The sequence below is a fragment of the Callospermophilus lateralis genome, chromosome 15 (assembly GCF_048772815.1).
Source record: "Callospermophilus lateralis isolate mCalLat2 chromosome 15, mCalLat2.hap1, whole genome shotgun sequence".
NCBI lineage: Eukaryota > Metazoa > Chordata > Mammalia > Rodentia > Sciuridae > Callospermophilus > Callospermophilus lateralis.
In genome coordinates, this window is record NC_135319.1 from 16,256,655 (window position 1) to 16,400,833 (window position 144,179).

At 35.8% G+C, this 144,179-nt stretch overlaps 1 protein-coding gene and 2 pseudogenes across 1 annotated transcript; all 3 read left to right on the plus strand.

Annotated features, from left to right (window-relative positions):
* Nucleotides 1–41,066: 41,066 nt before the first annotated feature.
* Nucleotides 41,067–42,010, plus strand: LOC143381520 (vomeronasal type-1 receptor 94-like; annotated as a pseudogene).
* A 158-nt stretch (nt 42,011–42,168) lies between these two features.
* On the plus strand, nt 42,169–90,230 carry LOC143381521 (S-phase kinase-associated protein 2-like). The gene is made up of 4 exons (XM_076835173.1): nt 42,169–42,230; nt 55,976–56,116; nt 57,710–57,923; nt 89,108–90,230. Exons 1-4 carry the CDS (start codon nt 42,169–42,171, stop codon nt 90,188–90,190), a joined length of 1,500 nt encoding a protein of 499 aa, XP_076691288.1. The 3' UTR covers nt 90,191–90,230.
* A 17,375-nt stretch (nt 90,231–107,605) lies between these two features.
* On the plus strand, nt 107,606–108,128 carry LOC143381522 (ribonuclease P protein subunit p25-like protein; annotated as a pseudogene).
* The last annotated feature ends 36,051 nt before the right edge of the window (nt 108,129–144,179 follow it).

Here is a 144,179-nt window from a genome sequence, read left to right on the forward strand (position 1 = left end):
GGTATACTGCTTGTACAGCAACTGATATTTAAGGGGCAAATCCTAAACCTGGAATTGAGAGAAATGACTTCACTGACATAAAGGCTTAGGATTATCCCTAGAGTTTTAAATCCTGGGAAGAAAGTTGGGGTGACCTGGGGAGACATGGCAGATGGAAAGAGAACTATGAAGACTGATGGCATACTAAGGTTTGATTGGAAAGGAGAAGCCAGGCTCAGAACAGGGACCAGGCTCAGTCCAGGGTAGCATGAGTTCCAGGATAAAACCCCAACACAGGAGTAGAGGTTAAGAGTCTAAGGAAGCAGACCTCTGTGGGCTGAAGAGATTACTGGATGTAAAGAAGATCATGAGTGACGACTGAGAAAAGGGTCTCTGTGAACACTGAACCATTCTGTAAAAGCTTTTATTTTTCTTCCTCAGTTCCCCAGGACCTGTGTTCTACTTCCCCCTGGACTTCAGAGCAAAAGAGAAAGGAGCTCCTTCTTTTTCAGTTCCTGAAGTCACCTCTATAGTGGATCACATCCCGTCCCCATCTCCAGCACTGACTCCCTCAAGGATTTCCCCTCCTCCTGACAGTTTCAAGATCCTTCCCCGCCACTTCATTCTACTTTGTCTTTAGATGTGTACAGGGTGGTCTTGTCTTTGCTCTTCAAAACATGAGCTGTCATGCTTCTTTCCTGGTTTTCTTTGACAAATATTCTGTAATGTCATCTACTTAATATCTATTTCTTCTCAACCTTGGTCTCAAAACTATGATTTTTTTTTAACCTACAATTACTCTGCTGAAATTAAATGCTGGATACTGAGCTATGTCCACCAACTGTCAATTTCATACTTCTGTTTTTATACAATTATTTTAGGTAATATGTTTTTATTAGTAAATTATAATTAATATTGAGATTTACTGTGATATATTCATACTTGTATAGAATTTGCTCTATTTAATTCCTTAGTACTTCCCCTTTTCCTCCCTGCTCTTGTGATGCTCATCCTCAACTCTACTGGTCTCCGTTCTGCTTACCTACTTGCCTACCTACTCACCTATTTACCTATCTATTTTTTAACTGGTACAAAAACATTTGAGAATCCTACACTGATTCTTCATAAAAATTTTACCTCTGTGATTTTTATGATACTATATTTATATTTCACAATAACATAACGATTTTAGTTGGCATTCCTTGAAAAATAGGCTATCGGCAAATGAGCTTGGAAAACTCTGTTACATAAAAAGAAGGTAATAAAAATTTCTTAATTGCAGCAATTCTAGCATATGCTAACTCTACATGGAAAATTTCCCAAAGGAAAGTTATTTGGTCACACATTACATACCCTTCAAATAACTGATGAATTTCTCTACTCATCACTAGTTACTTTTACTCAAAAAAAAATGTTTTGCAATATTTACATTTTCCCTAGCTTCTAATTATCACCATCTTCTAAGGGTTGAAAAAAACAAAGGGAATTAAGGTTTCCTTCATAAACACGATCACTGGCAAAATCACCAAGAAACCAGAATGATTATCCCATTGTAGATAGGACAGCTGAGATCCAGACAGGGTAAGTAGTTGGACCAACCTCACACAAGTACTGAGAGGCCAATCCAGGGCTTGAGTGGAGCTGCCTCTCACTGAAGCATTCACATGAATGCTCCCTGCTTTCATCACAGGAGACCGCCTCTCGGTGTTAGGCTTCTACACTTTTTATGTTCAACTGGAGGAAACAAGTGGCATCAACTACATAGGCAGAGGATATAGACAGAGGATTCCTTTAGGCAGAGGAATGACTACTCTTGAATATTTAAGAATGTCTCTCTCTCTCACTGTATGTGTGTATGTGCATTTTTGTATAAGTTCTGTTAGCTTTTTATGTCAATATTATCCCGTTCTCATTGGCCTAAAACCACTGAGTCCTTTCAATTCATCACTATACTTTGCTCTGAATATAAGATAGCTAGTAAGTATTGCTGTTGGCTTTTTTTCTTAAAATGCCTTTTTTTAAAAAAAAATAGCTTACATGGAAATAATACCTTTATTTTATGTATGTATGTATGTATTTATTTATTGTGGTGCTGAGGATTGAACCCAGTGCCTCACACATGCTAGGCAAGCGCTCTACCACTGAACCACAACCCCAGCTCATTAAAATGCCTTTTATGCATATTCTTTCTAATCCTTTCAAAATATTACTATTTCAGCACAGGTTTCTAAATCCCTTCTTGCCATAATTACAAAGCCTCATGAACCCCAACCTTCCTATTTTCAGCTTCTATGATTTATATCCTACTATGAAGCAGATCACCTCATGTACTTATTGAGATTAATTGACTGTAATAGGTTTTCAATTCTTGTTCCCCATATAACCTGGATTAAGAGTGTGATTTTATTTTATTTTTTTGCATCTGTTAATCTTTCATAATATGGTTGGCCTAAAAATATACTGTTTAGTAACTTCTGCTTCTGTTTGGATTCACAGTAGCAGTAGAGCTATTTGAGGCTCCTATGTTAGTTTTTATAATCCCTAGTGTAACTGTGGGCTCCACATTCTCTTGCTGCTACCCAGAAGAAGGATTGGTGTTTCTGTTCTGTTTAGAGATGCAAATAAAAAATGCACTCATTTTACCTCCTCCTAATACAATCTTGAGATGGCATGTAGGTTAAACAAAAATGAACACCTTGACCTTGAGGGAAGCCAGGGGATATGCATCTATTTGAAGAGAGAGAATTCCAGTCCTGGACAAGAGACGAATAATCCTATTACACTTACACAGTTTGCAGTAGACTTTGAAATTCATATTAGCATTCCTGAAGGGAAGATAGTCCTGAGACCCATATGGCTAAAAGAGAAATTTCTTGATCAGAGTTTTACATTCTTCTGTTGAACAATCTTTACTTGTCACCCACCCATCTTCATCCCCAACATCCATTCCATCAGGGAAATAGAGATGAGAATTGGCTAAAGGAGGGAAGAAGGCAACTCTGTACTTTGCATCATAGCTTATTATGCTAGAAATTGAGAGGTTGATGTAATACATTTCTGAATCCGCAGTTAGCACAATTTTGTGACTAAAGAATTCTGCTTTTTTAAAATATTGTTTTAGTTGTAGATGGACACAATATCTCTTTACTTCATCTGATTTTATGTGGGGCTGAGGATCGAACCCAGTACCTCACACATGTGAGGCAAGTGCTCTACCAATGAGTCACAACCCCAGCCCTAAAGCATTCTGCTTTTGATTGCCCATTTTCTAAAGTATTTATTTGAAATTTATCACCAGTTTTTTTAAATGTGCATATTTTACCTGCAGCAACCATGAAAGCCACAGAGATAATCCTACCTGGAAACATGTAAAGGAAATGAAAAATTATTCACTTACATTAAAATGCAATCTCTACTCTGAATCCAACACTTGACTCTCAAAACCCAGTGCCTAGGGTATTATAAAACCCATCCTTTTGTTTCACTCTGAGGATATTTTAATTTTGAGAGTTGGCATATGCTGTCGATTTAATTTCTATATTCTAACCTGTATTTTTACACTTTTAGCAATTATATTTTGCAGAGATCTCATGAAAGTTCCTTAAAATATTTATAATCCATCATTTGTTATCTGAAGCTTTTTGATAAATAATATTATGCCTTCTAATAGTGTATTCTGTTCTGGATGTCAGACTGGAAGTTAGAAGCCTCCCCAAGAGGATTCTTTAATGCAAAGAATATTGGGGTCTGATCACTTTTTCCTATGAGATTATCACATTTATTAAAGGTGATCTCACAATAAAAATGGGGCATGGCAGAACAGATCTAGGCAGGAGCTCTTGACCTCTCCATGACCCAGTGAAGAAGTAGTAAAGAACAGTTGATCAGAGAGTTGGGTGACAGAAGTCTCTAAAATTCAACATTGGACAGCTTGAGACTTGGAGAAAGTTGGAGTTTGGTTGCCAGAGTAGAAAATAAGGACAGAATTCCTTGATCTAAAACCCCGATGGGAGTGGAATTTAAGGGATGGGTAGGAGGAGAGAAAAGCCTATCCAGTACTTCCTTAACAATGGCTGGAAAGAAGAGCAGATCAAGTTAAACAGAATAGGAGCAGCATGACAGTAAGGATATCATATAGCTTAGCCATAATTCGGAACTGAAAGCTGTGCTGGGCAGGGCAGTCTTTGTGTAGAGACCACAGCTGGACAGCCTCCCTAGAAGTAATTAAATCAATACCATTTCTCCTGTCCTTAATATAGTAACCAATACAACCAAAGGGAATACCTCTGAAGTGGGTTATCCCAGCAATTCACCTAGAAAGAACTTTTAGAGGAATTGTTGCTGGCTGAGAATTGTGAAGTCCCCTCCCTATCACCAGGGACAAGGGAAGTGGGGTAGAACTGATCTGAGAACTACTCCCAGGGAGTGCTAACCTGCACCCATCAAAGCACCCAGCTGAGCAGGAGCTCAATCAAAGACAGGCCAACTGACATTCTACCAGCAACCTAGTGCTAGGCAAAACTATGTTGAGCTGCACCAGTGACAGCAGAGGCTTCTGTGCCTCAGATGGCCACAAAGAGCCTGCATCCGCAGGCCCCACAATTGGAGATAGTCACCAAGCACTTACAGAGCACCAGTATATAGAAGTCCCAGCAGAGGGGACTAAGCACCCAACAATTTACAACCACCTACTAACAGTAGTTCAAAGGCAGGGCAACTGATGCTCTATTGCAGACACAGGGATGGTACCCCAGTGATCTACATCAGCCAACATGGAGGCTTCTACATCACAGACCACCAACAAAAAGCCTACAGTCAAACATCTCACACATTTGACAGCTACCAAGCTCTATAGCACTTTAAAGAAAGTTACATGAAGGGAGCAGGCATATAGCATCCTACAGTAGTCATCAACAGTTCTGAGCCCTATGTCTGGTGCTGCCACAACCAACGGAAAGAGTCAGCTAAAAAAGCTCAGCACCCTCCAAGAATGCAGGCTTGAAACCTTGGGCTGTCTTAACAAGAACCACTTGACAAGAAAATCATAGCAACCAGGGAAGTAGCTCCTGTCCCCCAGCATCTCTAGGAGGAGCCAAAGCTATGAATCCCAGATTTGCCACTTAATTCAGTTCTCATTCATTCACATGAACCTACTGATTTAATCAGCATTTTCACCACTGTGACTAAAGGAACCAAGCAAAACAACTGTAATGGAGAAAAAGTTTATTTGGAGGCTCACAGTTTCTGAGGTCTCAGTCCACAGACAACTGGCTCCATTCCTCAGGTCTCAAAGTGAGGCAGGACATCATGGAGGAAGAACGTGGAAGAAAGAAGCAGCTCATATGATGCTCAGAAAGTGGAGAGAGAGATGTCTCCACTTGCCAGATACAAATAGCCAAAGCCATACCCCTAATGCCCCACTTCCTCCAGCCACACCCTACCTGCCTTCAGTTACCATCCAGCTAATCCCATCAGGGATCAATTCACTGGTTGGGTCATCATTTTATAATCCAATCACTTCTCCTGTGAACCTTCTTGGATTGTCTCACACGTGAGCTTTTGGGGGACACCTCACATCCAAACCATAACACCCACAGAAGGCAAATCCTGAGGATAATCCCAAGCATCCATATTGAACCTTACGCATACATGATGGCAGTGTAGCCCACAACAGGGCTTACAGAGGAGAATCTCACAGACACTAGTCACTGCCCAGTGTGTCCAGATACAAACCCACAGACTTGTGACCACTGCATTCCAGAGAAGGCAGTAGCCTGACAGCCCTCTCCATGGGCCACCCAGTAAAACATCAAACAGAGTGCAATACATCTACCTTACATTCCACACCCTACACACTCCAAAATATACCTAGAGCATCCCACACTAGATTTGACAGCACTAGATATATGGGGCTTTTCTTCAGGAGGGTACATAAGCTTGCACGTCCTAACAGAAAATAATTGGGCTGCTAAGTCACAGACAATTAAGAACTGTCTTTTCCTCTGACTCAACAGAAAGCTAGTAGGTACTTAGATATACCAAAGATACAGAGTAGTGTATAAATCCAGATAGAACTTACAAACTTTACAATTAAATTCTTCAATGAGTTAAAAGAAGTTATAATGAAGAAACTTAAAAGGAAGTGAAAGATCTTTCTAATAAAGAGCTAGAGATTTTGAAAAAGAAACAAACAGAAATCCTGGAAATTAAAGACCCAATGCATCAAATTAAAAATTCAGTTGAAAGCATCACTGATAAGTTAAACCACATAGAAGACAGATTATCAGGTCTTAAAGACAAAGTATATAATCTTGAAAATAAAGTCAAGAATAAGGAAAAGATTTTTAAAGACCATGACCAGAAGATTCATGAAATTTGGGATAACATTAAGAGACCAAATGTAGGAATCTTTGTTGCAGATGAAGGCACTGAAATATAAAGGAAAGGAATGTTCAACCATTCCAATAAAATATTATCAGAGAAAACTTGAAACTTATGAATAAGATGAAAACTCAAACACAAGAATCATTTTTAAACCCAAATAGTCAAGATCAAAAAAGTTTCTAAGACCTGGTATAATTAACATGCTTAATATACATAATGAGGATAGAATTTTAAAAGCTGCCAGAGAAAAATGGAAGGTCATTTTTAGAGGTAAGCCAACTAGAATTTCAATGAATTTGTCAGACTGAAATTTTAAAGCAGAAAGGCTTGGAATAATATACACCAAGCCATTAAAGAAAACAGGTGGCAATCAAGATTACTGTGTCTAGTAAAACTATCCTTTGGAAAGGAAGATGGAAAAAAAAAACCTCCATGATAAATAAAAAGTAAAAGAACTAATAACCACTAAGCCTGCACTACAAAACATACTCAATGAAATATTGCATGCAGAAGAAAAGAAAAATAAATATCTGAGTCAGCATATGAACAAATATCACTCATTCATTATTGGTGGGACTGCAAGTTATAACCACTTTGGAAAGCAATATGAAGATTTCCCAAAGACTAGAAAGGGAACCACCATATGACCCTGTGACTTACTTTTGGTATATTTCTTAAAAATCTAAAATTAGCATCCTATAGTGAGTGATAGAGGTACAGCAGTGCAATTCTCAATATCTAAGTTATGGAATGAAATTAGGTGCCCTATCAACAAATTAATGTATAAATAAAATGTGGTATATATATATACCCAATGGAGTTTGACTCAACCATAAAGAAGAATGAAATGATGGCGTTTGCTGGTAAAATGGATGGAACTGGAGAACATCAAGCTAAGTGAAATAAGGTAGACTCAGAAAATCCAGGGTCAAATATTCTCTCTCCTATACAAAAGTTAGAACAAACTGGGTAAAAAAAGGGCAGGGGGATCCCAAGAAAAAAGAAAGAACAAAAATGGAGTAAAAAAAAGGGATAGAGGGGGAAGGGAAGCTGGACAGAAAAAGTGAGAAGAGCAGAATGAAATTGACCAAATTATGCTATGTACACATATGAGTATACCACAGTAAGTTTCACCATTGTGTATATCTATAAAGTCAACTAAAAAAACAGACTATAACATGCCTGTAATCCCAGTGGTTCAGGAGGATCTTGAGTTCAAAGCCAGCCTCAGCAATGGCAAAGCACTAAGCAACTCAGTGAGACCCTGTCTCTAAATAAAATACAAAACAGGGCTGGGGATGTGGCTCAGTGGTGGAGTGCCCGAGTTCACTCCCCAGTACCACTGCCCACCTAAAAAACCCCACACTATAAGTAAATAGAAGAAAGATTAGAAGAGTAGATGAAAGGAAACAGGGAAAGGGAGGAGGAGGAAGGAAAGAGGAAGTGCTGGGAATTAAACTGTGGAGCATTAAAATATTGAAAACTGCCCTCACAAAAGATACTGATAACAATATATTTGGATAATTATTTGCTTGTCATCTAAATCAGAAATTTCAGTAGGTTGTTCTGGGAAGTGGGGACAAGTTCTCCTTTCATTAAATACACAGGAAAGGTATTGCCAGATGTCTTTGCTCTTTTAAGAAAGTGACATTAGAAGAAGGGTCTATGGGGTAGATAGCAGTTGTTCCCCATTCCCTACTGGAAATTCCCATATCCCACAGCTAATGTAGGTCATTTCTATTATTAGTAATAGTATTAGGCAATGCTGAGGATAGAACTCATGGCTTTCTGCAGGCTAAGCAAGCATTCTACCACTGAGCTACATCCCTAGTTCTAATGTAGGTCATTTCTGTACAAGTTCTGAAGAAAATAGATGAAATGACTCCACTTTCCTCCCAAGGAGAAATTTTCCTCTCCCCTCCCATACAAAAAAAAAAAGTTTCATTTTCAAATAAAAGTGGTTATGACCATCTCTCTCTGTTATTACCCAGTCACGACAAAAACTGGTATGTGTTTCCCTTTCTGAATCTACTGAAATGCCTTTTTGTTTGTGATTTATATAAATGAACATAACAGAACAAACTTACATAATTATAAGTTTTTATTCTACATTTGGAGAATGAATGTCCAATAATCTAAAAGTATCTTCTTTTTCTCCTAAAAAGTACTCCTGGTATCAGATAGGAAAACATGACTAGCTGATTGCCATAGTTTGGGTCTGGAATGTTATCCAGAGGCCCATTCCCCAGCATGTGTGTGGCACCATGGAAAGTTTCATTAAGCATATTTCCTCTACCTGTGTCTGAATAACCCCTAAATTCTCCTGGAGACTAAGAAGAAGGTAACCTTCTTCAGTAAGTCCTTCTCAACCCACCTCACAGGCAGCCTCCTTTCCTGATCCCATGCCTCCACCAAGCACCACTGGCATTCTCTGCCTCACTGAGCCTCTCCAGGTCTTTTAGTTCTGACGAGTAGGCACATCAAAGATAATGGGTGAAGAATAATTGAAAATCATGATTGAAGGAACATGGAGCCATCTACAACATATTTTTTTTTCTTGAGTGGGGAGATAAGACATTATTTTCTTATAACATAGTAGACACGTCTCTGACACAGGACAACTAGAATGCTAAAATTTATGTGGAACACAATTTAAAATTTGCACCACTTTTATGTTGGAAATTTTATAGCTTATCACATAAACCTGTGTCCATGTCCCCCAGCTTTAATAATCATTAATACATGGCCATACTTATTTCATCAACAACCCTACCCACTCACTCACACCCAAATTAGTTCAAGAATATTCAGACATCATAGTATTTATAGACAAATATTTCAGAATAGATTTTGAAAGGGTATAGGCTCTTTTTGAACTATATCCACAGTGACATTATGGTGGTGTCAAGTTATATACATATGGAAACCAATTCTCCTAAAATACTAACACCCAAGTGCTATTTACCCTATATGTTCCTTCCCCTTTACTTTTTGTTTCCCTTGTTGTTCTCTTTGAAATTTTGTTTAAGTGCATGGTTATAAAAAAATAAAAAAAAAACAAGAAAGTAAAAAAGCATTTCAGAGAACTAGTCCTTGGGGAAAATTTTTAGATCACTGATGATAAGAGCATGGGTTTTAATGGATGTTGTAAATCAGGAAACAGGAGGCAAAGCCTGTGATCAGAGCACAAAACAGCACCACACACAGGCAACATACACATAATACTGAAATTCTTTGTATGTAAACTAGAAAAAAAATAATATGTCTAGAGAAAGAGAGAGGTTGCTCGTCCATCTTGGCTTCAAATCTAGGAGGAACAGAAGGATACCACCAAAGACTTTCAACCATATGTCTCTACTTGTTGAGTCAGAATTCACACTAGAAGAAAACCTAAGATAAAAACATTGCAGCTTCTCCGGACGGTTCTGGATGGAAAATATGAACTCCCCTAAGAAGACGAAACTGGTTCTAGAAATTGAGAATAGAACAAAAGAAGAAAAGAATTTCTATTCTCAAGGACCTTACATTCTATGGGAGGGAGAGGAAAAAAACAGAAAATTAAAAAGTTCGAATTTAATGTTTCATTTGGGGACTCAATGTTCTGCAAAAAGAAAAACTGCCAGGGAATAATAGGGATTGCAACCTGTGCGTGTTGGGGAGGAGGGTGGTAATTTTAAGCCTGAAAAGCTTCAATAAAAAGGGAATATTTGAGCCAGAGCCTGAAGGAGGTAGAGAGTCATCTATGTAATATCTAAGAAAGGAGAATTCAAAGCAGAGCCAATGGCAAATTGCAAATACCCAGAGTCTAATTTCAAGCAGAGCAAGAACAGGCAGATCAGTAAGAAGGGTGAGGGGGATGAGAGAAAATGAGGTCAGTTTCTCTACTTGGAAGAAGAGATTGGAGTCTTATCCAATACCTTGTATAGGAATTAATTAAAAACAGATGTAAACATTTCAAAGAAGAAGATAGAATACTACCTTTAGGATAGAAAAAAAAGTATCTTAAAACACAGAAATGAAAATTACTGTAAAAAAACTGATAATAAATTTAGCTACTTAAAATTAAGCTTTATTTTTATTAACTAGGGATTGAACCCAGGAATGATTTACCAGTATGCTACATCCCTAGAACTTTTTAAAAAAATACATTTTGAGACAGGGTTTCACTAAAGTTGCTCGGGCTGGCCTAGAACTTATGATCCTCCTGCCTCAGCCTTACAAGTTGCTGGGATTTCAGGCATGCAACACAAGTTTTAAAAATTAAGCATTCCTGTTCACCAACTTCAGTCTGAAATGATAACTGTGTTACATGTAACCAAAAATATTTACTATGGAAATAATAACCTTCAATAAAACAATTCAAGCACTTCATATACTAGCAAGTGCTTTACATGTATCAACTTGATCCTTATAACAATCATAAAACAGTTTTTTTTTTCTTGTCAATCCCATTTTGCAGATAAGAAAATGGAAGCATGGAGAGGTTCTATACCTTGTGCAAGGTTCCAGTAAGTGGTTCAGAGCATTTGAAACCCAAGAAGTCTGGGTCTAGAATGTGTGCTGTGATCTACTCTGCTTTGCTGCCTGTCTCAAAATTATACCTCTTTGAAGTCCTATTTCCTCCAGCGCTTGGATGTTGTCAGCTGAGCACAAAAAGTGCAAGCCATTAAAAATACCTGGGTAAGGGGTCAGTCACTCGTGTGACAACTCTTTCTAGGAATCAAAATTTAAACCTCATAATGATCTTAGCTGCTAAAAAGCCAATAAGAATTGGGGCCAGCATCTTGGGCACATGACCTATGCGGATTCTTGGATGGTTTCATGCTCTGTGACAGACTTTTGAAATTTTCAACAATATTTGAACAAGGGACTCCGCATTTTCATTATGCATGACACCCTAAAAATTATTACTTTTCCTGATAAGAACAGATGGGATGTGAAAAATACTGAGATCCTATAGGTATTTGAGTCCATTTTACTTCTTGGAAGCACATACTGAGAAGTAGCTAAGAAAAGTTTGCTTCTTGGGAGTTCTGACTGCTGCTTTTTCTTGTTCCTCTCTTACCATTTAAATTTCTTGATCAGGAAAGTGTCCATGTAATCACCAGTTATGTGAACTCCCCAGAATGGGTGAAAAACTCATTGTGCTCCAGATCATTAAGACACACTATTAAACAATGTTGAATTGTGGCCATTTATATGCCTACATATGATTCACTTTTCTATTCAAGAAAATACACTTCTATTTCTTGCTCGGGTAATTGAATGGTCATCTAATTCTCCTGCTACTTTCCAATGCTGTCTCACCTCATTAATTTCTGTACTATGTTTTAAAAAACACAGATGTGACTTTATCACACCTATGTTTAATTTTAAACGGTTCCATCAAAATTTCAGATGATGTCCAAACTCCTCAGAATGAATTGAAACTTTTCATGAGCTGGCTCCCACATATCTTTCAAACCCTGTTTCCCATTACTCCCCCATATGGATCATGCATCCCAAGCATCCTGAGCTGTCTGTAATCCATTCATTTACTCTGTAGTTTCCAAACACTCACCTACTGCACACACATCCCCTTTGCTAATTTCTACCTCAACATTTCTACCCCATGTTTGCCTGGTGATTCCTGATCTGCCAGATCTCAACTTCTCTGTTATATCTTCCCATCACTTTGCTAGAGCAAGGTCTGATCATTCTGCCTCCAGAATTCCCTGTGTTCCTCCCAGTTACAGAAAACACGTATTTACATTCCTAAAGCATTTATTTTAAAAACTCTTGATTAAAGTAACCTCATTTCAGCCTTATTAATTTAATTAGTAACTGGCATAAAACTTGATATACAGTAAGTTCTGAAAAAGGGCTTGCTTGATGAATTAATGATATATTCATATGTTAATATTCATTGAATAAAGATTTAGATATTGACTGTGGAAGCCACAATTCAAAATGTCTCAAGAATGATAAGAAACAGGCAGGAAAGGGAAAGTACTGGTAAATGAGATTGATCAAATCATGTGCATGTATGAATACGGTATTATCAATCCCACTATTATGTATAATTATAATGCACCAATAAAAAAGAATATAATACAGAACTTACATTCTACACATAATAATGGCAAGTGCCATGAAGAAAAGAATACAGATGCTCTTCAATTTATGGTGGGATTATATCCTGATAAACCTATATTAAATTGAAGATATCTAAGTCAATTTGTATTTGACGCCCTTAACCTATGGAAAGGCATAGTTAGCAACATGATACACTGTACCATGTCAGTTGTTTACCCTCAGGACCATGTGGCTGATGGGGAGATGGGGCTCACCATCTTTGCCCAGTGTTGTGAGAGATTATCAAACTATATATCACTATCCCAGGAAAAGATCAAAATTCAAAATGGCATGAAGTGCCACTTCTACTGAATGACTATCACTTTTACACCATTATAAAGTAAAAAAAAAAAAGTCAAATTGAATGATTTTAAGTCAGGGACCATTTGTATAAAGTAATGATGAAGAAAAGAGAGCACAGGGGAAAGAGACCTTTTAAATAAGCTAGTCAGGAAAAGGCTCTTTGAGGTGGTGGTATTTGAACTGAAACAAAGTCTAGATCAAAGACACCTATGCATAGTACTGGGAGAAGAGTTTTCCAGGGGAGGGAGTACAACAAGAAGCATGAACCAGATGGAACAACTTGATCATAAAGAAGATCGACACTGCTAGAGGGAAGAGCAGGCAGGGGCAGAGGGCAGGGTGTGGGTTCACAGATTCACAGCACCAGACAGTGAGGGTGGAGCCCTCCTGTCCCTGGATTCTCTCCACCTCTCTCACCTATGGTTCTTTTGGGAAGGCCGAGTGGCACCTGAATCATGATTTTGGAAGAAATAAATGGACCTATGGACTTGGATTTCTCTCTCCTCTTTCTTTGCTCAGAAGACGCAGGTATTCTGCTCTGTTCACAATTGTGCTTGTTCAAGGAGAATTTCGCTGTCCAGTATATGGTATGACCAGGTAGGAAAGTCTAATTCTAGGGTTGAGAATCAGCTAAAATTGTGATGTTCTTCTGTTCTCTCAGTTGTTGTGGATTCAAGCAGAAAGAAAGATTGTGGGTGAAAGACAGGACTCTTCAAATCCAAGATCATGTATGACCTTGTTGGTCACATATCAAGTTATTTCCTATACCATGGCAAGGGAATTCAAGATACATTACTAAACTCCTAATATTATTCCGCTATAAAATGTGTTTTTCTCTCCTTACGTACAGAGGTATACACTCACATGTGCTGATGAAATTCATAATGTTTGTGATTTGAACTTTAATACTCATAAAACCTATAACATTTTTAGGAGACATAAAATACATCATGGAAGACAAGGAGGGAATTATCATACTGATAAACTATTGCTAAAGTAGCCTCTTCACAGGGCATAAGAAAATCCTACTAAGAAGTTGGATTACAGAAATTACATTTTATATCTGTTACAAATAAGCCTACTAAATCTTGGGGAGGGTAATTAAATTCAAAACACAGCTGAGAAGTAGCCACACCAGGAGTCCACCACAAATCTGTTAGATCTAAAAGGTCACAGTCAACTTCTTCCTACTACATGAAAGCAAATTAGAAAGATGCTCAAGACAGAATATAATTGAGTGCTAAACTGAACACAGTCAATGTCAATTCAGTAGTCACTGGTCATTCAGCAATGGGAGAGGATATCATTGACTCAAGTTAGAAACACACTTCCAATAGGACTTGTCACCGTGTTCACATCATCTTCATTTCCACTTTGGTTTCTATCCATAGGTGTCAAAGTAATTTGTGATAAGCACATTTTAGGAATCAGCAAATTAAATTTAAACTTGGAATATCTCAAGTGATAAGATAGTCTATCATTCCTAACATATTCAGTTTTGAATATTTTATTCCTTATCATTGAAAACATATCATCAGATATTCTATATGAACCATCTGTATGTAGCAACTGAATTAAAAAAAAACACTTTAAGAAATTGGTAGAACAACCAGGAATAATCTACTTCATTTTGAGAATAAATTTAATATCTTCTTGATTTGAGACCATCTATAAATTGTTCATTGTTCTTATAAAATCTGGAGTTTCAAATTGACAAATCAAGATCCCAATGTATACCTCTAACTCTAATCTTTGATACTGTACTACAAATTAAGCAATTTATAAATCTACCATTGTATAGTGACTCCACCGAGTCAAAATTCTCCAGAAATTACACTCTAATTTAGAATCATATAAAAATGACCATAGCTGAGGAAATAAAAACAATTTATTAATTTTAATTGTACAAGATTATTTCATAAACTTAAGGTAACACCCCAGCTAAGTCAAACTCATTTATTACATGTTTTTATGGGATCTAGATTGAAAGTCTAACAATAATCTTCTAATTAAAATAGGTACCTTGGTTTCTAAAAAGCAACTAATATACCTCTATAGACACATAGGATCATATTGCAGTGTACACACAAAGAAAATTCTAGAGATGTAAAAATGAAACCAGCCTGAAATAAAAGCAGTTTGAAAAAAAAAATTGGATCTAAAGGAACACAAATTTTTGCCACAGTGCTAACAATAAATCATTTTGAATATCCATGTGTGCCACAGGATTTATTTATGGTAATGCAGCTTGGCTGTTGAGTAAAGAAAATTAATAGTGCTTTAAAAACAACTATTAGATGCAAACTAAGGAGGCATAACACTGGAATTCAAGTATAAGAACAAAACTCCATGTAACAAATTTGCATTTATTTATTTTGTTTGCTTTATTTATTTGCTTTGTTCAGTATGTTGGTTTATGTTATAATACAACACTGCTCATGATAAAGCATTGATAATAATCATATTTGAAGCATTTTGTTAAGAATTAAAGTACACTCAGACTGCACATTTTGTTTGTTTGTAGTAAAATACCTGACCCAGATCATGCTAACAGTGAGGGCTTTCTCCTCCCACTTTCCAGTCCACATGAAGGTATTATTTTTACTGCATTTATAGCCTCTGGAGGTACATTTTCCTCTTCTAGATTTCTATCAAATTACAATATCTCTTTTCCCAAATTAAAACTGTGAAATACAAAGAGGGTGACTTTTGCATTAGAAGCAAATGGCTCTTTAGCCTATTGAGAACAGTGCCCAGAAGAACTGGTGGGGCACAAGGAAGAGGATGGATTTCCTCCAATAAGCTGAGCTTGAATTTTTTTAAGGCCTATAAACATTTATTAGAAACAGATGAATAATCATGACCCTCTCTGCTAGCCCATTCCTGTAGAAATGTCTATACAACTAGGAGGGAGCTCAGGATCTATTTCTCAACCAAAAAGCCTCTCACTCTGTCTCTCCCTCCCTCTCCCTCTCTCCTTTTCTCCCTCTGACCCTCTGTCTTTCTCATTTCATTTTATACTAGGGGTTAAATCCAGGGTGCTTTACCAATGACCTACACCTCCAGTCGTTTCTTTTGAGACAGTGTCTTGCTAAGTTGCCTGGGATAGAGATCCTGCTGCCTCCCTGTAATCACTGGGACAACAAATAGGTATGACCATGCCTGGCTCCCGAAAGTGTTCTTTCTTTCTTTTTTTGTTCTAATTAGTTATACATGACAGTAAGATGCATTTTGGCACATCATATATAAATGGAGTATAACATTTTATGCCAGCCTGCATCCCTGACCACCTAAGGCCCTCACTTGGGGAATGCTCCAGTATTGGCGTCTGTTGGCTTTGGGCCCCACTGTCTCCTTTCCCTTTCAGATAGGTCTCTACCTGAGGGGCCTCTCTAGCAGGCTGATAGCCATTAAAGGACCTAGCACAAAAATATGAACAAGAACACCAGATTTTCTTTCTTGGTAAATAAAGTCTGAAGGGAAGGTTCTGCTGATACTGAGTGCTTGAGTTAAGTTGTGTAGAGGAAGACTGCGTAGCCATTTTAGGGCCATTTTCCTGCTGTTTGAAACTGTAGAGCAGCACAGACCAGTGGAAGCACACAAACACAGAGAGATGAGGATAGAAGCCTGAGTTTCTGCTTGTATATCCAATTTCTATAATGCCCAGAGGGATTTTCTTATTTTTAGATATTTGTAAGATTTCCTCCTATAACTTTTCAACAAGTCCCTTTTTACCCAATATGACTGAAAGTTCTTTGATTCTTAAAAACCCAAATATAGACTTATTACAATAATTATAGTAAGTGTTCATCATGTATTCCTTAAAATATATCTATTGTTAAATGGTAAACTCAAATGTTTCTCCAACACAGTGATTTTAAAACTTTCATGAGTCTTAGAATCAACAGAAAAGTTTGTTTAACAATGCAGATTTGTGGGTTCCAGTTCTGACTCCCTTCAAAATCAGAATTTGTTGGGCTAGTAGCCAGTATCCCATGTAGATCTAGCTGAATTTTCATGGATCACACTTACAGAAACCTGTTCTAGTGATTTTTGTTTTACCCTTGGGTCAGTAAAGGCTACAGAAAGATTGCCCATGACCATAACTTTGCATTTTAATCTTGTAGCCTTGAATTTTTATCACAACATCCATTAAACTTTGTATTAAATTTTCTTTAGTCATACTGTAGACAATGGTGATCTCTACCTCAGTTGGCAACCTGTTGAAATGTGAAATTCAATGAAATTCAATTCAATAGGCTTTGCTTCCATGAGATAGTCCTACAAGTTCCCTATAAATAATAAGATAATGGACAAATGAACAAGAAAAAATAAATAAAAAGAATTGAGTTTTTTCCTTTTAACTGTGTTTTCCAGGAAAACAGACATAAATCAGTTAAGTCTCCTATATTTGTGCATCATGACACTTGTTCCTGCAAAGAATTATCAGAGAAACTTAGTCATAAAGGTAGACCAAATTCTATTTTAGTGGTTTATTAGGGTTGTTTCCTACTGACATCTCTGTATTTATCATAGATTTACTGAGTTCCATTTTGAATAAATTTACTACTAAGGAAGTTTGGGGAATAAAACCTGAAAAGGGCAAGATTTCAGATCTCAAGGAGATTATTCTTCACAGGAGTATGAAACACCTTTCCCAACAGCTAGAATGTAAGCGATTCAGACAGATTACAAGACTTAAAAGGGGAAGTGATTATTTTTAGAAGAAGCATCAAGACAAGTTCTATGAAGGAGACAAGAGCGTACACCTTGGTAACATTTGGGCAAGCAGGAGAGATGATGAAAAAGATATTCAGAACAAAGAGGAAATCAGGTTTTCCTTATCATCTTCTGCCATAACCCTCTAATCTTCTGCATGCCACATGTTCATTTAGGGAGTTATGTATTCAATGCCTTTATCTTCCCTCACTCAATTGAACTTTCCATAATGCAGGAACTGTATCTGTTTTACTCCCCACTCTTTGAATATATATGGAACACCTGGAACCCAGGTGCATGGTACCTGGAACCCACTGATGGTTCAGCAAATGGTTACGAGTTTAGGATTGCACATGGTTTGACATTTCTTAGCTTTGCAATCGTGGGCTTTATCTTTAAGCCTGTACTTCCTCATGTGTAAAATGGGGTAGTAATAGTCTTTCTATATAAAGTAAAGGTAAGAATTAAATAGTGTACTACTCTTTTAACAATTTTGAAATATACAATATATTATTTTTAACTAGATTTAGGTGAGATAATCAATTAGCTTGATTTAAACATTCCATAACTTATACATCTATCAAAACATTACATTGTACTCTGTAAATATATTAATTTTTATTTGTTCATGAAAATATAATAAAATATAAAAGTAAAAATAAAGATAATATTAATAAAGTTCAGCTATTATAAATTTAATAAGAAAAGGCAGTGAGGTAAAGTAAAATCTGTTGTTTCATGGTACCAAATTTTAGTGGTAAAAGTTGAATTTTCTATAAAAAAGTTTTCTCTTATATAAGCATTTAGAGACACCAGGCAAGACAATGTAGCAAGTTTGAACACTGGGTTTCTTGACTTTGCTCCTTTTGAACTCTGTGTTCACAATGCTCACCTTGAGGAGTCAGTTGTTTTAGCTACAGAGTAGGACTAACAAAATAGCCTTTCCTTTGTCATAGTCCAGACTGTCTATGAAATGGTGTGTGTAAAAGTAGTGTGTGACTTGTAAGATGCAAAGTCTGCATCACAGGTACCAGACTTCAAATTCTTGATGTGCTAACAGACAAGCAAGCCAAGTTTGTGCCTCTCAATGTAGGAAATGACTGGTCATGGGAGCAAAACAGGCTTCAGAATCAAGGAAACCTGGACTCTCAACCTGCTCTGATGAGAAGATGCTGAGTAACCTCAGAACAGTTGTTTCATCTTTCTGAGCTTGCAGTTTCTCACCTGTTAGTCATATAAGCTTGTGTTTATCTCCTTGGGCCATTGTAGGAGGTAAAGAAAAATCCAGTTAATTATTCTGTGCACTCCAGATGTTTATAAACATACATCAAACTCTGATCCAGAAGCAAGACAAGGGGAATGGGTAGGAGGAAGGAGTTTGAACTGAGAATGCTTCCACTATCAGGTATTACTGGGTTTATCTGAGGAAGTATAAGCCACACCAACTAAGAGTTCTGAGCTCTGAGCAGCAGTTCTTGTTCTAACCCAATGTTCCTACTTGTCAGAATATGATAGTCCTGGACGCTGAGCAAATCTTCTTAAAAACATTTTTTCCCCAAATGATGATATGTTATACTATGTTTTAAAAGAGACAATTAGAAATGTCATAATTTAAGGAAAAAATAAAAGGGAGGACAAAAAGAAAAAGAAATTTTAATCAAGACCATTTTATCACCCCTCTATGAATTGAGAGAAGGCACCTTTTATGAATTTTATCTGCAGAACTCCATAGTTTGGCAGAAGTATGATTGAGAACTGTAATCTCTATAGCTTCAAGTGTTTGTCATTCCTCCTCCTAAATTATCAGGAATATTTATTGAGTACTAGGACCACATAATTATCTATGAGCTTTAAATTACAGACTAAAAAGAGCAATGCACACCCAGTGGCACAATAAAGACAAAGGCACCTGTACTCTTGTATCAGGACTAAGTGTGAAGACATATATAAGCTATATATCAATAAGATTTATAGCTTATAAATTATACTATATTATATTTAATATATTATATTAATTAATTTCTCAAAAAAATTTGAAAAAGAAACCATTATCCAGAATTTTCAGAGGAGTAACAGATTTAATTGTAGCCACTTTACTAAGGAAGAAAAGGTGTTGGATTACTTCCAACATTATTTTGGGGCCAATGTTCCAAGTTCAATGTCTTAATAACACAAACAACAGTTTCTTTATTATTTGGGAATAAATTAGCATTCCATTGTCTATTTCCAAGGTGGACAAAAGTAGGCCCAGAGAAATGAGAGAAGATCACAAGTACTTAAAAGAGGAAAGTAAAGAGAAAGGGTGGTTCTTTTATGCAACGAATGGAAGAGATTTGAAAGTCCAATCTATGTCCTTGTGGCTCTTTGACATTTGGAATGACCAATTCCTAACTGGCCTGGATTTGATGAGTAATCTGTTAATGCTATAGTTTCCTCTAAATGAGAACAAAATTTTAAGAATTAGAAATGATCAGGGAAAAGATGAAGAATTCATTTGCTTATATTCAACAACAATTACCTAATGCCCATCATTTTCTAGACTCTGTGGAAATGAAAATTCTTATTCTCTAGAGTTACAGCCTGTTCAGAAAAAAATGCAGACTTGGAAACAAGTGTCACAATTCCTACATGCGGTGGGCCTAATACTATAGGAGAGCCACACGATACTAGTTTCCATCATTATTCAATGATAATAATGACAGTACATGTCTGTGTACCTGGCATAGTTCCACCTGTTCTTCTTATAACAGCTGTATGAAGTAAGCAGTAATATTTTCTCACTGGGAATTGAAATTAAAACAGCATGTATCAAGTGATTTGCATGGCAAAGATGGGACTTGAACTTAGGATTCTAATTTAAGAATCCATGCTCTCGGGGCTGGGGTTGTGGCTCAGTGGTGGAGCACTTGCCTAGCATGTTCAAAGTCCTGGCTTTGATCCTCAGCACAACATTAAAAAAATAATAAAAATAAGAATCCATGCTCTTAACCATTAAGATAAGTGTTTTTTTAAGTGTGTGTGTGTGTGTATATACTTATAAACACACACACACACATACACACACACACACACACACACACACACATCACTGACTGTCTTTGATACTGGAGCCTCAAGGCCTAACTCCTTGAGGGTTGACATGGGAGGAAACAGATACCACCAAAGGAGATTTCCTAGAGTGCTGCTGGCCTTCCTGTTACCATGACACTGCTGTGGAGCTCATCCCTAGAGATGAGAGTTAAAAGAGCCCTATCATTCTCTAATTATTGAGACTGACTAATAATTAACTATTAGCTCCATGGTTTCTAGGAATTTATAGGAAGATCTATTTTGAATATGTTTCACTTTATTTTCTAGTCTATTAACTTTATCTCTTCTACATTCTTCCTTTCCATAAAGTAGAGAACAACACATCTGGGAATTATTTCAATTAGTCCTCTGGGGGTACAGGGTAAAAACCAGTAATATAGACAAAATAAGAATGCCCATGCTTTGATAATTGTTTTGTACAATCGTCACTGCACAGAGGACATAATAATTTTCAATACATTTAGCCAGGCACACTGGCACATGTCTGCAATCCCAGTGGCTTGGGAGGCTGAGAAAGGAGGATTATGAGATCAAAGCCAGCTTCAGCAACAGCGAGGCACTGAGCAACTCAATGAGACCCTGTCTCTAAATAAAATACAAAATAGGGCTGAAGATGTGGCTCAGGGGTTGAGTGTCCTTGAGTTCAATCCCCAGGACCCACCCTCTCAAAATTATCAACACTTTTTATTTAACATTGTATTAATTTATGTATACATTGGAAATTTCATGTAGTAATTAAATGTATAAACTAGGCCTCTTGAGAGATAGCCTGGTAAGAATTTTAGAAAACACTATTGATTTGAGATCTTAAAAGATTAAAAGCAAAAAAGAGGAAGTATGATAGTGATGAGAGCAGTGGCTATGATAATTATTTTGTGACACTGCCCAAGCATACAATTAGTAGTAATCTCCTACATAAGGTTATAATGTACATTAAGCCATATTGTATAATACTAAGGGCCAAAAGAGTGCCCTATCCTCCACCAATGAAGTCACCTATAAAGAGGTGTTTTTTTTTTGGCATGCATATTTACTGAGATCTTTACTAAAACTCTAACTACATTTTTTTTACAGAAATGGACAAACTGGTCCTAAAATTCATATGCAATTGCAAGAAACTATGAATGATCAAGAACAAATAATTTGGAGAACTGATACTTCTAAATGTTAAAGCTTACAATGCTATGGTAATTAAACGTGTGATAATAACATAAAGGTAAAGATCAAGGATACAGAATTGAGAATCAAAGACATAAATCCATATATCTGTCATATATTGCTTTTCATACAGTTGCTGTGATCAATAAAGTGAAATATGCAGATGTCCTTTCAATCTGAAGAGATTCAGCCTGAGGTGGGCTGGGATGCTTCTCAGACATCTGTGCATTGGGGAAAAAAAAAATCCATGGGGCTGAGAAACACTGCAATTCCCAAGCTGTTGCTATTGTTAAGAAAAGGACATTGGATCCTTCAGGCAGCCATTTGCTTTATGGGCTGAAGAAAGAATAGGAGAAAATAGCAAGAAAAGTACCAAGACATTGTTCTTAATCATTTAATTAATTTATTACAGGGACTTTGAAATTGGGCCACAACAGAGTTTGAGCTTGATGGACCTTTGGTTTGCTTAAAAGAATAGGGGACTCTCACTAATCCTTTAAGGAGAAACTCAGATAAGGAAGAATGAAAGAAAAGCAGCATGGTTGGCTACAAGCCACAGATTATTCAAGGCTTGAAAATTCCTTTAAGTCTCAAGGATTTAGCTCCTAAACCAAGTCAGGACAAAATAAAACCCGACACAGCTTCTCCATGGCTAAGACACAAATCAGTGCTGACACACCTGGCCCTCTGGAACCACCTTGGCTCTCCAAGAAGTTTAGCATGGATTTGGTCTGAGTCACATAATCAAGTGATTTCCCAGTCACATCATGGACCTACTAAATCAGAGCAGCTGAGAGTAGGCATGGGCATCAGTATTTTTTAGAGATTTGCCAGGTGATTTTATCATACAGCCAAGTCTGAGGACCATGAATGTAACCTCTTCTCAACTTTGATGACCCACCCTAAAACCAAAGCTGCAAAAAAGTTACTCTGTCCTCATTAGTTGAGGTTACAACTTACTCAGGGTCATCCTTCTCCTAGGACACCTTTTCTCATTTCTCAGAGTCAAACTATTTTTCTCTACCCCACCATGACCTCACCTGTGTGTCCCAGATTCATGCTTCTCACTTTTCAACTTTGACAGTGACATTTCCTTACTTAGAAATTTCTAATGAACACCACTTCACCTAGAGCTTTATACCCAAGGGAATCACAGGGGAGTTTATATAAGGACACATTTCCAGGCCCATCTGGGTCTACTGAACTGGAATCTGCATTTATTCAAATCCTCAAGGGATGTGTATGCACATGTAAGTTTGAGTAATACTGTCTTAGAGCACCAGTCTCCAAAGTATCCTGGAAGAAAATTCTCAAGGATAGAAAACCCACTGCTATATTCAAATTTTCTATCTTCTTACAGGACATCTGTACACTTTAAACATATCTATTAATTGACAACTATATACCCATACTGCGCTGGGTTTAAAGGATCAAGTGGTGAAGACACCAAAAGTGGACCCTACATTCCATTTGTGGATTTACAATCCAGCAGGGATTAACGGGGAAAGATAAGTATGGTGAGCTCAGGAAGGAGATGTGTAGGATGCTGTGAGATGATTTATTTAGGCTGATAGGGAAGGGCCAGGGTTATCTGGGAGATGAAAGCAATATTCCTGGGGAAAGGCAGGTCAGAGTGGATGCACTTGTTGAGGGCCCAGGAAGGCAGCTGAGGAGTTTGCCAGCCTCACACACAGCAGGTGCAAGGGCTCCAAACACCTATAGAAACACCTGCCTCATGCCTACTCTGTGCCAGGCAGAGGTCTCAATGCTTTCCTTGTAGGCAGGTATGATTAGTGACCCTGTTTTACAAATAAGTAAAGTGAGGCAGAGAGCAAGCAAAGTTTCTGTGACAGAGAAAACCTGGGAATCCAACTCTAGCCATCTGCCTTCAGTATTTCTGCTTTCAGATTCCAACCTACAGCCTCTTGACCTGGGAAAAAAACATGACATATTCAAGAAGCTAAAAAAAAAGGGACTTAGGCCCTGAGGTGGAGCATATTCTTAGAACTATGAGCATTTTTCCTTAGAATGGGGGTGGTGAAATCACCATTCAGAGGCTTTGCTTTCTTACAACTGCAAATTCTGGCACTGATCCCACAGTTATTGGAGGAGAATTTCTAAACAAAGACCTGCTAATCTGCATTTTAACAGTATTTGCAGGTGATTCAGAAGCACTGATGTTTGAGAACCATTGATTTAGAAGTACTATTTCCTGAAAAAATTCCTCCCTTCTCATAGTATCCTCTAATTAACTCATGGTTATTTAATAATATCTCAGTCCCAAGGTATGAACTAAACATGAGGGTAAATAAGAATGAAGTGGAAAAATGGAAGAAATCTGAAAATTGAATCTTTACTCTTCTAGTCCCTGGCTGCCAAGCTGTGTAAAGAGTTACCTAGGCTTGAAAGTTGGGAAGCAAAAGGAGATGCCACAGAGACTTAGAACTATTTTCATTACAATGCCAGTCATTAGACTAATTGAAACTCCGAAAATTGGAGTACAATTTAAAGTTGCTTCAATATACAAACTCTCTCTCTCTCTCACTCTCTCTCTCTCTCTCTCTCTCTCTCTCTCTCTATATATATATATATATATATATATATATATATATATATATATAATTTTTAATGTATAGTTATTTGTATACTATATATTTACATGTAGATATGTGTGTGTGTGTGTGTGTGTGTGTGTGTGTGTATGAGTGTGTATGTATATATAAAGAAAAAAAAAGATTTTAGAAGATAGAAAGACTTCCCATGTTCTTGGATAGGAAGAATCAATATTGTCAAAATGGCCATACCACCCACAAGCAATATACACATCCAATGCAATTCATATATATATATATATATATATATATATATATATATATATATATATATATATGTGTGTGTGTGTGTGTGTGTGTGTGTGTGTGTGTGTGTAGTGTGTATATTAAATAAGAAGCAGCTTTGACAAAAACTTTACATGTCTATTATTCCTCCACTCTCAGTTATAGTTAGAAGACTCTCAGACAGCATAAAAAGTTTTCTTGAATGTTGAATACATGGAATAGCAGTGGCAGAAGTAATCTCTAATCACCAGGGTGCATTGGCTCAACAAAATTAATTGTCCCACCTAAGAATGCATCAGGGGACTTTGATAGCCCCAACACCAAGTTTAAGCTGTCAGTAGGATATTGTTTTTAATTTAGTCTTTTCCTTTCTTATAACCATGTAGCCTAGGAATTATGCTAATCTTCCACAAGTAAGAAACTAAGGAAAAAAAAAAACTGACCCTCAATAAAACTCCAATATCATAAATTATATAATTCCTCTGCATTTTTCCAATATTTATCTTTAAGAGCCTGAAATATTTTGGGGAACATTACCATTAAAATTTCCAAAGTTGGCTTTTAAATGCTGCCTTTTGAATGGATCAGGTTAGAGATGGTGGCTTTTCTATATCACTCTGTCTGGAAATGACATTTCCCTGGCTGTTCAACAAAACCTGTTCAATCAGTTCACACACTTTGGATGTTCATTCAAAAAAAAATTGGGATATTTTCTGGAAGAGATTGTTATTTTCACTCCTCAAATGATCAGAAATCAATAGTTTTCCTATACTCCAATAGTAATTTAGCCAAATAAGAAATCAGGAAAACCATCCCATTCGAAATAACCTAATAAACCTTAAAAAGAAAAAAAAACTGTAGAATTAATCTAACCAAGAGGCAAAAGAGCTCTAAAATGAAAATTATAGAATACTAAAAAAAAAAAACCAAACCAAAACAAACAAACAAACAAAAAAACCCCAAATATCTTAGAATATAGAAAGACTTCCCATGTTCTTGGACAGGAAGAATCAATATTGTCAAAATGGCCATACCACCCACAAGCAATATACACATCCAATGCAATTCCCATTGAAATACCAATGATGATATTAACAGAATTAGAAAAAAAATCTTAAATTTATTTGGAAGAATAAGAGACCAGAATAGCCAAAACAATACTAAAAAAATGCAAGAGGTATCATAATATTTGGACTTGCATTATCCTGTAACACTTTTTTATAACAAAAACAGTATTGGCATCAAAATAGACATAAAGTCCAATGACCAATGGAACCGAATAAAATACATAGCTACAAACCCACTTAAATACAGCTGTCTAATATTTGACAAAGGCACCAAAAATATATTTTGGCAAAAAGACTTTTTAACAAATGGTGCTGGGACAACTGGGTAGCTATATGTAGAAAAATTACATTAGCACCCTATCTCTCACCCTGCACAAAACTCAAATTGAAACGGATCAAAGACTTAGGAATTAGACGAGGGACCTAGTAATTGCTAGAAGAAAAAATAGGGTCAATACACATCATGCAGGGGCTGGCGCAAACTTCCTTAACAAGACCCTCCCCCACAAAAAAAAAAAAACCAAGAAGCAATAAGTGGGATGCCATAAAACTGAAAATCTTCAGCAAAGCAAAGGAAACAAGAGTGTGAAGAGAGAGCCTACAGAGTGGGAGAAAATCGTGACCAACTACTTCTCTGATAGGAAATTAACTCAAGAATGTACAAAGAACTTAAAAAACTTATCACCAAAATAAAAATAACCCAATCAATATATGGGGAAAAGAACTAAACAGAAATTTTTCAAGAAATGCAACTAGTCAACCAATATATGGAAAAAAGTTCAATATTTCTAGAAATCCAAGAAATACAAATCAAGTAAGATTCCATCTCATTCCAGTAAGAATGACAATGACAAAAAAAAATATGAACAATAATGAATGCTGGCAAGGTTGTAGGGAAAAGTGTTCCATTGTTGGTGGGATTGTAGCCTAGTACAACCACTCTGGAAAGCAGTATGGAGATTCCTCAACAATATAGGGATGGAACCAGCATATGACCCAGCCATTATGCTCCTTGGTGTTTTCCCAAAAGATCTAAAATTGGCACACTACAGTGATACAGGCACCTCAATGTCATAGCAGTAAAATTCACAATAGCTACATAATGGAATCAACCCAGATGCCAGTCAATAGAAGAATGGATTAAGAAATTGTTATTGATGTATACATATGTGTGTGTGTGTGTGTGTGTGTGTGTGTGGTTCTAATTCAACTATAAAAATGAATTAAATTATGGCATTTGCTGGTAAACTGGCGGAAATGGAGAATATCATGCTAAGTGCAATAAGTCAGAAACTCAAAGGTCAAAGGCTTTCTCTCATATGTGAAAGCTAGAGTAAAATAAAAAAAAAAGCGGAGGGAAGGATAGGATAACATAAGTGAAGGTCAGCAATGTAGAAGAAGGAGATCAAGAGACAGAGCAGAGGAATAGGTAAGGGTGACAATGCAGAATGAATTCTTAAAAAGTAATGTTATGTGAAGACATAAATAGATCACGGGGAACTTCACCTTTATGCATATGGATAAAGGACCAAATATAAATTAATAGATGAGCAAAGGAAGTCTGCTAGAGTAGAGGAAGGAGAATGGGAAAGAGGGAGGGAGTATGAGAGTTTAATGGATAGATCATGAACTGAAATTGAATTCCATGCATGTATGCATTTGTCAGGATGAACCCAACTGCTAACAAATAAAACTCTAAATAAGAAAAGATCATAAACACAATAAACTGTGGTTTCAAAGTTCCTCTTCACTTAATACACACATTTTAACATATATTTATATCTATACATATATATTTGTGTGTTTATAGAAAGAAATAGTGTATGTGTACGTACATACATATGTGTGTGTGTGTGTGTGTGTGTGTGTATAGTATTTATGTGTGTTGCTTAGAACCCAGGGCCCCTCACAGATGCTAGGCAAGTGTTCTATCACTGAGCTACATCCTCAAACTCACATTAATATATTTATTTCTGATTCTGTTGGTAAGCAAAATTCATTGGATGCTTCCTCATTATTTCTGGTGCAAAGTAATAAGAAGATGAATGGCAGAAATAAAAAACTTTGTGCAGGTACCCCACCATTGCGATACAAGACACAAATAATGACAGTCTTCAAGAGCTGTCACTATCCCTTTGCCAAATACTTACAGGTAGTCTGAAGGGCCATTATATCTGTGCTGATGTTGGTCATATTTTAATGTCGCTCTCATGAATTGACACTATAGATGTACGAATAGAAAAACATTTGGGAGATTCTAGAGGCACAGGGCTGAGATTTTCTAAGAAAAAGTGCTAATGCTTTAAATCTCTGACAGGTCCTCCCTGTGTATTTCCCTATTTCTTCTGGCAGCAGCTGCACAGCAAGAGTGTAAAAGCCATGCCTGCTTGAAAGTTGCTGGCGGGTCATCTACGGTGTCACTTCTGAGAAAGATGTCTGCAGTTGACGTTTTATCAATATTCGGGTGTGTTAGTCACAGTGGCTCCAGTTACACTGGAGTTCTCTGGTTAAACACAAGGGATCTTGAATCACAGCAGTCCCAGAATCAGGTTGTGTCTCAGACCTGTGACATGAAGCTTTTAAAACATTACAGTCCTGTGCCACTTGTCTTTATCCTGTCTAGTAAACAAAGCTGTCTCAACTTTTCAGGTGTTAAAATACATTTCTCCTTCCCCTTGGTTGAGACATAGGGTCTCATGCTTTAGATGTTAAGCAGGACACAGGAAAGAACCAAGTGCAAGGCATCTCACACACTGAATTTTTCTCAGTGTTTGGGGACAGAGGACAATGCCCAGTAATCACAAAGAACCACAGCAAGAGTGAAAGTGGAGAGTGACAAGTGACTCTCTCATATCCATTCCCCATCTCCAATGTACTCTGTGAGTGTTAAGTGTTATGTTGTAGATGGGGTAGGGGAGCATAAAATCACCAGTCAACTGTGTAATGCTGGAGGAAGAAGTTTCCGGGGTCTGTGAGTTTTGGTCAAAACCCATACCTTTGAAACAAACTTAAGGCTACCCAGTGCTAACTCACATGTCATTTTAAATCTTTGGTATCAGCATAACATAGATGGGTCTCTGTGTCCTTTCAAGTTTGGTCATTTGTTCCAAGGCAATGTCAACTAGTTCCAGAGAGTAGTTCTATGATGGACTCCTCTTGGTTACATTCCTTGATAATCATGCCTCAGGGACTGACATGCAGGATTCATAGTTAAAATGCTGGTTAAGAGAGCCCGGCTGATGAGACTGTCCCAAAGAGCTAAGCAACTGAAGAATAATAATAGGTAGGGACTAAAGAACTTCTCTACTATACCTTGGAATGTTTTCCCTTCATCAGCTGAGTAGCTAATTTACTCACTGCTTTTAAATACCAATCCCCTCCTCAAACCCTGTTTGTTCAAATGAGGCTTCTCTAATGGCCCTGTGTAATTCTATAACCTGTGCTGACTCCCATCACAGCATTCCAGAAGCTTTTACTTTTACCTTGCTCTAGTATTTTATATTTTTCCATAACGTATACATCAAGTGTATAATTTACTCATTTTCTTCATTAAGTTTCACAAGGTGAGGGAAATTAGTCTATGGTATTCTCTGAAATACCCCAAACACTTAACATAGTACTTGGCATAAAGCAAGAGCTCAATGTGTATTTGTTGAATGAATGAACAACACATCTTCAACTGCAGACATGACAGAGGGTAAAAGCCAAAGCACATTCTGAGACATTTGAAAAAATAATATGAAGACTCAAGAGAAATGTACATTTACCTGCTGGAGAGAAATGGAGTGAATTAATTGTTTGATGCATAAGAATTGCTCATGAATTCTGGGAAAGGATAATGGGTATTTCCGTTCCCTAATAGATTTCTGTTTCCATTTGCCTTGTTCACAATGAATTTCAATCACTGATGTCAAACTAAAAGCAGAAGTTAATGCACACCTTTATTCTGTGTGGTATATCTTTCTTGTGGTAGAGGCCACAGCTCAGGTTTCAGACAAATAAGAATGTCAACTGATGTTAATTTTGTTGCTGTTATTTATTCATTCTTCTTCCGACAACCAAGTAAAATCAGTAGTTTACACATCATTCTCAACAGAAAATGCAGGGGTTGATATTTCAGTGAATTCTCCAAGACAACTACTTCCTAAAGATTCATCATGTGAAAAGGTTTTTTGTTTTGTTTTTACTAAATTCCAAAATCAGCAAGATTTCCAAAAAATAGAATTAAGGGGCCAGGTTCATCACCAGTGAAATTTGCCAGTCTCAACTTTCAGACATTAAGGATCAATCAAATGAAGATCATTATGACTAAAAATAAATAAATAAAAATAAAAAATATAAAAACAAAATCAAATTTAAAAAGTGAAGATCAATGAAGAAATTCATCTTGCATACATATCAAATTATAATAATTCCAAACTTTTTGGAGTAAAAGATGGTGAATTTAATTATGCACATATATATGTATGTATATATAATATATATCCTTTTCTTCTATATAAGATATAAATATAAGATCTATATTCCAAATAAATACATATCCTAATATATAACTGCATATATATTTTGTGTGTGTGTGTATGTATGTGTATATATATACATACATACATACACACACACACACTAATAGGTAGGGAATAAAGAACATCTCTACTATACCTTGGAATGTTTTCCCCTCATCACCTGAGTGTGTATATACATATATACATACACATATGCATATACATACACATATGCATATACATATACATATGCATATACATATACATATGCATATATATATATATATATATATATATATATATATATATATATATCCTCTTCTTATCTTGGTTATTTTGGTGCAGTCTTCACTGAGCCTATATGAGAATCAGTGTGATGTACTGGGAAGAACACTGACTTAAGAGCCAAAAGGACTTCAGCTGAAATCTTTTTTTTTTTTTTTTCTCAGAGACACAGATTTATTTAGGAATGTAGATACACATTCAAGGGATATTGCAAAGTATCTCAAGGGAGAGATGTGTTTTGGGGTAAAGGAGGAAAAATCCATTCAAGGGAGAATGCAGTCCATCTCAACAGAGACAGCTTGAACCGAATCTTAACAATGTCGGTTTATACATCTTTCACTCACAAAATTTCCCCATTTGGATTATAAACTGTCATTACTCTAAATAGTCTTTATATTTAGTTAAATTCTAAATCTGTTATAATTATTGGTCCACTATAAATACTCAATGAAAGAGAGGCATAGTTTAACAAATATAAATGCAACCCAACTTTCTTAGCATCATCAGGAAAGTTTTACTCTGACTTCAACAGAATAATAATAGTCATTGAGAAAAAAATGGGATAAGTCTACTGATAAACTATTGAAATGGCAGGAAGTAGGCACTTGCCATTCCATGAAAAGAATAAGGTACATAGGCACAAATAGAATGCTATTTAACCCAGATTCCATCCCTGCCTGCCAATCATTAAGAAAACTTCTGAATTACACTTGCATAGGGAAAAAATGATTTTCAAATTACCCAGAAGAAATAAGTTTCTATCTCATAAAATGAATATAGCATGCAGTCCAAGGAAAGGAGGGGTTCTCTTTATTGAGGGAAAAAAGTCCACCTGCAAATACCAACAATAATGATCACCCCTTTAGTACTGGCCCTGTATGCGAAGCACTGGGCCTGGTATGTTATGTATCTGGTCTCATTTTTCAACCCTGTACCACAAACAATATTTTTAGACACATTCTACCGAAAAGTGAAATGTCTTAGAGATATTGTAGAGCTTCTTTAAGTTCACACAGATAGTAAGTCATGAAGATGCAATTTTAATTCAAGTATATCCACTTTCAAAAGGGACAGAGACCCCAAAGACAAGCTGTTTCCAAGTCTTTGTTTGCTCAAAAATTAGTATTTGGAAAGGTGGATATATAATGAACAGAATGAGAAGAATTCTGTGAGACTGTGGGTTAGTGTGTGAATGATCACAAACTTCATTCACCTCCTCTTCATGTAAAGTAAGAAGTCTTTTTGGGAAAAAAAAAATTAACTTCAATCAATCAATACTAACTCCATTTGTGAAGTGAAGGATGGAGTGACCAAAAATCTCAGAACAAAAACTTGCCTTTCTAACCCTTACCTCAAAACACATTATTTCAGGGTTAAGGAATAGCCAGGTTCAGCCCATCAAGCATACCTTTTAGGTTTATAACTCACCTACCCTTCCCATGACTCCAAATAATTAATTTATCCCAGAAACTACTTTTGCCTTGTTTTTGCTTTTGTTTGATGGCATGATTCTTAAATGTTATTAAGGCCATAAAATATGAAAAATATTTATTTTAAATAGATAAGAGTTTAAAAAATAAAGTTCAGGGGCTGGAGTTGTAGCTCAATGGCAGAGCACTTGCCTATCACATATGAGGCCCTGGGTTCGATCCTCAGTACCATATAAAAATAAATAAATAAAATAAAGGTATCATGTCCATCTATAACTTAATTTTTTTTTAAGTTGAGGGCAGGTGTCCAGCAGAAATTACCACAAATCCAACCTTAACAGACTTATGAACAGCCAGCTTAAATCAACATCTGGGGGCTGGGGTTGTGGCTAAGTGGTAGAGCGCTTGCCTAGCATGTGGGAGGCACTAGATTCAAGTCTCAGATATAAGCAAATAAAACCACATAAAAGCAAATAAATAAATAAAGGTACATCAATAACTGATAAAAATATGTAAAAAAAAAAAAAGATCTACTAGTATCAGACCCACCTGGCCCCCATAAGCCAACAATCTAAAGGAGGATATGCAGGAGGCCTTTATTTGGTGAAATATAACCTGGCAAACTATAACTGATATCAACATGTTGAAATATAGTTATTAATAGATAACCCTTTTTCCCCTCTAGATCCCTAAGGTTTCTGGAATAGAAATCATGCCACAGAATGGCAGTAAGATTTGCAGTCAAAAATGCACTATAACCAGAGTGCTGTCACTCATTAAGAATGCAACCTCAGAAATTATTTAAACTCTATGACCATTAATGGACTCATTCAAAATTAGTATGAAGGTTTCATAGGTTTTTATTAGAGTTAGGTGTGCCTTGTCAGATAACAAGAACTAATAATTACTAAGCATTTACTATGTGCCAAGTACTAGGTGAAGTAAGAACTGCTTGTAGATGAGTAAAGCAAGGCACTAGAATTAAGTAATTTAAATTCATATAATTAGAAAGCCACAGAAACAGGACTTGAACACAAGGAGTCGACATCAAAACCTATGCTCTTAACCCACCACTCTATAATGACAAGTATGGAACTTCTATACCAAGGAAAGACTCAATACGTGAGTCTTAGCTAATTATATTATTGTCAACATCCCTACCACCACTTCAAATGAAGTCATAAAATAAAATAAAAATGTTTGTACCAAAAAATGCACACTACCTGGGACATGGTTGCAGAAGGTCTCCTTCAACAATGCAGGCCTCTTTCTCTAGAAGTTCTGGACACCCCTTTCCACCCCCAATGGCAATGTGCTTCACCTTCCGGCTCCTGCTCCTAAATCCTGGTGATAGATTCCCTGAATGGCACGTCTTGGAGCAGGGGCTCCAGGAGGTCCACTGGGAGGTTTCACAGTCTTTTGGCATGAGGCAGGACTGAACAGTCAGCGGGAAGGAGTCCTGCATACAATGGCTAAAGGACAATAGCAGAAAACATGAGGACAGGATGAAATGAATGCAATCAACATAATATTAAGTTCTGACCATGAGAAGAAAAAAATTTAAATTTAGCGTAAGCTTTAAAGAAGATGATATTTACTTCTTAACAGTACATCAATGATAGCATAATAGAGGACATCACTTTTAAGAATGGGTACTCTAGGCAGGTTTGGTGGTACATGCCTGTAATCCCAGTGACTAAGAAGGTTAAAGCAAGAAGATCACAAGTTTAAAGCCAGCCTCAATATAGAAAAAGCCTATCTCAAAAAAAAAAATTAAAAAGGGCTGGGGTGTGGCTCCTTGGTTAAGTATCCCTGGAACTTAAAAAAGAAAAAAAAACAAGATTGTGTACTCTATTTTACTGGAACCAATGAAGTTCTTTTACTTCAGCAAAATACATATGGAAGGTGGGTACACCTTATCCCTGTTCAGAGCATTATCAGAAACAACAGAAGTCCTTAATAGGGTGTTTCACTGAAGATGCAGCCCACTATTACCATTTATTGACTGGTTCCCAACTGTGTTGCACTTCACAGGCCACAACAATTATATGAACTTAGATTTTATTATCTTCATTTTGCAGATTAGAAAATTTAAGTCCAGAAAGGCTATATAATCTGTTCTTCTCCAAACAGGTAAGGGAAGCTTTAGAGTCATCTACCTATTCATATAAATATTTAGAAATTTTTAAAATAGGGCATTGGTTGTTTCCTCACACTGTTAGACTCTGAGCATCAATTTCCTCATCTGCAAAAATTGAGTGAAATCAAGTAGACTGAGACTTTAATTGTAAAATATAAATAAAGGGATGAGATAATGTGACATGGTGATGAAGCCAACATAAAAACATTTACGAGGAAGAGCACCAGCACTGGTAAAGTGGAGATGAACCCAGGGGCAGACAGGGAGTGCTTAGGGAGAAGGATATCTGAGCTGCAATTTTAAAGATAAATGATGCTTCTTAGGCACAAAGAGAACACTATTATAAGTCAAGGGGCAGCATATGCAAGCCTTGAAATCACACATCATGAAAACGGAAATACTGGAGCTGGCTACACATCTCCCAAGAGCCAACTGTTTAACTTTTAGGAATTTTGCAAGACACTTGACTACATTTATGTAACCTGAAATTTGCCAAGGTGGGAATATTTACACTACAGAAACTGGCAACTGCTATAAATCAAAACCTCTCTTCCTAACCCCTGAGGATGAATTGTTAAACCTTTACAAGGTCTCTTTGGAAACACTAAAAGCTAATTTGGTTTGCTGAAACTAAGAAATCAGATAGATATTATGAGAGTTCTTCAAAAGCCGGCCTAGAAAGGTTTCACGTCATGGCCTAAGAAACGTGGATTTGACTGTATGTGCAATAAAATCAAACTCATAGCAAATATAATATTTCAAACATTAATTGGCATTCTTTTCATCACTTCATTGTTAGCCTTTCATTACTTACTCAAAGGCATCCATTACTTTGGGAGAAAAAAGTATAGTTTTCATAGAAATGTACACTAAAGAAAAGTCAATATTCTAATGCTGACTTCCAAAATTGAGCCTGGGAACTCTGGTAGAATAAGGGGCTACAGATGATTTAATAATGACCCCTCCATATGAGCCCAGAGAGAGAAGTCTTAAATTGCTTCCCGGTTCCTAACATGGAAAAACACACGTATAAAGGAGCTACTATTTATAAAAGACAGTAATCAGAAGGGAGTAAAACAAGTTCATACTTGTCCACATTGATGAATAAATTATAGTGAGATTTCCATACTGGCATCCATCAGTAAGCCATTGAGAGTTAATAGGTCATTCCAATAGAAAAAGAGAAAAATGACATAAAACCAAATTTTGGTCCAAAATTTACTTTTGTACAATCTATTTAGATCATATAAGTAATTCTAAAATGAAAATAGCAGTATACATTTCATTGCCATTCAAATGTGGTGTTTGGAGGACCTGGAGTAAAAATGCACTAGGAAGAATGTCTCCTTCAAAACGATACCCAACGAATGTATTGTCACTTTTTTGGGTATTGTGGAGTGGAGTAAGGGAGCCACCTCATTCTTTAGTGTGACACAATAGAAAACCGTCAATCAACAAGAAGTTTCTAGGTTTTGACTTTTCTGAAACCATTATAAACTAAGTTCTAACCCTCAGCAATTCAAAATGCAACCTCAATTTTGGAGATAGGGTCTTTGAAGAGGTGGCAGATTAAAAATGAGGTATTAAGGTGGGTCTAATGCAAAATGACTGGTGTGCTATGAGAAGATATTAGGACACAGGGACACAGGAGAAAAATTAAGAAAAGTCATAGAGAAGACAGCCACAAATTGAAAGAGAGAGGTCTAAGAAAGAAGCACTGCTAACATCTCCATTTTGTACTGCCAGATTCCAAAAAAATGGAAAACATATTTTGGTTGATTATCCATCCAGTTTGTGCCATTTATTATGGCAGCCTGAGCAAACTAATGAATAAACTTAATAAAGCTTTTCAATGTGTACATGTTTTTAGAAAAGAGTTTCAATTTACAAGATGGACTTTCTTCTTCCTATAAAGTCCAGCAGGATTTAGTTCTCTGTGGTAGAAGTGGTGGCTTGGTTCTTCCCACTTACCAGATTTTACTCCCATCTCTCTCACATGGACTGGACTGTTCCCATTGGAATCACTAGTCTCCAACAACAAAAGTAAGTGCATGGAATTACACTAAGTGAGGCTTTTGAATTTTTAGAAAGGGATCTTCTTTTGTTTTGAAGAATTTTTTTTTTGTCAAGATAAATCATATGTCCCATTGATTACAGATTTAGTTATTTTAATGTTAGCTACAATAATCCATCCCCTTGGTTGAAATGATGAAAACATCAGGCCCCTTCTAATTTGATTAGTAAGATTCCATTTAACTGGAATAGAGGAAGGAACAATAGGTGGTAAATCACAAATACCTGGATCCTAGATTCTGTATCACATAGTAGTAGTATGATTTTAATTTCTTGACTACCTAAGTAGTATAGTAGTATGATTTTAATTTCTTGACTACCTAAGTTTCGTAATCTGCACAAGAATAAAACACTAATACAATGTGATTTGCTCACCCCCAAGAGTTGTGGTAACCTTTAGTGTAAGTAGAATCACCTTAAAAACTATAGTCCACAAAGAAAACTGTCCAGAGACAGAAATGGGAATCAATTATTTCATACAAGGCAGGTGTGTCTTTTTAATGAAACAGACACTCAGACACTGTTGATTTTTCTTTTAAACAGGAGATGCTATGGTAATTATACCTCCTTGACATTTACAGAGCATGCTGTCATCTGTAAATTACTTTTACAGAATCCTCCTGAAGGTATGTTTGGGCTTCCCAGTGATGACAGCTTAGGGTCTGTGAAGAATCGAATTTGCTGTTCCCTATTGTTGGTAGAAGACTAATTTTTCTTTTAATGATTCTGAATACAGACTTTAAAATATTTGGGGGTCTATCTGTGTGAACCCTGAGCTCTACTTAAATCCTTCCAAATTACAGAAACAATGGATTATTTTTAGCCTTAATTTCTGGAAATAGCTTCCATTCATTCGCCCAAATGTTCACCAGGATTTTCTCCTCCTTGATCCTGTAGCTTATATATGTCACAGTGGCTCTGCACCCAGCAGGGCACCTGGCTGTGGGTGGCTGTGCCCTCCCTGATGTGCAAGCTGTTTCTCCCTAATGCTCTTTAGAGTTTCCCCAGATAGATCTCTGCCAAAGAGAAGAACTTCCTGCCCAATTTTTCCTGAGATCCTAACCCACTTAAAGCAAGATGAGTCCCCCTCCCAGATTTCACTTGTCCATCTTACTTTAGCGATGGGAATCATGGTAAAGTTGAACTATGTAGCAACTGTGAATCAAAGTGTGCTCCTTTGCTGCTGATTGTATTATTATTATTTTGGTACCAGCGATGCAACCCAGGAGTGCTTACCCCTTGAACCACAACCTCAGAACTTTTCACATTTTATTTAGAGTCAGGGTCTCCCTAATATGCTTAGGGTCTCTTTAAGTTGCTGAGGCTAGCCTCAAACTTGTGATCCTTCTGTCTCAGCCTCCCAAACTGCTGGGATTACAGATGTGCACCACTGCACCTAGGCCATGTTACTTCCCCTGTAACTTATGTCCCTCTCTATGAAAGGTGCAGTCTTTCTAATGTAGTTTGCTTTGAACAGTGTGTTAACCGAATACCATCACATTGCTAAGAGCCACAGCTTAGGAGGCCCCTTGATTACCCGGCAGGGAAGCAGAAAGTTTCATCCTGGTCCTGAGCCTCTGGGCTCTTCTGTGCTAGACAGGTGTGAGTGGCAAGTGCGATGGCTGGGAGAGGACATGCTGGACAATTTCTTTTAGCTCATTTTTATAAATGAACTCATTCTAATGTCAATGAGCTATTAACACAGATGTCTACATACTTTTAAAAATCACTTACATATTGTATGATATATAAGTAAATCAGTATTCTGCATTGAATGTATGATTTTTTTTTAATTTTTGTAGTTGTCGATGAACAAAATGCCTTTATTTTATTTGTTCATTTTTATGTGGTGCTGAGGATTGAACCCAGTGCCTTACACATTTGAGGCAAGTGCTTTGCCTCTGAGCTACAGCCCTAGCCCTTGAATATATGATTTGCTGATACATTATGATGTGATCTGAAATTTAGATGAAGGATAGGAACGGTAATCCCAGGGTCTCGGAGGCTGAGGCAGGAGGGTTGTGAATTCAAAGCCAACCTCAGGAAATTAGCAAGGCCCTGGGCAACTTAGTGAGACCCTGTCTCAAAGTAAAAATGGGGGGGGGGTGCTCAGGTTGTGTATCATTGGTTGAGGACTCCTGGGTTTAATTCCTGGTAGGAAAAATAAACTCTTTGGTCACAGCTGGATAGATTCAGAAATACATAATTGCTCCTGGCTCTACACCATTTTTTGTTGTTGTGTTTGCTAATGTTCCTTTATGCTCTGGAGAAAGGAGACTCATTTTACATGCTGCTACTGTGCAGTTTTGTCTTCAGAAAAATAAGACTTTCTGGTCACTTTAAAGCAAATATGAACTGAGGTCTTAATTTCTGAATATTTTTGACAACTGCTGACTTTTTCTAATTACTACTTTTTCTAAAACTTTCATGTTTGCACAACTATATATTTTGAAGTAAGACTGAAAATTATGTCCTTGAATGCTCTGATCTGAAGTGATTTAAACATGACTACTGAAAGTTTTACAGTGCTGTGTGCTTGCCTTACACATGTTTTAACATGAATTAAACACAATGAAAGAAAAGTCTCCATTTTACATAAATGGTATAAGAGAACACAATTTTAGAACTAAAATTTAAAATTTTTATTTTAAAGTGTTGTACATACACGATTATACTTAAACATAGATGTTTAAGTTATTCTTTAAAGCTTCATCAGAATATATGTTACCTACATGAAACAGTTGTTATAAGAACTGATGTATGTAATTTTATGTATAAAGATGTAAGGGAAGGACATCTGTTCCTGTGATCATGTGTGCCTTGTGGAAGATCTTCCTAGTGTCATTTCTGGGCTTGTCATGGTAGCAAACCTGAATATTTTAAATAAGTGAAAGAATAAAATTTTTTTTCCTGATCACCACATTTGGGAAAAGAAGGACTTTTTCCCTAATGGTGTAGAGAATTTCTCTTTTAGAAAGATACTGCATGTTCCTACTCATGTACAAAACCTAAAAAGCATTGCACACACTCTCCAAGAAATGTTGCTCCAGCAGATCATTCAACAAATTATCCAGCATAAATTTCAGTCTTGGGCATTTGATTCCAGAAAAATGTCACCTTGAACTTGTAATAGAGTAACATCTTGGAGCTCATCTTTCAGGAATGGGCTGGACACATGTCCTTTAATTAAAACCTTGAAACACCAACTCTGTTTTAAAACAGCACCAAGTCTGTTGTAAATGTAGTTCTATTTACTACTCGGATTGTAAAGTCTTGAAAAGAAAAAAAAAGTAAGTATGCTCTTGGTAATAGTTCTAGAATGTTCTAACATAGGGTAGTTATTCTGGCTAGAGAAGGAACAAAAATGTGACATGTGTAGCCACCTCAGAGGATTCCAAGGACTAAAGTTTTGAGTCCTCAGAACAGGATTGTGCAAATGTTCTATTATGTTGCTTTTTCTATTTTTTTTTAAACTGGAATTTGAACACAGGAGCAACTAACCACTGAGCAACATCTCCACACTATTTTTATATTTTATTTAGACACAGGGTCTTGCTGAGTTGCTCAGAGCCTGTGTAAGTTGCTGAGGCTGGCTTTGATCACACATTCTCCTGCCTCAGGCTCCTGATCTGCTGAGATTACAGGCTTGCACCCCCAAGTCCTGCGGTAATTCCTTTCTACTCTTTCTTTTCAGACAGGGACACAGCTGATCTGTTATTAAAAGAACTGCATTGATTCTCCCAAGTCTGGTGCATGAAGAACTTTATGATAATAAAATTAGAAACCAACATTTCTAGAGTTCATTATGTGTCACAAACACTTCCAAGGTTGGTAGTGTTACTTTTTTCCACATAGTCTCTTCAGGATCCACATAACAGGATTCTTTATGTGGACAGCTGAGATGACCAGACCTCAGCATCCCAGGGTGCTTAAGAAGAAGCTATTGTAAATGGCAACTCTGACACGCAACTTCAACCAGTCCGACATCAGAGTTCACACCAACATTTTCTTGTTTACATATTGCAAATATTTGGTCTGGTGGGAAATAAGCCAGAGCTAACATGGTGCTGACATGAAGAAACTCCGTGTAGATCTAGTCTGTGGATACTCATGTTTGGGAGGGTCTCGCTTCCAGTTTCTTGCAAACAGCCCCCCTAAAATTTGGTCCAACTTGTAGACCTACTATTATGTACCTGACAGACAAGATCAGGAAAAGGAAAATCAAGTAAGCTTCTGTCTTGCCCCAGACAACCTCAGACATGAGGTATTATGAAGGAAACATATTCTAAGATAGATGGCACTTCTTTTGACATGTGATTTTTTAAAAATAATCACCAGGTCTTCTTATTTTTCACTTTGAGACTGAGTCTCAGGAAGTTGTTTAGGTCCTTGCTAACTTGCTGACATCAGCATTGAACTTGCTATTGTCCCATCTCAGCCTCCTGAGCCACTGGGATTACATGAGTGCACCACAGTCCCTAGCTGACAATTCTTAATGTACAAGAAAATTGAAGTATCAATATGTATGTCGCTGTGGAAGTCCAAGTGAGATTGGAAGGTGTTGAGATAAGGCGGTGCATGGAGATGCATTCTCCAGGGTGTGAATAGAACCTAGTTTTATTTATTTAATTAATTTTAAATTTTGTGCTGAGGGCTGCTTGGTGGGTAAGTGCACCAGCAACAAGTTACACCTGGTCTTTTTGACTCTGTATTTTGAAAAAGTGTCTCATTAAGACGCCCAGACTGGTTTCACCCTTGTGATCCTCCTGCCTCAGTGTCTTGGGTCACTGGGATTTCAGGCAGACACCACTGTGCCCAGCACCAGAACTGAGTTTTCATGTGGAATAAAAATACAGTTGGATGAATCTTCTGTTTTCCCTCATGGTAGTGGTGTTCATTTGAGATTGATGAAGGAGGTCAGATTTGCAAAAAAAAGACATTTTTGTGTGTTACTGTGGTCACAGTATTTTTCTTTCCCCCATAAGATGAACAAAGCCAACAGACTGTACACTATTATTCACATAAGAAACACTGTGTACACAGTGACAGTCATTGGGGTCATGGCCAGCGCACTTCTTCTTCTCATCCACATCTCCTTGTACATTACTGGGCACAGACCTAAGCCCACTGACCTGCCCATTGGTCTCCTGGTCCTAATCCACCTGGTAATTCTGCTCATCAATGGTTTCATAGCTGCGGACATTTTTACACCTCAGAGTGGCAGATGGGATGACCTGACATCTAAATTACTCATCTACCTGTACAGGTTGATGAGGGGCTTGTCCATCTGTGCCACGTGCATGCCCAAGCCATCATCCTCAGCCCCAAGAGCTCCTGCTTGGCAAAGTTCAAACATAAATCCTCATGTCACAACCTGTGTTTCCTTCTCTTCCTGTGGGTCATCTACTCATCCTTCAGTAGCCACCTCTTCATCTCCATTGCTGCTACCACCAATTGGACCTCAAACAACTTCATGTACATCACAGAATCTTGCTCCTTCATTCCCATGACCTTCTTCCTCCGGCACAGCTTGTCCACCCTGCTGACCTTCAGGGAAATCTCCTTTATAGGAGTAATGACCATCTCCAATGTATACATGATGGCTCTCCTGTGCAGGCACAAGAGGCAGTCCCGGCGTCTCCACAGCACCAGCCTGCCTCCAGTGTCATCACCAAAACTGAGGGCCACCCAGACAATCCTGTTGCTCATGAGTTGCTTTGTGGTCATGTCCATCTTGGACAGCATTGTCTCCTATGCAAGAATCACACTGAAGGATGATCCAATATTTTACTGTATCCAGATCCTCGTGACCCATAGCTATGCCTCATTCAGCCCTTTGGTGTTTATTTGTACTGAAAAACGTATAATTAGTATTTTCAGATATATGTGGGAGAAGATAGTAAACATTTCAGTAGCCAGTGGTGGATAAGTTCTGTTAAGGTGAGAAACTGTGATGAATTTGGAGTGATTTATCATGACAGAGTATATGGAGTCTTTGGTTTAAATGCAATTCAAAGTCTCGCTTCCTCTGTTAAACCATCCACTTGGACATAGGTGGATGGCAAGTACATCAAAGAAAGCTAAACCATGTGCCTCTCGGAGACATTACGGAGATGTTATGTTTCTCACTGGATCCTTAATAGGGACTTGTGAGTTGGATGTCACTTGTCATACCTGGGTGATTCCAAACTCCTTTTAGATACACAAGAGTTCCAATGCTTCTTGAATATTGCAGTGTCTCCATTATCTGTATTTTTCCAAACTACATTTATAAACATATTCTACCATGAAATATCACATGATCCAGCACACACACAAGACACACACACACACACACACACACACACACGTTCTACATGCAGGGAGTCAAACAGTCTTCTCCACATCATTGCTCTTAAAACCATGCTTTAAATATTCCAACATAGAAACAACTCAACACCTACAATCATAAGAATATGTAAACAATACACGATGGCCTCTTCAGACTCTGGAATATCATCAACTCTTAAAATGGAAGAATATTCTGGATCACGGGGCCACCTAGCTGATAGCTGAGTCCTCAATTTACTCAGTGAAGCTGGTTTAGTTGCAAAAGAACTTAAAGAAGGTGGGAGTTGGAGTGGGCAGAGTGACAGAGCAGGAACACAAGGGTGTCCCAGAGACCAAGAGAGGGGGTAGCAGGGCACTGTCCCTTGGTACGTGGAGAACCTCTATTCATTTAGGAAGTGAGTGCTGTCGTGGGTGGTGGTGAACGTTGTGCAATAATGTGAATAGATTCAAGGCCACTTGACTGTATGTTGAAAAATGGTCAGAATGTTTATGTTATATATATTTTATCCTCCTAAAAGTGTTTTTAGTTATCAACTCAGTTGTGGAAAATATTCTTTCTGAAACTATAAAGTAAGAGATAAGACTCTAAACGTGCCACAGGGTCATTTGGTGAGCTTTGAAACATCAGAGCTGATTTGTCCCAATGATTTGAAGATTGGTTTTGAAAAGCTCACTTCTGATCTCAGCCTCTCCCAGGAGAGGTGTTCTCCATGCGGATGTTGTTAGGCACCACTCTGGGTCGCTCAGCCTTCCAAAGACGTTAATCATCACAGTAACTTCTTTCCTGGGTGAAAGGTACATGCTGTAAGAACACCAGGTTTAGACAATAAGTCACACAGGGAAGTTTACCAATCAATATAGCAGTGTTGCAAAAATTATGCACATGTCACATATTCTATTTAATTAGAAAAATTAGCCAAATATAAAATACTCTTAAATCAAATGTCTTTATAAAAAATGTAAGTAGAAAAGGAAGCAAAGAATATGAGACTAAAAATTTTAAAAATTGGAAAAGGAACATAGAAAAGAGGAGAAAAGGGGACCAAAGGATTACAGGATAAAACAAAGTGGCTGTTTAAGTTATTATGAATAGGTGTTAAGTCTGAATCAATGAAACTCCTCAATCAATTGATATTGGGTGGCTGAGATCACAATAACAGCAAAACAATCTTAAGACTGCACATCAAGGTGTAGCTGTAAACCAGGTCAAAAGGATCCAAGAGACATGCAAAACATCCCACCACGGGCAGAATACACTACTCTGATGTGCTCAGAGCAGCGCTCACAAGAGGACACACACCAGGTCACAAACAAGCCTCCTCGATCTTAAGGTCACTGATATCCTATCAAGTATATCAACAAGCATCATAGAGTGAAGATAAAATTAAAGACTGAAAACTGTCAATCCCAACTATGTGGAAATTAAACAACACCTTTTAACCAGTAACACATGGACAACTCACAAGTGGAATCAGAAATTTCCTTGAGAAAAAAGAGGATCAAAGTACCATCTTCTAGAACTTGTGGGTGCATCAGGAGGATGTTGCAGAGACGTGAATCAACACGTTTCCATTCACAACCAGATTGAAAAAGAGAACCCTAGACACACACAACCTCGGGACACTGAGGTTGGAAACTGGAACTAAACAAGTATTGATGGAGAAGAGTGAACCAGTAACCCAAGACACACCACCCCTCCAAAAAGGAGCCCAGAGACATGGGACTTCATGATGGAGGGCTACACATTGAACAATTAGCACCAAACCATCCTGATCTCCTCTAAATTCAACATGTTACAAGCATCATCCAAGGTGAAGGACTGGGTTTATCCATGGGACACAGGTGGCTCAGTACATGCAGATCAATTATAGGGACACCCAATAGCATACAAATTCCAAGGAAGGAAAGACACTGTCTCATGAGTGATGTGTTCACATATGTATAAACACTAAAGATTCCACAGAATTCCTTTCAGGATTCTGAAAGGTATTCAGCGAAACACAAAGGCAACATCCCAAGAATTCTCTTTTGTTTCTTTACAATTTCCACAAAATATGTGAAAAGAAAACTCAGAGAACAATCCTCACAATAAACCATTATAAAGAGCAAAATACTGAGGCATGAACTTGGCCAGGGAAAGAAAACACTTGTACCCAGAAAACTATAATGATGCAAAAAATTAAAGCAATCAATTAATAGGAGGAAACATGCATTGTATTCATGATGTGAGGAATCAATATCAAAATGTCCTTACTATCAGAGTTATGTACAGATCAGATGCAATCTCTCATGCAAATCTCAGGAGGGTATTTTACAGAACTAGGAAACGAGGTAGCTAAAATCCTCATGCAACCCTACAAGACTCTGAATAGGTAGATCAACCTTGATAAACAACAAAGCTAATGGAATCCCACCCAATTTTTAAATATATTATGAAGCTATAGTAATTAAAACAGTGTGTTAGGGCTGAGAATGGATCTTGGAGATATACCATTTGCCTAGCGTGCATGCACAGGTCCTGGGGTTCATCACCAACACTTGAAAACCACACCTACATACAAAAGAAATAAAAAAGGAAGAAAGAAAAAATATTATGGTATAGTGGCATAATAGTAAACCTATAACTAGTGGAACAGAATGGGGTGCCTTGATAAACGTCCTCATACAATGTCATGAAGACATCTTTCAAAGCAGTACAATATATATCCAATGAAGTATGAATAGTCTTTTGAATAGATATTTGTATGCAAAAGAAAAACGATGGACCCTTGTCCTACGGCATACACAAGGATCAACTCGAGATGGATTGAAGATGTAGATGTGAGACCTGAATCTGTGAACCTGCCCCCCTCCCCCCAAAAAAAAAACAGTTGGAAATCTTCATGACATTGGAATAGGAAATGATTTTCTGGGATATCACACCAAAAGTACAGGCAACAAAGTCAGCAACATGATGACATGAAACCAAAAATCTTCTCTACAGAAAGGTGAACAATCAGCTGTCAACAGACAACATACAGGATGAAGATTACATTTTCAGATCATATATCAGGAAAGAGGTTGATTTTCAATGTTTGGGGCTAGGGATGGAGCTCAGTTGGTAGAGTGTTAGCCTTGCAAGCACAAGGCCCTGGGTTCAGTCCCCAGCACCACACAAAAATAATCAACGTTTATTAAAACCTCAGAACTTAGTAAAAAAATAATAACCTTATTAAAAAGAGCACAAGATATGAATAGATATCTCACCCAAGCAAAAACACATATGCGGCCAAGGAGCAAAGAAAAGATGCTCAACATCCATCAATTCTCAAGGAAATGCCAATCAGAGCCACCATGAGGTGAGGTCCTGTCACAGCAGTCAGGAGAGCGATGATGTGAAAGGAAAGGTTACCATGACTGTGGAAGGTGCCCTGTGCCTGGTTGGATGCCTGTTGCTGCCCTCAAGAAATTCCTATAAATATATCACCATTGTACTTGTGTTTTGTAAGCAAAGTCCAATAAAGAATGGGATCTGAGCAGAAGGGATGGATGGACACATATCTGCTGCCATTCTTTCCCACCCAGATCAAACATAGCATCTTGGGTTCTCCTGGGCATTTATCATGCATTTGATTCTTCCTTTCAATCTACAAGTCCAGGTTCCCATCATTTCTCATTTTTCTGAATCCTGGACAACTTCTTTTTTTTATTTATCCAAATCCTGGACATATCCTATTTGTGTATGCCCTGTGGATGAATACATCCAGGTTTCCATATATAGAAAATGTCATTTTCAACTCTATTCTTGAAAAATGATTCAGTCTTCATGCATAGCATTTGGAGGAAAAAAAGTTGTTTATTTGTTTTTGTTTACACTTTTAAGATACGGATGGGATGTGGGGGTAGAAAGATAGTAGAATGAAACCAACATTATTACTGTATGTATATATGTGATTGCATGGCCAATAGGATTCTGCAACATGTATACTCAGAAAGAAATGAGAAAAAATGTATCCCATCTATGTATATCAAAGTGCATAAATACATCCTACTGTCATGTGTAACTAGGTAAAATAAATTTAAATTTTTTTAAAAAAAAGATATGGTCTCCTTGTCTTCTGGGTCCCAGGGTCTCAGGAAGCAATGTGCTTTCACTGTCCTCTAGGGCCCCTGATGTGCTGATTTTGGAGGGTGTTCTCTGCTTTTAAGACAACCTCCTACTTTTAGGCAGTTTAAATGCAAAGTGCCATTGTCATTTATGTATATTTTGACATATCATAACTCAAATAGAAATACAATGGATATAAGTGACTCTCTACTCTGTGTATTTTTTCCAAGTTTCAAAGACCTTAGAAGGAAGTTGGGTTCTATATCAAAACCCCAGCTTACACAGGGTAATCCTGCATTACTGCAAAACATCTGCTAGGATTTTTCTCACGAAGCATTTCTGGTCCTTAACTAATTTCACAAATTACAAGCGAATAGAGTCAGTCCTGATCCTGTACTCAACGACTTAGGTGCATGACAGTGAGGTTGCAAGGATATTTAAAGAGAAAAAATGGTGGTTGTTTCCCATTTATGGTGACAAAATATCCATGAATATAAATTATAAGAACTTGGGAAAATAAAATTTATGCAAATTAATCTTAGATTTTGGGATGTCAGGATTTTTACTGGGGTTATGGGTGTGCACCACTATGCCTTTCCCCCATTTATTTACTTAAAACATATTCTCTCTTCTCCCAGAACTTCTGAAGACTTATTTTAAAATATCAGTAATGTCAATATTCTGAAACAGAAACTATACGTACAACTTTTTAAGTTTACAAGAAATTTTGTATAATTCTTAACCTGGTTTCAGCAAAAGGATTTCCATTCACTTTGACAATACTTTGATATAGGGTTCTTACTAGTCTTGGGTTAATATCCTTTCAAAAAGCTTGTAAAAAACTTGGTCTATTATTTCTTCTACCTCTTACTCCCCCTTTTTTTTTTTAGTTTTGGACCTGTAATTATGCAAAGGTTTGAATGTTTATAGCTTATGCACACTTCTTATTAATTAACTAATTAATTATTTGGGGGGGGTAGCAGGGATTCAACTCAGGAGCACTCGACCCCTGATCCCCATCTCCAGCTCAATTATTTTAGAAAAAAATGTGAAAATTTTTACAACAACAAAGGCAGAGAGGGCTAATAGTGTAGGTAAAAGTACGAAAGGAAGCTATAAATAAAGAAAGACATCATTATTTGAGACTCCTTCAACCCTTCAGGTCAAGTTAATAATACTAGGGGATGAAAGTCAATTTTTCCAGTGGCTAAAGCAAATGAGTAATTATTGAACACAGTGTGTATATTTCACAGGTTCACTTAAAATGAACATACTACTGAGAGAAATCAAACCTTTAAACAACCCTCTTCTCAAATATTATATCTGTCTTTTCTGTTGACTATACAATGAATTGCAATTTCTTTCTTCAGACCCAATCACCACAGACAGAACCGATTTCATGTAACAAATATTCACATTTTCAGAAATGCCATGTCACCAAGTCTAAAGGACACTGCACACTGGAAATGAAGAGTGGGCAGCACAGAGGACTGAGGTAGTCCTGCAGGACTTTTCTTCACAAAATTCCTTCTCTTTCCTATCTCCTCAGCATGAATCTGGTCTTTCTATTATCTCACCATTGGTTTGATTCTGAGGAGCTCAGAGTCTGAAGACTATCTCAACAATTCTCCAGAAACTAGTGCCTCCATGATGCCCAAGGATCCACTTTTAAGCAAACTTTGGGGCACCTCAATTCTTCATTCCTTTGAGATCCTATCAGTCTATTTAACCACCTATAGTTTTTGTTTGTTTGTTTAGAATTTCATGTGTTTTACTTTCTCCTTACAGTTTTCTAAGTACTCTATTCTGCCCTTTACTCCCCTATTCTTTTTTCCTTCTGAAATATATTTATATGCATAAACAATTGTTTTACTTCTTTTTCTCAAAAAAACTATTACATTTTCTATAGTTTCTATAGTTTCCCCCAATAACCTCCATTTTGATAATTCTGATTTGCATGTATCTGGTTGATGAAACTCATTCCTCCAACTACCATTTGACATTTGTACCCTTTCGCTGTCCACTTGACAAGTCCCAAGTCCAACGTCACACTTTCCCTTTCAAGGACTATTTTACATTGATAGGACACTTGAACGTTTACTTAGCAAGTGTATAAACTACATACTATTTCACTTGGACTCCTCCACTCTTCTTTTATTCCTTATTGGTATCACTAGCATCTGAGCATTTTTTTTTTAAATTTTTCACCACAGTCCGTGGAAATGAAGCATGTAATAGGTAGTAACGGAAGGGAGACAAGTCTATTCATCTCCCCAAAATTCTTATAAAGAGCATAAAACTATGAAATATTGACCCTTAATTAAGTCTTAATTCAGACTTAATACTTAGAAAACCATTTAACTTTTCTGGACTTCAGTAATCTTATTTACAAAATATGAGGAATAAAAAAAGTTAGCTTTCTAGTCTTGCTGTGAGAATCACATAATATACCCAAAGTAGGACTCTAAAACTCATTAATATAATGCCAGATGGCAGGGAATAATACTGTGGATGGAAACCAAAAGAGAAAGTTAGGTTTCTGGGAATGTGTTTATTATGTTGTATGAAGAGTTTTTATAGCAAATAATTTTTCTAACTTTAGCTTATAAGAAACTTCCCAGAAACTTACTCTCCTGGAAATAAAACACAAAATGGAAAATAAAAAAAAATAAATTGATTAGATGAATAATAAGTAAACTTTATGTTTATGTAATCAGAAAGAACTCTTAAGTAGAGAATATGTTTGAAGAGCAAAATGAACATCCTACATGTTGTGAAATTAACTAATTAGATAAGTATAATTGACTTATTCTATCTTTAAATGTAACCTATTATATTTATTGTTTCTTGGTTTTATTATTTATGATCAATGGTGTTAAGTAAAGTCAATTAAATTAGTTCTGTTTTTAGGAGTGTCTCTTCTTTTGAATTAAAACCAGACTAGGGCTGGGGTTGTGGCTCAGAGGTAGAGCACTTGCCTAGCATGTGAGAGGCACTGGGTTCAATTCTCAGCACCACATGTAAATAAGCAATATAAAGGTCCATTGACAATTAAAAATATATTGTAAAAAAACAGACCAGGAAATCAAAAGATAAACATTCTAACTAAGCAGGAAAAAGTTTACCATGTAATAAATGAGGAAATATTATTTGGAATTGATGGGAGGGGAAACACCACCAAAAATAGAATCAAACCCTAAACAGGAAAAAGTGTTTTTGTTCTACTGGACTTTTTATTCTAATTGGGTGTTCTGTTATTCATTTTTAAATATTATTCTTTTTCAACATGTGCTATTATTCATTTTTTAAAAATAAAGCAAAAGAACACCATTAAAGCTTGGGTACACTAATAACATTGATAGTCACAGGATAGACATTTTATTTTAAGATTATTTTTTTCCTTAGAAATAAGAGGTCTCAGAGAGACAATAAGACAGTGATCTGCTTTTGATGAGTTTTCCATCAATAATAGGTAAATTGAAAGACTTTGGAATCTTTGGTAGATTCTTCAACAATTTTGTAGTGTCACTTCCTTCCTCACTTGCAATTCACCTTCTGCTGAAAATTACCACCTGGATAGCAACTTAACGATCACAGTGCATCCCTCAGTCAATGTAGTTTTCCATGAAATCTGCCTTTCTTTAAGCTCCAGTCTTGGTGTGTAATATTCCCTTGGCCAATCCTTAAACATGTAATGGAACTATTGGGGAAAAAAAGGAGGGGGATGGATATGAAAAATAAGTGTTGATCTAGAATGAATGAGGACCTGTGGAAGAAAGAAAAATATAATTAGAGAGTGGAAGAATGGAAAGATGACAGATGAGGAGATGGAGGAAGTTGATCCTATAGACAAATCTTGATTAAACATGAAGAGAGCAGAATCAATTTTTATGTATTTATACACGCATGGGGAAAAATTAAGGTGTTTCCCACCAATTAACAATGTTCACTATTAATAAAAGTCATTTAATAAGTAACAATACATAAATGTTCTTCTGGGGAAAAAAAATGAAGACAGCACTGAGGAATCGACACATTATTGAACACTTGATCCCAGCCATGCCTATTAAAATTTACTGTTAGCTTGAAAACTAGTTCCTAGGTCCCATCTACTTTCTACCAGGAGAGTATGAGAACATAAAAGGAATGTCATGAGAGAAGTACAAGAAAAATTCAACTAAACCTACGAGTTTTTGTTGTATTCCTAATGGACACAGTAAAGATTTATCTACAGGGCCAAGAAAATAAGTGAATTATAAAAATTCTGGTATGATTCCTAAAAGATACTTGCCTTCTGTTAATTTGTTTTATTTACCAAGTAAGAATTTATTCCTTTAAAATATTAAATATTAGCTAAAATACTAAGAAAATAGTAATGTGTTTGCTAAATACAAATGCAGTTTTAATTACTTCACAAATTTTAATTTTAAAAGTATATGCACTGTGTACATCAATCTTGATGAAGTGATAATTAACAAGTATTCAACTGAATTGATTTAAAGATTTGTTTCTTGTTTGGCAAATAAACACCATTATTTTAGCTTTGCTGACAAATTGAAGACCGAATTCATGAAGACTAAAATGATCTCCTGACTCTCTGAATGTGTACATTGTCTGGCACAAGCTTCACAATGATGAAAGATGAAGTTCTCAGTCTCAGGAAATTATTTTCATGATTTCTCTTAATATAATCTCTTCCAATGTCCTTTATTTAATGCTACTTTTTAAAGTAAGCAAAGCCAAACAAAATTTTTTAAGAAATATAACTCCATGTTATATAATTTTTATCTCTAGCATAGTCAAATATTTTAACCACAAAACTCTATCAGAATTGCCTGAAGCAACAAACAATAATTTATATTTCTTAAACATACCATCAATATATTTTTAGTAATAGCCCAGAAATCTATACCAACAAAATGTTAGCAAAGTACATTGAAAAATCATCATGGTTGATTCTAAAGTTCTATCTGATGAATAAGATGTAAATTAACTTGAGATTTCCAGAGAAGATTAATGAATAGAGCCCAGGGTTTGTGCTTATTCAATACTATATCTTTAAAGCATTTTCAGGTTATTCCTATAAAATCAATGCTCACAGTATCCACGTTTTACTCCATACCCACTAGCCAGTAAATCAAACCAAGAATGCTTTCTGTATGTGTTTCCAGATAGTGGGTTTAAAATTCCACTAGTCCCATGAACTTTATTGTCAGTATCACTGATGATAAATATTAATCCTCTTTTCATAGACTAGAAAATTATGACACAAAGACAGTGATGGATTCTTCACAGGTCAAAATTAAAGTAGTTAAAGTGAACTTGGGTCATAGTGACCTAGGTTTGACTAATTGATAGAGAACATCATATCAATTTTAAGTAATAAATATTTTAGACCACATTCTGCCTCTCTTGTCATTTTTATAGCATAAAAAAATGTAAAGAAAATTATAACAGAATTACTAGCAACATTATTTTCTCTACACTAAGAGTTCTTAAGAATAAGAGGTGTGCCTCCCCTAGAGAAATTAGGAGGGAATTTCCCCATGAATGAATAAATGCTAAAGGCAATTTCTTATAATAACTCACAGACTGGCACTTATGTTTCCAAAACACTGTCAAAAAAGTAGGTATCATTCATTCCTTTCATAAATATGTAAGTTCATCTGCATGTGAAGGTTTGCACCTTAGTAGGCTAGTAAAAGTTTGCCCATTTCAAGTAATATATAAAGGGCTGGAGATGTTGCTCAGTGGTTAAGCATCCCTGGATCCAATTCCCGGTTCAAGAAATAAAGAAGAAAAGGAAGGAGAAGGAGAAGGAGATTAGGAATGAATATATATATATATTCATATATATATATATATTTCACTAATTTGAGTGGCTTGAGATTACCAATAGGTTGAGATTCCTAATCTCCTTCCTTTTCTTCTTTATTTCTTGTACCGGGAATTGGACACAGGGATGCTTAACCACTGAGCAACATCTCCAGCCCTTTTTATTTTTATTTTGAGATAGGGCTTGCTAAGTTGCTAAGGTTGGTTTTGAACCTGCAATCCTCCTGCTTCAGCTTGCAGAATTGCTAGTATTATAGAGGGTGCCACCACACAGGGACAGATTCCTGATCATTTGACTTTCAAGCAATACTTGTTTGGTACATCATGATTCATAACAGTTTTTTACTGCAGCAAGTTGTTTCTCTCATTTATAGCTCAATCTATTAAGCTAAACAGTGAGAAAACAGCAAATAAGTGGTGTTTCTTCATTTGAGTCCTATTCTATGAATCATTGTAGATGTTTCTGAGTAGTGAGATCACTATAGAGGTCATTTCTTGTTAACAATATAATTTTCTTCAGTTGTGATTTTTGCTGTACTTGATAGGATGGAATAAATGAATGAGTAGTTGCCTGGAATTTGCAGCTTTTAAACAATGGGAAAGGTGAATTACCAAAGGAATTTCTTCAGTCTATGTAATAATTTTGAACCTGGTTCAAACCGAAGTAAATAACTCTGAAGACAATCTATAGGCATTCAAATCTAAGATGATTAAGGGTTATTAATAATTAGATTAGAATATTCAACTAATATTTAGATGGTATACATAAAATGTTGATGGAGAAGTGTTTTATAATATACTATAATTTAAAGATTCCAGCTAGGATTCCCTTTCCCCTCTCCATATTCCATTTCTTGTTGAAGGAATAATGGTAACTCAACTTGAGTCTTGAGCTCATTTTAATTATCCTCTGCTCCTGTACATATTTCACATTTCCAATCACATAATCCTATTTCCCTTTACATTTTAGGGTTTCAAATAAAAGCAACACTCAACAACACTTAGCCTTACCCATCAAAACTTTTTTTTTGGGGGGGTGGTTCAGAATGTGACTTTGAATTATTAATTATTGTCTCTGGTCCTCCTAAAGACCTCATGCATCCTCTTTCAGCAATAAGACAAAATACCCATCCAGGCAAAGGAGTTGATTTAATGAATTGGGTGCACTTGTTCCCAAATAAAGTGCTGATTTCACTTTAGACACAAGACAAATCAAAGTCAAGATTGGTTTGCATTTCCCCTCACTCCTTTATTTGTTTCTTTATTTTTTGCAATTAGAGATGAGCATTTAGATGTTATTTAAGTTATTTTACAAACCTCTATCTCGTAAGAGCATTTTCCAAGAGATAAGGAGTGATAGGCTTCTATACACTTTCATGAGTTAGGGAGAGTGAATTATTTATTTATTTCAGTGAACAAATCTCCAAAGAGATTAGGAAAAGGTAACTTTTACTTTGCACAGTTTCAGCCACACATAGAGAAAGTCTGCCCCCTCAACAACTAAGAAGGGAACTGCGTCCATATACCCATAGGCATGTATTCTGGAACACATTCCCTGATTTCATTTTATGCTCCACTGATCAGGGGAGTCCAACTCTGATAATTAATTGACAACCAAAATAATAGTCTAACCACATGCTGTAACTCTTCCAAAAACATGATTAAGTCTTCCATGTGGTAATTTCACTTCCATCCCGCAGATTGAAAAAAAAAAAAATTGGATTGTGTTAGGAGCACATTGTAGAAATCGGAATCAATGATACATCTTCTGCTCCTCAGATAATCATTTCTGACCTATCTAGGGCAAAAGAGCCCCCAAGGAACTCAGTGACATAAATGCCTCTGCTCCCTTTCTGCTAAGCAAGCAGATTCATGGTAAGTGGTAAGTGACAGTCAAGAATGATTTTTCCTCAGAGTGTAATTGTTACTCTAAGCCAATGCAAAACAAGGGACCATCAGTCCACCCACAAATATCATCGTAACCATCTTAGAGAATATTTATGTTAAAACTGAGAGAGTAAGTGTATGAATGCATTAGAGAAGTAGTTTATTATCAGTCTTATAAGGCCTATAAAATTAAGAGAAGAACCTTGAGAACTCCTGTAGTTTTTTCAAAGGGGCAAACTCTTTCTAAACACTTGGCTATGCAGATACTGTTACATGTATTTACATGATTGTAAAAGTCCATTCTTGTAAGTCAGCTCTGGGCACTGAACTGAACATGCTCATTGGAATTAATCGAGTTCTTTCTGAAATGTCAGGCATGGGCTATAAATTTGTATAACTGCTTTTACCCAGTGAGCCCTTTTTATTAAAGCAGAATGCTTATCAAGGTCACTGTGAAAGATCGTCACTTTAAAGCACCAAAGGAAGATTCTAGAAATAAGAATCAAGTGAAAAAAAGGATTTAATTAGCATTCTAAAGTTTATGGTTTGTTAAGAACCTATTGACCTCTCTCACTTTCTGGATTTCAGTAACCAATGTATTTTATAGAGCTAAGAATTCAGAATTCTGTCAAAACCCAGCTCTTCTAAAGAGACACAATAAAGCTTCTCATTTTCTGCTTTCTATTGGGTCTGGTTTTAAGATCTAAAAGACTGGAGAGGATGCTGAGCAAATACATGCATGTTTCCTTAGGTAAAATTCTACAGGTGTAGGTGTGCTTGTGGGTTTGGATACATAGAGGAATGAGATGCCTCTGTATACATATTTTTATGCCTGTAAATGGCTTGGCAAATTGTGACCATAAAAAATATATTAGAAAGGGTATTTAAACCATCTCTACTTCAACTTTTTTTGAGTCTTGCACACTATGTAACTCAGGCAGAATCACTTTTAAGGCCATGCATAGGACCAGAAACATTCTCTTGCAAGATAGCAGTTTACATTATTATTGAAGAAAAAAAGTGAGCAAGATAAACATAAATCCAAGCAGATATTAGATAAGCAATAAGAAAAGTGTCCAACTAAAAGCTTACTTTAAAAATGTTAGCCAACTACATAATATTTTTACTATTGTCACAGGAGATACTTCAAAGACATAAAACATCTGACAGTTTTATTAAGCAAGAGATTTTCTAACATCATGAACTAGAAATAACAACTTTCTATGGAACAGAATTATTTATCTTTACCTTAATTCACAAGAAAAAAATACTGTTCATGTTCTTTCTGTAAAACCTTGGGGAAAGTCATTATAGTAGTAAAAAGCCATAAATAATAGTATTACCACTTACCTGCTAAGTAGCGGAAATAGATTTGTCTTCAGTTTCTCTAACGTGAGGTTTTGAGTAGATCTCCAGCCTCCTCTCACAAAGCTATTTCCAAAAGAGTTACGATCCACTCAGGAACATCCTGCTTATTTCATGAACTGTGGGCCTTTGAGTATTTCAGCCCCTACTGCAGCGCCCATGATTTCTCGGTGCTTCTAAGAACTTGAACTTCACTCTTCAGCCTGCATTCCTTCTACCTCCCCTATAGAAAAATAATTCTTGAAGTTGTGGCTGAGAGTTTAACTGTGGAGCCAGAGTACTCCTCAGAGCCCTCTCCCTAGGTGTAGCAGTAGAGTAGGGAGGGTTATTTTTCGTCCATCAAGGAAAGGGACAGGGAGGCAGGGGGTATTAGGAGGCACCGCCTTTTAGCTGCGAGGAGCAGGGTGCTCAGCTGCCCGTGGCGACGACAGTGGCGGCAAGGACAGCGGAGGCGGCGGCAGCAGCAGCGCAGTTTGGTCCCTGTAGCTGCAGCCCAGTCCAGAGACGCTGTCCATCCCCTCCGGTGCTGAAGTAAGTGACTGGAACCCCCAGCCTGACCCCAGATCGCACTTTCCTCCACCAGGGAACCCAAGCTGCTTCCTTGTCTTCCAGCCTCGCCTTTTTTTTTTTTTTTTTTTTTCCTCCCTCTGGCGCTTTATTTTTTGGTAGGGGAGTAATTGTTTCTCCAAAATAATATCTTCATACTTATTGGATGGCAGCGTTTCTGGAAAGGCAGGAATCCATGAGAAATAAGATCTGAGCCTCTCCTGACTTTTCAGTGGCCCTGAACGAGTTTCCTAATGGTAGAAATGAAAGAGAACGCACGAACACGCGCGCGCACACACACGCGCGCACGAGAGAGAGAGAGAGAGAGAGAGAGAGAGAGAGAGAGAGAGAGAAATGTGGGGGGTGTTGTGGTGCACTGTAGAAAATCCAGAGCTTCTTTGAAAGCTCGTGGGTCTTTAATTACATAAGATGAAAAGGGCTATTTTGGAAGACTCTGAAATCTTGCTTACCAATTGGTGAGGGGGGGGGGGGCATTTAAATTTGGGGAAGCCTATTTGAAATTCCTAGGTTATGCACAGTAAAGATTCTTAGATCCTACACAGAGAAACGAACGACAGGTTATTGTTAGGAAATAAAAAGACAACAGGACGAAAGAATGAAAAAAGAAACGCTTCTCGGCTTTGCTACCTTTTTTAAAACGCTGCCAAATTGGTTCAGAATCGCGGTAGAACAGCTAAGAAGATCCTGCGGACCAAGATTTCTGTGAGTGTCAACGCTGGGCTTGGTGAGCGAGCGGGAGCCTCCGGAGGCTGCATTCCCAGGGCAGTGCTAGCAGCCGCCCACAGCCCAAGCTCCTGCAGGGGGGCGGAAGCGGCTTATTGCACAAAGGATTGGATAAGAGGAATGCATAAAGTCAGCGCGAGCACTAGAGCATCCCTGCCTTTTTAAATCCAGGGGAAAAAAAAAAAAAAAAACACGCCCAATACACCGGGCCCTTTTTGCCTAGGTTTTCAGCTCATTCCCTTTCTTTTCCTCGCGCTCGGCCTTTTTGCACAGGCTCTTGTCTGCTGCTCAGCACAGACCCCCCACTTCTGCCCGTTCCCCTCTTTCTTGGCAACCAGTTGACACTGAGCCTATAGGCAGGTTTGAGTGGGTTGTCCTGAAGGCGAAGGCGATCTCTAAGGGTTCTGCCATCCGCACTTGGCAAAGGGTGCCTACACGAGTGGAGTGAGATGGGAGATTGAAATACACGACGTGGAAACTGTCGGAAAACTGTTCAAAAATCACGTCCACGCGGACCCTCAAAACTATGTGCTGCTAACGAGGGAAGACTAGCCAGGAAGGGAAGTCCAGCCCACTTCTTCAGACACAGAACTTGAGCCTTGCAGGTTTCTGCACCAGGAGGTTGTTAATAGACTTAAGGGGAAACTGGTAAAGACTGACTAGCGGCAACAAAGTGGGAGGCGACACTGATCTTTCTTGGGCAGTAGGGTGAGGCTAATGTCTGCTTGTGGCCTCCATTCCCAAGCACTTTCTGGGGTTCTTCTTCCTCGGATCGTGACAGTGGAGGGGAGTCGTAGACTAGACGAGGTGCTCTCTTTCCATGTTTCTATCAAGGATTAGAGCGTGCAGGGGCTGGTCTGGAACTGTCCATTTTGGGTGGGATGATCTCCGCCTCCTGGAGGCAGTGCCCTCTCCAAGGAGCCTGCGGAGCAAGAGAGAGCTGAGGGGAAACCGCGCAAGTCCGCAGCAGCCAGGGGAGTTCAAGGTGGTTCTTTGGGGAAGAAACGTTAAGTTGGAATTCATTCAAGAAGGAAAACCAAACGGGCAGGTAATGTACTCCCAGGAAGAATCCATGTTTCCGGCGGACTTTGATCTAGTTCCTGCAGCACCGATGTCTTTATTTCCCTGGGGTCATCGCTGCTCACTCCCAGGCTCTGGCTGGAAGAGGCCATAGTCAGTGTTGGACTCATTTCAGGCCGCAGACGCTGTGTGGAGCTGCAGACGCAGGAAATGCTCACAGGGAAAGGAAGCCCCTGATTAACTTTCTCCAACAGTCTCTAAAACCACATCTAGGGAAGACTTATAACCTCACTGAGATACACAAACCCCAAAATAGACTATTTGCTACTGGAGGCTGATGTTTGAAGGGGATGTGTTGTTTTCCACTTCCTGCGAAAAGAAATTGCCCAAGATATATAGTAAATAAAGTTTCCCTTTTCCTTCCACAAAATTCAGACAAACATGTGTTTCTTGCATCTGCATGAACAAGTATGTGTCATCTGCACAAATAAGTTTCAGAAAGTACCCAGATTTTGATGGAGAAGGAAAACAAGCCTGCTTGAGAGTTAAACTCCTTCTGGTACCATTATTCCCTGTCAGCAAAGAGGTTTTGCTCTAATGTATTGAATTCTATGGTTATTTCAATTTGATTTAACTGACTTTAAATTATTTTCTCTGGACATGTAGGGACAGGAATGATCACAGAAAATAACACACCAAATAAAAGGGATTCATTTAAATGTGGCACAGAATACAAAGATGTTGCTAATTAAAAACATATGCACTTGATTACTCAGACCTAGAGGAACAGATTTTTCCATCTTTCTGAGCACTGATTGACACTAATGCATCTCCCCTTTCCCTCCCTCCCCCTCCCTCTCCCCTTCCCCTTCCCTCTCTTCTGCCAGGAAAAGAAAAAAAAAATAGAAAGAAAGAAAGGGTTGATTAATTTGAGCTGTCAGAACTAACAGATTATGTTAGTTTGATGTCTTTTCTTGAAGAAGCAAATCCACTCCATATTTTTCCTCATCAAGTTGTGTAACCAGTTATGGAAATTAAGGTGATGAACATCAAATGCAGTCTAACATCTGATGCTACAAATGCATATAAATGAAGTATAACAAAACAAAAGGGGACAGAAAAACTGAGATGAATTGAAGAAATGTTTTAAGAATTTTTACCTTTGGATCAGATTTGTAAAAATTCATTTAAAATGTGATTTTATTCTTAAGTTACTACGATTTAAAGATGTAAGCATAGTAAAATATGAATGTGAATCATCAAAGCAATGTATGAATTATATTCACAAGAAACTGTAATAACCTGTGAGTCCAAACCAGGTCTTTCAGTCTAGTTTATAAAACTAGAATAGAATCATCACTCAGCCCACCCTCCACAATGTAGAAATCTTAGAAAACATTAGGTTTGGGCACATTTTGAAACAATTTGAAGTAGTTTGGGGGAGGAAGTTCTCAGTGCAAAGCAAAACCCCAATATTGACTGTGAAACTTCCATAAGCCTCCAAACCAGTTGAAGTCATCTTGTTACTATATATAAAATAGAGCTAATATAATTTCTAACCTCACTGAATTGTCATATGTGAGAAAAAATATATGAAAAATTTAATATATCTTGTATGTTTCTATAAAAATTGATATTATCATCTATAAAACAGTAGCCTCTGTGCTCATTACTACACCATAGTTATTAAACTGGATATGTAATTTAGGGGTTTCTTTATTGATTAGCATATTCCTAATTATTTCTGTGCTTCATTTCATGTTTCATATTTTAAAATGGGGTTATATGATTCTATAATCCATATCTGAGTCATTTTCAATTCATGGTCTCAATGTCCTCAGAGTAGTTTTAAGCTGAATTTCCCCTTGTGATCAAGTACAACCAAATATTGCTTTTCTATTACTATTTTTTTCTGAATTGGAATATTTGGAAATATTGGGAAAATATCCTTATGTTGGTTTTCTAAGAAGTTACGGAGATTACATGTTCTTTTGTCTTTTTTTGTAAGTAAGAAGACTTAATCCCATACCTTTGTTCAGCTAAGGTGTTCAAACTTGCTAAATCATCACCAGGTAATTCTGGAAGACTTCATGTGTGTTTGTGTTTGTGTTAACTGAGCTCAGCTGACTAGTTACAGGGAAAGGTAGATGGAAACTGATAACTCCATTGTCCTAACTGATGTACAAAAATCCAACAATTAGATTTGTTTTTCTTTTTAGGGTAGACGGTGAACAGTGGCAGTCAGAGAAATTTAGGAAATTGCTTATGTTTAACTACAAATGCCTAATTAGGAATATTTCATTTTAGGCAAAGTTTTCCTGAATACTTTCATTCTAAATTATTTTCTCTATTGAGAAAAAACTCTGAATTTTAGGAATGTCTCACTTGAAAAAAGTGGTATTTTCTGCTACTTGGATAAATTTCTTAAACTTTTAATCTTTTTCTTCATTGAAGAAAAAAAAAAAGGCAACTTACAACTTCCAGTTAATTACATCACCTGGATCCAGGCCTCACACATAGAATGTTCCACATAGGATAAGAGAATCCTATGGTTTCCCTCCAATCCTCTCTAACAGAAGCAGTGTCTCAGAGATTGTACTGTGTTTACTAACACTGTGCAGGAAATACTGGCTTATTCAAAAAACAACAATGTGAAAAAATGAGTTTCTGTATAAAATGTGTAGAAATTCCACATACAAGCAAACATTATTGATTTGTGATTTTTTTCATTATTTCTCCTCTCCTTCTATAATATGGACTGCACAAAAACAATTACCTTGTATAACTTGTGTGTCTCCTGCACTGAAACAATGCCCCAGAATATAGTAGATACTTAGAAGATTGTTGGTAATCGAACAATTACATGTGAACTTCTGTGATACTGGCGGAGAGTAACAGACTGAACAAAATATTGTCTTTGCACTTCAAAACCAGGAAATATTTGTTATTTATAGGCATAAGAGCCTTCATAGCATGGTTTCTTCCTGTAATAATGGCTTTTTAAAAATATACTCATCCATTTTGGAACAATCAAAAGTGTATTTTCAATGTGGCAATAAAAGATTTATTTTTAGAGAGATTCACCTGATATGACTTCATAATTATAATCCTTTAGTATAATTAACTAGATGGACATTCATGTGCAAAATTGTTAAAATTATTCAGTCTGGCAAAAAAAAGGAGGGGCATAGACAAATTTTTTTTTACTATAAATGCCTATTTATAGTAAATAGGCATTATTTCTTACACTTTTTTTCCCCAATCTGGAGAAAAGATAATATATTTTGGTTTCTTACACATGAATTTTCTTTATAAAGTAAATGTGATGGTTATAGAAAATGTAAAGAAGGGAAGAAAAGAATCTGTACCGGTAACATCACAATTTTATTATACTTTCTTCTGAATTTTTCCAAGGTACCACATGTACCCATTTGTTATCACAGTACACTTATATATTTATTGGTTCCTTTTAGTTCTACATGACAGTTGAATCCATTTTGATATAATTATACAAGCATGGAATACATTTTACTAAATCTTCTAAAGTTAATTCTGTGTGTAAAATTTTTCTGTTTTATATAGTCTCTACAATTTCTTTTAAACTGATAATACAAAGGCTGAGTGTAGTTCAGAATTAGAATGCTTGCCTAAAATGCACAAAATCCTGGGCACAATCTCCAGTACTGTAAAAAAGAAAAAATATATATAAAGGTGACAGAGGTGACATACTTTGTTCTATACTTACTTTATAATGTTTATTGTATTTTCAGTTTCTACGATTATGTGAATAGCTTCATGGATAAACGTTTCTGTCATTTCCATTATTTTGGAAAGTTGTCCGGGGGAGAAAGAGTCAATGAAATGTAAATATCAATTTAAAGTACCTGCTTATTTTACTGCATGTAATATGTAAATGTGAGTGTAAAAGTTGTGGGATGCAGGGAAGGATAATGAAAGGAAAAGGGGAAGGGAGATGGCCTAGATGAAGAAGAATTTCTTTTATTGGTACATATTAATTTTACATAATGTTGGGTTTCATTGTGACACAATCGTGTGTGTGTGTGTGTGTGTGTGTGTATACATAAATTTGATCAATTTTACTCGTCAATGCTTCGTCTTACTCCTCCTATTAATCCTCTCCCCCTACCCTATTGGTTTCCTTTCTATTTTCATGATGTCTTTTTCTTTGCTCTTTGGCTTCTCCTGATGAGGGAAAACACACGATACATGTTTTGTTTGATTTTTTTGAGTCAGGTTCATTTGGCTTCATATGATACTCTTCCAGGTCCATCTATTTTCCTGCAAATGTCATAATTTAATTCCTCTTAAGACTAAAAAAAAAAAACTCCATTGTGTATATGTATTCATCTGTTGTCTGATGTCTGGACTGATTTCATAAATTAGCTATTGTGAATTGTGCTGTGATAAACATAGGAATCCAGGTATTACTAAAACATGCTGAGTTTTTTTCAGATAAACCCCAAAGAATGGTACAGAAGGATCATATGGTAGTACTCTTTTTAGATTTTTGAGGAACCTCCACAGGGATTTCCACAGTGGCTCTACCAATTTACATTCCCACAAAGAGTGTATATGAGTTCCTTTTTTCTGTATCCTCACCGGCATTTATTACTGTTGTATTCTTAATTATTGCCATTCTGACTGGCATGAGAAGGTAACTCACTGTAGTTTTGATTTGACTTTCCTTGGTGGTTAAAGATGTTAAACATTTTAAAATATAGTTTGGACAGTTGTACTTCTTCTTTTGATAATCAGTACATCTATACATTTATTGGTTGGTCAACGTTATTTTTAAGGTTATATGTTTTATTCTCATTATCTGAAGTTCTATCTTCCAAGTGATCTAGTCTGTTGGTTATGCTTTCTATTATGTTTTTAATTTTGTTTATTATATCCTTCATTTCAAGAAGTCCTGTTTGTTTGTTTTAGAATCTCTATTGAAGTAATCTTTTGCTTCCTGTATTAGATCACATAGCTCTTTATTGTAGTGATTTTTGTTTCCTGTGTTTGCTTTCTTATATCATTCTTTAGCTTGCAGAACATTTTAATCATGTATACCCTGAACTCTTTTTCTGACACTTCTTCTACTGTGCTGGGCATGGATTCTAATAATATAGTATGTTGGCTTGTTTGGGGAATTTTATGAAGCCTGAAACCAAACAGCTCCTATTAAGACATTTACTATTTTGTTGCAATAGACAAAATGATGTTTTCAATTATTATCTACAACATGTACAATAGGATTGTGAAAGGGTTTACAGTTTCTAATGGTGGACAAAGAAGGAATGGTGGGTGGGGATGTGGGATGAGATGTTAAGGAGGTAGGAGGTGAGTATACAGAAGTATTAGACCTAATGAAAATGTATATGAGAAATCAAAAGAAGGTGGCTAGTAGTACAAGAACAGAGAGAAAGAGATTCTTGGGAGACAGAAAAATGGGAAGAAAACAGATAGAGAGGGTACCAAAAAACATACAAAGAAATTAATATAAAAAGAATATATATATATATATATATATATATATATATATATATATATATGATAAAAAGAAGAACCCAGGCCTAGAACTGGGACTCTGACCAGCAGACCATGTCGGAACCCAGGCCCCAGACCAGGACCACCCCGCCAGAGCCAAGGCAGGAGCCAACACAAGAGCCAAGGCCTAGGCCCTGACCTAGGACCACCTGCCAACTAGCAGACCCATGTTGAACCCCAGGCCTAGGTTTAGGACCACCCCATCAACCTACCCAGGAGTCAAAGACAAGGTTATTTTCAGGACTGTTAACCAATTGACAGACCCATCCCAGAATTTCCCATAAGGGAAGGCAAGTACTATACCCCACCTCCAGGAGCCACACCTCTAAGATTAACCCCCCTGTCCTAATAATCTTCATCATCCTGAGGGTGGAAATATAAGAAAACAACAGACAACCCCACCTATTGGATGAGAAGGGAAGCTGGAAAGATACTGATCTCTTAAAAAACTATCCTTGTATCTTCCTTTGAGATTTTTTTTTCTTTCTCTGTCTCTTCTCCTGCCCTCACATCCCCAACTTTGTGAAACCAATATTTTTCAAGAATTAGGCTACTGAGGACTGGGATATTTGAATAGTGTATTACAATGGTGCTGTATTTTCTTTTATCTCCTATTTTTACATTTTTTTTTACTTTTCTTAATGTTAATGTTTGTTTGTTTTTTGTACTTAACTGTCTTCCCACTTACTTGTCTCCCCCAAAATCACTTCTTTCTCTTCTCCTGCTACTAGCCAACTTCTTTAGATTCCTCTTTCATGCTTTCTAAGATCTAAAACTCTATATTCTCACTTCTGACCCCCTCAATATCTCATCCTAAACCTCACCCTAGGTTCTTTGTCCACCATCAGACATTCTAGACTCTTTTGCTAACCTACTGTTTATATTGTAGAAAATGATTAAATTTACCATCTGTATATTGTGACAAAACCTTAAACAGTCTTAATAGCAGCTATTTGTTTTAAAGTTGTATATTGCTAGATTGTTTGTTTGGGGATCTGTTCACATTGTTCTCCTCCTTAAAGGAGAGGTATTGGAAATCTGCAGGTACACCATAATCCTATAGGGTAAAAACTGTAATGCCTCAGATCCACAGAGCTAGAAGGGAAGACACATGAATAACATGAAAAAAAAAATAAAAATAAAAACAAGGGAAGAAAGTGCCCCCAACAAACCAAGATATTACATTATTAAAAATCCATGACCAACACAACAGAAGAAATTACAGAGAAGGAGTTCAGCTTGTACATAATTAAAATGTTCTGTGAATTAAAGGATGATATAAGAAAGCAAATACAGGCATCAAAAGATCATTTCAATAAAGAGCTACATAAGCAAATACAGGAAGCAAAAGATTACTTCAACAAAGTGATAGAGTTGTGAAAAAACAAACAAATAAACAAACAAACAAAGAGAAATCCTTGAAATGGAAGAAACAATAAGCCAAATTAAAAGCTTAATAGAAAGCATCAAAAACAGATTAGGTCACTTAGACCTCAGACAATTAAGACAAAATATATAATCTTGGGAAGAATGTTGTTCACACAGTGAAGATGGTAAGAAACCATGAGTAAGAAACATCAAGAATTATCAGATAACATAAAAAGACCAAATTTAAGAATTATTGGGATAGAGGAAGGCCTAGAGTTCCAACCAAATAAATTAACAACCTACTCAATGGAATAATATCAGAAAATTTTCCAAAGATGAAATGAAATGGAAAATCAAGTACAAGAGGCTTGCAGGACACAAAATGTACAAAACCACAACAGATCCACACCAAGGCACATTATAATGAAAATACCTAGCAAACAGAATAAGGTGAGAATATTGAAAAGCCACAAGAGAAAGGAATCACATTACATATAGGGGAAACACAATTAGGATCACTGCAAATTTTTCAACCCAGAGTCTGAAAGCTAGAACATCCTGGAACAGCATATACCAAGCTCTGAAAGAAAGTGGACGCCAACCAAGAATCTTATATCCAGCTAAATTAAGCTTTAGATTTAATGGAAAAATAAAAACCTTCCACAATAAATAAAAATTAAAGGAATTTACCACTAGAAAGCCTGCACTACAGAATATCCTTGACAAAATATTCCATAAGGAGGAAACAAAAAACACCAATGAAAATCAGCAGAGGGAGGTATTACACTAAAGAAAATACTAATCAGAGGAGAAACCAAGTCAAGTTAAATACCAAAAATAAACAAAAGTGGCTGGGAATACAAATCATGTCTTAATAATAACCCTAAGTGTTAACAGCCTAAACTCGACAATCAAAAGACATAGGCTGGCAGACTGGATTAAAAAAAGACCCAACAATATGCTGCCTTCAACTCATAGGAAAAGACATCCACAGACTGAAGGTGAAAGTGTTGTGAAAATCATACCTAGCATACAGAATAAGGTGAGAATTTGAAAAGCCAACAAAAGAAATGACAGAGAAGGAGTTCAGGATGCACATAAATAAAATGTTCTGTGAATTAAAGGATGATATAAGAAAGCAAATATAGGCAGCAAAAGATCATTTCAGTAAAGAGCTACATAAGCAAATACAAGAAGAAAAGTTTACTTTACTAACAAGTTAGAGGTTCTGAAAAAACCTGGATACTAAATAATATGCTATCAAATGAATTATGGGTTGCAAAAGACATCAAAACAATTAAAAAATTTATATCAAAAATCTCTGGGACACCATGAAGACAGTACTAAGAGGAAAGTTCATTGCATGGAGTTCATTCCTTAAAAGAAGAAAAAGTCAACAAATAAATGACATAACACTATATCTCAAACCCTAGAAAAAAAGAAGAAATCAACACCAAAAGTAGTAGAAGACAGAAAATAATTAGAATCAGAGCTGAAATCAATGAAATCGAAACAAATGAAATAACAGAAAAAAGTGACAAAACAAAAAGTTGGTTCTCTGAAATAATAAATAAAATGGATAAACCCATAGCTATGCTAATGAAGAGAAAGAAAAAGTAAACTCAAATTAGTAACATCTGTGATGAAAAAGAAAATATCATGATGGACACTACAGAAATGCAGAAGATAATTAGAAATTATTTTGAAAATTTGTACTCAATAAAATAGAAAATATTGAAGGCATCGACAAATTTATAGAGTCATATGATTTGCCCAAACTGAATCAGGATGATATGCACACGTTAAACACATCAACTACAAGCAGTGAAATACAAGACACCATCAGAAGCCTACCAACAAAGAAAAGCCCAGCACCAGATGGACACACAGCTGAGTTCTACAAGACCTTCAGGGAAGAACGAATATCAATACTTCTCAAAATATTTCATGAAATAGAAAAAAGGGCATACTTCCAAACTCATTCTATGAGGCCATTATCAACCTGATTCTAAAACCAGAAAAAGACACATTAAAAAAAGAAAACTTAAGACCAATATCTCTAATGAACATAGATGTAAAAATTCTCAATAAAATTCTGGCATGTTCAATACAAAAACACATCAAAAAGATAGTGCATCACAATCAATTGGGGTTCATCCCAGGCATGCAAGGTGTGTTCAACATATGAAAATCAATTAATGTAATTCATCACATCAATAGACTTAAAAATAAGAATCATGATCATCTCAATAGATGCAGAAAAAAGCATTTGACAATATAAACCACCCCTTTATGTTAAAAACACTAGAAAAACTAGGGAATAATTGAACATATCTCAACATTATAAAAGCTGTCTATGTTAATCCCAAGGCCAACATCATTCTAAATGAAGAAAAATTGAAAGCATTCCATCTAAAAACTGGAACAAGAGAGGAATGCCCTCTTTCACCACTTCTATTTAACATAATTCTCGAAACTCTAGCCAGAGCAATTAGACAAAGAAAAGAAATTAAAGGGATACAGATAGGAAAAGAAGGACTGAAATTATCACTATTTGCCAACAATATTATTCTGTACCTAAAGTATCCAGATATTTCCACCATAAACTAATAGATAAATTTGACAAAATAGCAGAATATAAAATCAACACACAAAGATTAAAAGCATTTCTTTACATAAATGACAAATCTTCTGAAAAATAAACTAGGAAAAATACCCCACTTAAAATGACCTAAAAAATACTTGGGTATCAACAGAAGAGGTGAAAACCACTACAATGAAAATTACAGAACACTAAAGAAAGAAATTAAAGAAGACCTTAGAAGAGGAAAAGATCTTCCCTTGTTCTTGGATTGGCAGAATTAATATTATCAAAATGACCATACTACCAAAAGCACTATACAGATTTAATGCAATTCCAATCAAAATCCCAATGACATTCCTCACAAAAATAAAAAAAGCAGTCATGAAAGTCATCTGGAAAAATAAAAGAGATCCAGAATAGCTAAAGCAATCCTTAGCAAGAAGAGTGAAGTAGGTGGCATCAAAATACCAGACCTTAAACTATGTTGCAGATCAACAGTAACAAAAATAGCGTGGTATTGGCACCAAAATAGACTTGTATACCAATGGTACAGAATAGAGGACACAGAAACAAATCCACATAAATACAGATAAATACAATTGTCTCATATTAGACAAAGGTGCCAAAAAATACTCCTATAGTGCAATAAATAAAATAAAGAATCAATAAGTGGGATGGATTCAAACTAAAAAGCTTCTTCTCAGCAAAACAATCATTGAGGTGAATAGAGAGCCTACAGAATGGGAGCAAATTTTACCACACACAAATCATATAGAGCACTGATCTCTAGGATACAAAAAAAAAAACCTCAAAAATCTTTACACCCCCCCCCCCAAATCAACAAATGGGCCAAGGAACTGAATAGTCACTTCTCAGAAGAAGATATACAATCAATCAACAAATATATTAAAAACAAGTTCAACATCTCTAGCAATTAGAGAAATGCAAAACAACCTACTATAAGATTTCATCTCAGTTCAGCTAGAATGGCAGCTATTATGCATACAAACAATAATAAGTATTGGCGAGGATGTGGGGAAAAAGGTACTCTCTTGCACTGCTGGTGGGACTGCAAATTGGTGTAGCCAATCTGGAAAGCAATATAGAGATTCCTTGGAAAACTTGGAATGAAACCACCTTTTGACCCAGCTCTCCCACTCCTTGGTCTATATCCAAAGGACTTAAAATCAGCAATACTACAGGAATACAGCCATATCAATGTTTATAGCAGCACAATTCACAATAGATAAATTGTGGAATCAAATTAGGTGCCCTTCAGAAGATGAATGGATAACAAAAATGTGATATATATATATATATATATATATATATATATATATATATATATATATATATATATATATACACACACACTATGAAATATTACTCAGTGTAAAAGAGAATAAAATCATGGCATTTGCAGGTAAATGGATGGAGTTGGAAAACATAATGCTAAGTGAAGTAAGCAAATTCCAAAAAAACAAATGCCAAATATTTTCTCTGATATGAGTATGCTGATCAAAAATGGGGATGAAGGTGGAGCATGGGTGAAATGAAGGTTTTTTAGATAGGGCAAAGGGGAGGAAGGGGGACACAGGGGGGCAGAGGGGTAGGACAGAAGGTGGAATGATATGAACATCATTGCCCCAACTACATTTATGAAGACATAAATGGTGTGACTCCTTTCTGTACAACCAGAGACATGAAAAATTGTGCTCTATATGTATATGATGAATTGAAATGCATTCTGCTGTCACATATAATGAATTGGAATAAATAAATAAATTTTTAAATAAAACTGTATCCACGATCAAAAAAAGGATAAAAGAATATACAAAACAAAACTGTAATATACTATTCAGAAATCCCAGTCCTCAATAGCTGAATGCATGGAAAGTACTTGGTTTCCCAAATGTTAGGGATATGAAGGGAGGAAAAGAGGGAGGAGAAAACAAAACAGAAAAAAAAATTTCAAAGAAAAATCGAAAGATTGTTTTTATAGGAGTTCAGTGTCTTTTTTTCTTTCCTTCCTATCCAGTAATGTGGTTATCTGTTGTTTGCTGGTATCTCCACCCACAGGGTGGTGACGTTTATTAGTGTGGGAGGGTTGGTCTTGGAGGTGGATCTCCTGGAAGTGGGGTATAGCACTTTCTGTTCCCCATTGAAAGACTGTCCCCAATGGATCTCCTTTGGGGTTCACTCCTGTGATGTGGGCACATGGTCTTAAGGGTTGTCTATAGAGCCCACAATTTCTGGTCTCTAATTTAATCTCTAAACTGTATCTTTCATGCCCTCCTTCCTTTCTACTTCCCAGTCAGAAACCTGTCTCTCTGGAGGTCATGCAGACTGAGCTCTGGGGCCTGTACACAGAGCTGTTCTGAATTGGGCAGATCAAGACCAGGCTTTGAGAGCTATGGGCTGGCCACATAACTGCAGGCACTGTGCTTGGGGGCAGGAGTTAGGGGTAGGGAACTACAAGTACCTTGATATTACTTCTAGGTCCCATCCAGTGCTTCAAAATGGGAGTTTTCCCACCAAAATATGGCAATGGCGGCAGTGGAGGTAACCCAAGATGGCGACAAATATTTCCCAAGATGTAGGCAACTACTTTCAGAGACCGGGGCCACAAGCGTTGGCCATGTAGTGGTGTGGTGTGATGGTGTTATGTGGCACATTGGGAGATGCAGCACTGAAGTGTGGAGTGGGTGACTGTCTCCAGACCCTGAATAGTGTCCCCAGGTGCAGGTTACCACATGCAGGGGAATATAGCAGCGTTAGCTGTGTCCTATGATGGAGGGAGTCCAGGGAGCCCTGCTTTGGTTGATCTCATCTACACATTTATTGATTGGGTAGGTTTTTTTTTTTTTTTGTAGATGTTGAGATTTTTAGTTCTTCCTATATTTTGAATATTAATCCTCTGCTAGAAAAGTATCTGACATAGATTTTGTTCCATTATGTATTCTGTCTCCTTACATTGTTGTTTGCTTTGCTGTGCAGAAGATTTTAAATTGATGCTATTCCATCTGTTGACTCTAGTTATAATTTTCCAGAGCTCTAGGAGTGCAATTCAAGAAACTATTGCTCATGGCTCTGTCTTGTAGTGTTTTGCCTATGTTTTCTTCAAGCAGTGGCAATTTCTGTTCTTATATCTAGGTCTTTGATCAATTTTGAGTTAATTTTTTGAAAGAGATGGGGGTCTCCTTTAAATCTTCTAAATGTGGATACCCAGTTTTACCAGCATTCTTTGTTGGTGCAAAAAAGGAGGTACTTTTCTCCAGTGTATAGTTTTAGGAATCTTGTCAAAATCATATGCCTATAGCTAAGACATTTGTCTCTGTCTTCTATTCCACTCCCTTGGTGTATATGTTTGCTTTTATGCCAGTACCATTCTGGTTTTGTTACTATTACTTTGTAGAATAATTTGAAATTCGGTATTGTGGTGCCTCCAGCATTTCTGGGTTTTTTTTTTTTTGTTTTTTTTTTTTGCTTATGACTGCTTTGTCTATACTGGGGCTTTTGTATTTCAATATACATTTAAGATATTTTTCCAGTTCTGTGAAGACTGTCACTGGAACTTTGATGGTGATTGCATTGAACCTTTTGATCACTATTAGTAATGTGGGCATTTTAACAATAGTATTTCTGCCTATCTGTGAACATGGGAGGTCTTTCCACCTAGTGTCTTCTATTTCTTTTTATCAATGGTGTATAACTTTCCTTGGAAAGGTTGTCCTTCCAAATTATGTTTATTTATAGTTGTGTTTTGGGTTTTTTTTAAGCTTTCATGGACAGAATTGTTATTTGGATATCTCTCTCTCTCTCTCTCTCTCTCTCTCTCTCTCTCTCTTTCGTTGTTCAGTTATTCATCTATAGAAAAGCCATTGATTTTTTTTTGATGTTGTACTTTATCTTTGCTGAATTTATTTATAAGTTCTTGAAGTCTTCTAGTAGAAATTTTAGGGTCTTCTCAATAGGATCATATCATCTTCAAGGAGGGACAATGTGACTTCTTCCTTTCTTATTTGTATACCTTTTATTTCTTTCCCTTACTTAATTGCTCAGACTAAAATTTCAAGTGCAACATTGAGTAGGAGTCATGAGAGTTGACATCCTTACCTTAGTCTTGATTTTAGAAAGAATGTTTTCAATTTTCCCTCATTCAGTATGATGTTGGCTTTTGTGGTATAGTCTTTAGTATTTTGAGGCAAATTCATTCTATTCCAAGTTTCTTTAAGGGTTTTTTTTTATCATGAAGTAATGTTGAATTTTGTTAAATTCTTTTTCTGCATATATTGAGATAATCATTTTTTTATTATTCATTCTACTGGTGTGATACATTACATTATTAATTTGTGATGTTGAACCATCCTTGTAGCCCTGAAGTGAAACCAATTTCATTATCACAGTGCATGATCTTTGAATGTGGTACTAAATTTGTTTTGCATGTATCATATTAATTTTTTTGCACTATGTTCATAAAAGTTATTGTTCTTTTATGAAAAAATAAAGAAATAAAGATTTATATTCATGGTGATAATGGCTTCAGATAATGACTTTGGAAGTTTTCCTTCCCTTTCTATTTCTTAGAACATTTTGAAGAGCATTGGTTTTAGATCCTTTAATGACTTGTAATATTCAGCTTTGAATCTATTTGGTCTCTGTTAGGAGGCCTTTTATTATTGTTTTAATATTATTGTTCAGAAGTCTGTTTAGGTTTGCTATATCATCTTGGCTCAGTTTTGGTAAATCAGATGTTTTTAGGAATTCATGCATTTCTTCCAGCTATCCTATTTATTTAAATAAAAGTCTTAAAATAGTCCTCGATTCTCCTCTGAATTTCAGTTGCCTGTTGAAATATACCTTTTTAATCTCTAAAGCTTCTCTTTCTTTTGGTTAATTTGGCTAAGTGGTTATCAATCTATTTTTTTTCAAAGAATCTACTCTTTCTTTCATTGATATTTTTACTTTTTTTATTCATTGTTTTATTAATTTTGGCTCTGGTCCTTATTATTTCCTTTTTTCCACTGGGTTTGAAATTGGTTTATCCTTGTTTTTCTAAGACTTTTTATCATTTGGTGTTTTTTTTTTTTTTTTGAGATTTTCCTGATTTTTTAATGTAAGTATTCATAACTACAAAGTTTCTCCTTAGAACTGCTTTTACTGTATTACACAGATTATGGTATGTTGTGTTTCTATTTTCACTTGATTCTAATTGTTTTATTTTTAATTTATCCCCAGCTTTCATAGAGTCTTGCTCATTATTCAAAATAATATTATTCAACTCCCATGTGTTTGTATGGTTTCTATCATTTTGTTTGCTTCTGATTGATTAAATGCTATGATTTGATAAAATGCAGATATCATTCCTTTTTTGTATATTTATTAAGCAAATACATGAACTGTTTTGGGGAAAGTTCCATGAGCAACTTAAAGAATGGATTTCAAAGGTTGTAATGTAAAACATTCCATAGATGTCTGACATCTATTTTGTCTAACATATGGTTTAACTCTGTAATATCTTGGTTGATTTTTCTTAAGAGATAGAGAGAGAGAGAGAGAGAGAGAGAGAGAGAGAGAGAGAGAGAAAATTTTTAAATATGTATTTATTTTAGTTTTCGGTGGACACAACATATTCATGTTATTTTTATGTGGTGCTGAGGATTGAATCCAGGGTCCCGCACATGCCAGGCGAGTGTGCTACCGTTTGAGCTGCATCCCCAGGCCATTGGTAGATTTTTTTGTTTGTTTGGATAAACTATTAATTAGTTATACTGGTATATTGAATTCACCCCCTATTATTATTTTGGGACTTGCTCTTTCTTTTATTTGAGTAGTCCTTTTTTTATGTAATTGGGTGCACCAATGTTTGGTGTATAAATATTTACAATCATTATAACTTCTTTTTGTTATCTTCTTTAGGAACATATAATGACCTTCTTTTGTCTATTCTGACTAAATTTGACTTGAAGTCTGCTTTGTTCAATAAGAGAATAGCTACTCCATGCAAAGGCAATATACTTTTCCATTCCTTCATATTTAATCTATGAGTATCTTTGCAATTGAGCTTCCTGTTCAACTTGAAGACAGCAAAGAGTAAGGTCTTGTGTTTTTCTCCAGCCTTCTAGTTTATTTCTTTCAATTTGAGATTTAAGGCCATCTACATTCAGTGGTATTATAGAGAGGCACATATTACTTTCTGTCATTTTGTTTTATTTCTAATATTTGATTAATTCCTATGTTGAATTAACTTTTCTACGTTTCTAATGAGTTGCATGTTTTTGTGTGTGTGTGTGTGTTCTTATATTTATTTTAATCTTCTTCTATGATATGCTTCCTTTAAGTATCTTCTGAAATGATCACCTACTGGTCATGAATTCTATCAGTTTATGCTTTTCTTGGCAGGTTTTTATTTACCCTTCAATATTTGGTGGATATAGTAATCAAGCTTGGCAGTTACTTTCATTCAGGACCTGAAATACATTGTTCCATGCTCTACTGGCCGTAAGAGTTTTTGCTGAGAACTCTGCTCTTATTCTGATCAGCTTGACGTTATAAGTGACTTGGCACTTTTCTCTTGCAGATTTTAAAGTTTTTTCTTTGTTTTAAATTTTTAGCATTTTAACTACAAAATGTCCTGGAGAAGTTCTATTCTGGCCATGTCTATTTGGAGTTCAAAACAACTCCAGTAGCTGTATATCCAACCCATTTCCAAAATTAGAGAAATATTCTGTTTCACTAAATAAACTTTCTATGCCATGGGCCTATGTCTAAACTCCTTCCCTCAAATCTATGAGTCTTCAACTTGCCCTTTTAATGGCGTCCTAATATTAATAAGTATTCTGTTCATACTTTCTTATTGTCTTTATTATCAAAATACTTAATGCTCAAATTCATCAATGTTTTCTTTGGGCCTGATACTTTTGCTTCTGATTGATCTAGTCTATTGGCGAAACTCTCCACTGAATTTTTTATTTGACTTATTTTTTTTATTTCCAAAATTTCTGCTTGATTCTTTCCCAGAGTTTCTATCTCTTTATTGAAAGATTCTTTCATATCCTGTATTGTCCTTCTTAGCTCATTCTTTAGTTTTTCTTTTAATTCATTGACCATTTTTGCAATCAACTTTTTGAATTTTTTGTCTGACATTTCTTTCACTTCAGTATCTTTGGATTCAGTTAAGTATGGACCTATAAAATTTGCTTTTTCATGTTTCTTGTATTTCAATATTGAGAAGTATGTATCTTTTTGGATGAATGTCCCTTCCACTGATAGTGAGCATCTTTTCAATAAGTTGCTTTCTCTTTATAATGATTCTGGGGCTAGGACGATATCTCTGCATCAATGCACTCATGGTACAGGTTCAATGTGCTATGATAAGTACTCAGAACACTCTGAGAGGAGAAAATAACAACCAGTAACAGCGATAACTTGTAACCACACCATTTACTAACTTGTAGTAAAAAAAAAAATCATTGAAAATTTTCTCTGAAATCATACTAATCAAAGAAAAAATGCTATTGGTATGTGTTGCTTGCACATTATTGTTCTATAATTTATTGAATAGATTGAATGCTTAGGCAATAAAGAAAGTTACATTAACTTGAAACTATATCGAACAAATAGAAAAGAGAAAGAAAAAAACAAAGGAAGAAATTAAAGGAAAAAGAGACAAAAAAGATAACAAATGAGAAAGACAAAAAGAAGGAGATAATATAAAAATGAAAGAGAAAAAAAGAATAAATCCATTTAACAAATTAAGGAATAAATACATGAAATTGTATAAAAGTATGTAAAACAAATAAGGAGGGGGATTAAAACAAACCAATACAGAAAACAACAGAAACAAAATAAAAATCAAAATTCCTCCTTGCTGAGGTATTCAAAGTAGAGAGACTTCTTTTGGAAACTTCCAGATTCAGAATCTGCCAAGAATTGGGGGCATGGCAAGTGTTCAAGCCTTGGCAGAGTGTCCTCAGGATATCTCCAGGCATGGAGGCTAGGACTAAATCAACTGACTTGAGTGGTGTTTTGTATTTATTATTTTCCCCACATCTACATCAGCATCCTGCTTCAAAGCCCTGTGAAGTACACATGCTATGGAGCCTGTCTATACAGTATTCACCTAGCCCAGCTCAGTGCTGCTGAGGTCACTCTGGCAGCTCTGCTGAAGATTGAGTAACTTCAAATTCCCAACTTCAAATGAAAATTCTCTCACCTTCCTCTGCTCAGCTGATCAGCAGTCAGCATCTCCCACTACCTTGACCTTTCAAAGGATTCATGCCATAGATTCTTTCCTGGACCCAGACTGTGTCTCTGGGTGGTAACCGACAACCCAGGGAATGGGAAGGAAGAGGAAGCCAAGGAAGAGGAGAGAGATGATGAGGAAGAGCAGAAGGAAATGGAGAAAAGTGTCAGCAAACTGCTGCAACCACCGTGGACCTTCCAATCACAGAATGCCTCTGGGTATGGGAGGGTCAGCTAGACCTGAAGGGATCTGTGTTGGAGAGGGCAGTTATGTGCTCAGTTTTCCATGGAAACCAACTAACTAAAGCACTCCCAGACCCAGCTTCCTCATGAATTCTCCTACAGCTGGACAAGCATCCTGTCATTACAACCACCAATTCTACATGTGGATGCCCTTTGAGACTGCAGACTGGCAGACCAGCAGATCTGTTGCCTAGAGTTTTCAATGGGTTTATGTTACAGGCTTTTCCTGAAACCATGCTGACTTGGGGTGGACACCTACTGGCCTACTGAAAAGAAGACTGGCTGTTGGGTTTTGGAGATTGAAAAAAAAAAAAAAAGTCTGGTTTATGATTGTCCAGTCAGTAAACTCATACAATGGAGTCCCTCTTAAACTGGCTCCTAGTCTTGGCACTGTCTGAATCTGCATTGCAAGTGGGGTGAAATTCTTCTCTGGCCTAGGTCCCCTACATGAAATCTGCTCTCTGCTCAGACTGCATATCTGTGACATAGTGGAGTCTGAATTTCTTGAGATTGCTGCCAATCTTTCAGCCAGCAGAAGGGGAGTTTCCTCACCCACACTGAGTCTCCCCACCTTGTGCTGGTTTCATCTTTTTCTTTTATTAATTCTTTTATCATTCTAAAAACTAATATTTCTGGGTTTTACCTGGTCACTGACTCTCTTGACTTTCATTCCAGCGCTTTCCTACTGCCCCCATCATGCAGCCACATGCCTGTTGATTTGATTCAATCTTGAGGAGCAGCTGGTCCATGCTCAATGCCTCTAGTTCACAATTTTCCAGTCATCCAAGAGAGCAAATTAATTGGAATATCCTTCTAAAGAGAACCAGGAACCAATTACCACATACCCATAGTAAGTGGGTGCTATTCTAGTTCTATTGCAATTTTCTCCAGGAGGCATCATACAGAATTAGCCTGATTTCAAATTAATATGTGCAATGTTTTCCTTGTGACTCTCCCTATGGGCTGATATTTACAACTTCTATTCATCATTTACTTTTTTCACAGTTTCTTAACATGTGAGTCAATATGACACTCCTCTGGTGATATTAGATTTTCGGCCTCTCAGGAGGTTGAATACCTGCTTTTCAGAATGCTACAAGACTCGCACTTTCATCAAACCACCTAAAAAATTTCATTCAAGTATAGTCAAAATACATTCACAATCAAGCTTTTTTGGGGGAAATAACCACTTATTATCTTTGACATTCTCTGTGGAGTCATTCTTTGTAAATTTCAGGTAACACATGTAATTGAAGGTCATCCCAAACATTTATTCAGGTTTTAATAGAAGACAAATGTTTTAAAAATTAAGCAGAAATTTTTCATTTCTTGCTCTTTATATTTACACAGTTTTTTTCAAAACACTGGAACCAAACATGTTTGAAAAGGTAATATAAATATGATAACCATAGATTACACATAACATAAATATTGCTTTTTTTTGTACTAAGGATTGAACCTATTGCACTTAACCACTGAGCCACATCCCCAGGCATTTTTTATTTTTATTTTTTTATTGTGAGTCAGAGTCTCATTAATTGCTTAGGGTCTCACTAAATTGCTGAGGCTGGGTTTGAGCTTGTGATCCTCCTGTCTAATCCTCCTGAGCCGGTGGAATTACAGGCATGTGCCACCACACCCGGCAAAGCATTTCGATTTTTAACACTAATTTATGAACTCTGCAGGTGAAAAACCTCTGGCAGGGAGGCAGATTATATGCTACATTGTAATCTATTTATATAATAAATCATGTAACTGTTTGTTCTGCAGATACACACATATATGAAAACCTATCTATATACCTACTTAATTAATAGACTAATTGAAATAATGAATTTAATTAATAACCTGACTCTACATTCTGCAATGATAGAGTTCTTATCTAATTCAACTCTTGACATAGAATAGCCTTTAGATTTGCCTTTACTAATCAACATGGCAAGAATGTTCTCTTGATCCCAAGACAGGGCATCAAGAGTCTTTGAATGGTTAGCTCCCATGTGGATGTCTTCTTCCTACCCAGAATGCTAGAGGATAGGAAATGATAAAGAGCGGCGCTGAGTCCTATCACTTGACACTCTACAAGTCTGGCTATGCCTCGGTCATCTCGGTTTACCACAGACACATGTGTGTGCCCTCCTGAGGTCAGATGACAGAAACTCATGTGTTTGGGGGAGTGTGTTTCAAGGCAGTACCTCACGGATCTAATAGATCTTATTTAGACTTCAAATATCATCACTTCCCATGAATGCTTTTACAAACAACACAGTTGAGCTAGACATAGTCTACTCTCTGAGCTTAGAGCGTTTGATAGCTTCTTCCTTCCTACCTTCTTTCCTGTCCCCTTCCCTACTTCCTTCCCTCATTTTTACTATATTAAAATCAAATGGAAAGGGGGAAGGTGGAAATAAATGAAATGGGAGTCTATTGCATGTTTCACACCAAATTATAATTCCTTTAGTTATCATTTTTACATTTTAAAAAATCAAGATGGTGTAATATTCTGACTTTTTAAAATGGGAATCCCAGAGAGTAGATTCAGGAAGCTTTGGATCTCAGAACCTCAACCTGTAGTAGGGACACTGCCACTGTTTTTCTCCTGCCCTTCTATGAGTTGGCTAATCATCCTAAATATTTAATGGGGAAAAAAAATGGACACAGATAGCTCCAGATTTTAATTCTTCAGTCTACTGTGGAGAACAGCAATTGTTCATGCACCTGACTCACTAAGAAGTGAGTGATCAGAGGAGATGCCTGCAGTCTAATGAACTATGTACCTCAAATGGGGAACACATGGACTCAACAAAAATGAATGCATGAATATTTCTCTTTATTGCTATTCCCCTGAAACATCCCCATGCTTAATAACCTTCAACTCCATCTAAATCACAAATGTAACCAACTTTCAGTTCCAAAGATCTCATGTTACCTCTAGCTAACCTCAATATTCCTCTGTCCTTTTCCCCACTTGGGGTATATAAAATATACTCTCACCTGCAAAGAAACCGCTATCTTACAAAGAAATGAAGCAATTCTCTCCAGAAACAGTTTCTTGCACTGAAGAACCTCACAAATGAAGACCAGATGTATGTTTTAACGTTGCAGTAACACTTACTTTACAGTGTGTGAATTAAATATTATAGTTTCTTTATACCAACAATATACATAGACATAACATATGCATATATGGAATCACAGAGAAATATTTTACTCTAAAGCAATTATGACTCTTGAAATAAATTTTCATATTTCCACGGTCCTGAATTTCTAGAGTTAGACAAAGAACACTGTATGACATCTCTGATCATGTTTAGTTATATGTGTAATTTCCGAAATTTACTCTTTAATGTTATTTTTTCTTACCTCTCTCATTTCTACTCCTTCTCCTACTTTTCTTCCTTATGCACTGATCATGGTTATTATTTGTTTTTCCTCTTTTTTCATTCTCTTCTCTCCTTTTCAGCTTATTATCTATATGGTAAAAATGTAGAAATTTGTACATGAAATAAAAATAGTTCTCCCTAAAACATTAAGCATTGTTGGGCTGGGGTTGTAGCTCACTGGTACAGTACTTGCCTAGCACATGCAAGACCTGGATTTTGTTCCCAGCATTACAAAAGAAAAATAAAAAAGATTGTTATGCTAAAGACAGTTGAAAATGCAGAGGGACCTTCTCCAGTTTCTCTTAGTTTGCTTGATGAAAGGACAGTGGTTCTCAGAGAGAAACCATCTTTGTATGCCCCTCTCCTTCCTGCCTAAAGCCAGAAATGTAAATCCTTCCTTAGAGGAGACAGCTGCTTATCAGCTTGGAGTCTTTGCTAAAATCACAGACTTTACCACCTTCCCTCTGAAACCTGGAACTTCTGGCTTCTTTGTCTCATCAGTATGGGATTTATTATTCTTTGTTAAAATGCTTTTTAAGACAGAGTTCCAAGCCATTGCTTTGAGAGAGTTATTTTCCAGAGAGAATTGTTTCTCTCTCTACAGTGATAGACATGCATATGTTATTAAAATTGCTTATTTTTTCTTTGTTAATCTTTCTTTCGTTAATAATAATCTGTCCCAGTTACTAATTTATGGGGGTTCAAAGAAGAAATTATATTTTCTTCCTTTCATAGGCAATCCAAAGATTTTTATAACCCGTGGAAATATATACAAGCACAGCAAAGTTGTTCTGGGACTTCTAATTTCTCTGAAGTTATGGTAATAGCAACATATGAGCAAAGTTCTTTATAACTACACTTAGTCCATATTATGGGTAATTCATTTTACTGAAATTGCCTCAGTATCATCTGAAGCTCTGTTTGTCTGAAAAAACTCTATCAATTATTTTATTCCTTCAACCTTTTACTCAACACTTATTTAGTGAATGTTTTCAGATAGCTACTTGCAATGAAAAAAAAAAAAGCTCAAAATGAAGTAACATGGATTTGAGGTGTTTAGAGTTGGAAGGCCATTGCTAGTCCACAGCTGACCTTGTGAACTGAGCTGCAGAATGTCCCTTGTATGCGAGCTGACCTTCAAAACATTTATTATTCTCTACTGACCTTCTGTATAATTAATGGATCCCTTTTCCAAACAACCCAGAGCCTCAGACCACACCCAATTCCTTTCATGCAAAGCAATCTAACTTTTGCCAGCACCAATAGTAATTCCTAACTAGGGAGTGATGTAATTTTCAAGTCCCGTGTAGTTTAAAACTATAAACACAGTTCCATTTTGGAAAGCCTCAGAGAACATTTTTCAAGACTATTTGAATCTGTGTTTTCCTGGGATTGCAATCCTTATTAGTCTCAGGATGATTTTACTTAGGTCAAAACACTCCTTTGAGACCATTTTGCTGAGCACTTTGAGAAAGACTCCTTGCTAGGCACTTAGTGTAACTGTGCAGAGAAAATCTTCCCCGGCCCTAGTGAGCCTCCATGCAATAATAACAAGCACCCTGTCCTGGGGCTTTGAACACCGCAGAAGATCTGGCTCACAGGGCAAAACAACACCACACCTCAGCAAGTTCCAATGGGTTTGACCTGTGAAAAATATCCAGGAGTAGCAGGGTAAGAGGAGACATAAACTTGTGAATAAATAAAGGATAAATAAATATTTCAAATATGGAAAAAAATCACATTAGTAATATCATATCATTTGTATGAGATTTCGCCCTCTAGAATATATAAAGAGCACAGAAAACTTAGAGAACCAACTTAATGTAGCAGTGTCGTAGAATGAGTCCTAATTTCTGTTTCTAACTGAGGAACTCTGAGAACTCATTATTTGCATTAAGTTCTAAATCTCCTACATGGACAAAGAAGAAGATCCTGGGACATCTTCATTTCTTCCCTAATGGGGCAAAAGTTGAACAGGTTTGCTTGAAACCTCTCTACAAAATTGAGGATTTTTTTAAAATTCAGTGTAATGCAAGGGTAATACAAATTGATTATGTATGTGTATATAATTAGCCTCAGTCTACCTCTACTCAACCCTGTGACACTTAGAGGTCATGAGAAATTGATTTAATCATGACACTCATTCTGTTCACTTGTCACAAGTAGTAAAGTCTTTTGACTCTGAACCTTAATTTTTGCATCTTATGCCAGCATGTATTAAAGTGTAGTGGGATAACTTGCTGACTTCTGAGTAGGGCAGAATCTAAACCCTTTCACAGTTCCTAACATCAGAGAGGAGAGGAGAGGCTGAAGAATCACCTCTGTGAGCCCTGGGAGGAGGGGGTCTTACTCTGGTGACAGAGTTGAAACAGGCAATACTGTTTTTCCAGATTCTTGTCTGTTGATCTATTTCAACACCAGTGGGCGGGGGAGGGGAGGGAGGATAAACATTACAGCTAGTGTTTTAGAACCCATCCTAGAAAATAATTTAGGAGTTAAGCTTTCATTTTTAAACACATATTAAGGCAAATTTCAGAAGAAAGTCAGTGGGGTTATTAATTAATGATTACTTGCAGAGTTTTCAACCATCTGTCCTGAGCCAGTAACTTCCTACCTACAAAATGACTGAAAATTTAGCTGAATTAATCACTACTCAAGGATTCTTAAATGTGGCGGTGAAATCTTTAAATATGAAGACACCAAGCAGGATTAAAACAACACAGCTGTATGAGTTGACAAGATTTATGGATTTTGAGTTGTGAGATAGGCATTTGTAGTTAATGCAGATTTATTTTGTCTTTGTTTAAGGAAAAAGATATACCTAGCCACCTAGGCATCATCCTGTTTTACACAGATTTTTATTTTGTGTTTACACACATCATGGGCAAAACATTTTGCTAATTTATTTATTCTCTTATCTAACTTGGTTATTTAAATAAGATTTTTTTAAAAAAAATAATTAAGGAATTTTAGACTATACACCTGCATTTTAACATTCAAATTTTGGATTGAAATACACTAGACTGCACATGTTGCTTTGGAAATGAATTATTAAAAACATTATTATATGGATAAGCTTGAGAGAGAGTAAAGTGAGTTCCCATATAAATAGGTCAAACACTGCTACAATCTAGCATATATTCTAAATACACATTTAGGAAAGCATCTTATCCTCCCAAGCCTAAGCAACCAGTCATTTATGCAGTTATCTTAAATTGGCAGTTCATCATTATTGATGAAAAAAGAAAAGGAAAATCATGAAGAGAAAAAGAAGAAAAGGGAAATAGTTTTTTTTTTTTTTTTTTTTTTTTTTTTAATTTAACACAGAGTTTCAGGTTGGGATAATGAGAAATTTCTGGAGACAGACAGTAGAGATTGTCACACAACAAGATGAATATACTTAAAGCCACTGAACTGTATATTTAAGAATGGTTTAGATGGTAGATTTCATCATATGTACATTTTACCAAAATAGAAAAAAGCAAAATAAGCATTCAATTAAAAAAAAAAAACAAAAACTGCTTTTTCTGTAGTTGGCCTCCTACTGCATAGTTTTAATAAACTTCCACATTTTCTCTCTCCCATACTCTGTAAGTTATTATTATATGGTGCCTTTACATAAACTTTAGAGAGAAAGATAAATTATTCTTTATTATTATCAGTATTTCATTTGCATACGTCCCAAACCAAGGCATCTTTCTTTCCCCAAATATATACTCATATCATTGCATTATTATTATTTTTAATTCTCCTTTTGCTTTTTTCCATTATTTCTCAGAAGCAAAGATTTATATTTTTAAATTGTGTCTTTTCAAGGAATGAAAGAGAAAGTACTAGAAAATGGAGAATATAGATAGCAGGGAAAGATACAGAATTGTAATGGCCTGAAGTTTTTAAAGAATATTATAGGTGTGTACTGTGTAGTTACGAAGACATGAAGTGAAATTGTATCTTTGCAGGAGCTTATGATACTCTCCTCTGGCCTAGTCTCAAGGCAGGTGCAATTACTTTTCTAATTTCAATATTGAGCTAAGCAAGTAGTTAAGGGATGATTATTCAGCACCCTGAAGTAACAGGTTGCGCCTTCCAATCTGTTTTGTTATTCCCTTTGATGGAAAGACTGAAAAGCAAATATCAACATTCTTCATAATATGGTCAGTTTTCATTAAATTAAACATAGGCTCATTTATATGCCATACACAAACATACATACCAGTTAGGTTTTTGAATCGTTTGTACGTTGGAAGTCCTATGAACCACGTGACTTGCATGCTTGCTGGACAAATTCTATGCAATTTTTTCCTGCATAAAAGTATCCACAGTTCTTATAAGTTGCTAAAGTATTCATGCCACTAAAGGAATGAAATTCGTTATTCAGCTTGAAATATGTTTTTCAGGAAGCCTGTGTTCTAAGAATGGCCATTAAGTACACCCAGTAAGTTACGTAGAATATGGGAAGGAGGCAATTTTCCCAAGTGTAAAAGATTGGAATATTATGTGAACATACTATCTCTTCTTCCTTGTTGTCATTTATCGACCAATGGCTTCTAGGAAACGATAAAAGAGCCATTATGATACACCCAATGCATACACTGAACCCCTTTTCTAAATAGCTTTTGATAAACAGATTTTTGTCTTTCACAATGTCATTATTATATGTAAAATCACCTCCATTAAGAAAGACTTTTCTGAAAAGAAGGGGAGAAAACCTAAAAGGCAATCTTGATATAGCTCTTCAAACATACTTTCCAGTGCAGTGACCCACAGCTGTAATCCTCAGGAGGCTGAAGTAAGAGGGTCACAATTTTGATTCCAGGCTTAGCAACTTAGCGAGACCCTGTCTCAAAATAAAGGGGGAGGGCTGGGACTGCACTCCTGAGTTCAACCCCCAGTACCGGAAAACAAATACAAACATGCTTCCTGTAACTCAGGTAAGGTCTGGTCAATACAGTGTCTTTTGATGCTGAGGAAGGAGGCTCACATATCCTGGGGGCTGTGACTGGACTTGGTACCTGAGAACTCGTGAATGCCATCTGTTTACCAAAAGCAGAATACATGCTAGTGAATGTGTTAGTATAAAAGACAGGAAGAGAGGATGATTTAGAGTGGGGCATAGAAAGGGAGGGACTGAGGCATGCAGAGACTTATGACAAACTACCTCAGGATTTTCCAACTTCAAAGAGCCATAAGAGGATACCATGTTGTCTCCTTGCAGCATGCTGATCTGCAAGTTAATATAGCGTAAATTACTTAGGGAAGGAGAAACTACTTCATCCATATTTAAAGACTTTTAATTATCTTTTAGGCAGCATGTCTCCGTAAAATGTACACTATGTAGTAATTTAACTGACATTGAAATTCAGTGAATTGAAAACGTTTATTGCTTTTCAGATGTGTGTTTATTCTCTTTAGCATTATGCTCAGTACCTTTATTGGATTGGCATACTAGAATTTATTTAGCTCAGAGAGAAGCTGTCTCTATTTCTGATGTATGAGAATATATATATATATTTTTTTTCTTTTTGAGGCAAAGTTTACCTGGAAGTGCCTAAATTGCTCTAAGCTTTCCTGATGTGAAACATTCCCACTTTCTTCGTGCATGGGTACAAAAATGACAATAGTAATAAAATTTGCAATAAAAATAATGATAGCCAACATCTGTTGGGGTTTCCAAAGTACCAAGCATTCTTATCCAAGTTCTATTATCCCCTTTTTACTTATGCCAAAACTGAGGTTCAAAAAGGGAAACTTTACATACTTGCCAAAGATAACGCAGTTAGTAAATAATCATTCCTTAAACCTAAGCTGTTGAATAGGACAGTTCAGACAAGTACCAACATCTTCTTGTAATTGCCTAGTGTTAAGCCTCCCATAAAATAAAATTTTACTCAAGATCTACAGCATTTTAATGGCAATATTAAACTAAAGGTTTTGACTTGTACTACTTTTATTCTGAAGATTGCTAGTATATTCTTTGACTAGTATCTGACAGGTGCTACTTATTTTCTTTAAAAATCTTTTTTATTTGTCCTAATTAGTTATTCATGACAGCAGAATGCATTTCAACTCATTGTACACAAATGGAGCACAACGTCTCAGAAAGTGTTACTAATAAAATCTTTAGACATAAAAAAAGCAATCTGGGTCAATATGAAAATATTCAATTTAATTACCTACCTACTACTGTGTGGAGAAAGACATAAATGTAAAAGATAGGTCTCTGTCTTAAAATATAAGGTCTTGAGGCTGGGGTTGTGGCTCAGCAGTAGAGCGCTTGCCTTGCATGTGTGGGACCCTGGGTTTGATCCTCAGCACCACATGAAAATAAATAAGTGATATAAAGGTATTGTGTCCAACTACAACTAAAAATGATAAATATTTTTTTTTAAAAAATAAGGTCTTGGGCAAACATTATTTTAGATATTTCATAAGCTTTTAATCAAATATACTTTAATAAATTTATTTCAAATCTTTCTGAATGCTTAGTCTATACTAGTCTTTGTATTTGGTGCTGAAGATATAAAGGTAAACTTTACTTTCTTGACATAAAGTAAATAGCCATTTTAATAGGATATGATAAGTGCATTTCTAGAGACACAGGTGAGAGGAAGTTTGTGGGGATAGCAATTAGCCTCGCAGAAAATGGAACAGGAATGCATTAGAAAATGATTCCCGTATCTATTGATCTTTGAGATTTCAGGGATGAGGAGTTGACCCCTCAAGGAATGTGGCGTGGTTAATCCAGGCACAGATAAATGAGTTCATTAATTAATGTGCAAAGCCAAGAAGATGAGCACCCTCATGACATTTTAGAATGAAGTAATTAGTCCAGCATAAAGCTTCAACTACTCCTCTAAAATACTATAATCTAACACTGGATATATAGCATCTTGCAAATATCTGTGAAAAAAAACAGTAAAAACTGGATTTTGCTAACAGTGTTAAAGTCTAGTATAAGAAACAGTATACACATGAAGGTAAAAAAATATTAAAAAGCAATTTTATACAAATATTAAAAGCAATTTTATAAATCTTTATGTGCCTCTTAGAAAATGTCAGGTATTGTGCTTTTAAGTTGCAGGCAAGTAGGGAAAGAAGATACAGTTCCTTCCCTCAGGGAGTTTTCAGCCAGTGTTGGAGACAAATGTGTCAACAGGAACTCTTAATATAAACTAATAAAGGCTAAATAAAGCTACACAAAAAATAGCTTGGAAACAGGAAGGACATCCGTCCTAGGCTGGATGGCGTCACGGAAGCAATCAGAGAAGTTGACACTAAAGGACAGATAGAAATTAACCAGACCAGGCCAAGGAGAAAAGGACAGAAGGCACTGCTAACAATAATGGGTAAAGAAGTGAAAAATCCTCACTCCCCTGCCAAATCAATCAGAAAAAAAAAGTACTTACAGAAGGGGACAAAATTGTCACAAACCACCTTATCTTCTCCAAACTCTAGAAACTGGCCAAAGATAAAGAAACATTCAATCATGTGAAGTTGCTGAGATTTGAATGACAGCGGCATGAGCCCACTGCTCCTATCATCACCCCTCCCCTCTCTGAGAACTCAGTAGCATTAACAGGGACACCAACCATGAAAATCAGTATTTGCTGACAAAAGCTACTAACTTGACCCGGAACAGAGAAGATACATTTATGTCCACTGCCATTATCATTACTACTTGCAATCTTGTCAGTAGATAAACAGGAAGAGCCTTTAATCATGGAAAGTCATGGAAGGACTACATGCCTCCACAGTTCTCTTTTGCTGACAGGTAGGATATATGCTTATTTGGAAGGAGAGACTTAAAGGTTGCAAGTACTCTACACACCCGCACCTGCCCCAGGAGGAACAGGCAGAAAGTAAAAGCTAAAGCAGTCTTGGAACCTTCCAGAATATTGAATGTTCTTTCCAAATCACACACAGATCTATCAAGAACAAGTGGAACTCTCATTTAAGAAGCCATTTGAACCCAATCTCTGACTTACGACTAGATTTACCACTTGTCTTACCACTGACCCATTCAGAACAAGGGTTGAGACCTAAAAAAACAGAATAAAAAAAATCAGAGAATAAAAAGAGACATTAGCTGCTACACAATACTGTGCAAAGAGATTTCTCACATTAAGTCAAAGTTAGATATCAAAAAGTAAAAAACAAGCAAACAAAACTCCCAAGAAACAAATAATTATAAAATGTAAATTTTTTAAAAAATACCAGAAACAGGTAGGTGTGGCTGTAGTACCAGCAACTTGGGAGGCTGAGTTAGGAAGATTTAAGTTCCAATCCAGCCTCAGCAATTTAGCAAAGCTCTAAGCATCTTAGCAACATGCTGTCTCAAAAATATATAATTTAAAAAGCTGGGGATATGGCTCAGTGGTTAAGCATCCCTGCATTCTATTGTCAGTACAAAACAAACAAATCTCAGAAACATCAGAATACAAGGGGAAAAAAACAAAATCAAGAGTTGTTACCATAAAATATATAACATTTTCAGTTTTTAGTTTTCATTTTTCATTAGATTATTATGAAAACACAATAAAACAGCAAAGTGTGAATAATATCCAAATATAAAACAAATAATGTTGTTGACTAATGAGTAAACCTAGAGATTAGATTCATGAAATACAGATGTTAAATTTTGTATAAGTTTAATAAAAACATTTTTAAGCATAAATATGGAAAATTTGAAATGTCAGGATGTCAGTGAAAATGACAGAGTAAGAACATCCTAAAACTTTCTTTTCCACAAGAACAATCAGAAAATCGTCAGGAAAATGTTACAATGAAACATTTTTAAAATTCTAGGAATTAACCAACTGCTTGCAGCAATCAAGGATGAGTTTATTCAAGAAAAAATGTTGAAACTCAGAATGAACTTTTGTTCTTTGTTTTTACTTTTTAATTATTTTTTTAAAATTTATATATAACAACAGAATGCATTACAATTCATATTACACATATAGAGCACAATTTTTCATATCTCTGGTTTTATGAAAAGTATGTTCACACCAATTCGTGTCTTCATACATGTACTTTGGATAATGATGTTCATCACATTCCTCATCATTTCTAATCCCATGCCCCTTCCTTTCCCTTCCCACCCCTCTGCCCTATTTAGAGTTTGTCTATCCCTCCCATGTTCCCATTCCTTACCCTACTATGAATCAGCCTCCTTATATCAGAGAAAACATTTGGCATTTGTTTTGAGTTTTTTTTGCGGGGGGTGGGGGGGATTGGCTAATTTCACTTAACATTATCTTCTCCAACTCCATCCATTTACCTGCAAATGTTATGATTATATTCTCTTTTATTGCTAGGTAAAATTTCATTGTGTATAAATGTCACATTTTTTTTACCCACTCATCTACTGAAGGATATGTAGTTTGGTTCCCCAGTTTAGCTATCGTGAATTGTGCTGCTATAAACATTGATGTGGCTGTGTCCCTGTAGTATGCTGTTTTTAAGTCCTTTGGGTATAGACCGAGGAGAGGGATAGCTGGGTCAAATGGTGGTTCCATTCTCAGTTTTCCAAGGAATCTCCAAACTGCTTTCCATAGTGGTTGCACCAATTTTCAGTCCCACCAGCAATCTCTGAGTGTGCCTTTTTCCTCACATCCTCGCCAATACTTATTGTTGTTTGTCTTCATAATAGCTGCCATTCTGACTGAAATGAGATGATATCTTAAAGTAGTTTTGATTTGCATTTCTCTAATTGTTAGCGATGATGAACATTTTTCATATATTTTATATTCTTTAATATAACCTCATCCTATGTGCCCACTCTCCAGTTCCAGAATAGCCTTGAAATTAACCTGTACTCACAACTGAAACCAGCAGCCTGGTAGAAGACAAAGCAGGGTTGGAATTCTTTCAAATCCTCCTCCCCCCAAATATTCTATATCTGAGTGGACGCCATGCACAGGTGTTTCTTGGGACTCTCTCCCAGATGAGCTGCTCCTGGGAATCTTCTCTTGTCTCTGCCTCCCCGATCTGCTGAAAGTCTCCGGTGTTTGTAAGAGGTGGTACTGCCTCGCGTTTGATGAATCTCTCTGGCAAACCCTGGACCTCACAGGTAAAAATCTACACCCAGATGTGATTGTTCGTCTGCTGTCTCGAGGTGTGGTGGCCTTCCGCTGCCCCCGATCATTTGTGGACCAACCCTTGGTTGAACATTGCAGCCTTTTTCGTGTCCAGCACTTGGATCTGTCTAACTCAGTTATAAACGTATCTACCCTCCATGGCATTCTCTCTCAGTGCTCCAAGTTGCAGAATCTAAGCCTGGAAGGCCTACAGCTTTCTGATCCCATTGTCAATAATCTTGCGCAGAACTCAAATTTAGTACGACTCAACCTTTGTGGGTGTTCTGGATTTTCTGAGTCTGCCCTGAAGACTCTGCTAAGCAGCTGTTCCAGACTAGATGAGCTGAACCTCTCCTGGTGCTATGAGTTCACTGAAAAGCACGTGCAGGTGGCTGTCGCACATGTGTCAGAGACCATCACCCAGCTGAATCTTAGTGGCTACCGAAAGAATCTTCAGAAATCAGATGTCTCAACCTTAGTTAGAAGATGCCCCAACCTTGTCCATCTGGACTTAAGTGACAGTGTCATGCTAAAGCATGACTGCTTTCCAGAATTTCTCCAGCTCAGCTACCTCCAACACCTGTCACTCAGTCGGTGCTATGATATAATTCCTGAAACTCTACTTGAACTTGGAGAAATTCCCACACTAAAAACACTACAAGTTTTTGGAATCATGCCAGATGGTACCCTTCAACTGTTACGGGAAGCCCTTCCTCATCTGCAAAATAATTGCTCCTATTTCACCACCATTGCCAGGCCAACTGTTGGAAACAAAAAGAACCAGGAGATATGGGGCATCAGGTGCCGACTGACACTGCAAAAGCCCAGCTGTCTATGAAATTATTTCTTGTAGGATGGTGTCTCCTCTTCCTTTGGAATGGGGAAAGTAGGCAGGAAGCCCAATTACTGAGCACTGGGCCAGTTTTTATTATTCGTTTTCCCTTAACCTTTACCCTGCAAGTAAATTAGAAAAACATTTTCAAGGGAAAACAATGAAGTGTTGCCTTTTTTAAATAACAATAAAAGTTTCTGTCAACGCTATGCCCTTAAGAACCTAAGTTGTAGGCCATCAGAAATTTTAGGAGTTTGAGCCTATGATTTCAATTTACTTTTTTACATAGCAAAATTTGTGCCATTTTCTCCAAGTGCCCTTTGGATTAAGTTTTATTTAGAATCAAGCTTAAAAAATGACTTACGGCTAATGATTTTTATAGCCTTTGTGATAACTTTTTTATCTATTTAATTTTTCAGTATTGTTTAATAAGACATAGTTTGGAAGAACAATAAGCTATGTGTAGGGTGAGCTGAACAGAAAGAGTCATAAGATAGTAGCATTTAAGGTATCTGGGAATTTAAAAAAAATTTCATTTCTATCTTAAGATTTGAAATTAGCTTAACAGAAACATATCCCCACATCTTAAACTCCCAAACAAATTAAACATATGGCCAGAGGTATAGAGTTGGTATAGGATGTGAAGGCTCAAGACGTAATTTTCTATGCCAGGTTAATCAGAAGTATCCTTTAATATCACTAAGGTACTGTGTTCCTGAAATATAATTGTGGTTTCTAATTTTATAATCAAATTACGTTAACATGAGTTGTTTAGCTTTTAAATGAGTTGCTTTGTTTTAGAAAGGTGGTATTAACCTAATCAGTCTCTATTCTTGAAAAATTGAAAGAGTTCTGAATTGATACTGCCTGCTGTTTTCCTTTAGTGCTAAGTTTATTTGTATATTACTCTGGAATCAAGTATTTTAAATTGCCTTTTTAAAATATGGTCTTTTGCAATAATTGTTTGAAACTACCCACTTTATAGGGTTATTGATCTTAAGAATTGCTTGTTCTGGTAAATCAGAAGTACACACTAGAAGCAAGTGTATTTTCCATGCAGTTTCAGGACAGTCTGCACTGGCACCTATGTAAGAATTAGTACTCAGGTGTTGAAGCTTTTAGTAATATGAGTGGGTTTGTTTTTTAAAAAAATCTCTCTCATCAAGGCAAAAAGATCAAGTTCTGCTTTTTAAAAATCACAAACACTAGTTTTAAGTCAGTGACCTCCCCATATGTGCAAAATGTAACAAAAAAGCCAAAATCCATCATTTTTCTATTAACTGGTTTTACTTTAATCAAAGATTTTAAATGTTAAAAACAGTAGCATGAAGTGCCCTTATCTGCTCAGACCTAAGGAAGAAAATTTTAAAGTAGTGTTACACAAGAAGATGATTATGTGTCTATTTCTTATTAGCTAAAAAGTGCTAAATACTACTTGAAATTATTGTTTACAGATTAGTGACAAGGGCTGGTGGTAGGATCCGGTTGGACTTACTTCTGGATGCCCTCAAACATACAGTGCCTGTACTTCCAAACTCAAGTCCAGCCATAAGCTATTTTGCCAACATGTCGGAGTAATCTGTATTTTTGTATGTGATTTCTACTTTTATAAACTTGTTTTAAAATAAAACACATTTTTATAAAAATGAAAAAAAATATTCTATATCTGACCTATCTGGTCATTCCTGGGAAGATCTTGGTAGTAGATGATTAATATGTCAGTTTATTTGAACAACTTTCAGTGTTAAATGTCTTTTTCTCAAAGGAAATTTTTGAAAACTATTATAAACAATAGTTTAACTTTGTGGGTGCCTGAGAGTGTGAATAACAATGTAAATAACAGGGAGAAACAATAAACTAAAAGTTGATGAGAAAACCTAGGCAATGAGCAGTCCATGTGGTCTTTAGAAAGAGACTCTGGAAACTTGTAAGTGAATGCACATGCACAAGAGTATGTACATGCCAAAGGCTGTGCACTCACTCAGGAATTGATGAAGGAAAGCATGTGACCTGGTAGTTCCACCCAGCAGGTTGGGAAGGATAAGGGAGCATTTTCAACTGCCTCTGTGTTGAAAATATATCTCAAAACACACAAAGAGCCACTTTGTTAAGGAAAAAAAAGGTTCCAAGTATTTTTAAATACATATATTTAAATACTAGTGACTATTAAGTGAGTTAGCCAGGAAGACTCTCCAGTGACCATACCAAACAAAATATAGACTTTGCAGGATTACTTCAGAAAAGCAACTCCACAACTTAAAACAACAACAAAGAACATTAACAATAATCTGCCCTAAAGAAGAAATAGTATCTGATTTCCCAGGTGTATTCTCTGACACCAACTTGCTGTCCTCCAATATTTATTCAATTCTCACACTGACTTACCCAGAGTTAGCACCGACTTTACATGCAGATAGAAACATCCTTCACAGGATGGTCCTCACTTCAAATGCCATTCACAGAATCCAGGGACAACCTGTACTTTTGAACAATCAGCTATCAATTTAAAGGGTTCCCAAATTTAGATCATCAGGTTTAAAAATTCACTAGAATGACTCAAATTACTAACTTAAAGTGCTATATTTAGAATTATAATTTTATCTTCAATCACATAGCACAAGAACAAACAAACAAGAAAGACATGTAGGATGAGTTCTTGAAGAGTCTCAGATGAAGAACAGCATGCCCTTTCAACACCAATCAGGAAATATCACCCACACTACATATCAGTGTGTTCACCAACCAGGAGGTTCCATGGAACCCTCATGGCTTGAGTTTTTATTGAAGTTTAATTTTGTGGGCATGATTAATGAAATCAATGTCCATGTGTTTAAATTCAGTATGTAGACTCCCCCTACCCTCCCAGGAGGTTGGGCTATTTTAATTCCAACTCTCTATTGATATGATTAGTATCTCTGATGAGCAACCCAAAATCTCTGAAGGGGTCACTCTGAATCACGTCTTTAGTGTAACAAATTATGCTAATAAAAATAATTTCTCATCACTCCAGAAATTCCAAGACTTTGAAGTTCTTTTCCAGGAACTAAGGATGAAGACCAGATATATATTTTCCATTATGACCCACAAAGTTGTCAATTATTATTTAAAGTGCCCTAGTTTTAACATAAAAATATGAGACATGCAAAGGATAAGAAAGGTGAACCCATAGATTGGAAAATCAAACAACAGAAGCTTTCCCTGAAGAAGCCCATAAGTGAGAACTAGTAAATATGCATTTAAGTCACATATTTTGAAAACTGTTCAAAGAGCTAATGGAAACCGTATTTTATGAACAGAAAGAAAATATGACTACAATGTCTCACCAAATAGGGAATGTCAACAGAAAGTCAAAATCATAAGAAAGAATCAAATATGGAGTTGAAAATGCAACAATTAAAATGAAAATTTCACTGGAGGAATATGTGAGCATACAGAAGAAATTATCTGTGACCTACAAGAAAGATGAATGCGTATTATCCAGTTTATGGAACAGGAAAAACAATGATGTTTTTCCAGATTACCTGGTCTTCAAAGACCTGTTTGATACCATCAAACTTTATACCAACATGCAAATAATGGACGTACCAGGAGAGGAGAGAGAGAATGTAGAATTTTATGATAGACTTCCTTCAGTTACTGCAATGTTTTCAAGGTTCATTCCTGGTGTAGAAATCATTACTCTTCATGGCTGAGTAATAATCTGTTGCGTAAATATTCACTCATCAGTTGGTGAATATTTGAGTTGTTTCTACTTTGGAACTATTATGAAAAATGCTTCTGTGAACATTACTGTACGTACATCTTTACATTACATGTTTTCATTATAGTTCATTGCTCCCTTCATTCATCTATTTTGTCCCATTGTCCTAGATGTGGAACACCTATAGGAACATAAATATAATATATATATACATATATATATATATATATATATATATATTTATATATATATATATGTATATATATATCAGCATAACATAATAACATTATATAATAATACAATATTTAAAATAATATTATCAATTAATATCAAAATAGTCCATAAGCTCTAGTTTTCATTCCCAACCTATTTTAACACATCTGTGTCTATTTTGTTAAAATAGTCACAGGATTAAAAACTTGACTTAACGAATTAAATCGTAAAATAGATTAAAATAGTTCATTCACTGGAAACTCTTTATGTCTGTTCTTTGCATTTGCAATAAAACAAGAACCCTGTACTCTGGCCTTCCAGCCCTTCAGGGTCTCATTCTGGCCTTAGTTTTCAGCTTTCACTGCACAGTTGCTTGCATCATCCTTCCATTCCATTCTCAGGGAACTAATTGCTCCTTGAACACCCTAAGCTCTACTCCATCACTGCCATTAACTTATTTTCTAAAAAAAGCTTAATTATCATTGTGGCAAAATATTTATCTAACATAAAATTTACCTTTTTCTGCATTTTTAAATTTAAAATTTGTTTGAAATGACTGCTTTCATAATATTTGGCAATCATTGGTACTACCAATTTCTGTGATACTTTATTTTCCCTAAGGTTCATGACACTGTCAACTTCTCCTTTCCAAACTATGTAATTTAAAGTTCTTCTTCTCACTTCCTTGTTTGACTAGAATGTCCATTACAATGTTAAATAGAAGTAGGGAAACAGATACCCCTGACCTTTTCCTGGCTTTGGAGGGGAAAGTTTTCAGTCCTTCTCCACTGAACATTAGTTTGACTTTTGTGAATGTCTTTATCATATCAAGGAAATCCTCTTTTTTCCCCCCTAGTTTTCTGAGGATTTTTATTATGAGAAGTTTTCAGATATTTTTTTCAAATGCCTATACTGAGTCTACTGATGTAATCATATGATTTATTTTCTAAATTCTATCAATGACATATATTACCTTGATTGATCTTCTGTGCAAAGGTGCAGGATGAGAGTGCCCAGGAGCTACAGTAAAGCCCTGCCCAAGGAAGTTCTGTGCAAAGGTACAGAACAACAACAGTCTTGACCTTGGGCTCAGACACCAGCTCTCGGATATAGAGAATTCTTGCATCATGGCATAGGTAAGGAAATGCACACTTCTCTATTGTTTGGAAGAGAATAAGAAGGACAGGTATTAATTTCCTTACATGCTTGATAGTACTCACCAGGGAAGCCATTTGGTCCTAGAGTTCTCTATGGATTCAAATTTTTCGTTTGTAATACTTCTACTGAAAACCTCTATTTTTTAATTCAATCAGTATAGGTAATTTGTGGGTTCAGAGATATATGCTTTTCATCCAAAATGTCTTGTTTGATCATACAAAATGGTTCATAATATTCTTCTATAATCCTTTGGATTTCTATAAGGTCAGTAGTAATGTTTTCACACTGATTTCTGATGTTAGTATTTTATTGCCTTCTATTATTTGTCTTTATCATCAACACTTGTCCAAGATTTTTTAAAATTAGATACTGGATTCTACCCTTTTGTTTTTTCCTGCATCATTTTAAATATTTTTTGCACTCTCTTCTTATTTGAATGATTTCTAAAGAGAAGTTTGTTGTTATGTATATACTGGTTCCTCTATAGGTAAAATGTTTATCTATTCCTCCAACATCTTTTAAACTTTTCTCTGTGTTTTGTGTTTCCTTCAGTTCATGATAATTTGAAAATGTTATACTCAAGCATATTTGTTTTGTATTTATACTGCTCCATGTTCTCTGAGTTCCTTGGTTTTTGGTTTGGCATCTATCATTAATTTGGGGGAACTCTCAATCATTATTGCTTCAAAGGTTTTTTTTTCTTCCTTTCTTTTATTTTTGACATTCTCATTATGCATATTTATTTTTTAATGGTTTCACAATTCGTAGATGTTTTGTTCTGTGTTTCATTTGTTTTCTCTTTGCATTCCAGTTTTAGAAGTTTATATTTATACTTCCTTAAGCAAGGAGTCCTTCCAATACATTCTTAATTTCTAATGAAATGTTTCTGACTTTTAGCATTAGTTTTGATTATTTCCTGCTGTTTCCATCACTCTGATCATATTACAAGTCTGTTCTTGCATTCCATCCATTTTTCCATTAAAGCCCTTTGCATATTGAACATGGACATTTTTTAAGATTTTAGTTTGATAATTAAAAAATCTCTGGTATATTTGAGTCTACTTCAGATGTTTATTCTGTATTATTAAACTTGTGTGTATGTGTTTGACTTTCATTATTCTTGTAATTTTCTTTCTTTACTGCCAACTTTTGTTAGTTTTATCTGATGGACCCTTACTTGATTCTCATAGTGAATATTAAAAGGAAAAAAAAGCTAAGTAACAACAAAAACTCTTGTTTCTAGCTGGGAGAAGGCAAAATTAGCCATTTGAAATATTCCCTGAATAATTCTCTAATTCATAATAAGGTATTCTCTAAAGTGAAAATACTTTACCAGAGCCTTAGAATAAACCCTAAAGACCATTACCATCTGTGATTTTTAAACACAGCATAACAGATCTTGGATGAAGTGAAATACCCACCTCTACACTTCAAGGACAGGGAATGGAAGTACCAGTGCTGTCTTGGCTAAGGCATAGGGGAAACAGCACAGCACTTGGATCATGGTCTTTGCCTCAGAGCTGTGGCTCCACTTTGCCCTGGGAACATTCTGTGCAAAGTTGCAGGATGAGAGTGCCCAGGAGGTATGGTAAAGCCCTGCATGAGGAAGTTCTGAGCAAAGGTACAGAACAACAACAGTCTTGACCTTGGGCCCAGACATCAGCTCCCAGGTATAAAGAGTTCTGATCATAACAAGATAACCACAATGTCTTGCAAGCACTGCCAACTTCAAGCCTGCCTGCTTTACAGAAACTCTGGACTATGGTCTTCCATGGTACAGCAGGAAAATAAAAGGATGTTCCTAGCACTGCAACAGTAGAATAGATACAAAAAATGTTTCTAGTGTCACTTTTTAGTGCACAAACAAAAAAACAGTGTACACTAACTTCCTGATTGTGGGACCCTATATAATAACCATACTGAGCTAGCCCTGAGTCAGTGTTCCTCCATCAGAATTTAGTGTCCCACCTGGTCCCAGCTTTCTCTATATAAGTGTATGGGTGTCTTTCTTGATTTCCCAGTGCCTCTTGCAGGTTTCTAGGACTCAGTCATCAGGTTGTGGCAGCCACCCCTTCCCCCTACTACCATTACATCATCAAGGCTCCTGTATAATAACATGAGATCAGAACTTCAAAACTGCACATCTCAGATCTTATGTAAGAAATATCTAGGCAACTTCTCAAACAATAGGAAAGATAAAATAAAAGCAAAATGGAAGAAGAAAATAAGAATTGAGATCATCCAAGCAGTGTTTTCTGAATACAGTAGAAAAAGAACTAGAAGTAAATAACAGAATGAATTTACAAGTATATGCTAATTCATCCAGGTACTCCTTAATAATCAAAAGTCAAAGATGAAATTCCAAAGAATTTGGAAAATAATCTGAAGAAAAAATAAAAGGTGTCATATTCAAATATATGAGATAAAATTAAAGCAGTGCTTAAAGAAAAATTTATGACAGTAAACTTCATAAATAATCTCAATTGATACCTTAAAACTGGAAATACAACAGCAAACTAGAATGAAGGCAAGCAGAAGAAAGAAGGGATTTATGTTAACAGAAAACAGACAGTGAAAAGAATAGCATGTATACCAAAGTATTTTCTTAGAGACAGTGAACAGAAAAAAATAAATCCCTAGTAAGATTTATTAAGATAAAAGTAGAAGACTCCATTACTAAAATTATGAATACAGGAAGTACTTAACAACTGACCTTATGAAATAAAAATATTATAAGGTAAGATAATAAACTGTTGTATGTTAACATATAAAAGAGCCTAGATGACATAAAGAAAGAATGCATCCCGGAGAAATATATGCTAGAAGGAAATATAAAATGCAAATGAGCTGGACACATAGCACACACCTGTGACCCCAGCTACTCAGGAGGATGTGGATCACAAATTCAAGGCCAGCATGAGCAACAGCAAGATTTTGTTTCAAAAAAAAAGGCAAATGGGCCAATGACAAGTCTAAAGGAATTCATTATCAAAAGAATCATAAAAAAGAAAGCACAGAAAAGTTCATTGCTCAATACAAAAGTTTTTTTTTTTTTAAACTGCCTATTTTCTTCACTATTTTCCAAAACAGAGAAGCCAGTTCTTCAAAATTCATATGTTGAGGCCAGAATGAGCAAAGACAAAAATATTACATGAAAAGAAAACTCCAGACAAAGAAATTTTATCAATATAGATATAAATTATATTGGAAAACTTTTAAAGAAACTCATTTAACAACATGTAAAAATTATATATTATGACTTAGTGAGATTCATTCCAGGTTAAACTAGGATCATCACACATAACCAGATCTCTAGAATAAAGGACAAAAAAAGCAAAGGATCAAAAAACATATGCAGGAAAGGGAACTTCTTCATCTGATAAAGGGCATCTAAGAAAAACTCACAGGTAACATGATAGTGTATGGTTAAAATATTAAATGTCCCCTCTCTACATCAAGAAGGAAGAGGACATCCACTGCTGTTTTTTATATTCACAGTATACTTCAAAAAAAAAAAAGAAAAAAAATACATATTCAAATCAAAAAGCAGCAAAACTTTTCATTAGCCATTGTATATTTAAAACTGTTCTAAGAAATCAAGAAAAACAAAACTACTAGAGCTAATTATATTGTAAGATATAAAACCAATATAAACCAGGTAAGTTTTGTAATGAATAATCCAAAAATTAAATTAAGAAAACCAATTATAACAAAAGCAGAAAAATAATAAAATGTTTGTTGGAATGAATTTAAAAACAAAGTGCCAGGTTTATACACTTATAACAACACAAACTATGAAAGAAATTAAGGAGAACTTAAATAAGCAGAAAAATCTCTCATGTTCATAGGTTGCAAAACTTAATATTGTTAATATGGCAATAACCTGAATGTTTTTCCACAGATTTAACAAAATCTATGCTAAAATTCCAGCTGCCTTTAAAAAGAGTTTTAACTTCTTCTAAAATTTTTGTGAAAAAGTAAGGATGCTAGCATAACCAAAACAATCTTACATAGATGAACACAGTTTGAGAATTTATATATCTCAATTTGAAAACTTAATATTAAGCTGCCTTGTGTGGTAACAGCATAAGGATGAGCACATAAATCAATGAAATGGAATTTAAAAACTAGAAATAAACCCACACATTTATGGTCAATTGATTTTTAACAAGTCTTCCAAGACCATTCAATTCAGAAATAAGTCTTTTCAACAAATGTTCCTAGAATGATTTTGTGCCTTTACCTCATACCACATACAAAAATTAACTCAAAATGGAAAAAAGACCTAAGAAAGAGAGGTAAACTTATTAAACATATAGAAGAAAATTTAGGTCTGAATCTGTAATAGCTTGAATTAGGTGATGATTTCTTAAATATACACCAAAAGCATTTATAAAAAAATTAAGTAAATCAGGCTTCATCGAAGGGTAGAACTTTTGCATATCAAAGGACACATCAAAGGAAGTTAAAAGACAAACTCACAGAAGAGAGAAAACATTTGAAAATCAAATACCTGGAGTTCTAGTATCCAGAACACATATTAAAAGCAACTTGCAATTCAACAATAACAAGTAGCACTATTTTAAAATTAATAGAAAATATGAATTTGCACTTTCCTAAATAAAATATATAAAGAGCCAATAAAATAAAAACATGCTAAACAGGATTAGTTATTCGGTAAATGCAAATAAAAACTACAATAGGATGTTTCTTCACATTCATTAGGATGGCTGTAATAATGAGACACAATTATAAGTGCTGGCCATAATGGAAACCTAATACATTTGCACTTGGAATTAAAATGATATGGTTACTTTGGGAAACAGTGTGGTAGTTCCCAAAGCTGTTAAATATGGAGTTTATATAAGACTAAGCAATTCCATCCTTTAGGTAAATACCCAAAAGTTCTGAAAATATTTTTTACATAAACTTGCACATGAATGTTCATAGCAACCTTATTCCTAATAGCCCCAAGTAAAAACAAAAATAATGTTTCATGAACCGGTGAATGGATAAAAGACATTAAATATACCCACATATTAAAATAGTATTTAGCCATAAAAAAATAACAAAACACTGTCATATATTATGACATGTATGAACTTTGAAAATATTGTGCTATGGGAAGAAAGTAGGCACAAAAGCCCATAATATATGATGGTTTTCATATAATTATATTAAGTATTCAGATTTGGCAAACACATTGCTATGAAAAAGTAGATTAGTGGTTGAATAAGCAATTTCTGCTAGTATATAAGGTGTGATGACAATATTCTAAAATTACATAGTAGTGTTTGTTGCCAAAGTCTGAATGTAATAAACTGCTAAACTTTTTCCTTCTAAAAGAATGCACTTGATAGCATATATAAGTTATCTTTTACCCATTATAAAAATTATAGTAAAATATGATGAAAATACTGCAAACAATTCCAATGAAGGGATACAAAATGTGAATTGAATTAAGTGGACATTCTAGAGGAAAATAAAAACAAACTCTACAAAATAATTCACAGAATATGTTCAATACCATATTTGAGGTATTGGAAAAAAATATCAGTGACCCTGAAATTATATCAATAAAACTACAAAATCTGAGGAACAGAATGGCAAAGAATAAAGAATAATAAACAGTCTGAGTGTCCTGTGGGAAATAACAATTATAAAATAGTAAATATATGTAATGGCCATTTAAGTAGAAGAGAGAGAAAAAGGGAAAGAAAAAAATATAAAGTAACGATGGCAGAAAGATTTCAAATCTTATGGAAAATGTGAACCTATAGATCCAAATGGTTGGTCCAAATTAACCCCCAGTGAGTAAACTTAAGAATTCAACTCCTAGATGTACCATCATCAAATTATTTAATGTCAGGAAAAAAAGAGAATATTAAAAGTAGCAAAACAAAAATGATTTGTGTAGGAGAACAGAATGTAATGAAAACTGAATTGCTCGAAAAAAGAGAGAAGACAGAGCCAGCTGAAACAAAGATGCACTCGAGCTGGAGAGCCTGATGAGGACCTGACATCCCATCACTTGTTGTCCTTGTTGATCCTCTGCACGATCCTCACAGCTCTCAAACTCTACCACCTTGTCTGGATCCTGGTGAGAGCCACAACTTCTCCCTAGGACCCTCTCCTCAACTAGTCGTCCACTCCAAGCCAGGAAAAGCCTGCCTTGGTTCCAGACCTGATCACCATAGTCTGAGTGAGTGTGCATCTGCTGGACATAAAGACTAAGGCTTAAGACTTTTGGACTTAGCATGCAGAGGGAATGTCTGTCACTAGCCTGTCATGATTCAGTGTGTTTTGCAGTGCTTAGAATTAATCTAGAATTGTTTGTTGTGAATTAATTAATCTAGAATTGTTTGCTATGAATTGATCATGTCTATTGCAATGCCTAGCATTAAGGATTGTCATTTTCTTGATTAAGAACCTATAGAGTGAATTGTATTGATTAATTTGAGTGAATAAAGCATTGAAAGGGGCAAAAAAAAGGAAAGAGAGAGAGAAGACAGAGGAAGGATATTCAAAGTACTAAAAGAAATAAAAGAAGGTGGTCAAAATGAATATCTAGCAAGATAGACTTCTGAAATAAAGGCAAAATAATAACTTTTCAAGAGAGGCAAAAAATGAGAAAAAATGTAATGCTAGTATCTCTGCCTTGTAGGAATAATATGGGAACTCTGCCAGGAAGAAAAGAACACCCGGCAGCCACTCAAATTCATAGGAAGAAATACAGAGCTCTGAAATTGTGCGTTAAAATTCTATTTAAATATATTGTTTCTCCTTTTATTGGTATTATACCTTATATAAGTGTGATAGATAGGACTATAACAGCACAAATGTGGAGGGGGAGATTGAGCTATATTTGAACAAGTCTGGTACATTTTACTAAAATTATGTCAGTATTTACCAGAAATAGATTGTCATAAGGTTAAGTTGCACATTTAATTCTCAAAGCAACTACTAAAGACATAAAGTTAAGAAATTGACAGAAGAATTAAACTTGTTCACCAAAAATGTTAATCTAACACAAAATAAAGAGTAAGAGGGAACATAAAACAAAAACAAGATAAACAGAAAGCAATTTAAAAATTCCAAAAATGAATCCAATCATAACGATAAATGCATTAAATGTGAATAAACATTTTAGTCGAAATGCAGTGGTTGTCAAGCTGAGTAGAAATTTAAAATCATTAAATGAAAACCATGATTCTACCTTATACTCTGTTCAATTTTAAAATACACATAAATTAAAAATAAAAATATGATTAAAGATATATGTGGCAAACCATAATCACGTGGAGCTGAAGAGATAATATTAATACCAGATCAAATATACTTGAAAGCAAGAAATACTTCTAGAGTGAAAGAAGAACACTGCATAATAATAAAGTCACTCCATCTGGAAGGTATCAGGAAAGTATAATAATTATAAATGTATAAAAACCTAACAGCAAAATCCCACTGTACATGCAGGAAATTATGGCATTATTAATAGTAGAAACAGACAAGACACAAATTATAGTTAGAGAAGGTGTGGAGAAGAAGAATAGAAGCTCATTGGGTTAGACAAAGGGGAATAAAGGGAAGGCAGAGGGAATGAGAATAGAAAAGATAGTAGAATGAATCAGATCTAATTTTCCTTTGATGAGTATAACTCCAAACCATGTACAACCATAGAATGGGATCCTAATTGGAATGGGTTGTACTCCATGTATATATAATATCTCAGAACATACCCTGCTGTCATGTATATCTAAAAACAGCAAATTAAATATAATAATTCCTGTTTTCAATAGTTGTTCAACAATATGTCAGAAAATTAGCATATATATGGAAGACTTGAGCACTACTGAAAAATTCAATTGAAGATGTCATTATGGAACGTTTCATCCAGTAACAGCAAAACACACATCACATTTATTTGAAGTTGACATCCACATTCTCTACTATAGTGTACAATAAATAAAACAAATCTCACAAATTGTAAATAATTAAAATCATCTAGTCTGGATGGGCATGGTGGAGTCCCACAGACTATTGAGGCTGAGGCAGGCAGATCCCAAATTCAAAGTCAGCAGTTTAGCAAGGGTCTAACCAATTTAGTGAGACCTTGTTTCAAAATAAAAATTAAAAATGGCTGGGGATGCAGCTCAGTGGTTAAATGCCCCTGGTACCAGGGAAAAAAATGCAGTCTGTTCTCTGACCAAAACATAATTAAATTAGAAAGCAACAACAGAAATATGTCAGGAAACTTTCGAAATTAAACCATCTACTTAGACACACACCCTAAATGTAGCATATCGAATTTAGGGAATACAGTAAATGCGGAAAATAGAGAAAATTTTATGACTTTAGACACCTCAGTTATGAAAGTAAAGCTTTTGCAAATCAAATATATAAACTTTCACCTTAAGAAGCTAGAAACAGATCACAGTTAAACTCAAAGTAAACAGAAGCAAGAAAATGAAAGGTATTATGTCTACAAAAATAAAATTGAAAGTAGAAATATCAAAAAGAAATGAAAAGTTTAATTTTGAAACTATGAAAATACAATTGATAAATCTTTAGCCATACTGATGCTAAGAAACTATACAAGAAAGAAACTACAAAAATCTGGAGGCACAAACATAATTATTGACTACACAAATTAAGAAGAGTAACAGAAAATTATTAATAGCCTTTTCTTTGCCAGCAAATTAGGGAACTTAAATTGAAGAAAGACATAATTTACTAAAATGACTCAAAAATTAAAAAGAAAATTGAATAGGTTCCTATCAGGTAAATAAATTAGTAATTAAGATTGTTCTCAGAAAGGGAGGCCCAGATTTGGAATGCTTCACTTGGAATTCTGCAAAAATGTTAAGAAATAATATGAGTATTCCACAGATTTTGCTAGGAAATAGAGAAAAATCCCTTTCCAACTCATTCCCTCAGACCAGTGTCATGTTGAAATGGAAGCCACATGGACACAACAAGAAACCTCAACTAACATTCTTTATGAATATTGATGCAAAAAATCCTTATCAACTTATTAGTGAATAAAATTCTGCCACGTGTTAAAATACTATATGATTTAACCAAGTGAGAAATGCAAAACTTATGTAAACTCAAAAGTTACTTAATGTAAGACCACATAGGAACAAAATAAGGAGCAGAAACCCAATAATGATCTTAACAGTTCCAGAGAATGCATTTGACAAACTCCATACTGATTCATCATGAAAACTCACAGTAAATATGAATATGAGAGAACTTCTTCTACAAGTTGAATTATATGTAGGATTACTAATGGGAAACATCATAATTAATGGTTGCACAAATCTTTCTCTGTTAAAATTGGGAACCAGGCAAAAATAGTCTTGTCATTGCTATTTGACATTGAACTGGATATTTGAACAAGCAATAAATCACATATAGAAAACTGAAGGCAAATAGTTTGGAAGAGAAGATGGATAATTACCCTATTTCTCAGAAAATATAATTTGATATGGATAGAATTTTAAACATTTAGATATAATGATTAAAATTTGATATACAAAAATTGATTGTCTTTCAAAGATTAATCAGAAAATTAATTTTAAAGAAAACTTCTATTCATATAATTGTAAACAAAAATTAACTACATAGAAATAGTTTTAAAAGAAACATAGTAATTGAACACTGAAAATTATAAAACATTTCTAAGGTAATTTAAAGAACATCTAAAATAAATGGGACTTTTATATTCATGGATTAGAAGACAATGTTGGTAAGAAGGAAGTTGTCTCCTAATTGACCTATAGATTCATCACAATCTGTATCAAAAGTTTAAGGAAGATTTTTGAAGAAGTTGATGAGCTAATCATACAATTTATATGCAAATGCAAAGGAGCCCACACAGCCAAACAATTTTGTAAAAGAACAAATTGGGAGAAATAAAACTCGTTGATTTCAACTTTCCATATACTAGAAAATCAAAATTGTAATATTTGAATAAAGAGAGGTATATAGATCAATAAAGCAGAATAGAAAGAACAAAAATAAATCTTTGATCCTGCCTTACTTTTTTTCCTTTTTAAGGACATCATAATTCATCCACTGGAAGGAATTCCAACATTACAAGATAATGATAATTTTAGATCGTTGCCATATATTTCCTACTGTTTCTTTTTCCAAATGAGTTTCTCCTTGGCTAAGGTGGTTCTCCATTTTTTTTTCCAGTTGAGGGTATAGATAAATGTTTGGTATTTATAATTCACTGGGTCATGAAACATCTTTGAAGGGCAGAATACCAGCCAGTGTTCTAGACATCAGCTGGATGCTGTAACTGGTTGTGATTGAGGTCATCACTCTTGTGTTCATGAGTTGACTATAGTGTGGCAAAAGAGGATGCACTCTTGTCTGGTGGCCATATGGTATTACTCCGATGGACACTGATGACTGTCTACCTGATCACATTCCCCATTCCACTGGTATAGAATGATGGGTGGGTGCATAGCATGCTTCGTAAACTTACCTTCCTCGTTGAAGACAAGTGGAAACTGTCTGGCTGGCACACCAAGGCAGTGGACATGACCCTTGGATGGGTATTTTTTCTTCTCTTTTTATGAGCCACATAAGAAGTGCCTACAATCTGTCCACCAATAGGTAAATGAAACTATATGCCAAGGATGAACAACAGACCAGGTAGAAGGGAAATGCTTCCTTCCCCTAAGACACAGGGCATGAGCCTACTGACCCATGTGTTCATTTCGGGCAGTTCTCTGAAATGTTAATACAGTGTCAATACAATGTAGGTGTGCCATAGACTAGTTTTTTAAGACTCTGGTTAACAAAATCTGTCCTAACCTTCATCTGAAACAGAGTTAAGTGTAGCAAGGATGTGAGGAATAGAAATTCATCTAAAAAAATGATCTTGAGAAAGGTATATTATTACCATGAAAAAAATAAAGCTTATGCCATATAAAAATTCAGTTCAAGCTAGTTGCAGTGGCACATGCCTATAATCCTAGCAGCTCAGGAGGATGAGGCAGGTGGATTACAAGTTCAAGTCCGACCTAAGCAACATTGGACTTGGCAGTGATTTCTTCAGTATTGCATCAGGAGCACAGGCAACAAAAGCAAAAAAGATACATAAATTGGACTACATAAAATGAAAATCATTTTGAATCAAATGGAACTTTCCTCTTTTTAAGTTTTTATGAATGCCTTATACATAGTACTGAAGTTCATTTGGACATAATCACAGATTCATGTAAGATAGTTTGCTCCACTTCAGTCCCCAATACTTCCTTTTTCCCTCCACTTCTTCCTCCCCCTGCACCCCTTACTCTACTCTACACTAGACTTACTTCTATTTGTTTATAATTTCAAAATTAGTACTCTCTAGATATACATATAGGTGGAATTCATGTATTTTGTCAATATCATTCCATCCTTCCATTCTTTTCCAGTCTCTCCTATCAGCCCCTGAGCCCCCTTACTCTTCTCCAGTGACCTCCCTTCTATTTTTATTGGGTATGCCTGAATTTCTTTTCCTTATTTTCATCTAGTTTTCACATATGAGAGAAAATATTTGACATCAAAGGGCACTTTCAGTAGAATGGAACGTAACCTGCAGAATAGGGAAAACATTTTCAAATACATGTGATCAGAGGTTAGTATCTAGAACATAAAAAAGAATTTCTCCAACTCAATAACAATAACAAAACAAACCACTGGATCAAAAAATTTGCAAAGGGGCTTTGAATACATATTTCACCAAAGAAAATGTACAAATTGCTCATGAATAATAAAGAATATAAAGATCTTCAATATCACGTCTTTAAAGAATAAAAACCAAAACCACATTCACATTCTGTGTCCATCCTCGGGTAACCATTCTTTTATTCTTTACTTTTAGGGGATCACTTTCTATAGATTATAAATATAATTGAGATTATATGGTATTTGTCTTTCTGTGTCTGGCTTACTTCACTTAACATAATGCCTTCCAGGATCATCTGTGTTTTTACATATGATAGAATTTCATCCATTGTATAGCTGACAAAAATTCCCTTATGTATATATACATCATGTTTTCATTATCCATTTATCCACTGATAGAAAATTCTATTGATTTCATTTTGTGGCTATTATGAACAATGCTGCCATCAACATGGGAGTCCAGATATTCCTTCGATACACTGATTTTATTTCCTTTGGGTATATAATCAACAGTGTGATTGCTGGATATAGGGTAGATATATATTTGTTTTAATTTTTGAGGAACTACCATATTATTTTCAATAATGACAGTATTAACTTACCTTTGTCGGCCCGCACGCCATCTTGGCGGCGCTGCGAGGATCAGGCGGGAGTCTTCTGGGTCTGTTGAATGGGCAGTGAGAGTCACAGACAACACAGCAAGCAGGATGGAGCACTACCGGAAAGCTGGCTCTGTAGAGCTTCCAGCACCTTCCCCAATGCCCCAGCTACCTCCTGACACCCTGGAGATGCGGGTCCGAGATGGCAGCAAGATTCGAAACCTGCTGGGACTTGCACTGGGTCGATTGGAGGGGGGCAGTGCACGACATGTGGTGTTCTCAGGTTCTGGCCGGGCTGCAGGGAAAGCTGTCAGCTGCGCTGAGATTGTCAAGCGTCGAGTTTCAGGTCTGCACCAGCTCACCAAACTGCGTTTCCTGCAGACTGAAGACAGCTGGGTCCCAACTTCACCTGACACAGGTTTAGACCCCCCTCACAGTACGTCGCAATGTGCCTGCAGTGTGGGTACTGTTCAGCCGGGACCCCCTGGACCCTAGTGAGTGTGGCTACCAGCCCCCAGGGGCACCCCCTGGCCTGGGTTCCATTCCCAGCTCTAGTTGTGGCCCCCGACCCAAAGAAGGCCTCTGAGACAACCGGTCCTGAAGACCTGCTGAACCAGGCTGTTCTCTAGGTCTGAACATCTGAGATGGCTGTGCCTTTTCTGAGACCCCCTTGTGACTGCTCAACATTCCCAACACAGCTTGGGTCCACAGAAGTCCTTCTGCCCCTTTCCTCTGGCCTATTGGAAGGGACTGCTATGAAGAACACCATGTGTGGGGGTCTCTGCTGATTTCTGGATTGTTTAAAAATGAAAATGAAAAAAATGAAAAAATAAAAAGGGCTTTGCCTTCAGCCTACAGTACATTTGACCTGCCTTCTATTGGAGGTCTAGAGTTAGGAAATAAAGGTTCTGCCCATTTGTCAGATGAACCTTGGCCTGCTGTGTGGAAGTGGGAGTAAAGGAATGGGAGTCCCTATCTTTTGCCCCCTGAGAGCTAATAGGCTGGATACAGAGAAAGAATAGGCTCAGGATGGTGTTGGATCTAGTGAAAAAGAATCTTCAAGCAGTGACCTGAATCTGTGTAGGCCCATGGTTGGCTGTTTGCCACCTGCTTTGGGCTCATTCAGGAATTCTGCAAGCTCAGAGCTTTCTCCCCTTCTGCAGCATATGTTACAGTGGGATCATTGGATCCAGGCACCAGCCTGTCTGGATTTGAATCCTGGTTCTACCATTTGAAATTTACTGCCTTGTGACCTTGGACAAGTTACTCTTCTGTGCTTTAGTGTTCTCATCCACAAAATGGGGAATGATAGTGTTTACCTCATGGGCTTGTTTTAAGGATTAAATAAAGAGATATAAATATTTGATACTTAGATGACACTTGGGCAGTTAGTGCTATATAAATGTTAACTGCTATTATAATTGACTCAGATTGTAAATATGTTCTTTCCTGTCTTAAAAAAATGCCGCCGTCCCACATCTTAAAAAAAAAAAACAAAAAAAAACTTACCTTTGTATCAACAATGTATAAGCGTTTTCCTTTCTCCACATTTATATCAGCATTTTTTTTCCTTTTTGATTTTAACCATTCAAATTGAATAAAGTAATTCTTCCTTGTGGTTTTGATTTGCATTTCACTGATAATATAATGATGCTGAAAATTTTCATATACCCACCGATGTTTTTCTTTTAATAATTTGATCTGCAACTGGTTAACTTTGTAGATATGGAATATATATATATATATATATATATATATATATATATCTTTATTCTTTATTTATAGAAATTAAATTGCTAGGTCAAATTCTATGCACATCTGGAAGCTTTTGGGCACAACTTCACAATAAAAAGCATTACTTTAAGATACTGTAGTCACCAGCCAGTACTTGTACAAATTATATAATATGGGTGGCATTTTAATTAATGAAAGTCTATTCATAATTTTATAAAATTTAATAAGATGCTTAAAACTTATACAATGAACTGGCTTTATGAGATTATTACTCCAATGATTTACCTTAGATGAATTATTCATATTTTTGAAGAATAAAATTTAATTTAGGCATGCTAAGTCTAAGAAAAATGTATATTGTTCTATGATATCCAAAGTGGTGACTTGCCTTTAAGGAAACTGGTGCTGTTGAAAATTGGCCATAGTTCACAAACAGGCAGTTTTTAATGGTTTCTTAGGGGAAAAAAAAGGGGGAGGACTCTATACCAGAGGCTACAACAAGGTAACTCAATGTTGAAACACAAGAAAAATGGCAGATGGCTTCACCTACCTCCCCAATATGCACATGATTTTGTAGAGTCGGTGAAATTCTGAGACAAAATCAATCTGAAGCAAGTTGCTCAAAGACAGAATGAGGTTCATGTTACAAAACCACCAGTTAGTGTAAAACATAAAAATCAAAGTGACAGCTGGTACAAAAAGAAATATTAAACACTGACACCCAAAAATGAAGCAACATCCAATTTTAACTAGAGGAAAACAGAAAAATTCTGGATGGTGGCCTCATTTTAAAAAGTAATGAACATGCACAGGTTTTCCTTGTCATTTCCTAAACCTATAACTATTATTTTTTTTATCATATTAGATTTTTATAAGTAGTCAATAGATGATTTAACATATATAGAAAACAATAGAAAATATACAAATATTACCACAGTTTACATAAGGTCTTTGAGAATCTTGGATTCTGGTATCCAAGGGGTCCTGGAAACTATCCCCCTCCTACAGAGAGGGTTGATTATATATCTGAAGAAAAGAGTAAAATGGGATATAAGCAAAGTAAAATAAGTAAAATGGGGTATAAGCAAAGGTCAATATATAAGTTGCTTATTGCTTAATGTGACCTTGGAGACAATATAAATATCCAAGGGTTTCATGTGGATGCCCATGGGAAGTGCTGTGAGGTACAGGAGGGGTCCCCCTGTGCACCATGTGTCTACACTCAACCATGTAAGCTGACAAAGGCTAAAAGCAGTTTGCTGACACCAGGAAGGACCTGTCTGGGATGATGATTTGCACCATGTCTCTTGCCTTGCTCTCTCCTCTGGAAGGCCCTTTTAAGACAGGTTCTCAATCCTGCTGGTTCTGAGGGACCTGGGGCAACAATGTCATCTGAACTTGGGTGCTCTGAAGGACTCCCTTTGTTTCAGTGTTGTCCTTTTCAGTATGTCCTCGGGTCACAGAGGACTGGCAGCTATGGTCTATGCCTCTTCTGCTATCTAAATCTAAAAGTGGTTCCTTGGTAACGATTTGGCCTTACTTTTGAGAACTACAAAAATTCCAGCAGGAAATTTCTGTCCAAACCCTGCATAGCTCCTAAGACTAGTGGTGTCTACGGGACTACCCCGCTCCCTTATGAATTTACTGGTCATTGTAGTAAAAATGTATGATAGGTTCCTGTCTTTCCCTTTCTTAGAGACTTACTTAAGAAAACTTAAATTACAGATAATTTCTCTGTCCTTTTTAAATGTGCATGTGTCTTTTACAACGTAGATCTTATGGATGTGGGGACATTCATTTGCAATGTAATCAAAAAGGTGAGGGCCCTGAGTCTCAGTCTCTGGGGACGTGTAAGGGTCTAAGGCCCATGATAACTGGCTGATGGACACAGATGGCCTGGTCATCTCCCTAACCTGCCTTAATCTAGTCCTGTGGCACACTCCAGGATTTAGTTGCCTCCAGGATGGCTTTCATTTGGGCCAGTGGAACTTAGTCACATGGAGATCTTTCCCTCACAATAGTAGAACTGAATAAAACTGCCTTTAACTAAGTCCTATTCTCTTTCTCTTTGACAGGTGGACTCTCCTCTTGTGAGTGTGAGCTCCACCCCTCCTCCCAGCCACAAAACATCTGCCACTTCCTTCCTACCCAAGCTGCTTCTTTCTCCTGTGCAGGAACACAAACCAGAGGACCTTTTTAACTCAAGGAAAATCCAGTGTTTGGCTTAGTATAATGACTTAGAAGTTCGTGTTCTTTGATGTGACTGAGGTGTGCCTGTGCACTTGAGTGGTCAAACCTCAATCTCAAGTCATTATGTAGTCTAGGTGACCGCCCCCTGCTGTGTAAGTCTGCTTACCAGACCAGCTGCCATGCTATTTATGTCATCCCCGGGGAGTCTGCGTGACCATGATGGGAACGACACAATTATCGTATTTGTTTTCAATATCTTAGGAGAAAGGTGGACAAGTTCTAGGCCTAGCTCACAGGTCTATGAAGGCTGTGGCATCTGCTCCACTGCCTCTGTTTCATACTGAATGTAATGACATATATGTGTACCCATGTATCTATGATGCATGGTTATGTGATATGTGTATGTTTGTGTGCATATAAAGTCAATAATAGTTCACAAATAAGTAGATTTTAATGTTTTTAATGAAATAAGAAATTGTCACAAAATGACTCTGAAGATTGCATAAAAATACTAAATCACATCGCTTATACTCCATTTATGCAAATGGTTTTGTAGAATTAGTGAAGTTCTAAGATTAAAAAAAAAAAAAAAAACAATAAATAGTCCAAAGACAGAATGGGGTTTGCATTACAATAAAAAATCATAGTGACAGCCAGTACAAAAAGACACATGAGATATTGACACCGTAAAGGCAGTATCCACCCACAATCAGATAAAAGCAGAAAACTTCCAGATGTTGGTACTGCTGATCAGTGACGTATATGTGTGTTTATTTATTTATGCATATACAAATACATATGCGTGTTATTCGAAATATAGGATAGTCTAAATGTGCATATATTTCCATATATGATTTCTGTGTGCATATATATGCACGTTTACATACTTGTATATATATGCACACGCACACACATGTAGATATGTAGATATAAAACACACACACACACACACACACACACACACACACTTGTCTATCTTTAGATCCAATTTAAATATTTGAACCCTCCTGGAAAGCTCAGCAAAGAAGGAAGAAGAGCTGCAGTGTAGGAGCAGGCTGCTCTTTGGGGGAAGTAAATGTGCAGATGTGATAGAAGTTGATATCCCAGTAGTCTCCCAGGACTTCACTACTTCACCCTGTTTCTCATTTTACTTTCCAAAATATGTCAGAGATGACATTGCTGTTTGACAAAAACAATGTGATAATTATGTGAGGCATCCCTGTAGGTCATAATTTCCAGAAAAGGTAAAGGTGACTCTTTGCTATATTTAAATCTACTGTGATGAATGATAACACTGCTCCATCTGCATTTTAATGATCCCATCATTTTCATATAAATCACTGTGTTCACAGGGAACACAGTTCTTTGTTGCGCCCACCTGCTGTGAGAATGAGATTTTTAAGAAGTGAAGTTTCAATTGTGCCATGAGTGTTGTTCCTCAGAGCTCTGAAGTGGGTCATTCTAAACCTGAAGAAGAACTTTTTGCCAAGAATTCTCCATGGATCTGTCTGTACACTAAGCTGGATAATAGCCCCTATCTGTCTTAGATAAAGTCCTTTTTAAGGAAGAGAAACTATGAGTGGAAACTATGCAAAATGGGAAAAATTAATGATAGTCTAAAATGCTGTTTCAAAATATGTGTCTATGTCTTGTCATTCATCAGGTTGTGGAGGCACACTGGGATTTTAGAATAGCTTTCAACAGGAGAGGTATGCTTGCAAAACCTCATGTAGCTATGGCAAAGAGAGTTGGTAAATAGAGTATATGTTGGTATATTTTGAAAACTTAAGAGTCAGGGGTGTATAACAAGCAGTATACTTTCTGTTGAATTTACACTAGACATATTTTTAAGTTAAACTAGAATTGAAGGCAAAAAGAAAAAAAAATGATGCAAACATCAACTTCCAAAGTCACAGAAAACAGGGTTGCCATCATATAAATTGCAAAAAAAACAAAGCAAACTTTGGAACTTTGGAGTTAAATGGTATTATTGTACTTCAAAAGAATCTGTGAGGGAAACCAGGTCAGCCAGCCACACAGAAGCCAACAAAAGGGCCCTATTTTGCTTTAGATCTCACATTCTAAGAATTATTACTTAAATGTTACATCCAGTAATCAGAATGCTTTTTTATTTATTTTATTTTATTTATTTATTTTTTTTTTTTTTGTGGTACTGGAGATTGAATCCAGGGTCTGTGCCTGAGAGGCAAGCACTCTACCAACCGAGCTATATCTCCAGCTCAGAATGCATTTTAAAATGGTGCTTGTTTGAGTATTATTTTGTGTTTGGTTGACTACGTTTCAAATACTATAGGAGAATGTTGTGTATTTATCCACAAGCGATAGACTGTCAGCAAGTCAGTCCATTCCAAGGCAGGAGATGGAAGGAAAACAGGAAAAGCAATAAGGAGCCCTGAGGTGATGGCATGGTACATGGTCTTTGACATTTAAATCATAACTTTAAAAACTGTAATTCTAATACTACTTTAGATCTGTAAACACAGGCTGATCCCAGCACTATTAAAATAGCAAGAAAGAGAGCCATTATGAAAGGTTTCACAGAACATTGCTTCTTGCTAAAAGCCTAGTGACCCAGTGTTGGTTCTGTGTTAAATGTTCAGATTTTGAGCTGCACAATGATCCTCAGGGTTGGGGAAGTCAATTAGGGAAAGCACTGCAGGAGGATGGCTCTTGAAACTTCCTGACCTTGACTTGCCTGGGTCTGATGAAACAGATCAGACATCTTTGAACTCAGAGAACTTCAGTGGGTGCCATTGTTGATTTATGCTCTTGTAAGGTTCATGCAGTAACATTATCTTAAGTAAGATAATTGTAGGCTAAGCAATAAACTGAAAATACAGAAATGTTTAAATGATCAACATAGTTTTTTTTTGAAAATTATTATAAAAATATTTATAGTAACTAAGATTTAGATAAGAATTTATAATTTGTCAAGATATCTCCCGGTATTTTCCTGTCTTTTCTTAATAGATTAAATAAAAATCATTGGGGTATTTTTCAGGTTGTGATTAATTTTTCCTAGTTATTTCAGTAAATATGAACAAACAAATGATATATTTTTGGAAGAAATAGATTAAACATTTGGACAACTAACACCAAACTAGCAAGTAATTCTTAAATCTCCACACAGACAATGCTTTCATTGTGGTTTTTTTTCTTCCCATTGTCTTGGATATTTTTACATTTCCCATTCTTTTCTTTTCCTTCTGATCTGATCTTCTCTTCTAATATTTTCTTAATATCAACATGTATATGCCAACTCTAAGACCTTTATGTAACATTTAAGAAATATCTGACAATGCCCTGGAATATAAGGAATGTTAAAATAGAACAGAGTCAATTTTCATCAACTTTGACAAGGAGACATTTGTATTAACCAGGAATCTTCCGATTTGTTTGAATATCTAAAGAGTGTGTTTCTAAGCAATTATTAAATCAGATCTAAGAATGTGGTAGTGCATATAGATTGGATCTTCACTTCTGAAGTTCAACTTTGGACCATTTTTAATTGCTCCAACATAACTGTAACATAAATACAAATACAGAGCATAATGAATAATTATGTGGGAAATACTGAATTATCCCATGACCTGACAGGAAACAGACATTACCAGAGCTCCAGAAACCTTCTGTGTTCTTTCAAACACTCTTCTACCTCACTAGAGATAACCTCTCTTAACCTTTGTCATAATTAACTCTTTGATTTCTTCATAGTTTTTTCCTGTAATATGCATATTTTAAAGATTCTGTGACTTTTCCTGCTTAGCATCTTATAGATCACAAACTATAATCATTCTTTCCTGTCCTATTCCTTAGACTCTACAATGTGTCTACAAGAATTATTCCTGTTGTTGCTATAGTTCATTTATCTTCGTCACCAAATGCTATTCTAATCTACGAATGTACAAAGATTACTTACCCTTACTAATATCTATAAAAAATTGTTCTCTTTCCAATTTAGTGCTACTATAAACAATGAGAATTAGAAAGATATAGGTGTGTATTGCCTGAAATGCATTGTCTAATTTCACATAATTCTTTCACACCTTTGTGTACTCTGAAGTCCCTTCTCTCCTTCTATCAGTGTCGGTCTCTGTGGCTATGATTAGATGGCTCAAAGGACAAAACGGTACTCCAAAGAATAGATTATGAGAGTCTGCAGCTCTGCCTTGGGTTCTACCTTGCTAGCTCATCTGCTCCAATCTCTCTGTCCTCTCTGTCTCTCTCCTCCCCTCTCCCTCTTCTCTTTCCCTCTCTCTATCAGATGTCTCACTCTAGAGGAAGCCAGCTTCCATGTTGTAAGCAAACCTATGAAGAAGCCCGTGGTCAGGGAACTGAGGCCTCTGACCAATAGCTAGTGAGGAAGTGAGTCGCCCCCTCACCCAAATAAATACAAAAATGGGTTTAAAAATGTATTTTTCTATTCAGCCTCAAGATAGCTGCCATTCTGTCCTGAAAGATAGACTGTAGCCACATAGGAAACCGTCAACCAGAAAATTTATGCCAGATTCACGACACTGAGAAATTATATATAATAATGTGTGTTATTTCAAACTTCTACCTCATGGGATAAGTTTTATGCTATAAGACCAGGATTGAAATTTTTGGACCATACATTTTGTGTATATGAAATTTAAAAAAAAAAAAAGTTTTCCGATCCTTTATAACATCGGTCTTATTGAACGTTAGTATTGTTAGAATTTTGATTTTATTTTAGAGAATCTTGTGCCTGTAGAATAGTGTCTTGGTATAGTTTTAATGTTTATTTCTCTGATTATTAATGAAATTCTGACCTTTTTGCTATCCTCACTTCGCATTTGGGTCATTCTTTTGTTAAATAATTCTTCAAGTCTTTTATCTAGTGGAATATAAAAATATTCTCCCTAACAAATTTTAACTTTTGGATTGTCACATTTAGGTATTTATATGGAAGAAATTTTATTCATATGATAAGAAGTACAAATCTTTTTTTTTTTTTTATCCTTACAGATACCTATTTGTTGAAAAGTTGTCTGTTTTGATTTGGATTTCTTTTTTCTTTTCTTTTCTTTTCTTTCTTTTTTTTTTTTTTTTAAGCAAATGCCCTCAGGGCAAAAGCAGTTTTGAATGCTGGTTTTTATAAGATTTGTCCTTACCAATAGACTTTGGATTTATAATTTCTTACCAGCTAGTTAGCTTTGGGGAATCCATAAGAGGCACTTAAATAGGTTTTGTCTGTGAATTTCATGTAACATTTTACATTGTCTTTAGTGAAAGGGTAGATCTGAATTATTTAATCTCCCATCGCTAGAATAAATTTCTACTCAACCATTTCAAGATTTAGAGTAGAGTATCTTTTAAATTAGCTATTATCTGTTCTGTATAGTTTCAGGGTCTATTAGCTTCAGCACCTTATCCTGTATTATTGAATAGTAAAAAAGGTCTCTCAAAAAGTCAACCTCTCTGATCTTCAAAAAATTATTAAAAGTACACGATAGAAACATAAATTCAATTGACATAAAAAATAAAATTATTTTGTTTGTTTTCTTCTACATTTTTACTATACACACAATAATTTTGACTAAAGAACCTTCACATAAGTGTGTCTTTTAGTGGTGTTTCTTCCTCTTCATGGGTCTACAGATGAGACACTGGGCCTGCCTCTGAACTTCAGCTTGATCTGGACAGCTCTCTGCATCTTTATCCTCCGAGTAGCTACAGGATCAGTGGGATGCTGGATTGAGTTAGTGTCCTGGTAGTAGCAGAACATTCTGGGGGCATTTCAAGCTTTTGCTCATGTTACTTCTGCCACAGCAATGTTCATCTGTTCATAGAAAGCCTCACAGAATTGGGAAAAGTCTCTCATCTTTATTAAAAAGAACTTCAAAAGATGGGAAAAGTGCAGTAAAGAACCAGACCAGTGACTCAATTTATCCAAATACACAGACTCAGTAGAAAACCAATGTTGTTCCTAGCACACAAATGTGGTTTAGGCAATACATGGTCACTTTTCAAAAGTTGTTAAGTTAGGATGATTTTTAAAATCAAATTTATGATTTATTAATTTTTGTGTGAAGAATATTTAAATTGGATAACATGATTCTTAAAACTCGCTAGAAGACACTATTAAAATATAACAAACTATAAATGTATGTCAAATCTTATGAAAAATCACTTGACAGCTATGTTGTTAGACACCAAATGATATGGTAAGTTACAGAGAACGTCAGATGTTTCCATATGTAATATATCGGGTCATTAATCATATATTTTGTCTTGTATGAATCTTTTAGAGAGCCCACACATTCCAATAACTGAATATATCCATGTAAATCATGTTATAATGTTGTATTACTTCTTCTATTTGTCTTTTTTTCCTCTCTTCTATTTGAGCAGATATTGTGGTATTGCTTCTAAATTAGAACACAAATGTAGAGAATCCAAATATTAGCAGTCCAGAATCATAAATTGAAGAACTTCAGGTCCAAACATCCAGAGTTGTTTTAAAAACCAGATCTTTTACCTTTTTGATTCTCAAGTAAACTAAAAACTTCAGGCCACAGCCAGTGAAGTGACGCAGCTATTTATGATATTGAAGTTTTTTTTCTGACAAAACTTTGGCTTCAGTTAGCAGTAAGCCTCAGGAAATGAGCAACTTAAACCAGATTAAGTGGTACTAGAGAAAGAATCATAGGATGACTTCATTCGCCGACCCAGAAAGCTAACAAAAATATATGAAAATGAAAATCACTTTAAAATTAATGTAAATATTTATAATATCATCTTGATTATTAAAACCTAAATAATGTGACCATCATTCCAGCCATAAGAAGGAAGGTCCTTCTTACAAACATAAATCAGTGTTGAGACAGTGAACGATGTAGTACAAAAAGAAGGTCTTCCCAAGAAGTAGAAGTGGAAAAGGTTTCTCCAGCATCCGGAATTGAAGACAGAGCCGAGGGCTAGAGCAGCGAGCTTGCAGGAGGATGGTGCTGCCTGACTTGCAGTTTCTAGAATTTGATTTTCAGACTCTCATAAGAGAATTTTATGAGATAAGTTCTCACGCTTGAGAAAAGTGGAAAATTGGAATGCAAATTCTTTCATTAATGAGCAATCTCAAGAGGGACTAAAAATCTTTAGCCAGTGGTTCAGGAGGACAACAAAACAGCGTTTTTGGAAAACACATCCAGAAAATTCTCACATAAAGATCTAATTCTCTGGCTTTGTATTGGTGGCATGCAAATTTACCATGAATATTGTGTATGAGAGACCCAGTTTAAGAAAACCTGGTCCATATCTATTATTGATACCTTTTGGGATCTTCACAGAAAAATGCCCCCACATTTCCATCTAAGAGGAGTTTGCATTTAAACATTACAAACACAAGAGGGAAACAATCCACCTGAAATAGCAAGTGGAACAAATAGAGAATTAGCATTGCATGGACATAGATTTATCAAACAACAATACGAATACAAAGTTAAAATAAATGTTTATAGTGGTTATGGAAATGTAGTTAAGATTAAGAAGTCCCATAAAGAAAGAGATTATTATAATATTATAAGGAGAGTTTTATAAAGAATAAAGCATAACTTTCTGAAATAAAAAACAGTCAATAAAATATAAGAGCCACTGAGTGGGTTACAACATGTCAGACACATATGAAGAGAGAATCATTGAACTGGAAGAAAGGCTTAAGGAGGTTCACCTCAAGAATATGGCACAGTGAGAAAAGCTCATAGGCATTGATTCATTTCATCCTCACTTTAAGTCTATGAAGAGAATGCTAGTATAATCCCCATTTCAAAGATGAGGTAATTGAGGCAAAGGAAGTTCCAAAAACTTGGTCTTCCCTCACCAAATCTGAGTGATAGAAGAGTATTAGACTCTGAGGGTTAGGGCTACGCCCAGATTTTAACCACATATTCAAGATGTATTTCTAGTCTTTTATGATTACATTTGGAGTTTACATAAACTATATATTGTTTCTAAACAAGTTGCAGATTGACAGCAATCTATCTTCCTGTAGAATATATGAAACTAAAAGTGATTTAGCCATCTATTTAAAGGATTTATTAAGCTCTAAGTCTTTACATCTTAATCTTACTTGGAAAAAAAATTTCAATTTATACTTTTAACATTAATTATGATACTTTTGATATAGTTTGTAGTAGATGTATCTTGATATTTTATACCTACCTGCAATGCTAATAAAGAGCTTATTTTCTCTCATATCTTTCCTTTGGATTACCTTCCTTTAATCAGGGTATATCGCTATTTAGTGACTGAAGATGATGGAATATCTTTGCCACTATTTGTAACTATTCTTACTTTGCCCTTTATCTTGTGTGATGCTTCATTTGGTGTGAATTTTATAGATTTATTGATTTTTCTCAGCACTTTTGGCAAACAGTTATCCTTTGCATTTAATCATCTATGTAGCTGGTAAATAACCAACATGTAGTCTTTTAGATCCTAAATGTATAGTGCATACAGTAAATTTACTTACTTTACACTCTGATGTTCCTAAACTTGAACTTAGATTTATCACTATTGGAAATCAGAGAGCTTTTTTAAAAAAATTTTATTTATTATTATTTTTTAAAAATTTTCCTATGTCTAGAAAATCTTAACTATGTCCCTCTTTTTTTCCTCTATTTTATCCACCTGGTAATCTGAGTAGACACAAACTAGAGTGTCTCAGTCTATTTTCTCTATATATATTTTTTAACAATCCTTACATTCATTTCATGCCTGCATTTCTTTGTTTCATTCTGGGTAGTGCCACATGCCCATGTTATAATACTATAAATTCTTTCTTTCACTAAGACCAGTATAAATTTTGGCTAACATACCAGCTGACTTTAAAAAAAAAATTCATGGCTATACTTTTTCATTTCAAGTATTCCTGCTTATTTCTTTTAAAGAGGAGTTTTTGTGGTTTCATTTCTACTAATTTTTTAGATGGGAATTCCTTGTTTAGTTTTGATAGGTATTATTTATAAATCAATTCTCTTTGGCATGTTAGTCATATTTAGACTTAGCTATTCTTAGGCTTAGCCATTCTTAGACTACTCCATTGAACAATTTTTTGGATCTGATATGTATCTTGTCAACTGCATTTTTCGGCAATAGTTTTTATCTTTATTGTTTTGGGACTGTGTTTTTAGATTCATGTTGAAAGTGTGGTATTTTGTGTGTGTGTGTGTGTGTGTGTGTGTGTGTGTGTGTGTTCACATTTACTGTGAGTTTATACATACCTCTCTAGTAGCTTCCTATTTGATTCTTTCTCCTTGGTAGTGGATTCTTAGAATGATGGTTTGGGTCTCCTAACCCACAGTGATAACAGAAGTAAGTAACAGTTACTATGTGATTCCAATAAGTGATTTATCTGTATTAACCTACATCATTTCTAAATTGAACTCTCTGATGTAGGCAACAATTTTATTCCCACTTCAAAAATAAGTAATAGAAAGTTTAAATAATATTCTAAAGGTCCATAAGATGATAAATGCTAGAGTCAGGATTTGAACACAGGCATCCTTGCCCAAGTGTTCCTTTGCTTAAGCATTCTGTGAAACCTGAAGTTTGGGGAGAGGAGTGAAGGAGTGATCCAGTCACTGTGATTGGTTAAGCTCCTCCCTCCCTATTGACAGAGCTGTGTCTGGGGCATCCAGCTTCATGGGTCACAGTAGATGTTAATTTCAAGCCAACCTCAAGTTCTCAGCTCAGGAACTGGGCAACTGTGCAGAAAACTGGCTCCAATCTGTAGGGGTGGATTCCATTAGACTTTTGTGTGGATTGCCTTTTTCTTTCCTAGATTTCCTCATTAGCCACATTAAGCTTTCTAACCAAGTATCTTGTTGCTTTATCTGCACTTAGTATTTGGCACTTTGATTTAATTTCTGCTGAATGTAGTTGTTGGTAAACTTGTTTTATGTTGCAGCGTATTTGGAATAAAGTCTTCAAGATTTCTCTCTCCTAGGTCTTTTCTTCACCACTAGGAAATCAGTATTTGTTGAGGGCAGGGCCGAGTCAGGATGACGCATGGCATTTTTGCCAGAAGTAGTGGTTGAGAGGTGACACCAGCGAGCCATTAAGATGATGACTTTTGAGTTCTGGAGGAGTTTCCGTTGAGTTCTGGTTGAGCTCTCGCGGGGATTCCTGAAGAGTTCACATTGGTTAGGGAAGTGCCAGAGGAGGGATTTTCCGGTTGGTGGTTCCTGGAGGAGCCGTGTGGCGTTTGGGTGAGTTCCTAGGGAGTGTGCATGGAATGGTGTTGGAGTTCAGGCAATAAAGTTTCCTGTTTGTAGATACAAGTGCTTTGTGGCAGCTCGGTGATTTGTGCCCAGCTAGACTGCGGCAAGTTTTTGGAGAACTTCCAGTGTCTTTCATTACAGATTTGCTAGTTACACAACTGCAGCAATATTTTAAGAAGCAGCAAAAGAAAAATTCTTTCAGTGCCTCAAAAAATTTGAAAGAATAGAATCTTCGCTACAATTTTTTGTCCTAGGGAGGGATGAAGTCAGGGGTTTCGTATTAAATGAGCTGGGAGACTTCCCAGAGATGAACCATCATGACCTCTTTTTTTTTTTTTTTTTCTAATTTTGCTTAGAGCTTCTCTACTGTCCATTGGGTGTAAAGGCACAACTAAAGTTCTCTAGACACAGCTTGTCAACTAGGTAGAATTTGGATAAACTCCCTCATTCTCCCCATCCCTCTCTGACATTATCTACCTAATCAGACTTTTTTTTCCAATTACTATAGAATTGTCCTCTCATGTATACCCCACAGGTAACCAAGTGACAACTGGTGCCAGATATCAGCTGAAATGTCTGCCATAATAATCTATCCCCAAATGCTTCAGTTAAATTGTTTTCCTTTCCTATCTTAAAGTGAAAGCATTGGTTTACTAATATATGTGATCTGAATTTCATAACTTTGCCTTCTTTTGGTTGAGCTGATTCTTTTTGATTAGCTACTAATTTTGATATTTCACAAGAAATAACCTTAAAATACTCCTTTAGTACCTTCTAATCTATCTCCAGACTCTTCATTTGATCCACTAATCCTATAAATGCTCTCATATATACAGCTTCAGTATTCTTATGCCAAAATGCTTGGGAGAAGGCATGTTTCAGATTTTTAAATTTTTTTCAGATTTTGGAATATTTGCACATATATAAAGAGGCATTTGGGGAACAGAACCCAAATCTAAGCATGAATTTTTTAATGTTTCACATATATAGTGTGAAGATAATCTTATATACAATGTTTTTAGAGTGCCTTCATTTATGCAGAGACCTATCACATGAGGTCAGGTGTGGAAATTTCTACTTGTAGAAGGATTTACATACTCAACATTTTCTGATTCTGAAGTATTTCAATTTTGTATTTTTATATTAGGAATCCTCAGTTATTTACAAGAATGATCTGTGCCTCAAAACATCCTTTTTGTCATGCCCTGTGAGTCAGTCCACCCATGAGGATAATGTTCCAGAATATTCTTCAGCATTTAAATAACAAGTACTGCCAGAAACACATTTCCCACTAATTTCCTCATCTGGCTCTAAACTTACATTTGGCATACATGAGACTGAAGGGAAATCTCATTTGAGATGCACAGGAAGCTCATGGAGGCTTCCCCCAAACTTGACCCCATCCTCCCAGTCATCCTAAGAGACTGTGAGTTTTCCTTCAATAGATGGACAAATGGTCATGCTTTTCAGGTTCTCTGCATTCCCAAGACTGTCTTATTCATTTGAAGAGAAATAGCTCTTATACTGAAGAGGCTGTTATTTGATTCAAACCAAGAAGTGGTTGTTGGACTTTGTAATTCAAACACAAGAACTTAGAAGCCTTGCAGCTTTAGGAAAATCTGAACTTCTCCTTATTCCCTCATGGATAAGACTTTTCTTTGCAGAAGTGGGATGTATAAGCTCTCCAAACGTATAAGCTCTCATATAAGCTCTCCTGTTTGGAAGACACAGTACCCATCTTGCTTGAACTAGCCTTCGTAATCTAATCCTGTTCATTTTTGCTAGTCAAGTAGTAATTCAAAGAAAATTTGATATGGACAGCAAATATTTCTTATAGGAATCAAGATTTCTTGCTTCCTTTTCCTATCATCTCATTACCTCACAAATCTTACTACTTAGATCTTGTTCCCAGAAGAAAGTTGGAAGCCTGGACAGCAGAAACTACAAGGACCTAACGTATTTGTTTTAAAGATAAAAATGTTAACTTTAAACAAAACAACTACTCGGAAATGTTTCTTTACCTCCCCAACTATTTGCTTTAAAGAACAACACCCAAATGGAACAAAAATTATCTATTTGGAACAAAAATTATCTATTTGTATGCATCTCCTAAGTTGATCACTAGTTAATAATAGTTGTTCCAACATAAAACCAAATCACGTATAAATGATAATCAATGGGTATTCTCCTACATTACAGAAGGTGCTTATGGTATATCTGTTGTTATTAAAGTAGACATGTTAATATTCAACCAGGGAAAATGTCTACAAGTTGCTGATACTTGTATCATTTTTTTTTCTGATTTTGGTACCGGGATTGAATAAAGGAATACTTTATCAATGAAACACATCCCCATCCCTTTTTATTTGTTATTTTGAAACAGGGTCTCAGTAAGTAGCGTGGGCTTTGATAAATTGGTGATGCTGGCTTTGAACTTACAATTCTCCTATCTTAGCCTCTCCAGCTACTGGAATTACAGGTGTGCACCATCACACCTGGATTACAAATGCATTTAAAATGCACTTAAATGGACCTCGATATAACTTAGTTTGGGATGTCACATCTTAAACCCACTTTCAATTGCATTCAAAATCTCAGGGATAACCATAGAAGTGAGGTATTTTAATTGAATAATGAGCAAACTATTGTGGTTTAAAAGCTTTGAGAAAATATATTGAAATGCAAAGTATTTATTGACATTTTAATCTAACTTTAATACTTTCATTGGTTTTGCTTCTCAACAATTTATTCCTCCAATGTATTACAAAAAAAAATGCACATCCTCTGGCTAGCTCTGTGCTACTAGGCCTGTCACAAATTTGACCCCATTTGGAAGCCATTCTCTTTTCTGTCCTTCATATCCGTACTCTCTTTCTAGATTTTCTGTCAGTTGTCTGTCAGTTGTCCACCACAATCAAAGACCAGCCTGGTACATATGAAAGCTGTAATGTTACTTTTATAGAGCTGCTGTCATTCTTCCTGCAGTAGTAAGAAATTGGGTTCCTGTTCTCAACTTGAAATGCCTACTTAATCCTATCACCGCTAGTTTGCTTCAGCAGTAATATTTGCTATTTTATTAATGCGATATAAACAACTCCACAGTTAGAAAAACTGTGAATGCCAGAGGTTTCTGCTTCCACTTCCTCTCTTGATTAAGTACAGATCACAGTTCTAAACTGGCACCAACAATGAAAGAACTGTGAGGTTCAATTTTCTGCCTAAGAACTCTGACTGGCCAATCCCCTACATTGAGGATGGCCAACTCTGCCTGATTCCACCTCACAACTTGCAAGTACAGCAGCCATTTGTCTGTGGTCTTTGTCAATACCTGGGCTATCTCAGGTGCCCTCCCTGCAGATAAGAGTCCTGTGAAGGTCACTACTGTGATAAGTGTGGTTATTCCTTTATGGTGAATGACTGGATTTCATGGCCTCCATTCATCTTTATTTCTTGAATTCTTAAAAAGTTGTAACAAGACTTACTGTGATGAAAGTTACTGTAATGAAACTATTTTCTCAGTCTGTGATCCTCCTCCTATTTAAAAAATCACATGTCCCTCAACTTTAATTTTTGTCAAGGGACAGTTTTAATCCTGCCTCCTCAAGTACCTAGCACCTAAGAAGTCCCTTCTTGAACTGTCATAATCATCCTTACATAATTACGTTATCTAATGACAATATCTCTTCCAAATAACCTATATGCTTTTGTGTACTCTCATGTCTGACCTACCTCATGATGCCCTGATAGAGCAGATCCCAGGCTTTGAGTGAGGTGTTCTGCATCAGAACATTGGCTCCATCTTGTCAGAGCTATGTGACCTTGGACTTCAATTTTGAATCTGCATTATAGGATTTCTATTAAAATTACAATAGTTTTGGCATATAACAACATATCAAATAATGCTAGCACACAGTAAGATCTCAAATGCATTTATTTTCATTCTTATCATTATTATTATTGTTTACTGGAGGTAGTGAGTCCTATTGTTACCCTTCTGGTCTCTCAAACTACAGAGAGAATTCTATGCTTTTCCACTGATCTTTCTTTGTCAAAGATATCTGACAATACCTTAAATGTGTGACTAAAATCAAATCCAGGATACTCTAAATTTAAATATTTGATGAAAGATAGCCTTAAACTAACTGTACTATGTGTGGGAATAAACACATATCCTAATTTTCCACATAAAATACCCAGGTTCATAAGGACTCTAACTCAGTGTATAGAGATAATAAATAATTTCCCTAAGCAGAGCCTTTTGCTCTTTAATTCAAGGAAGAATAACCGTCCTGAAAATTTCCTACAGTATATGGGAAACTTAGAACCTTATGTAATGTTATTTCCTTTTCATAAAATGACATCTCTTCATTTTCATAGGGGGAATTCTCCTGCAAAATGTAGTTTCCCTATTGAGCATTTGATATTCTTTGTATCTTAGGGAACCACTTAGGGAACTAAACTCTCTAGTCATGGCTCTCATTTTCACCCTCAATGAGATTGTTGCAGATTTTGGTTTTAGTATCTGGGGTAGAACTGCTTTTTGGTACTGTTGGAACCATCTAGCCATAGCATCTAGCACGCAGAGCCTAAGTGGGTCAGTTACATAGTCAGTTTTACATTGTTATTACAAAACACCTAAGAAAAATAAATATAAAGGAAGAAAAGTTTCATTTTGTCTCATCTCATTGTTTTAGTGGTTTCAGTACAATTGTGAGTTGTCCACACTGCCTTGAGCTTGTGCCATGGCAAAGAATCATTACAGGAGTATATGATAGAAGAAGTCTGTATACATCATATCAGTTGTGAAGCAAAAAGAGAGGGAAATGGAGTGGGTTATAATATTCTCCCCAAAGACACAACCCCAAAGACCCAATTTACCTCGAGTAGCCCACCTCCTGAAGGTTCCATGGGTTCCCAAGAGCACATAGCTAGGAACCACCCCTTCAACAAGTGTCTTTGGGGGGAAATTTAAAATCAAAACCATAACAGTATGATTTCTTGTTTTGTCAATAGGTGAGGTTAGATGTGCCATGGAGACAGGGCCAGAGTAGCCACAAGCATAAAGTCTGATGCTGTCTGTGCACTAACAGGCTGACACCTACAGCCTGGCAGCATTCATGTGACTCTGTGCCTCTGTCTGTTCTTTCCACAGAGACTAAAAGATACCTATTATTTTGATTCTTGATAGCCTCAGATCTCTGCTTCTTCAACAGTACTAACAGTATCAATGGAGAATTTGGAAAGTGTTTATGCCCCCAGGATGGAGCAGCTGTAATTACTCCTCGTTTCTGAGTTCTAAATAAAACTTGTGATATTTTCTTCCTTCTCTGCAGAATATTCTAATTAACTTTTTAACTTGCTTTCTCTTTGAATTTTCTTATCTGATCATAACAGGAAAATCACCTCCTGTTGAAAACTCACTTGAAGTCAGGTGGTAGCACACTTCTGTAATCCCTGCAATTTGAGAGGTTAAGGCAGAAGGGTGAAAGTTTGAGACTAGCTTCATCAACTTAGCAAGGCCTTAGCCACTTAGGAGACCCTGTCTCAAAAAAAAAATGGCTTGTGATGTGGCTCAGTGGTAAAGCACCCCTGGGTTCAATCCAGTAACAGTCCCCCCACTAAAGAACCTCAATTTAAATTTTATCAGTATTATTCTCAAACCAACTATATACTGATAAGAGTCATGTACCATAATCAATTTGTTTCTGGCTTATTCCAATCTGGAAACAATATTATAGAGTGTTAGTGTTCTCCCATCTGATGTTTTAGGATGATTTCTGTGCTGACATAATTTTGAATGACAAAGACAGTCAAATGTTTAGGTGAAGGGGAAATACCAGAATATAAATATTTCAAGGATACAATAAGAAATCATCATGGTATGTGCTGTATGAATTCTTATTGATAATAATGATAACAGTGTGATGATGATGATGGTGGTGATGGTGATGTATTCCATATCTGAGTGATAATGTAGTCCATATCTAAATGATGGAAAACATTTGACAATACGTGGATATTGTTTGTACATGCCATATGGAAATGCATAGATTTTTTCAAGTGTTAGGGTTGTGACACAAATATTATATGGTAAGGAGATTTTATTTCAATGTAAAGTGGTCCTTAGAGATTTTTTAAAAATGAAAATACTTGGCAAAGAAATACAGTTTTGCAGAATTACTAGAGACAGGAAGATGACATTTTTAACAAATCACAGAAACAGGAAGATGACATTTTTAACAAATCACAGAAAGAATTATGACATTTGAAATGAAATTTAAGTTAATTTAAATTACTTTATTTTCCATAAAATAGAGTAATGCCTCCCTAGTTAGTTTTATAACCATGTTATAAAGTATGTTCTTCATTATGATTGCATAATTTATGTTGTGTAAATGCAGTTGCAATCATGCTTTGTAAACACATTTTTGGGAGACATTATTATTTTTGTGAAGACTCTTCTATTAAAATTTATGGTTCCAGTGCTTTACTCATCTACTTGATATATTAGTTTTGATGCTATACAACAAGATAAGGTTGCATTTATTACATTTCTAATTATTTTCCAAAATCTTTTAATTTAGAGGTAATCCCAGAGGTTTGCCAGTATCTGGTTTCTGACATTTCTACAACATTATACTGAAATCCATTGAGTAAAATTTTTCAGTGTTCTTTTTTCTTACAATTATTATTCTTCCTATGAAACTGTACTTCTAATAAATTAGTTAAATTTATCTCTGCCACCCAACTCTCATAAATATTGGAAGAAGAAAATAACTTTATCACATTGTGCCTAATACTGTTTATTCTTTCCCCATCTGTATGTGTTACTGTAGGCTTGGAGATGATGTTTCAATTTAATGTTAATAAATGCATAGGTCTTTATATATATTTTCAAGGAAAGTATGAAATTTTCAGAATCACATTGTGATATCTTTAAAGATAGGATTATGGTTTCTTTTCTTTCTTCTGTTTCAGAGAATGAGTTAAATTACATTAGGTATCTAAATAAGATCTTTCATTCTTTTGGTCATCATTTATTTGTTCTCAGTTTAATTGAACAAACCATTAATCCAAGCTTTCTGGGTTTATAGATAAGGTGATGGATATTCCAAAAGCTGAAACAATTTGTTTAAAGTTTTATGACAAGTTGGCCAGTAGACATGATGTGAATATTCTAAAAGACTCTGAGCCTATTCCATCATGAAAAAGTCCTAAAAAAGTGAAAATAAGTTCTCCTATCATTAGCACAAAATGTAGCATAAATATAAAATGTATATATATATGTGTGTGTGTGTGTGTGTGTGTGTGTGTGTGTGTGTGTATATATATATATATATATATATATATATATATATAACACATGTACTATTCTTTGGTACATTATTCTAATAAAACATCCACATAAATACAACTTTAAGGAATTATATAAAATGAATGTGCATATGATTAATTTCAATAACACATAACCATTTTGTGTATCTTTGGGATGGGTATTCTTAATTTGAAAACTATTATTATTTTACATTGCATGGTATTCATCTAGAATTGGCATCTCAAACATATAGAATAGTGTATTAACAAAGAATAACATTTTATTGAACACATTTTTATCAATTCTATACATATCCCTCAAAGAGTAAGTATTACTCATTCCATTCCAAAGATAAATGCTAATTTGACAGAGTTTACAAGTATCATAGGAGTCTCAAAAAAAAAAAAGAAAATCAACCTTAAGAGTTATCATACTTATCTCTCATTATTCTAACTTTGAAATGATGAGCCAGATCTATGTAAACAAAATTATGAAGGAGAAGAATAATGTAAAGGGAATAGATTTGGGCATATTTAATGATAATGTCAGCTTCTTCAAATCTCTTGTGAAATACATTTGTGTACTGATTTTTTTCAGTTAATTTAGAATATGAAATTATTAAGTTCTACCTAATGTTTTTAGAAAACGAATGAGCAAAATTATAGCAAAAGTTGGAAATACACATTACTATAAAAAGCCATCCCAACTCCTTGCTTCATGCTTGGGTCCTGGTGATTTCAGATTGAACATCTGAAAGGGTACATGATTTACTCTCCCAACTATGTCCTGCCACCAGCTTTGCTGGCTCTCCCAGCATGCACGCTACCATCTGCATAGCTAATGAAGCCAAAACCTCAGTCCCAGACTTGTTTCCTCTTTTTTTTTCCTTAAATCTGGGACAAATATATGTCCTGATTTACTCAGGAGAGTCCTGATTTACACCTCTAATCTTGGCTTAATAATAGTCACCTCATTTTATCTTAAAAGTGTCATGGTTTGAGAGTAAATGATACAATTACCCTAGTCTCCCTTAAATTGATTTTTCAGCAAGGCCTGTGAAAGTGACCTACAAAATGTGTCTCTTAATTGTACATCCTTCCCTTCCCATTTGTCACCAACGTGGCTCCAGCCTCTGTCCCCTTGAACTTGGACTACTGCCATCTACCATGCACTCTGCATCCAATCTTGGTTCCTATTCACCCACTCTGAATGCAGCATCCAACCTGATCTTTATCAAATGTAATATTCTGTCCTGAAACATCTTACTGCACAGAGGAGAACCAGACTCATTGCTATGGTCCTTTTCCACTCAGTTTGCTCTTATCCATTAAGTTCAGGAAGGTAGTCCTTCTTCCTGTTCTCAGCACAACCACACTAACTCCCAGGAATCTCTGCATTCTGCAGTCTTTCTTCCAGATTTAGTGTGATTTAGCTTCTCCATATCAGTGTGTTGGAATCCATGCCAAATCCTCAGAGAGCCTTTACTCACTACCTGACAAAAATAGTCCTCACTACTCACCAATCTCATTACCATAACCCGCACCATCTCCCTCCACAGCAGTAATAATCAGTTAAAGTTGTGATCATTCACCTCACTCTCTTCCTTCTGTTAGAATATATTATCAGATCTAGTCCCTGTGCCTCTTGTCCATGGCTGCAGTTTTACTGCTTCAATGTCCCAGACATTCCATAGTTGATCCATCATTAATTTTTATAAATGAAATGTGAAATCTGATATTCAGACAATTATATTTAAAGGTCATTAGTATTATTTATCATTTCTTCTTTTGGTGTGAAATAGTTTACAAGAAATATTTAGAGACTGCAGCTCCCTAAATACTACACAAAAGTTAAACCTTATGATTTCTTCCAAAATTCAGGTCTTGAAATAACATCCTTTATACTTCACAAAATGGTAATAAAAAATGGTGATGGTATAAAAATAATAATAATATGGCTAATGCTTCACAAACTTCAGTGTAGAAGAAATGCTTGTTTATTTTATTTGCTTAAAAATAAGTCGGGTTTCATGCCAATATTTTGCTGTGATGGCAGTAAATCCAGTTACCGTTATTTTTTAATAATAACTGTCCTTCATTTAGACTTAACAATCCTCCTCTACCCGTCATTGACATCACTTATGGCCAAGTCCTCATAGTTCTTTGAAGTCAGGGATTACACCATCCCATTTCAAGCTGGATTAGTCACCTGAACATATTTGGAGAGAACCAATGCTGTCCAGTAGGAACTGTGTGGGTCAGAGCAGTCATCAGTAAAAATATGTGGTCCCTGCTTGGGACAATCACTTCTTCTTGCATTCTTTTCCATCTTCATTTCCTTTTTTCTAGGATAACAGTGGAACAGCTGGCAGGGTTTCACAAAACTGAAATAGGAAGCAGACTGCCCTCTACCAGGCTCTAGCTTCTGCCCTTACATTGAAAATGTTGTTATAGCCAAGTTTATTAAACTTGTCCTGTTCTCCTTTAGCAATGGGTGTCTATGAACCTTTTTTTTCAGAAAAATAATTAAAATACATTTAATCACAAAATAAGTAAAATATATTGAAGACAATTTAAAAAAATGTGTTTATTAGCTACATTTAACAAAACCTAGCAATGGTACCAGTAAAGACTATGATTTACTAAGGACTAATTAATTTAATAAGTACCATAATTGGGATGATAAGTGAAATAATATTTTGTGATATTTCTAATAACTATATATACACTTATGTGTGTATATACATATTTTAAAAGGTATTTGAAATAATTTTAAAAGCATTAAAGTCTCTACGAAGTTCATTGGTATGTCAAAAATTACTGTTTTTATTGTTGTATTTACAGATTTAAAAAATGCGAAATTTTAATTAGAATTTAGTAAGGCTGAAAAAATTTACATATATATATTCCAAATTCACAAACTTTCTGGCTAAGAATGTAGTATACTAAATGCTAATCATGACATTTGTATTGTGTGATATGTAAGTAAGAATGAGGTGCAGTGACATTATCTGAGTGCCTGAATAAATAAGTTAACTTAATTCAAAACAGAAAGACAAAAGAAATGGGAAAAAAAAATCTTGATTGAGTTTTAAAAACCTAGAGTTTGGTACAGCAAGAAAGAACTTCAATTATCAGGCATATACATTCTTGTCCCATGCACACCACTACAGAACCCCACCTTCCCTCTTTACCTAACTAGTAAAATTGATCTCCACCATTTGTACAGGAAAACCCACCATTTCTTCCAATTTGATGGTGACAACACTCCGAAGTACCAATGTACAAGAGTATGAACAAGCTTCTCCATGTTGACCCTGTTAGAACCTGTATGAGCACAGGAAATACTTATGAAATAAAAAAAGTCTCAAGGCACTTTGATTTTAATCACATTCTTGTGAGCTGAGTAAGATGTGGCTGTTGCACTTGAATATGTGATTAAGATGAGGTGCAGTGGCATTATCTGAGCTACGGAATGTCCCAAGACCCCAGAAGGTCAGCTGGTGTTCCAACTCTGTAGGTCAGTTCTGGGCTTTGCATCATGTTGCCTCTTTACTAAGTTATTACAAATGTTACCAAACATATGCTCTGAAGGAAGTAGCCAACTTAAGATATGTATATATTCTGTGCAGTACAAAGGGGAATATTCCTTTCTCTTTAGTATTCTGCTTTCTTCACATATTTCTAAATGGAGATGTGTCATGAATTAGACACAAGTGCATTTGTTTGAAATTTATTTTAAAGAAGAGTCAACATTTTATCTTTCATTTTTCTGAGCAATTCATCTTCCGTGCTATTATTAACACACTGTACTCCCAGTTAATACGTCATTTTAAAGTTTGAGTCTTATTTAATTTCAGAATTTTAGAATCATGAAAGTGTCTGTATTTTTGCATAAAATATTCTGTAACTGGTAAAACTGAATTGATTGTCATAAAAGGTTAGATGTTCAACCACGTTCTAAATTAAATAGTAGATAATAGAGTTTAACTTGGTGTCTCCACTGTAACATTTGACCATATACATTTTACTTTTTTTTTGAGCCAGAAGTGTCATTTAAAATATGAAGTTATTTGTGTATTATTTTTTTTCTAAACAGAGGACTCATTAATTCTTGCTACTAAGCATATAACTCATATATATTCTACTGGGTTTCCTTCTTATATTAATAATACTCCTCCATCATGTTGCTATATATGTATATACATATCCTTTTAATTCTGAAAGGGTATAAACAAGCAAATTACAAAGAGGAAAGCTGCATTTAATTATACATAATTAACAATTTCAAGCTCAGTATGGGTGATCTATCTTGTCAACAACAGGACAATTTCTCCAAATACTCTGAGTATGCTTCACTTGTACTGATTGGTAAAAAATGCATGTGTAATCAATAAAATACAGGGAAGAATTAGTAGCCTCAGCACCAAAGTGGTGCAGGGTTACATGTTGTGTCCTGTTCTCAAGGGTTGTCAGGGTACTATGACAAAAGTTATCCATCATATTTCATAGATGCAGGTGAAATGAAAATAAAACTTTTGTATATTAGGTAGAAAAATCAGTCTTCAAACATCTGATAATTTGATTTAACCATTATTATTTAACTCCATAAAGAACTATTGAGATATGCATTTTCCATGGTTAGGCTGAGAATAAAATCTACTGGGAACTGAATTAGAACAAATGATATTCTTTGCATTTACAATCATGTCAAAATGAAACCTGATGTCATATATCACTAAAACCAATCGATAAAATAAGTCAAAAAAATAAAAACATGTTAACTCTGGTAATGATGGCAATGTTACAGGGCACACAGGGAAAAAAAATAACGGTACATATGGGATTCAGTACTATCAATGGTTTCAAGAATTCTCTGTGGGTCATGGGATAGATCCTCTACAAATCTTGGTGTTAATATACTTGATTCAGAATAAACATTATTTACTATTTACTTATTATTTGTTTAGCGTAGTTTTTAATTCAGTTTGTGAATATAAGAATGGAGTTTCTAGATGCATATGACTGAATGTGCATAAATAGACCTAATGCTGGTGATGTCACTGTGAGAAAGACACCTAATCCCAACATTCAACATCTCAGCAGGACCCTGAGTCAGGACCCCTCAGTTCATTTATCATAGCCCTTCATGGATTAAAAAAAAGGTGAGGTGGGCAGCACAAAGTCTCTTCACCCAAAGATGTACAGCAGTCACCAGTCCCTTCGGGAGACTTGTCTACTCTTTGGAGCTGTGGCCATCTGGAGTAATTTCAATCTTCAGAAAACTCTCTACTGAGCTGAAAGGGATCTTTACAATGTGCACACTATGACATTACCTTTTCTGGAAATATAATGGTCTCCTCTTATCTGTGGTTTCACTTTTTACAGTTTTGGTTACTTATATCCAATGAAGTCTAAAAATACTAAATGGAAATTTCTAGAAATGAGCAATTTATGCATTTTAAATTATTTGTTTTTGAGAGTAATGTAATGTAAGCTCATGTTAGAGTGTTTAATCCTTCTTGGGATGTGAATCATTCCTTTGTCCAGCATCTACCTGTCCATGAGTCTCTTTGCAAACTTCTTAGCTATCAGATCACATGTCATGGTATTGATGTAGGACAGAAGAGGCTGGACACCTTAGGAATTAGCAGGAAGCAGGTTCATTGCCTGTAGCCAGGTCCAGAGTGTGACTTGTACCTGAAAGTCTCCTCTGGACCTAGAGTCTAGAAATTATTTGAATTTTATATCCAGTGGTAGGAGGAGTTTGGAGGTTTACATATTTTTTATTTATCTGAGTTCTCAGAGAGTGCTTTTTAGGTCAGACAGGGGTTTTATAAGTCTTTACAAAGAAAACAAAAGTAATGCTTTTTTGTACAACAAGCTTGCAGACTTTATTACACGTTTTTTAGTGCAAACCTGGCATTTACAAAAAAGAGGAATCTTCCAACCACAATTCCCTCTGCAGACATCCTGCCTGCTTATACTCTTTGTAAAAATCTTTCTGACAAGAGAAGACAGTTAATTATGGCAAGGGTCTTCTGATTTGGGTGTCTCTGGACTGCTTCAGTATGTCAGGGCTTCTGTTCAAGTAACTCCTATTTTACTTAATAATGAACTCAAAGTGCCAAATTCAGGATGCAAAGTAAGCACAGGAAATAAAACATGGAAGGACAAGTTAACTCCTGTACTAGGTGGCAATGTTACAGAGTACACAGAAATATAGATATAGATATAGATATAGATATAGATATAGATATAGATATATATCTGGTTCAGTACTATCGATAGTTTAAGCATTCTCTGTAGGTCAAGGGATAAGTGAGTGCTAGATGTACAAGATGAACCTATAACATAATGTAGAGGCAGAAAGTAAAAAATATCAAAGATGGAGATACGTAAAAGAAACACAGGAGGCAACCAAAAGACCTCTCCAGGACAAACCTGGTAGAATTTTAGCAAACTAAATACATCAGATTACACTAAAATATCTATGAGTCCATACTGATATCAGTAATAATTAAATAAGTGAAGCAGCCACATCAATATTTATGGCAGTACAATTCATAATAGTTTAATTGTGGAACCAACCTAGATGCTCTTCAATAGATGAATAGACAAATAAACTGTGGTATATATACAAAGTGGAATATTACTCAGCATTAACAGAGAATGAAACATGGCATTAACATGTAAATGGATGGAGTTGGAGGATATAATACTAAGTGAAGTAAGCCAATCCAAAAAAAAAAAAGCCAAATGTTTTCTCTGATATGTGCATGCTGATCCATAATGGGGATAAGGACAGCATGGGAGGAGTGGAGGAACTTTGGACAAAGCAAAGGGGAAGGAGGGGAAGGAAAGGGGCATTGGGGGTAGGAAAGATGGCAGGATGAGGTGGGCATCATTACCCTAACTACATATATGAAGGCATGAAAGGTTTGATTCTACTTTGCGAACAACCAGAGACATGAAAAATAGTGGTGTATATGTATACTATGAATTGAAATGCATTCTGCTGTCATAATAACAAATTAGAGTCAATAAATAAATTTTTAAAAAAAATAATAAAAATGGGGAGAAATCTCCAATGCAGAAGATTTCAAATAATGTATGTAAACATTCCACCCTGAGAAGGTAGATGCAACTTCCCTCCTTCAGTGTGGGCTATACATGATGACCTCCTTCTAAAGAGCCACAGTATAAAAAAGGAGAAAACAGAGTAGCTTTTCAGTGGAGAAAACTGACAAACATGATCTCGGATATGTATTCCAGATCAGCATCAGCAGGAATACGACACATTGGCATTGTGTATCCTTGAGATGGATGATGAGATGAAGATAGCATGTTACCTCTGTGGTCTTCCATCCAAAAGTGCATAATCTCCATCTAACAATGGGAAAAATGGATAAATCCCAATGGAGATCTTGCCCGAGGTGCCTCAAAACTGTCAAAGGTCACTAAAAGCAATGGGGTATGAGAATTTGCTACTACCAAGAAGAGTCTAGGGAGACATGATGACTAAATGTAGTATTACATCATTCATGGAATCCTGGATCAAAAAAAGTATTATAGATAAAGAACTAAGGAAAGCTGAGTAGATTATGGACTGTACTTAGTCATATATCATATTGGTTTAAATGGGAGATATATAAAAAATTTTATAAGCAGCATCTAAACTTTTCTATGAATTTAAAATTAATATAAAGCTAAAATTTTATAAAAAACTCCTGAATTCATAATTTATATAAAAAATAGAAACCTTTTATCATATAAAAAAATGAATCCTATCAAAGGTAGATTATGGGAATTTTTAATTTAAATCTGGGTTTGCCACTTAGTTGAATATTGTATATGTATGAATAGGTTCAGAATCCTACATAAAAAATAGGATATATTTATGACAAGACATTGTGTGGAAAGATAATAAATTATATATATATATAAATGTATGTATATGTGTGTGTATATATATATATATCATAACTGCATCAAATTACTACCATAAGTCAAGATTCTCCCTAAATTAAAATAAAAAGAAGCTGGGCACTGTGGTGCATGCCTATAATACCAACAGCTCAGGAGGCTGAGGCAGGAAAATCATGAGTTCAAAACCAGCCTCAGCAACAATGAGGAGGTAGCAACTCAGTGACAACCTATCTCTGAAGAAAGTACTAAAAAGGTTTAAGATGTGGCTCAGTGATTGAGTGCCTCTAAGTTCAATCCCCACTATAAAAAATAAATAAATAAATAAATAAAGTAAAATAAACAAAATATGTTAAAAGATATATCAAAAATACACAGTGGTGTATACCTTAAATATTCAGTTGGATTTTTAAACTTTGAGTGTAATATATTTTTCTTGGTATCAAATTTAATTCTTTCTTTTTTTCCTTTTTTTTTTGGTCATAATCTGTACAAATTACCATGGGCTTGTCTCATAAGGAAAAATATAATAAATTTTCTTATGCAATAACTATGTATTATACATTTAGAGTATGGATACAATTCGAAACTAAGGAGCTCTAAAAGTAAAAAGCTACCTAATAAATGGTATGAACTGATGGTAAAATCAGGCAGACCTGGGTTTATATGTAATTTACAAAACTTAATAACTCTTGGAACTTTAAAAAATAACTTACTAGGTAGATCTTGATATCTTCATGAGAAAAATAGGAATAATCATATGTACTAAACAATTTACCATGGAATCACAGTTAATACTAAATTAATGCTATAATAAATATATTGCTAGAAGAAAATTATTAAATAGTTTGGACTGAATTTTACAGAAGAAGAATGGAAGAGTTGGAGAAATTAATGGAGAGCATTAACTTATACCAATTTCCCCTGAATCCAAGCCCCTAAAGGCAGATCAAAGGTAGACAGGAACATTTTTCATGTTAATGGGGAAAAACAGGTAATAGGACTCCAAAGGTAAAAGAATAAATTCTAAGGAAAGCCTGAAGCAAATAAATAAATCAATATAAACCTATGGCCAGCTCAGCAAAAACCAGAGCACATGATACAGACATGCAGAAACAAATAAGGCTAGAGAAAGGATGTTCATAAAAGAGGGCAGAAAGAAACACTTGAAACGGTTTTAGAAAAGATAAATTAAGTTTAGTGTGGAACTCAAAATGCAAAGAGATTTGGTGGAACATTTTACACCAATCTAAGGAGGTTTAGTTTCTTGTGGTTTGTGTTAGACAGCTTGTCATCACTGTAACAAAAATACCTGACATAAATAACTCCAAGGAAGAATAGTTTATTTGGAGCTCCCAATTTCAGAGGTTCTGTCCATGATCAATGGACTCCATTGGTCTGGGCCCAGACATCATGGCAGAAGGGTATGTTGCAGGAAGGCTCTTCAGTTTATAGCAGCCAGAAAGCAGAGATTAAGAAGAGGAGAGAGAGAAACCAGAGACAAAATATAATTCCTTCAAGGTGTGCCCTCAAGAACCTACTTCCTCCAGCCAAGCCCCACCTACTTATAATTACCACCCAGTATTCCATTTAAGTTATTGGTCTATCAAAGGGTATAATCCACTGATCAGGTTACATTTCTCATAACCTAATCATTTCATCGACAGAAATAACCTGTATGTCTCTAATTATGCATTCTCTCTCACATGAGGTTTTTCAGGGACACCTCTTATTCAAACCATGACATTGCTTTGTTTGTTTGGTGCTGACAATTGACCCCAGAGCCCCATGCACGACAGGTAAGTGCTCTGCCACTGAATTATACACTCCAACTCCCATGGGAAAGTTTAGATTCATAAAATGTTTCTTTGAACATATAATGTGCTTATTTAGAAATATCGGTTGAATCTTCTGGGAAAATAAACATTGAAGATGGATTTCACATATGAAATTGTGTGTGTATTTAGGATTCTCTGTACCAAATTTCAGTGTTACTGCTTTGATCTTTGGATGACTGGAAGAGGCAGAGTCCAAGCCAAGCCACAACAAACAGAGCATGTCCTAGACACATGAGCAACGTGATTGCCCTGGGACTGTTGAGGACAAAGGAAAGCTAATCCACACAGGAACTTGTGCAAGTCTGAGTTGTAAACGCATCAGGGATATGGACCCAGTTTCTGGGGTTGCTATAACACGGTGTGCAGATTGGTGACTTCCACATCAAGAATGTATTGTCTGACAGTTCTGAAGTCTCAAAGTTCAAGATCAAGTTGTTGGCAGGGTTGGCTTCTTCTCAAGCTCCTCTTCTTGGCTTATAGATGACCATCTACTTTGTCTTCTCATGGTCTTCCTTCTATCTATAACTGTGTCCTAATTTTCTTTTCATATAAGGGCACCAAACATATTGGATTAGGACCCCACTCAATGGTTTTAGTTTAGGCTAAGCCCTTACTTAAAAACCCCTTCTCCAAATGTTGTCATACTGAATTCATGTGGCTAACATCTCAGGATTTGAATTTTGTGTAGACACATTCAGTTCACAACAGATTCTATTTGATTTTTGTTGGTATAATAGCCACACACATGATGCCAGGGCAATTCCACATATAAATTTTATCTTTGCTATTGCTTATAATTTATGCCTCTTTAAAGTAACATCCTAGGATTTAGAAGTTTGGGTTTGTGGTGTTATTGTTCCAGGAGCCCAGGGAGATGTGCTTCCAGATAATGCATGCCATCTTGACCATCACCATAATATACAGATGTCTTTATGTAAGATGGTAAATTTCTGAAACATTAAAATAATGCTGAGACCTTGGTGTGGTGGCACACACCTGTATTCCCAGTGGCTTGGGAAAGTGAGACAGGAGGATCACAGGTTCAAAGCCAGGCTCAGCATTTTACCATAGCCCTAAGCAACTTAGCAAAACCCTGTCACAAGTTAAAAAATAAAAAGGGCAGATGGGGTGGCTCAGTGGTTAAATACTCCTGGGTTCAATCCCCAATACCTGGGGGGGGGGGTGCAGGGAGAGAGAAGGGGAGAAAGAAAAAAAAAGAAAAAAAATGCTTGACAAGAGGTGAAATATTTATGCAATATGAAGAGAAACCAAGCATAGAGAATGGGCAAGAGGATTTCAGTAAGATAAGAGGAATAAATTATGGCTTTCTATTGCATACTACAATGGTCTACATAACATTATTATGTTGTATATTTAAAGACAACTAGAAGAGAGGATTTTGAATATTTTTACCACAAAGAAATGATAAAGGTTTGAGATGATCATCATAATATATATATATATATATATATATATATATATATATATAGAGAGAGAGAGAGAGAGAGAGAGAGAGAGAGAGAGAGGAGAGAGAGAGAGAGAGATTTCCAAACATGTCTCTGAATCTATAAAATGTAAAATTATTGTGTGTCAATTAACATCAAAATAAAATGTTAGAAATGCTTGCAATGTAGACATCTGTTATTTCAGAAAAGAAAACTCCTGAAGTGGTGGCAATTTTCAAAGTGGTGGCAATTTTCAAGGTAACACAAGTCTCAAGGGTCGATCAGCTTCAGTCGGCTAAGAAGAGAGTAAGTATCATGATAAGAGGCAAAGTGAGAGGACCACTAGGAATTGTTGGTAACAATTTGTGTCTACAAGGGACACAAATTTGAGATCACATCATAATGGAAAAAGTAGAATTAAACGCCAGCATACTGAGAGTATTCCAGTGACGGGCTCATTAGGGAAGAAAGAAAGAGGCTCCGTGAGGTTTTAACTGGAGGGCCCTCAGAGCAAGGGCTATTACAATTACTTTAATTATTGTTTTATATTCATGCTACTTTGCCAATAGAAATCTTCAGGGTTCAACAGCATCAAATGTACTGATTGGAACTTGTTATATTGCAATTATAGTAAAAGTCATTGAGGTATGCTCATGAGGACACTTCAGCCAGAATTGATGCAAAAGAAATTAATTTTGGAAACTGGAGTGACTAGTTTAGAGAACTTGGGAGGTTCTGAAATCATTTAAGAGTTTTGATCTCCTGTTGGATAATAAATGTGGATAAAAACTAATAGCTTTCAAACACCTTTATCCAAGCAAATATTTATAACAGTTTTAAATGATTAATATGCCCTTTTTCATTATTTCAAGCACATCTGAAACGTATTTTTTCTCATTTATATTATATTTTGCTAAAATTATTCTAAGTATGTATTTATGAGCAAGTTTGATAGAGCTACTAATCTCAATTGTAATCATCTCCTTTAACAATGATTTCTTTTTACCATGCTCTGGGGAGAGTAAAAACTGAGTCTGACTCTGTGAACACACACACACTCACACACACACAAACACACACATACTTGCACACACTCTTGCATGCATATATGCACAGAGAAGAAAAGAGCTCGAAAAAAATTTCAATTTAATATGAATAAAAATTCAGATAAAAATTAAGCATTTAGAAAATGACAGGTTAAAACCCAATATTTTGATTCCTACTCTATATAAATAAAGACAGACACAAGGTCAATTCTGTGTATCCTGTCTCCACAGGGGATAAAGTATGATATCTTTCATATTCTTTTCCAGAGGAGGGCAAATAATAAGTAGGAGGTGAAATAGCAAAATAACATTATAGAAGAAATGCAGGCAATGGAGGAAAATAGGGTGAGGAGGAGGAGAGAAACCTTCTAGTCTGTGAGATGGGAGAGTGAGAACAATAAGCTAAGGAAAGCAGATGTGCCTCCTGCACTCTAAAAGCACAGCTGCTACCCACCTAGTTTGTCTGCTGCAGGACACTCTAGGCTGTAAGGGGCTCTTAAATTATGAATAAAGCCATCCTTATCCATCTCATTTGGGCATGGTGGGATTTCTGTGACTATTTTCTTAAATAATCTCAGAACACTATATTTCCACTTAGCATGCCAAATTTTAGAGGTTAGAAAAAAATGCCCTCCTGAAAAATATGCACCTGGAGTAAGGTATTTTGAACAGAAGGCAATTGAAAGAAGTAGATACAAGAAAAATTCTCTGGGCTGGGTGTATAATTCAGTGGTAGAATATTTGACTAGGATACACAAAGCTCTTGGTTCCCTGACCAAGAAAAGAAAAAGAAAAACTCTCTTCCCTTTCCCTTATTTGCTCATAAGCAGGAGGAAAATTATAGATGTCTCACTCCTCCTTCTACAAGCAGGGCAAAAGTTGAAGACACTTGTCCTTCCCAAAATGGCACCAATGCCAATGGAATCTACAGAGCAAATCTTGCAAAAACAAGATCTTATCTTGCATTTCTTTCTCTATATATTTGCCTTCTCAGAATTTGCCATTCCTAGAATTTGAAATTCTTTTTTTAAATCTTTTTAACTTCTCTAAAACTTCATCATTTCTTACTGAGATACTGTCTAAGCCCAAGATCTAACTATCACTTCTAGTAAATCTTCTCTGAGTGCTACCATCTGTGTGCTCCATAAACGTGTTAATACACCTCTGTTTCTTTCTCTCTGTTAACTATCTTTTGTCAGACTTCTTTACAGGGCCCCAGCCAACGAATGTAAGATAAAGAGTAGGAAAGTTTTCTTTATTTTTCCTCCTTTATAGTTTGCAGTAAATTTAATGAACAGTCAACTTAGATAAAAGAAGAAACATTAGTGACCCATATGGGAAAATAAAGTCACGCAACTCCCTTTCTTGTTCATACTCATTAGAGAAGCTAGATCAGTCAACATAGGCAGTTTTCCCTGATACACTCTTTCACACAGAATATTCATTGAATGCAAGCCGTGCTCTAGCTATTGTGCTTGACAGTGAATAAGGCAGGCCAGGTTCCTTGCTTTTAATAGGAGCGTTCAATACTGGAGTGACAGACACTGAACAAGACAGTTTTACAGAGTGATGCATGCTTTGAGGAAATAAAACAGGATAATGCAATAGAAAATGATGTGGAAGGCACAGGAATGATGTTTGATGGATAATTTAAGTTGAAAGTTCTGACAAATGCTCACTGAGGAAAAAGAAAAAGAAAACAACTGAACTCAAATTTAAAGGTGAAAATGAAGAAAACCCTGAAAATATCTGAGGGCGAAGCATTACCAACTACATAGCCACACAAATTTTCTACCTGGAGCCAAGGAGAAACCCTTAGAGACTTGAAATAGGGTGATGATTAAATCTTATTGATAGATAAAAAATATTTGGTATTGGAGGTATTACTTCAAGGACTTGATGTTGTATTTGATGTGAATTCTCAAAAAGAGAGTTTGCCCTAGCCTCAGGGAAAGTTCTGCTTTGCTTCTGAGCATATCAACTGCTTCTTAAGAAATTGGTAATGTGCTACAGAAAAGTGACACCAAATGGCATTTCTCTGTTTTCTTCTTCTCTTGACTTCACAATAGTTCATTTTCTTATACGCCACTGATGTGCTCTATCTTTTAAAAAATATTTTCCCACTTTTCTTATTCATTCTCTGCAGAAGCATTTGTCCCAATTACCTAGTTTGTCTTAAAAAATATTTTCCCACTTTTCTTATTCATTCTCTGCAGAAGCATTTGTCCCAATTACCTAGTTTGTCAGTTACATTCACAGTTATCCAAAAACACAATGATCAAATATATGCACAATACACCACAGCTATAGATCCGTGGCAAAGTAAGTGATCATGGTACCCAACTTGTCCTGATTCTGCCTCAGGTTCATGTTTGGCTTTTTTTGTGGGTTTGAAATTTAAACAGCATAATGTTTTGGCTACAAATCAAAATACGAGGTTGAAACACAGTGGTGTTAACTGAGACAGATACGGTGTCTATAGAAAATAGATGAAAAGAGTGTGCATGAAATTCAAAATTTCTAAGAAAATTAGTGACTTTCTAGGTTGTTTACATTAATAACAACTCATAAATGCTGATGAGTGTCCCTTCACCAATTAGTCCTTGATGTCAGTAATACGACTTATAAAGGACATTTCTTGCCTTTTAAGAATTGCAGTAGAAACATATTAGGTGTGTGTTAATTTAACTAACTAAATGTATAATTGACTATATTCTACTCAGTGGTTGTAAAAGAAAAGTAAAATGAACTTGGACCAATGTAAAATATTTTTGAAATAATGGTAAGTTTCCTCCTGTAATTCAAGAGAAAGATTTGATACTCAGAATGAGGAAGAAACAAGGATCCTGATGCAAGTTCATAATTACACCAAAGATATACATGAT

Bases quoted from the DNA above. Each gene is read 5' to 3' on its own strand.
- LOC143381521 (XM_076835173.1), top strand. From the start codon at position 42,169: ATGTGCCTCTCGGAGACATTACGGAGATGTTATGTTTCTCACTGGATC. The intron at 56,117-57,709 runs GTAAGTGACTGG...GTTTCTATCAAG, and splicing joins CCATCCCCTCCGGTGCTGAA to GATTAGAGCGTGCAGGGGCT. The intron at 57,924-89,107 runs GTAATGTACTCC...AACTGAAACCAG, and splicing joins AAGGAAAACCAAACGGGCAG to CAGCCTGGTAGAAGACAAAG.